This window comes from Lonchura striata, chromosome 6 (genome assembly GCF_050655825.1).
Source record: "Lonchura striata isolate lonStrDom1 chromosome 6, ASM5065582v1, whole genome shotgun sequence".
NCBI classification, from domain to species: Eukaryota; Metazoa; Chordata; class Aves; order Passeriformes; family Estrildidae; genus Lonchura; species Lonchura striata.
The window spans coordinates 41,226,911-41,371,089 of record NC_140708.1 but is presented as its reverse complement, the minus strand read 5'-3'; positions in this window follow the sequence as shown (position 1 = coordinate 41,371,089).

The window sequence follows — 144,179 nt, the reverse complement described above, 5'->3', positions numbered from 1 at the left end:
ACAGCGTCTCTCCATCTCCAGCACGCATCCCAATTCTCACAGACACAGATCCAACAGAATTCTGCTACGGGTGTCTGCTTTTCTTAATCGATCTGATTACACAATTAAAAAACATATACACCAAACATCCTGATCCAGTTTCAGTCACAAGCCCAGCCCCAGCATCCATGTCAGAGGCATAAAAGGGATGTGGCGGCAAGAACCCCACAGTCCCTGTGCCAGCCCTTCGGATCCTATGGAGTGTGCAGCCCCCTTTCGCAGCCCTGCAGTGATTACAGCACCCGCCCTACAAATCCCCTTTCCCAGCCCCAGTGATTTCAGCTCTTCACCCACAAGCTTTATTTAACTGCCAGCTCTCTTCGTTAGCTCCAGCTGTGCCTTTCTCCATCTTCAGCGTGCAGGATCTTGGCATTGGCTCCAGCTCTGCAACACTTCAGCCCATGCCCCAGGGTGTCTAAGCCCACCCCACCATCAATATCCCAGTCCTGCAGTGATTTCAGCTGCCACCCACCAATGCCCAGCCACTGTGCCTAGCCTGTATTATTTCAATTCAAAGCCCAGAATCCCGCTCTCAGCAATAGAGCTCTTTTACAATTTTCAGACACAATCCCAGCCCCACAGTCCATTTGCCAGCCCCAGAGTGACTTTGCCCCCAGCCCCACAGGTGCCGTCGCAGACCGAGAACATATCACTGCATTGCCGGGATTTTCAGGCGCAATCTTAGAGCCCCCACGTGCGCACTACACATCCTATTCTAGTTTCAGTCACAAGCCCAGCCCCAGCATCCATGTCAGAGGCATAAAAGGGATGTGGCAGCAAGAACCCCACAGTCCCTGTGCCAGCCCTTCGGATCCTATGGAGTGTGCAGCCCCCTTTCGCAGCCCTGCACTTATTAGAGCACCCGCCCTACAAATCCCCTTTCCCAGCCCTAGTGATTTCAGCTCTTCACCCACAAGCTTTATTTAACTGCTAGCTCTCTTCTTTAGCTCCAGCTGTGCCTTTCTCCATCTTCAGCGTGCAGGATCTTGGCCTTGGCTCCAGCTCTGCAACACTTCAGCTCGTGCCCCAGGGTGTCTAAGCCCACCCCAGAATCAATATCCCAGTTCTGAAGTAATTTCAGCTGCCACCCACCAATGCCCAGCCACTGTGCCTGGCCCTGTATCTCATCAATTCAAAGCCCAGAACCCCGTTCTCAGCAATAGAGTACTTTTTCCATTTTCAGACACAATCCCAGCCCCACAGTGACTTTGCCCCCAGCCCCACAGGTGCCGTCGCAGACCGAGAGCATATCACTGCATTGCCGGGATTTTCAGGCGCAATCTTAGAGCCCCCACGTGCGCACTACACATCCTGTTCTAGTTTCAGTCACAAGCCCAGCCCCAGCATCCATGTCAGAGGCATAAAAGGGATGTGGCAGCAAGAACCCCACAGTCCCTGTGCCAGCCCTTCGGATCCTATGGAGTGTGCAGCCCCCTTTCGCAGCCCTGCAGTGATTACAGCAGCCGCCCTACAAATCCCCTTTCCCAGCCCCAGTGATTTCAGCTCCTCACCCACAAGCTTTATTTTACTGCCAGCTCTCTTCGTTAGCTCCAGCTGTGCCTTTCTCCATCTTCAGCGTGCAGGATCTTGGCCTTGGCTCCAGCTCTGCAACACTTCAGCTCGTGCCCCAGGGTGTCTAAGCCCACCCCACCATCAATATGCCAGTCCTGCAGTGATTTCAGCTCCTACCCAAAAATGCCCAGCCACTGTGCCTACGCTGTATTATTTCAATTCAAAGCCCAGAACCCCCCTCTCAGCAATAGAATTCTTTTTCCATTTTCAGACACAATCCCAGCCCCACAGTCCATTTGCCAGCCCCTCAGGTGCCGTCACAGACCGAGAGCATATCACTCCATTGCCGGGATTTTCAGGCGCAATGTTAAACCCCCCATGTGCACACTACACATCCTGTTCTAGTTTCAGTCACAAGCCCAGCCCCAGCATCCATGTCACAGACATAAAGGGATGTGGCGGCAAGAACCCCACAGTCCCTGTGCCAGCCCTTTGGATCCTATGGAGTGTGCAGCCCCCTTTCGCAGCCCTGCAGTGATTATAGCAGCCGCCCTACAAATCCCCTTTCCCAGCCCCAGTGATTTCAGCTCTTCACCCACAAGCTTTATTTAACTGCCAGCTCTCTTCGTAAGCTCCAGCTGTGCCTTTCTCCATCTTCAGCGTGCAGGATCTTGGCCTTGGCTCCAGCTCTGCAACACTTCAGCTCGTGCCCCAGGGTGTCTAAGCCCACCCCAGAATCAATATCCCAGTCCTGCAGTGATTTCAGCTCCTACCCAAAAATGCCCAGCCACTGTGCCTACGCTGTATTATTTCAATTCAAAGCCCAGAATCCGGCTCTCAGCAATAGAGTTCTTTTACAATTTTCAGACACAATCCCTGCCCCACAGTCCATTTGCCAGCCCCAGAGTGACTTTGCCCCCAGCCCCACAGGTGCCATCGCAGACCGAGAGCATATCACTGCATTGCCGGGATTTTCAGGCGCAATCTTAGAGCCCCCACGTGCGCACTACACATCCTGTTCTAGTTTCAGTCACAAGCCCAGCCCCAGCATCCATGTCAGAGGCATAAAAGGGATGTGGCGGCAAGAACCCCACAGTCCCTGTGCCAGCCCTTCGGATCCTATGGAGTGTGCAGCCCCCTTTCGCAGCCCTGCAGTGATTATAGCAGCCGCCCTACAAATCCCCTTTCCCAGCCCCAGTGATTTCAGCTCTTCACCCACAAGCTTTATTTAACTGCCAGCTCTCTTCGTTAGCTCCAGCTGTGCCTTTCTCCATCTTCAGCGTGCAGGATCTTGGCCTTGGCTCCAGCTCTGCAACACTTCAGCTCGTGCCCCAGAGTGTCTAAGCCCACCCCAGAATCAATATCCCAGTTCTGAAGTGATTTCAGCTGCCACCCACCAATGCCCAGCCACTGTGCCTAGCCTGTATTATTTCAATTCAAAGCCCAGAACCCCGCTCTCAGCAATAGAATTCTTTTTCCATTTTCAGACACAATCCCAGCCTCACAGTGACTTTGCCCCCAGGCCCATAGGTGCCGTCGCAGACCGAGAGCATATCACTGCATTGCCGGGATTTTCAGGCGCAATGTTAGAACCCCCACGTGCGCACTACACATCCTGTTCTAGTTTCAGTCACAAGCCCAGCCCCAGCATCCATGTCAGAGGCATAAAAGGGATGTGGCAGCAAGAACCCCACAGTCCCTGTGCCAGCCCTTCGGATCCTATGGAGTGTGCAGCCCCCTTTCCCAGCCCTGCAGTTATTAGAGCACCCGCCCTACAAATCCCCTTTCCCAGCCCTAGTGATTTCAGCTCTTCACCCACAAGCTTTATTTAACTGCTAGCTCTCTTCTTTAGCTCCAGCTGTGCCTTTCTCCATCTTCAGCGTGCAGGATCTTGGCCTTGGCTCCAGCTCTGCAACACTTCAGCTCGTGCCCCAGGGTGTCTAAGCCCACCCCAGAATCAATATCCCAGTTCTGAAGTGATTTCAGCTGCCACCCACCAATGCCCAGCCACTGTGCCTGGCCCTGTATCTCATCAATTCAAAGCCCAGAACCCCGTTCTCAGCAATAGAGTACTTTTTCCATTTTCAGACACAATCTCAGCCCCACAGTGACTTTGCCCCCAGCCCCACAGGTGCCGTCACAGACCGAGAGCATATCACTCCATTGCCGGGATTTTCAGGCGCAATGTTAAACCCCCCATGTGCACACTACACATCCTGTTCTAGTTTCAGTCACAAGCCCAGCCCCAGCATCCATGTCACAGACATAAAGGGATGTGGCGGCAAGAACCCCACAGTCCCTGTGCCAGCCCTTTGGATCCTATGGAGTGTGCAGCCCCCTTTCGCAGCCCTGCAGTGATTATAGCAGCCGCCCTACAAATCCCCTTTCCCAGCCCCAGTGATTTCAGCTCTTCACCCACAAGCTTTATTTAACTGCCAGCTCTCTTCGTTAGCTCCAGCTGTGCCTTTCTCCATCTTCAGCGTGCAGGATCTTGGCCTTGGCTCCAGCTCTGCAACACTTCAGCTCGTGCCCCAGGGTGTCTAAGCCCACCCCAGAATCAATATCCCAGTTCTGAAGTGATTTCAGCTGCCACCCACCAATGCCCAGCCACTGTGCCTGGCCCTGTATCTCATCAATTCAAAGCCCAGAACCCCGTTCTCAGCAATAGAGTACTTTTTCCATTTTCAGACACAATCTCAGCCCCACAGTGACTTTGCCCCCAGCCCCACAGGTGCCGTCGCAGACCGAGAGCATATCACTCCATTGCCGGGATTTTCAGGCGCAATGTTAAACCCCCCATGTGCACACTACACATCCTGTTCTAGTTTCAGTCACAAGCCCAGCCCCAGCATCCATGTCACAGACATAAAGGGATGTGGCGGCAAGAACCCCACAGTCCCTGTGCCAGCCCTTTGGATCCTATGGAGTGTGCAGCCCCCTTTCGCAGCCCTGCAGTGATTATAGCAGCCGCCCTACAAATCCCCTTTCCCAGCCCCAGTGATTTCAGCTCTTCACCCACAAGCTTTATTTAACTGCCAGCTCTCTTCGTTAGCTCCAGCTGTGCCTTTCTCCATCTTCAGCGTGCAGGATCTTGGCCTTGGCTCCAGCTCTGCAACACTTCAGCCCGTGCCCCAGGGTGTCTAAGCCCACCCCACCATCAATATCCCAGTCCTGCAGTGATTTCAGCTCCTACCCAAAAATGCCCAGCCACTGTGCCTACGCTGTATTATTTCAATTCAAAGCCCAGAATCCCGCTCTCAGCAATAGAGTTCTTTTACAATTTTCAGACACAATCCCTGCCCCACAGTCCATTTGCCAGCCCCAGAGTGACTTTGCCCCCAGCCCCACAGGTGCCGTCGCAGACCGAGAGCATATCACTGCATTGCCGGGATTTTCAGGCGCAATCTTAGAGCCCCCACGTGCGCACTACACATCCTGTTCTAGTTTCAGTCACAAGCCCAGCCCCAGCATCCATGTCAGAGGCATAAAAGGGATGTGGCAGCAAGAACCCCACAGTCCCTGTGCCAGCCCTTCGGATCCTATGGAGTGTGCAGCCCCCTTTCGCAGCCCTGCAGTGATTATAGCAGCTGCCCTACAAATCCCCTTTCCCAGCCCCAGTGATTTCAGCTCTTCACCCACAAGCTTTATTTAACTGCCAGCTCTCTTCTTTAGCTCCAGCTGTGCCTTTCTCCATCTTCAGCGTGCAGGATCTTGGCCTTGGCTCCAGCTCTGCAACACTTCAGCTCGTGCCCCAGAGTGTCTAAGCCCACCCCAGAATCAATATCCCAGTTCTGAAGTGATTTCAGCTGCCACCCACCAATGCCCAGCCACTGTGCCTAGCCTGTATTATTTCAATTCAAAGCCCAGAACCCCGCTCTCAGCAATAGAATTCTTTTTCCATTTTCAGACACAATCCCAGCCTCACAGTGACTTTGCCCCCAGGCCCATAGGTGCCGTCGCAGACCGAGAGCATATCCCTGAATTGCCGGGATTTTCAGGCGCAATGTTAGAACCCCCACGTGCGCACTACACATCCTGTTCTAGTTTCAGTCACAAGCCCAGCCCCAACATCCATGTCAGAGGCATAAAAGGGATGTGGCGGCAAGAACCCCACAGTCCCTGTGCCAGCCCTTCGGATCCTATGGAGTGTGCAGCCCCCTTTCCCAGCCCTGCAGTGATTACAGCACCCGCCCTACAAATCCCCTTTCCCAGCCCCAGTGATTTCAGCTCTTCACCCACAAGCTTTATTTAACTGCCAGCTCTCTGCGTTAGCTCCAGCTGTGCCTTTCTCCATCTTCAGCGTGCAGGATCTTGGCCTTGGCTCCAGCTCTGCAACACTTCAGCCCATGCCCCAGGGTGTCTAAGCCCACCCCACCATCAATATCCCAGTCCTGCAGTGATTTCAGCTGCCACCCACCAATGCCCAGCCACTGTGCCTACGCTGTATTATTTCAATTCAAAGCCCAGAATCCCGCTCTCAGCAATAGAGTTCTTTTACAATTTTCAGACACAATCCCTGCCCCACAGTCCATTTGCCAGCCCCAGAGTGACTTTGCCCCCAGCCCCACAGGTGCCGTCGCAGACCGAGAGCATATCACTGCATTGCCGGGATTTTCAGGCGCAATCTTAGAGCCCCCACGTGCGCACTACACATCCTGTTCTAGTTTCAGTCACAAGCCCAGCCCCAGCATCCATGTCAGAGGCATAAAAGGGATGTGGCGGCAAGAACCCCACAGTCCCTGTGCCAGCCCTTCGGATCCTATGGAGTGTGCAGCCCCCTTTCGCAGCCCTGCAGTGATTATAGCAGCTGCCCTACAAATCCCCTTTCCCAGCCCCAGTGATTTCAGCTCTTCACCCACAAGCTTTATTTAACTGCCAGCTCTCTTCTTTAGCTCCAGCTGTGCCTTTCTCCATCTTCAGCGTGCAGGATCTTGGCCTTGGCTCCAGCTCTGCAACACTTCAGCTCGTGCCCCAGAGTGTCTAAGCCCACCCCAGAATCAATATCCCAGTTCTGAAGTGATTTCAGCTGCCACCCACCAATGCCCAGCCACTGTGCCTAGCCTGTATCATTTCAATTCAAAGCCCAGAACCCCGCTCTCAGCAATAGAATTCTTTTTCCATTTTCAGACACAATCCCAGCCTCACAGTGACTTTGCCCCCAGCCCCACAGGTGCCGTCGCAGACCGAGAACATATCACTGATTTGCCGGGATTTTCAGGCGCAATCTTAGAGCCCCCACGTGCGCACTACACATCCTGCTCTAGTTTCAGTCACAAGCCCAGCCCCAGCATCCATGTCAGAGGCATAAAAGGGATGTGGCAGCAAGAACCCCACAGTCCCTGTGCCAGCCCTTCGGATCCTATGGAGTGTGCAGCCCCCTTTCCCAGCCCTGCAGTGATTACAGCAGCCGCCCTACAAATCCCCTTTCCCAGCCCCAGTGATTTCAGCTCTTCACCCACAAGCTTTATTTAACTGCCAGCTCTCTTCGTTAGCTCCAGCTGTGCCTTTCTCCATCTTCAGCGTGCAGGATCTTGGCCTTGGCTCCAGCTCTGCAACACTTCAGCTCGTGCCCCAGGGTGTCTAAGCCCACCCCAGAATCAATATCCCAGTTCCGAAGTGATTTCAGCTGCCACCCACCAATGCCCAGCCACTGTGCCTAGCCTGTATCATTTCAATTCAAAGCCCAGAACCCCGCTCTCAGCAATAGAATTCTTTTTCCATTTTCAGACACAATCCCAGCCTCACAGTGACTTTGCCCCCAGCCCCACAGGTGCCGTCGCAGACCGAGAACATATCCCTGCATTGCCGGGATTTTCAGGCGCAATCTTAGAGCCCCCACGTGCGCACTACACATCCTGTTCTAGTTTCAGTCACAAGCCCAGCCCCAGCATCCATGTCACAGGCATAAAAGGGATGTGGCAGCAAGAACTCCACAGTCCCTGTGCCAGCCCTTCGGATCCTATGGAGTGTGCAGCCCCCTTTCGCAGCCCTGCAGTGATTACAGCAGCCACCCTACAAATCCCCTTTCCCAGCCCCAGTGATTTCAGCTCTTCACCCACAAGCTTTATTTAACTGCCAGCTCTCTTCGTTAGCTCCAGCTGTGCCTTTCTCCATCTTCAGCGTGCAGGATCTTGGCCTTGGCTCCAGCTCTGCAACACTTCAGCTCGTGCCCCAGGGTGTCTAAGCCCACCCCAGAATCAATATCCCAGTTCTGAAGTGATTTCAGCTGCCACCCACCAATGCCCAGCCACTGTGCCTGGCCCTGTATCTCATCAATTCAAAGCCCAGAACCCCGTTCTCAGCAATAGAGTACTTTTTCCATTTTCAGACACAATCTCAGCCCCACAGTGACTTTGCCCCCAGCCCCACAGGTGCCGTCGCAGACCGAGAGCATATCACTCCATTGCCGGGATTTTCAGGCGCAATGTTAAACCCCCCATGTGCACACTACACATCCTGTTCTAGTTTCAGTCACAAGCCCAGCCCCAGCATCCATGTCACAGACATAAAGGGATGTGGCGGCAAGAACCCCACAGTCCCTGTGCCAGCCCTTTGGATCCTATGGAGTGTGCAGCCCCCTTTCGCAGCCCTGCAGTGATTATAGCAGCCGCCCTACAAATCCCCTTTCCCAGCCCCAGTGATTTCAGCTCTTCACCCACAAGCTTTATTTAACTGCCAGCTCTCTTCGTTAGCTCCAGCTGTGCCTTTCTCCATCTTCAGCGTGCAGGATCTTGGCCTTGGCTCCAGCTCTGCAACACTTCAGCCCGTGCCCCAGGGTGTCTAAGCCCACCCCACCATCAATATCCCAGTCCTGCAGTGATTTCAGCTCCTACCCAAAAATGCCCAGCCACTGTGCCTACGCTGTATTATTTCAATTCAAAGCCCAGAATCCCGCTCTCAGCAATAGAGTTCTTTTACAATTTTCAGACACAATCCCTGCCCCACAGTCCATTTGCCAGCCCCAGAGTGACTTTGCCCCCAGCCCCACAGGTGCCGTCGCAGACCGAGAGCATATCACTGCATTGCCGGGATTTTCAGGCGCAATCTTAGAGCCCCCACGTGCGCACTACACATCCTGTTCTAGTTTCAGTCACAAGCCCAGCCCCAGCATCCATGTCAGAGGCATAAAAGGGATGTGGCAGCAAGAACCCCACAGTCCCTGTGCCAGCCCTTCGGATCCTATGGAGTGTGCAGCCCCCTTTCGCAGCCCTGCAGTGATTATAGCAGCTGCCCTACAAATCCCCTTTCCCAGCCCCAGTGATTTCAGCTCTTCACCCACAAGCTTTATTTAACTGCCAGCTCTCTTCTTTAGCTCCAGCTGTGCCTTTCTCCATCTTCAGCGTGCAGGATCTTGGCCTTGGCTCCAGCTCTGCAACACTTCAGCTCGTGCCCCAGAGTGTCTAAGCCCACCCCAGAATCAATATCCCAGTTCTGAAGTGATTTCAGCTGCCACCCACCAATGCCCAGCCACTGTGCCTAGCCTGTATTATTTCAATTCAAAGCCCAGAACCCCGCTCTCAGCAATAGAATTCTTTTTCCATTTTCAGACACAATCCCAGCCTCACAGTGACTTTGCCCCCAGGCCCATAGGTGCCGTCGCAGACCGAGAGCATATCCCTGAATTGCCGGGATTTTCAGGCGCAATGTTAGAACCCCCACGTGCGCACTACACATCCTGTTCTAGTTTCAGTCACAAGCCCAGCCCCAACATCCATGTCAGAGGCATAAAAGGGATGTGGCGGCAAGAACCCCACAGTCCCTGTGCCAGCCCTTCGGATCCTATGGAGTGTGCAGCCCCCTTTCCCAGCCCTGCAGTGATTACAGCAGCCGCCCTACAAATCCCCTTTCCCAGCCCCAGTGATTTCAGCTCTTCACCCACAAGCTTTATTTAACTGCCAGCTCTCTGCGTTAGCTCCAGCTGTGCCTTTCTCCATCTTCAGCGTGCAGGATCTTGGCCTTGGCTCCAGCTCTGCAACACTTCAGCCCATGCCCCAGGGTGTCTAAGCCCACCCCACCATCAATATCCCAGTCCTGCAGTGATTTCAGCTGCCACCCACCAATGCCCAGCCACTGTGCCTACGCTGTATTATTTCAATTCAAAGCCCAGAATCCCGCTCTCAGCAATAGAGTTCTTTTACAATTTTCAGACACAATCCCTGCCCCACAGTCCATTTGCCAGCCCCAGAGTGACTTTGCCCCCAGCCCCACAGGTGCCGTCGCAGACCGAGAGCATATCACTGCATTGCCGGGATTTTCAGGCGCAATCTTAGAGCCCCCACGTGCGCACTACACATCCTGTTCTAGTTTCAGTCACAAGCCCAGCCCCAGCATCCATGTCAGAGGCATAAAAGGGATGTGGCGGCAAGAACCCCACAGTCCCTGTGCCAGCCCTTCGGATCCTATGGAGTGTGCAGCCCCCTTTCGCAGCCCTGCAGTGATTATAGCAGCTGCCCTACAAATCCCCTTTCCCAGCCCCAGTGATTTCAGCTCTTCACCCACAAGCTTTATTTAACTGCCAGCTCTCTTCTTTAGCTCCAGCTGTGCCTTTCTCCATCTTCAGCGTGCAGGATCTTGGCCTTGGCTCCAGCTCTGCAACACTTCAGCTCGTGCCCCAGAGTGTCTAAGCCCACCCCAGAATCAATATCCCAGTTCTGAAGTGATTTCAGCTGCCACCCACCAATGCCCAGCCACTGTGCCTAGCCTGTATCATTTCAATTCAAAGCCCAGAACCCCGCTCTCAGCAATAGAATTCTTTTTCCATTTTCAGACACAATCCCAGCCTCACAGTGACTTTGCCCCCAGCCCCACAGGTGCCGTCGCAGACCGAGAACATATCACTGATTTGCCGGGATTTTCAGGCGCAATCTTAGAGCCCCCACGTGCGCACTACACATCCTGCTCTAGTTTCAGTCACAAGCCCAGCCCCAGCATCCATGTCAGAGGCATAAAAGGGATGTGGCAGCAAGAACCCCACAGTCCCTGTGCCAGCCCTTCGGATCCTATGGAGTGTGCAGCCCCCTTTCCCAGCCCTGCAGTGATTACAGCAGCCGCCCTACAAATCCCCTTTCCCAGCCCCAGTGATTTCAGCTCTTCACCCACAAGCTTTATTTAACTGCCAGCTCTCTTCGTTAGCTCCAGCTGTGCCTTTCTCCATCTTCAGCGTGCAGGATCTTGGCCTTGGCTCCAGCTCTGCAACACTTCAGCTCGTGCCCCAGGGTGTCTAAGCCCACCCCAGAATCAATATCCCAGTTCCGAAGTGATTTCAGCTGCCACCCACCAATGCCCAGCCACTGTGCCTAGCCTGTATCATTTCAATTCAAAGCCCAGAACCCCGCTCTCAGCAATAGAATTCTTTTTCCATTTTCAGACACAATCCCAGCCTCACAGTGACTTTGCCCCCAGCCCCACAGGTGCCGTCGCAGACCGAGAACATATCCCTGCATTGCCGGGATTTTCAGGCGCAATCTTAGAGCCCCCACGTGCGCACTACACATCCTGTTCTAGTTTCAGTCACAAGCCCAGCCCCAGCATCCATGTCACAGGCATAAAAGGGATGTGGCAGCAAGAACTCCACAGTCCCTGTGCCAGCCCTTCGGATCCTATGGAGTGTGCAGCCCCCTTTCGCAGCCCTGCAGTGATTACAGCAGCCACCCTACAAATCCCCTTTCCCAGCCCCAGTGATTTCAGCTCTTCACCCACAAGCTTTATTTAACTGCCAGCTCTCTTCGTTAGCTCCAGCTGTGCCTTTCTCCATCTTCAGCGTGCAGGATCTTGGCCTTGGCTCCAGCTCTGCAACACTTCAGCTCGTGCCCCAGGGTGTCTAAGCCCACCCCAGAATCAATATCCCAGTTCTGAAGTGATTTCAGCTGCCACCCACCAATGCCCAGCCACTGTGCCTGGCCCTGTATCTCATCAATTCAAAGCCCAGAACCCCGTTCTCAGCAATAGAGTACTTTTTCCATTTTCAGACACAATCTCAGCCCCACAGTGACTTTGCCCCCAGCCCCACAGGTGCCGTCGCAGACCGAGAGCATATCACTCCATTGCCGGGATTTTCAGGCGCAATGTTAAACCCCCCATGTGCACACTACACATCCTGTTCTAGTTTCAGTCACAAGCCCAGCCCCAGCATCCATGTCACAGACATAAAGGGATGTGGCGGCAAGAACCCCACAGTCCCTGTGCCAGCCCTTTGGATCCTATGGAGTGTGCAGCCCCCTTTCGCAGCCCTGCAGTGATTATAGCAGCCGCCCTACAAATCCCCTTTCCCAGCCCCAGTGATTTCAGCTCTTCACCCACAAGCTTTATTTAACTGCCAGCTCTCTTCGTTAGCTCCAGCTGTGCCTTTCTCCATCTTCAGCGTGCAGGATCTTGGCCTTGGCTCCAGCTCTGCAACACTTCAGCCCATGCCCCAGGGTGTCTAAGCCCACCCCACCATCAATATCCCAGTCCTGCAGTGATTTCAGCTCCTACCCAAAAATGCCCAGCCACTGTGCCTACGCTGTATTATTTCAATTCAAAGCCCAGAATCCCGCTCTCAGCAATAGAGTTCTTTTACAATTTTCAGACACAATCCCTGCCCCACAGTCCATTTGCCAGCCCCAGAGTGACTTTGCCCCCAGCCCCACAGGTGCCGTCGCAGACCGAGAGCATATCACTGCATTGCCGGGATTTTCAGGCGCAATCTTAGAGCCCCCACGTGCGCACTACACATCCTGTTCTAGTTTCAGTCACAAGCCCAGCCCCAGCATCCATGTCAGAGGCATAAAAGGGATGTGGCGGCAAGAACCCCACAGTCCCTGTGCCAGCCCTTCGGATCCTATGGAGTGTGCAGCCCCCTTTCGCAGCCCTGCAGTGATTATAGCAGCTGCCCTACAAATCCCCTTTCCCAGCCCCAGTGATTTCAGCTCTTCACCCACAAGCTTTATTTAACTGCCAGCTCTCTTCGTTAGCTCCAGCTGTGCCTTTCTCCATCTTCAGCGTGCAGGATCTTGGCCTTGGCTCCAGCTCTGCAACACTTCAGCTCGTGCCCCAGAGTGTCTAAGCCCACCCCAGAATCAATATCCCAGTTCTGAAGTGATTTCAGCTGCCACCCACCAATGCCCAGCCACTGTGCCTAGCCTGTATCATTTCAATTCAAAGCCCAGAACCCCGCTCTCAGCAATAGAATTCTTTTTCCATTTTCAGACACAATCCCAGCCTCACAGTGACTTTGCCCCCAGGCCCATAGGTGCCGTCGCAGACCGAGAACATATCACTGCATTGCCAGGATTTTCAGGCGCAATCTTAGAGCCCCCACGTGCGCACTACACATCCTGTTCTAGTTTCAGTCACAAGCCCAGCCCCAGCATCCATGTCAGAGGCATAAAAGGGATGTGGCAGCAAGAACTCCACAGTCCCTGTGCTAGCCCTTCGGATCCTATGGAGTGTGCAGCCCCCTTTCCCAGCCCTGCAGTGATTACAGCAGCCACCCTACAAATCCCCTTTCCCAGCCCCAGTGATTTCAGCTCTTCACCCACAAGCTTTATTTAACTGCCAGCTCTCTTCGTTAGCTCCAGCTGTGCCTTTCTCCATCTTCAGCGTGCAGGATCTTGGCCTTGGCTCCAGCTCTGCAACACTTCAGCTCGTGCCCCAGGGTGTCTAAGCCCACCCCAGAATCAATATCCCAGTTCTGAAGTGATTTCAGCTGCCACCCACCAATGCCCAGCCACTGTGCCTGGCCCTGTATCTCATCAATTCAAAGCCCAGAACCCCGTTCTCAGCAATAGAGTACTTTTTCCATTTTCAGACACAATCTCAGCCCCACAGTGACTTTGCCCCCAGCCCCACAGGTGCCGTCGCAGACCGAGAGCATATCACTCCATTGCCGGGATTTTCAGGCGCAATGTTAAACCCCCCATGTGCACACTACACATCCTGTTCTAGTTTCAGTCACAAGCCCAGCCCCAGCATCCATGTCACAGACATAAAGGGATGTGGCGGCAAGAACCCCACAGTCCCTGTGCCAGCCCTTTGGATCCTATGGAGTGTGCAGCCCCCTTTCGCAGCCCTGCAGTGATTATAGCAGCCGCCCTACAAATCCCCTTTCCCAGCCCCAGTGATTTCAGCTCTTCACCCACAAGCTTTATTTAACTGCCAGCTCTCTTCGTTAGCTCCAGCTGTGCCTTTCTCCATCTTCAGCGTGCAGGATCTTGGCCTTGGCTCCAGCTCTGCAACACTTCAGCCCATGCCCCAGGGTGTCTAAGCCCACCCCACCATCAATATCCCAGTCCTGCAGTGATTTCAGCTCCTACCCAAAAATGCCCAGCCACTGTGCCTACGCTGTATTATTTCAATTCAAAGCCCAGAATCCCGCTCTCAGCAATAGAGTTCTTTTACAATTTTCAGACACAATCCCTGCCCCACAGTCCATTTGCCAGCCCCAGAGTGACTTTGCCCCCAGCCCCACAGGTGCCGTCGCAGACCGAGAACATATCACTGATTTGCCGGGATTTTCAGGCGCAATCTTAGAGCCCCCACGTGCGCACTACACATCCTGCTCTAGTTTCAGTCACAAGCCCAGCCCCAGCATCCATGTCAGAGGCATAAAAGGGATGTGGCAGCAAGAACCCCACAGTCCCTGTGCCAGCCCTTCGGATCCTATGGAGTGTGCAGCCCCCTTTCCCAGCCCTGCAGTGATTACAGCAGCCGCCCTACAAATCCCCTTTCCCAGCCCCAGTGATTTCAGCTCTTCACCCACAAGCTTTATTTAACTGCCAGCTCTCTTCGTTAGCTCCAGCTGTGCCTTTCTCCATCTTCAGCGTGCAGGATCTTGGCCTTGGCTCCAGCTCTGCAACACTTCAGCTCGTGCCCCAGGGTGTCTAAGCCCACCCCAGAATCAATATCCCAGTTCCGAAGTGATTTCAGCTGCCACCCACCAATGCCCAGCCACTGTGCCTAGCCTGTATCATTTCAATTCAAAGCCCAGAACCCCGCTCTCAGCAATAGAATTCTTTTTCCATTTTCAGACACAATCCCAGCCTCACAGTGACTTTGCCCCCAGCCCCACAGGTGCCGTCGCAGACCGAGAACATATCCCTGCATTGCCGGGATTTTCAGGCGCAATCTTAGAGCCCCCACGTGCGCACTACACATCCTGTTCTAGTTTCAGTCACAAGCCCAGCCCCAGCATCCATGTCACAGGCATAAAAGGGATGTGGCAGCAAGAACTCCACAGTCCCTGTGCCAGCCCTTCGGATCCTATGGAGTGTGCAGCCCCCTTTCGCAGCCCTGCAGTGATTACAGCAGCCACCCTACAAATCCCCTTTCCCAGCCCCAGTGATTTCAGCTCTTCACCCACAAGCTTTATTTAACTGCCAGCTCTCTTCGTTAGCTCCAGCTGTGCCTTTCTCCATCTTCAGCGTGCAGGATCTTGGCCTTGGCTCCAGCTCTGCAACACTTCAGCTCGTGCCCCAGGGTGTCTAAGCCCACCCCAGAATCAATATCCCAGTTCTGAAGTGATTTCAGCTGCCACCCACCAATGCCCAGCCACTGTGCCTGGCCCTGTATCTCATCAATTCAAAGCCCAGAACCCCGTTCTCAGCAATAGAGTACTTTTTCCATTTTCAGACACAATCTCAGCCCCACAGTGACTTTGCCCCCAGCCCCACAGGTGCCGTCGCAGACCGAGAGCATATCACTCCATTGCCGGGATTTTCAGGCGCAATGTTAAACCCCCCATGTGCACACTACACATCCTGTTCTAGTTTCAGTCACAAGCCCAGCCCCAGCATCCATGTCACAGACATAAAGGGATGTGGCGGCAAGAACCCCACAGTCCCTGTGCCAGCCCTTTGGATCCTATGGAGTGTGCAGCCCCCTTTCGCAGCCCTGCAGTGATTATAGCAGCCGCCCTACAAATCCCCTTTCCCAGCCCCAGTGATTTCAGCTCTTCACCCACAAGCTTTATTTAACTGCCAGCTCTCTTCGTTAGCTCCAGCTGTGCCTTTCTCCATCTTCAGCGTGCAGGATCTTGGCCTTGGCTCCAGCTCTGCAACACTTCAGCCCATGCCCCAGGGTGTCTAAGCCCACCCCACCATCAATATCCCAGTCCTGCAGTGATTTCAGCTCCTACCCAAAAATGCCCAGCCACTGTGCCTACGCTGTATTATTTCAATTCAAAGCCCAGAATCCCGCTCTCAGCAATAGAGTTCTTTTACAATTTTCAGACACAATCCCTGCCCCACAGTCCATTTGCCAGCCCCAGAGTGACTTTGCCCCCAGCCCCACAGGTGCCGTCGCAGACCGAGAGCATATCACTGCATTGCCGGGATTTTCAGGCGCAATCTTAGAGCCCCCACGTGCGCACTACACATCCTGTTCTAGTTTCAGTCACAAGCCCAGCCCCAGCATCCATGTCAGAGGCATAAAAGGGATGTGGCGGCAAGAACCCCACAGTCCCTGTGCCAGCCCTTCGGATCCTATGGAGTGTGCAGCCCCCTTTCGCAGCCCTGCAGTGATTATAGCAGCTGCCCTACAAATCCCCTTTCCCAGCCCCAGTGATTTCAGCTCTTCACCCACAAGCTTTATTTAACTGCCAGCTCTCTTCGTTAGCTCCAGCTGTGCCTTTCTCCATCTTCAGCGTGCAGGATCTTGGCCTTGGCTCCAGCTCTGCAACACTTCAGCTCGTGCCCCAGAGTGTCTAAGCCCACCCCAGAATCAATATCCCAGTTCCGAAGTGATTTCAGCTGCCACCCACCAATGCCCAGCCACTGTGCCTAGCCTGTATCATTTCAATTCAAAGCCCAGAACCCCGCTCTCAGCAATAGAATTCTTTTTCCATTTTCAGACACAATCCCAGCCTCACAGTGACTTTGCCCCCAGGCCCATAGGTGCCGTCGCAGACCGAGAACATATCACTGCATTGCCAGGATTTTCAGGCGCAATCTTAGAGCCCCCACGTGCGCACTACACATCCTGTTCTAGTTTCAGTCACAAGCCCAGCCCCAGCATCCATGTCAGAGGCATAAAAGGGATGTGGCAGCAAGAACTCCACAGTCCCTGTGCTAGCCCTTCGGATCCTATGGAGTGTGCAGCCCCCTTTCCCAGCCCTGCAGTGATTACAGCAGCCACCCTACAAATCCCCTTTCCCAGCCCCAGTGATTTCAGCTCTTCACCCACAAGCTTTATTTAACTGCCAGCTCTCTTCGTTAGCTCCAGCTGTGCCTTTCTCCATCTTCAGCGTGCAGGATCTTGGCCTTGGCTCCAGCTCTGCAACACTTCAGCTCGTGCCCCAGGGTGTCTAAGCCCACCCCAGAATCAATATCCCAGTTCTGAAGTGATTTCAGCTGCCACCCACCAATGCCCAGCCACTGTGCCTGGCCCTGTATCTCATCAATTCAAAGCCCAGAACCCCGTTCTCAGCAATAGAGTACTTTTTCCATTTTCAGACACAATCTCAGCCCCACAGTGACTTTGCCCCCAGCCCCACAGGTGCCGTCGCAGACCGAGAGCATATCACTCCATTGCCGGGATTTTCAGGCGCAATGTTAAACCCCCCATGTGCACACTACACATCCTGTTCTAGTTTCAGTCACAAGCCCAGCCCCAGCATCCATGTCACAGACATAAAGGGATGTGGCGGCAAGAACCCCACAGTCCCTGTGCCAGCCCTTTGGATCCTATGGAGTGTGCAGCCCCCTTTCGCAGCCCTGCAGTGATTATAGCAGCCGCCCTACAAATCCCCTTTCCCAGCCCCAGTGATTTCAGCTCTTCACCCACAAGCTTTATTTAACTGCCAGCTCTCTTCGTTAGCTCCAGCTGTGCCTTTCTCCATCTTCAGCGTGCAGGATCTTGGCCTTGGCTCCAGCTCTGCAACACTTCAGCCCATGCCCCAGGGTGTCTAAGCCCACCCCACCATCAATATCCCAGTCCTGCAGTGATTTCAGCTCCTACCCAAAAATGCCCAGCCACTGTGCCTACGCTGTATTATTTCAATTCAAAGCCCAGAATCCCGCTCTCAGCAATAGAGTTCTTTTACAATTTTCAGACACAATCCCTGCCCCACAGTCCATTTGCCAGCCCCAGAGTGACTTTGCCCCCAGCCCCACAGGTGCCGTCGCAGACCGAGAGCATATCACTGCATTGCCGGGATTTTCAGGCGCAATCTTAGAGCCCCCACGTGCGCACTACACATCCTGTTCTAGTTTCAGTCACAAGCCCAGCCCCAGCATCCATGTCAGAGGCATAAAAGGGATGTGGCAGCAAGAACCCCACAGTCCCTGTGCCAGCCCTTCGGATCCTATGGAGTGTGCAGCCCCCTTTCCCAGCCCTGCAGTGATTACAGCAGCCGCCCTACAAATCCCCTTTCCCAGCCCCAGTGATTTCAGCTCTTCACCCACAAGCTTTATTTAACTGCCAGCTCTCTTCGTTAGCTCCAGCTGTGCCTTTCTCCATCTTCAGCGTGCAGGATCTTGGCCTTGGCTCCAGCTCTGCAACACTTCAGCTCGTGCCCCAGGGTGTCTAAGCCCACCCCAGAATCAATATCCCAGTTCCGAAGTGATTTCAGCTGCCACCCACCAATGCCCAGCCACTGTGCCTAGCCTGTATCATTTCAATTCAAAGCCCAGAACCCCGCTCTCAGCAATAGAATTCTTTTTCCATTTTCAGACACAATCCCAGCCTCACAGTGACTTTGCCCCCAGCCCCACAGGTGCCGTCGCAGACCGAGAACATATCCCTGCATTGCCGGGATTTTCAGGCGCAATCTTAGAGCCCCCACGTGCGCACTACACATCCTGTTCTAGTTTCAGTCACAAGCCCAGCCCCAGCATCCATGTCACAGGCATAAAAGGGATGTGGCAGCAAGAACTCCACAGTCCCTGTGCCAGCCCTTCGGATCCTATGGAGTGTGCAGCCCCCTTTCGCAGCCCTGCAGTGATTACAGCAGCCGCCCTACAAATCCCCTTTCCCAGCCCCAGTGATTTCAGCTCTTCACCCACAAGCTTTATTTAACTGCCAGCTCTCTTCGTTAGCTCCAGCTGTGCCTTTCTCCATCTTCAGCGTGCAGGATCTTGGCCTTGGCTCCAGCTCTGCAACACTTCAGCTCGTGCCCCAGGGTGTCTAAGCCCACCCCAGAATCAATATCCCAGTTCCGAAGTGATTTCAGCTGCCACCCACCAATGCCCAGCCACTGTGCCTAGCCTGTATCATTTCAATTCAAAGCCCAGAACCCCGCTCTCAGCAATAGAATTCTTTTTCCATTTTCAGACACAATCCCAGCCTCACAGTGACTTTGCCCCCAGCCCCACAGGTGCCGTCGCAGACCGAGAACATATCCCTGCATTGCCGGGATTTTCAGGCGCAATCTTAGAGCCCCCACGTGCGCACTACACATCCTGTTCTAGTTTCAGTCACAAGCCCAGCCCCAGCATCCATGTCACAGGCATAAAAGGGATGTGGCAGCAAGAACTCCACAGTCCCTGTGCCAGCCCTTCGGATCCTATGGAGTGTGCAGCCCCCTTTCGCAGCCCTGCAGTGATTACAGCAGCCACCCTACAAATCCCCTTTCCCAGCCCCAGTGATTTCAGCTCTTCACCCACAAGCTTTATTTAACTGCCAGCTCTCTTCGTTAGCTCCAGCTGTGCCTTTCTCCATCTTCAGCGTGCAGGATCTTGGCCTTGGCTCCAGCTCTGCAACACTTCAGCTCGTGCCCCAGGGTGTCTAAGCCCACCCCAGAATCAATATCCCAGTTCTGAAGTGATTTCAGCTGCCACCCACCAATGCCCAGCCACTGTGCCTGGCCCTGTATCTCATCAATTCAAAGCCCAGAACCCCGTTCTCAGCAATAGAGTACTTTTTCCATTTTCAGACACAATCTCAGCCCCACAGTGACTTTGCCCCCAGCCCCACAGGTGCCGTCGCAGACCGAGAGCATATCACTCCATTGCCGGGATTTTCAGGCGCAATGTTAAACCCCCCATGTGCACACTACACATCCTGTTCTAGTTTCAGTCACAAGCCCAGCCCCAGCATCCATGTCACAGACATAAAGGGATGTGGCGGCAAGAACCCCACAGTCCCTGTGCCAGCCCTTTGGATCCTATGGAGTGTGCAGCCCCCTTTCGCAGCCCTGCAGTGATTATAGCAGCCGCCCTACAAATCCCCTTTCCCAGCCCCAGTGATTTCAGCTCTTCACCCACAAGCTTTATTTAACTGCCAGCTCTCTTCGTTAGCTCCAGCTGTGCCTTTCTCCATCTTCAGCGTGCAGGATCTTGGCCTTGGCTCCAGCTCTGCAACACTTCAGCCCATGCCCCAGGGTGTCTAAGCCCACCCCACCATCAATATCCCAGTCCTGCAGTGATTTCAGCTCCTACCCAAAAATGCCCAGCCACTGTGCCTACGCTGTATTATTTCAATTCAAAGCCCAGAATCCCGCTCTCAGCAATAGAGTTCTTTTACAATTTTCAGACACAATCCCTGCCCCACAGTCCATTTGCCAGCCCCAGAGTGACTTTGCCCCCAGCCCCACAGGTGCCGTCGCAGACCGAGAGCATATCACTGCATTGCCGGGATTTTCAGGCGCAATCTTAGAGCCCCCACGTGCGCACTACACATCCTGTTCTAGTTTCAGTCACAAGCCCAGCCCCAGCATCCATGTCAGAGGCATAAAAGGGATGTGGCGGCAAGAACCCCACAGTCCCTGTGCCAGCCCTTCGGATCCTATGGAGTGTGCAGCCCCCTTTCGCAGCCCTGCAGTGATTATAGCAGCTGCCCTACAAATCCCCTTTCCCAGCCCCAGTGATTTCAGCTCTTCACCCACAAGCTTTATTTAACTGCCAGCTCTCTTCTTTAGCTCCAGCTGTGCCTTTCTCCATCTTCAGCGTGCAGGATCTTGGCCTTGGCTCCAGCTCTGCAACACTTCAGCTCGTGCCCCAGGGTGTCTAAGCCCACCCCAGAATCAATATCCCAGTTCCGAAGTGATTTCAGCTGCCACCCACCAATGCCCAGCCACTGTGCCTAGCCTGTATCATTTCAATTCAAAGCCCAGAACCCCGCTCTCAGCAATAGAATTCTTTTTCCATTTTCAGACACAATCCCAGCCTCACAGTGACTTTGCCCCCAGCCCCACAGGTGCCGTCGCAGACCGAGAACATATCCCTGCATTGCCGGGATTTTCAGGCGCAATCTTAGAGCCCCCACGTGCGCACTACACATCCTGTTCTAGTTTCAGTCACAAGCCCAGCCCCAGCATCCATGTCACAGGCATAAAAGGGATGTGGCAGCAAGAACTCCACAGTCCCTGTGCCAGCCCTTCGGATCCTATGGAGTGTGCAGCCCCCTTTCGCAGCCCTGCAGTGATTACAGCAGCCACCCTACAAATCCCCTTTCCCAGCCCCAGTGATTTCAGCTCTTCACCCACAAGCTTTATTTAACTGCCAGCTCTCTTCGTTAGCTCCAGCTGTGCCTTTCTCCATCTTCAGCGTGCAGGATCTTGGCCTTGGCTCCAGCTCTGCAACACTTCAGCTCGTGCCCCAGGGTGTCTAAGCCCACCCCAGAATCAATATCCCAGTTCTGAAGTGATTTCAGCTGCCACCCACCAATGCCCAGCCACTGTGCCTGGCCCTGTATCTCATCAATTCAAAGCCCAGAACCCCGTTCTCAGCAATAGAGTACTTTTTCCATTTTCAGACACAATCTCAGCCCCACAGTGACTTTGCCCCCAGCCCCACAGGTGCCGTCGCAGACCGAGAGCATATCACTCCATTGCCGGGATTTTCAGGCGCAATGTTAAACCCCCCATGTGCACACTACACATCCTGTTCTAGTTTCAGTCACAAGCCCAGCCCCAGCATCCATGTCACAGACATAAAGGGATGTGGCGGCAAGAACCCCACAGTCCCTGTGCCAGCCCTTTGGATCCTATGGAGTGTGCAGCCCCCTTTCGCAGCCCTGCAGTGATTATAGCAGCCGCCCTACAAATCCCCTTTCCCAGCCCCAGTGATTTCAGCTCTTCACCCACAAGCTTTATTTAACTGCCAGCTCTCTTCGTTAGCTCCAGCTGTGCCTTTCTCCATCTTCAGCGTGCAGGATCTTGGCCTTGGCTCCAGCTCTGCAACACTTCAGCCCATGCCCCAGGGTGTCTAAGCCCACCCCACCATCAATATCCCAGTCCTGCAGTGATTTCAGCTCCTACCCAAAAATGCCCAGCCACTGTGCCTACGCTGTATTATTTCAATTCAAAGCCCAGAATCCCGCTCTCAGCAATAGAGTTCTTTTACAATTTTCAGACACAATCCCTGCCCCACAGTCCATTTGCCAGCCCCAGAGTGACTTTGCCCCCAGCCCCACAGGTGCCGTCGCAGACCGAGAGCATATCACTGCATTGCCGGGATTTTCAGGCGCAATCTTAGAGCCCCCACGTGCGCACTACACATCCTGTTCTAGTTTCAGTCACAAGCCCAGCCCCAGCATCCATGTCAGAGGCATAAAAGGGATGTGGCGGCAAGAACCCCACAGTCCCTGTGCCAGCCCTTCGGATCCTATGGAGTGTGCAGCCCCCTTTCGCAGCCCTGCAGTGATTATAGCAGCTGCCCTACAAATCCCCTTTCCCAGCCCCAGTGATTTCAGCTCTTCACCCACAAGCTTTATTTAACTGCCAGCTCTCTTCGTTAGCTCCAGCTGTGCCTTTCTCCATCTTCAGCGTGCAGGATCTTGGCCTTGGCTCCAGCTCTGCAACACTTCAGCTCGTGCCCCAGAGTGTCTAAGCCCACCCCAGAATCAATATCCCAGTTCTGAAGTGATTTCAGCTGCCACCCACCAATGCCCAGCCACTGTGCCTAGCCTGTATCATTTCAATTCAAAGCCCAGAACCCCGCTCTCAGCAATAGAATTCTTTTTCCATTTTCAGACACAATCCCAGCCTCACAGTGACTTTGCCCCCAGGCCCATAGGTGCCGTCGCAGACCGAGAACATATCACTGCATTGCCAGGATTTTCAGGCGCAATCTTAGAGCCCCCACGTGCGCACTACACATCCTGTTCTAGTTTCAGTCACAAGCCCAGCCCCAGCATCCATGTCAGAGGCATAAAAGGGATGTGGCAGCAAGAACTCCACAGTCCCTGTGCTAGCCCTTCGGATCCTATGGAGTGTGCAGCCCCCTTTCCCAGCCCTGCAGTGATTACAGCAGCCACCCTACAAATCCCCTTTCCCAGCCCCAGTGATTTCAGCTCTTCACCCACAAGCTTTATTTAACTGCCAGCTCTCTTCGTTAGCTCCAGCTGTGCCTTTCTCCATCTTCAGCGTGCAGGATCTTGGCCTTGGCTCCAGCTCTGCAACACTTCAGCTCGTGCCCCAGGGTGTCTAAGCCCACCCCAGAATCAATATCCCAGTTCTGAAGTGATTTCAGCTGCCACCCACCAATGCCCAGCCACTGTGCCTGGCCCTGTATCTCATCAATTCAAAGCCCAGAACCCCGTTCTCAGCAATAGAGTACTTTTTCCATTTTCAGACACAATCTCAGCCCCACAGTGACTTTGCCCCCAGCCCCACAGGTGCCGTCGCAGACCGAGAGCATATCACTCCATTGCCGGGATTTTCAGGCGCAATGTTAAACCCCCCATGTGCACACTACACATCCTGTTCTAGTTTCAGTCACAAGCCCAGCCCCAGCATCCATGTCACAGACATAAAGGGATGTGGCGGCAAGAACCCCACAGTCCCTGTGCCAGCCCTTTGGATCCTATGGAGTGTGCAGCCCCCTTTCGCAGCCCTGCAGTGATTATAGCAGCCGCCCTACAAATCCCCTTTCCCAGCCCCAGTGATTTCAGCTCTTCACCCACAAGCTTTATTTAACTGCCAGCTCTCTTCGTTAGCTCCAGCTGTGCCTTTCTCCATCTTCAGCGTGCAGGATCTTGGCCTTGGCTCCAGCTCTGCAACACTTCAGCCCATGCCCCAGGGTGTCTAAGCCCACCCCACCATCAATATCCCAGTCCTGCAGTGATTTCAGCTCCTACCCAAAAATGCCCAGCCACTGTGCCTACGCTGTATTATTTCAATTCAAAGCCCAGAATCCCGCTCTCAGCAATAGAGTTCTTTTACAATTTTCAGACACAATCCCTGCCCCACAGTCCATTTGCCAGCCCCAGAGTGACTTTGCCCCCAGCCCCACAGGTGCCGTCGCAGACCGAGAACATATCACTGATTTGCCGGGATTTTCAGGCGCAATCTTAGAGCCCCCACGTGCGCACTACACATCCTGCTCTAGTTTCAGTCACAAGCCCAGCCCCAGCATCCATGTCAGAGGCATAAAAGGGATGTGGCAGCAAGAACCCCACAGTCCCTGTGCCAGCCCTTCGGATCCTATGGAGTGTGCAGCCCCCTTTCCCAGCCCTGCAGTGATTACAGCAGCCGCCCTACAAATCCCCTTTCCCAGCCCCAGTGATTTCAGCTCTTCACCCACAAGCTTTATTTAACTGCCAGCTCTCTTCGTTAGCTCCAGCTGTGCCTTTCTCCATCTTCAGCGTGCAGGATCTTGGCCTTGGCTCCAGCTCTGCAACACTTCAGCTCGTGCCCCAGGGTGTCTAAGCCCACCCCAGAATCAATATCCCAGTTCCGAAGTGATTTCAGCTGCCACCCACCAATGCCCAGCCACTGTGCCTAGCCTGTATCATTTCAATTCAAAGCCCAGAACCCCGCTCTCAGCAATAGAATTCTTTTTCCATTTTCAGACACAATCCCAGCCTCACAGTGACTTTGCCCCCAGCCCCACAGGTGCCGTCGCAGACCGAGAACATATCCCTGCATTGCCGGGATTTTCAGGCGCAATCTTAGAGCCCCCACGTGCGCACTACACATCCTGTTCTAGTTTCAGTCACAAGCCCAGCCCCAGCATCCATGTCACAGGCATAAAAGGGATGTGGCAGCAAGAACTCCACAGTCCCTGTGCCAGCCCTTCGGATCCTATGGAGTGTGCAGCCCCCTTTCGCAGCCCTGCAGTGATTACAGCAGCCACCCTACAAATCCCCTTTCCCAGCCCCAGTGATTTCAGCTCTTCACCCACAAGCTTTATTTAACTGCCAGCTCTCTTCGTTAGCTCCAGCTGTGCCTTTCTCCATCTTCAGCGTGCAGGATCTTGGCCTTGGCTCCAGCTCTGCAACACTTCAGCTCGTGCCCCAGGGTGTCTAAGCCCACCCCAGAATCAATATCCCAGTTCTGAAGTGATTTCAGCTGCCACCCACCAATGCCCAGCCACTGTGCCTGGCCCTGTATCTCATCAATTCAAAGCCCAGAACCCCGTTCTCAGCAATAGAGTACTTTTTCCATTTTCAGACACAATCTCAGCCCCACAGTGACTTTGCCCCCAGCCCCACAGGTGCCGTCGCAGACCGAGAGCATATCACTCCATTGCCGGGATTTTCAGGCGCAATGTTAAACCCCCCATGTGCACACTACACATCCTGTTCTAGTTTCAGTCACAAGCCCAGCCCCAGCATCCATGTCACAGACATAAAGGGATGTGGCGGCAAGAACCCCACAGTCCCTGTGCCAGCCCTTTGGATCCTATGGAGTGTGCAGCCCCCTTTCGCAGCCCTGCAGTGATTATAGCAGCCGCCCTACAAATCCCCTTTCCCAGCCCCAGTGATTTCAGCTCTTCACCCACAAGCTTTATTTAACTGCCAGCTCTCTTCGTTAGCTCCAGCTGTGCCTTTCTCCATCTTCAGCGTGCAGGATCTTGGCCTTGGCTCCAGCTCTGCAACACTTCAGCCCATGCCCCAGGGTGTCTAAGCCCACCCCACCATCAATATCCCAGTCCTGCAGTGATTTCAGCTCCTACCCAAAAATGCCCAGCCACTGTGCCTACGCTGTATTATTTCAATTCAAAGCCCAGAATCCCGCTCTCAGCAATAGAGTTCTTTTACAATTTTCAGACACAATCCCTGCCCCACAGTCCATTTGCCAGCCCCAGAGTGACTTTGCCCCCAGCCCCACAGGTGCCGTCGCAGACCGAGAGCATATCACTGCATTGCCGGGATTTTCAGGCGCAATCTTAGAGCCCCCACGTGCGCACTACACATCCTGTTCTAGTTTCAGTCACAAGCCCAGCCCCAGCATCCATGTCAGAGGCATAAAAGGGATGTGGCGGCAAGAACCCCACAGTCCCTGTGCCAGCCCTTCGGATCCTATGGAGTGTGCAGCCCCCTTTCGCAGCCCTGCAGTGATTATAGCAGCTGCCCTACAAATCCCCTTTCCCAGCCCCAGTGATTTCAGCTCTTCACCCACAAGCTTTATTTAACTGCCAGCTCTCTTCGTTAGCTCCAGCTGTGCCTTTCTCCATCTTCAGCGTGCAGGATCTTGGCCTTGGCTCCAGCTCTGCAACACTTCAGCTCGTGCCCCAGAGTGTCTAAGCCCACCCCAGAATCAATATCCCAGTTCCGAAGTGATTTCAGCTGCCACCCACCAATGCCCAGCCACTGTGCCTAGCCTGTATCATTTCAATTCAAAGCCCAGAACCCCGCTCTCAGCAATAGAATTCTTTTTCCATTTTCAGACACAATCCCAGCCTCACAGTGACTTTGCCCCCAGGCCCATAGGTGCCGTCGCAGACCGAGAACATATCACTGCATTGCCAGGATTTTCAGGCGCAATCTTAGAGCCCCCACGTGCGCACTACACATCCTGTTCTAGTTTCAGTCACAAGCCCAGCCCCAGCATCCATGTCAGAGGCATAAAAGGGATGTGGCAGCAAGAACTCCACAGTCCCTGTGCTAGCCCTTCGGATCCTATGGAGTGTGCAGCCCCCTTTCCCAGCCCTGCAGTGATTACAGCAGCCACCCTACAAATCCCCTTTCCCAGCCCCAGTGATTTCAGCTCTTCACCCACAAGCTTTATTTAACTGCCAGCTCTCTTCGTTAGCTCCAGCTGTGCCTTTCTCCATCTTCAGCGTGCAGGATCTTGGCCTTGGCTCCAGCTCTGCAACACTTCAGCTCGTGCCCCAGGGTGTCTAAGCCCACCCCAGAATCAATATCCCAGTTCTGAAGTGATTTCAGCTGCCACCCACCAATGCCCAGCCACTGTGCCTGGCCCTGTATCTCATCAATTCAAAGCCCAGAACCCCGTTCTCAGCAATAGAGTACTTTTTCCATTTTCAGACACAATCTCAGCCCCACAGTGACTTTGCCCCCAGCCCCACAGGTGCCGTCGCAGACCGAGAGCATATCACTCCATTGCCGGGATTTTCAGGCGCAATGTTAAACCCCCCATGTGCACACTACACATCCTGTTCTAGTTTCAGTCACAAGCCCAGCCCCAGCATCCATGTCACAGACATAAAGGGATGTGGCGGCAAGAACCCCACAGTCCCTGTGCCAGCCCTTTGGATCCTATGGAGTGTGCAGCCCCCTTTCGCAGCCCTGCAGTGATTATAGCAGCCGCCCTACAAATCCCCTTTCCCAGCCCCAGTGATTTCAGCTCTTCACCCACAAGCTTTATTTAACTGCCAGCTCTCTTCGTTAGCTCCAGCTGTGCCTTTCTCCATCTTCAGCGTGCAGGATCTTGGCCTTGGCTCCAGCTCTGCAACACTTCAGCCCATGCCCCAGGGTGTCTAAGCCCACCCCACCATCAATATCCCAGTCCTGCAGTGATTTCAGCTCCTACCCAAAAATGCCCAGCCACTGTGCCTACGCTGTATTATTTCAATTCAAAGCCCAGAATCCCGCTCTCAGCAATAGAGTTCTTTTACAATTTTCAGACACAATCCCTGCCCCACAGTCCATTTGCCAGCCCCAGAGTGACTTTGCCCCCAGCCCCACAGGTGCCGTCGCAGACCGAGAGCATATCACTGCATTGCCGGGATTTTCAGGCGCAATCTTAGAGCCCCCACGTGCGCACTACACATCCTGTTCTAGTTTCAGTCACAAGCCCAGCCCCAGCATCCATGTCAGAGGCATAAAAGGGATGTGGCAGCAAGAACCCCACAGTCCCTGTGCCAGCCCTTCGGATCCTATGGAGTGTGCAGCCCCCTTTCCCAGCCCTGCAGTGATTACAGCAGCCGCCCTACAAATCCCCTTTCCCAGCCCCAGTGATTTCAGCTCTTCACCCACAAGCTTTATTTAACTGCCAGCTCTCTTCGTTAGCTCCAGCTGTGCCTTTCTCCATCTTCAGCGTGCAGGATCTTGGCCTTGGCTCCAGCTCTGCAACACTTCAGCTCGTGCCCCAGGGTGTCTAAGCCCACCCCAGAATCAATATCCCAGTTCCGAAGTGATTTCAGCTGCCACCCACCAATGCCCAGCCACTGTGCCTAGCCTGTATCATTTCAATTCAAAGCCCAGAACCCCGCTCTCAGCAATAGAATTCTTTTTCCATTTTCAGACACAATCCCAGCCTCACAGTGACTTTGCCCCCAGCCCCACAGGTGCCGTCGCAGACCGAGAACATATCCCTGCATTGCCGGGATTTTCAGGCGCAATCTTAGAGCCCCCACGTGCGCACTACACATCCTGTTCTAGTTTCAGTCACAAGCCCAGCCCCAGCATCCATGTCACAGGCATAAAAGGGATGTGGCAGCAAGAACTCCACAGTCCCTGTGCCAGCCCTTCGGATCCTATGGAGTGTGCAGCCCCCTTTCGCAGCCCTGCAGTGATTACAGCAGCCGCCCTACAAATCCCCTTTCCCAGCCCCAGTGATTTCAGCTCTTCACCCACAAGCTTTATTTAACTGCCAGCTCTCTTCGTTAGCTCCAGCTGTGCCTTTCTCCATCTTCAGCGTGCAGGATCTTGGCCTTGGCTCCAGCTCTGCAACACTTCAGCTCGTGCCCCAGGGTGTCTAAGCCCACCCCAGAATCAATATCCCAGTTCCGAAGTGATTTCAGCTGCCACCCACCAATGCCCAGCCACTGTGCCTAGCCTGTATCATTTCAATTCAAAGCCCAGAACCCCGCTCTCAGCAATAGAATTCTTTTTCCATTTTCAGACACAATCCCAGCCTCACAGTGACTTTGCCCCCAGCCCCACAGGTGCCGTCGCAGACCGAGAACATATCCCTGCATTGCCGGGATTTTCAGGCGCAATCTTAGAGCCCCCACGTGCGCACTACACATCCTGTTCTAGTTTCAGTCACAAGCCCAGCCCCAGCATCCATGTCACAGGCATAAAAGGGATGTGGCAGCAAGAACTCCACAGTCCCTGTGCCAGCCCTTCGGATCCTATGGAGTGTGCAGCCCCCTTTCGCAGCCCTGCAGTGATTACAGCAGCCACCCTACAAATCCCCTTTCCCAGCCCCAGTGATTTCAGCTCTTCACCCACAAGCTTTATTTAACTGCCAGCTCTCTTCGTTAGCTCCAGCTGTGCCTTTCTCCATCTTCAGCGTGCAGGATCTTGGCCTTGGCTCCAGCTCTGCAACACTTCAGCTCGTGCCCCAGGGTGTCTAAGCCCACCCCAGAATCAATATCCCAGTTCTGAAGTGATTTCAGCTGCCACCCACCAATGCCCAGCCACTGTGCCTGGCCCTGTATCTCATCAATTCAAAGCCCAGAACCCCGTTCTCAGCAATAGAGTACTTTTTCCATTTTCAGACACAATCTCAGCCCCACAGTGACTTTGCCCCCAGCCCCACAGGTGCCGTCGCAGACCGAGAGCATATCACTCCATTGCCGGGATTTTCAGGCGCAATGTTAAACCCCCCATGTGCACACTACACATCCTGTTCTAGTTTCAGTCACAAGCCCAGCCCCAGCATCCATGTCACAGACATAAAGGGATGTGGCGGCAAGAACCCCACAGTCCCTGTGCCAGCCCTTTGGATCCTATGGAGTGTGCAGCCCCCTTTCGCAGCCCTGCAGTGATTATAGCAGCCGCCCTACAAATCCCCTTTCCCAGCCCCAGTGATTTCAGCTCTTCACCCACAAGCTTTATTTAACTGCCAGCTCTCTTCGTTAGCTCCAGCTGTGCCTTTCTCCATCTTCAGCGTGCAGGATCTTGGCCTTGGCTCCAGCTCTGCAACACTTCAGCCCATGCCCCAGGGTGTCTAAGCCCACCCCACCATCAATATCCCAGTCCTGCAGTGATTTCAGCTCCTACCCAAAAATGCCCAGCCACTGTGCCTACGCTGTATTATTTCAATTCAAAGCCCAGAATCCCGCTCTCAGCAATAGAGTTCTTTTACAATTTTCAGACACAATCCCTGCCCCACAGTCCATTTGCCAGCCCCAGAGTGACTTTGCCCCCAGCCCCACAGGTGCCGTCGCAGACCGAGAGCATATCACTGCATTGCCGGGATTTTCAGGCGCAATCTTAGAGCCCCCACGTGCGCACTACACATCCTGTTCTAGTTTCAGTCACAAGCCCAGCCCCAGCATCCATGTCAGAGGCATAAAAGGGATGTGGCGGCAAGAACCCCACAGTCCCTGTGCCAGCCCTTCGGATCCTATGGAGTGTGCAGCCCCCTTTCGCAGCCCTGCAGTGATTATAGCAGCTGCCCTACAAATCCCCTTTCCCAGCCCCAGTGATTTCAGCTCTTCACCCACAAGCTTTATTTAACTGCCAGCTCTCTTCGTTAGCTCCAGCTGTGCCTTTCTCCATCTTCAGCGTGCAGGATCTTGGCCTTGGCTCCAGCTCTGCAACACTTCAGCTCGTGCCCCAGAGTGTCTAAGCCCACCCCAGAATCAATATCCCAGTTCTGAAGTGATTTCAGCTGCCACCCACCAATGCCCAGCCACTGTGCCTAGCCTGTATCATTTCAATTCAAAGCCCAGAACCCCGCTCTCAGCAATAGAATTCTTTTTCCATTTTCAGACACAATCCCAGCCTCACAGTGACTTTGCCCCCAGGCCCATAGGTGCCGTCGCAGACCGAGAACATATCACTGCATTGCCAGGATTTTCAGGCGCAATCTTAGAGCCCCCACGTGCGCACTACACATCCTGTTCTAGTTTCAGTCACAAGCCCAGCCCCAGCATCCATGTCAGAGGCATAAAAGGGATGTGGCAGCAAGAACTCCACAGTCCCTGTGCTAGCCCTTCGGATCCTATGGAGTGTGCAGCCCCCTTTCCCAGCCCTGCAGTGATTACAGCAGCCACCCTACAAATCCCCTTTCCCAGCCCCAGTGATTTCAGCTCTTCACCCACAAGCTTTATTTAACTGCCAGCTCTCTTCGTTAGCTCCAGCTGTGCCTTTCTCCATCTTCAGCGTGCAGGATCTTGGCCTTGGCTCCAGCTCTGCAACACTTCAGCTCGTGCCCCAGGGTGTCTAAGCCCACCCCAGAATCAATATCCCAGTTCTGAAGTGATTTCAGCTGCCACCCACCAATGCCCAGCCACTGTGCCTGGCCCTGTATCTCATCAATTCAAAGCCCAGAACCCCGTTCTCAGCAATAGAGTACTTTTTCCATTTTCAGACACAATCTCAGCCCCACAGTGACTTTGCCCCCAGCCCCACAGGTGCCGTCGCAGACCGAGAGCATATCACTCCATTGCCGGGATTTTCAGGCGCAATGTTAAACCCCCCATGTGCACACTACACATCCTGTTCTAGTTTCAGTCACAAGCCCAGCCCCAGCATCCATGTCACAGACATAAAGGGATGTGGCGGCAAGAACCCCACAGTCCCTGTGCCAGCCCTTTGGATCCTATGGAGTGTGCAGCCCCCTTTCGCAGCCCTGCAGTGATTATAGCAGCCGCCCTACAAATCCCCTTTCCCAGCCCCAGTGATTTCAGCTCTTCACCCACAAGCTTTATTTAACTGCCAGCTCTCTTCGTTAGCTCCAGCTGTGCCTTTCTCCATCTTCAGCGTGCAGGATCTTGGCCTTGGCTCCAGCTCTGCAACACTTCAGCCCATGCCCCAGGGTGTCTAAGCCCACCCCACCATCAATATCCCAGTCCTGCAGTGATTTCAGCTCCTACCCAAAAATGCCCAGCCACTGTGCCTACGCTGTATTATTTCAATTCAAAGCCCAGAATCCCGCTCTCAGCAATAGAGTTCTTTTACAATTTTCAGACACAATCCCTGCCCCACAGTCCATTTGCCAGCCCCAGAGTGACTTTGCCCCCAGCCCCACAGGTGCCGTCGCAGACCGAGAACATATCACTGATTTGCCGGGATTTTCAGGCGCAATCTTAGAGCCCCCACGTGCGCACTACACATCCTGCTCTAGTTTCAGTCACAAGCCCAGCCCCAGCATCCATGTCAGAGGCATAAAAGGGATGTGGCAGCAAGAACCCCACAGTCCCTGTGCCAGCCCTTCGGATCCTATGGAGTGTGCAGCCCCCTTTCCCAGCCCTGCAGTGATTACAGCAGCCGCCCTACAAATCCCCTTTCCCAGCCCCAGTGATTTCAGCTCTTCACCCACAAGCTTTATTTAACTGCCAGCTCTCTTCGTTAGCTCCAGCTGTGCCTTTCTCCATCTTCAGCGTGCAGGATCTTGGCCTTGGCTCCAGCTCTGCAACACTTCAGCTCGTGCCCCAGGGTGTCTAAGCCCACCCCAGAATCAATATCCCAGTTCCGAAGTGATTTCAGCTGCCACCCACCAATGCCCAGCCACTGTGCCTAGCCTGTATCATTTCAATTCAAAGCCCAGAACCCCGCTCTCAGCAATAGAATTCTTTTTCCATTTTCAGACACAATCCCAGCCTCACAGTGACTTTGCCCCCAGCCCCACAGGTGCCGTCGCAGACCGAGAACATATCCCTGCATTGCCGGGATTTTCAGGCGCAATCTTAGAGCCCCCACGTGCGCACTACACATCCTGTTCTAGTTTCAGTCACAAGCCCAGCCCCAGCATCCATGTCACAGGCATAAAAGGGATGTGGCAGCAAGAACTCCACAGTCCCTGTGCCAGCCCTTCGGATCCTATGGAGTGTGCAGCCCCCTTTCGCAGCCCTGCAGTGATTACAGCAGCCACCCTACAAATCCCCTTTCCCAGCCCCAGTGATTTCAGCTCTTCACCCACAAGCTTTATTTAACTGCCAGCTCTCTTCGTTAGCTCCAGCTGTGCCTTTCTCCATCTTCAGCGTGCAGGATCTTGGCCTTGGCTCCAGCTCTGCAACACTTCAGCTCGTGCCCCAGGGTGTCTAAGCCCACCCCAGAATCAATATCCCAGTTCTGAAGTGATTTCAGCTGCCACCCACCAATGCCCAGCCACTGTGCCTGGCCCTGTATCTCATCAATTCAAAGCCCAGAACCCCGTTCTCAGCAATAGAGTACTTTTTCCATTTTCAGACACAATCTCAGCCCCACAGTGACTTTGCCCCCAGCCCCACAGGTGCCGTCGCAGACCGAGAGCATATCACTCCATTGCCGGGATTTTCAGGCGCAATGTTAAACCCCCCATGTGCACACTACACATCCTGTTCTAGTTTCAGTCACAAGCCCAGCCCCAGCATCCATGTCACAGACATAAAGGGATGTGGCGGCAAGAACCCCACAGTCCCTGTGCCAGCCCTTTGGATCCTATGGAGTGTGCAGCCCCCTTTCGCAGCCCTGCAGTGATTATAGCAGCCGCCCTACAAATCCCCTTTCCCAGCCCCAGTGATTTCAGCTCTTCACCCACAAGCTTTATTTAACTGCCAGCTCTCTTCGTTAGCTCCAGCTGTGCCTTTCTCCATCTTCAGCGTGCAGGATCTTGGCCTTGGCTCCAGCTCTGCAACACTTCAGCCCATGCCCCAGGGTGTCTAAGCCCACCCCACCATCAATATCCCAGTCCTGCAGTGATTTCAGCTCCTACCCAAAAATGCCCAGCCACTGTGCCTACGCTGTATTATTTCAATTCAAAGCCCAGAATCCCGCTCTCAGCAATAGAGTTCTTTTACAATTTTCAGACACAATCCCTGCCCCACAGTCCATTTGCCAGCCCCAGAGTGACTTTGCCCCCAGCCCCACAGGTGCCGTCGCAGACCGAGAGCATATCACTGCATTGCCGGGATTTTCAGGCGCAATCTTAGAGCCCCCACGTGCGCACTACACATCCTGTTCTAGTTTCAGTCACAAGCCCAGCCCCAGCATCCATGTCAGAGGCATAAAAGGGATGTGGCGGCAAGAACCCCACAGTCCCTGTGCCAGCCCTTCGGATCCTATGGAGTGTGCAGCCCCCTTTCGCAGCCCTGCAGTGATTATAGCAGCTGCCCTACAAATCCCCTTTCCCAGCCCCAGTGATTTCAGCTCTTCACCCACAAGCTTTATTTAACTGCCAGCTCTCTTCGTTAGCTCCAGCTGTGCCTTTCTCCATCTTCAGCGTGCAGGATCTTGGCCTTGGCTCCAGCTCTGCAACACTTCAGCTCGTGCCCCAGAGTGTCTAAGCCCACCCCAGAATCAATATCCCAGTTCCGAAGTGATTTCAGCTGCCACCCACCAATGCCCAGCCACTGTGCCTAGCCTGTATCATTTCAATTCAAAGCCCAGAACCCCGCTCTCAGCAATAGAATTCTTTTTCCATTTTCAGACACAATCCCAGCCTCACAGTGACTTTGCCCCCAGGCCCATAGGTGCCGTCGCAGACCGAGAACATATCACTGCATTGCCAGGATTTTCAGGCGCAATCTTAGAGCCCCCACGTGCGCACTACACATCCTGTTCTAGTTTCAGTCACAAGCCCAGCCCCAGCATCCATGTCAGAGGCATAAAAGGGATGTGGCAGCAAGAACTCCACAGTCCCTGTGCTAGCCCTTCGGATCCTATGGAGTGTGCAGCCCCCTTTCCCAGCCCTGCAGTGATTACAGCAGCCACCCTACAAATCCCCTTTCCCAGCCCCAGTGATTTCAGCTCTTCACCCACAAGCTTTATTTAACTGCCAGCTCTCTTCGTTAGCTCCAGCTGTGCCTTTCTCCATCTTCAGCGTGCAGGATCTTGGCCTTGGCTCCAGCTCTGCAACACTTCAGCTCGTGCCCCAGGGTGTCTAAGCCCACCCCAGAATCAATATCCCAGTTCTGAAGTGATTTCAGCTGCCACCCACCAATGCCCAGCCACTGTGCCTGGCCCTGTATCTCATCAATTCAAAGCCCAGAACCCCGTTCTCAGCAATAGAGTACTTTTTCCATTTTCAGACACAATCTCAGCCCCACAGTGACTTTGCCCCCAGCCCCACAGGTGCCGTCGCAGACCGAGAGCATATCACTCCATTGCCGGGATTTTCAGGCGCAATGTTAAACCCCCCATGTGCACACTACACATCCTGTTCTAGTTTCAGTCACAAGCCCAGCCCCAGCATCCATGTCACAGACATAAAGGGATGTGGCGGCAAGAACCCCACAGTCCCTGTGCCAGCCCTTTGGATCCTATGGAGTGTGCAGCCCCCTTTCGCAGCCCTGCAGTGATTATAGCAGCCGCCCTACAAATCCCCTTTCCCAGCCCCAGTGATTTCAGCTCTTCACCCACAAGCTTTATTTAACTGCCAGCTCTCTTCGTTAGCTCCAGCTGTGCCTTTCTCCATCTTCAGCGTGCAGGATCTTGGCCTTGGCTCCAGCTCTGCAACACTTCAGCCCATGCCCCAGGGTGTCTAAGCCCACCCCACCATCAATATCCCAGTCCTGCAGTGATTTCAGCTCCTACCCAAAAATGCCCAGCCACTGTGCCTACGCTGTATTATTTCAATTCAAAGCCCAGAATCCCGCTCTCAGCAATAGAGTTCTTTTACAATTTTCAGACACAATCCCTGCCCCACAGTCCATTTGCCAGCCCCAGAGTGACTTTGCCCCCAGCCCCACAGGTGCCGTCGCAGACCGAGAACATATCACTGATTTGCCGGGATTTTCAGGCGCAATCTTAGAGCCCCCACGTGCGCACTACACATCCTGCTCTAGTTTCAGTCACAAGCCCAGCCCCAGCATCCATGTCAGAGGCATAAAAGGGATGTGGCAGCAAGAACCCCACAGTCCCTGTGCCAGCCCTTCGGATCCTATGGAGTGTGCAGCCCCCTTTCCCAGCCCTGCAGTGATTACAGCAGCCGCCCTACAAATCCCCTTTCCCAGCCCGTGATTTCAGCTCTTCACCCACAAGCTTTATTTAACTGCCAGCTCTCTTCGTTAGCTCCAGCTGTGCCTTTCTCCATCTTCAGCGTGCAGGATCTTGGCCTTGGCTCCAGCTCTGCAACACTTCAGCTCGTGCCCCAGGGTGTCTAAGCCCACCCCAGAATCAATATCCCAGTTCCGAAGTGATTTCAGCTGCCACCCACCAATGCCCAGCCACTGTGCCTAGCCTGTATCATTTCAATTCAAAGCCCAGAACCCCGCTCTCAGCAATAGAATTCTTTTTCCATTTTCAGACACAATCCCAGCCTCACAGTGACTTTGCCCCCAGCCCCACAGGTGCCGTCGCAGACCGAGAACATATCCCTGCATTGCCGGGATTTTCAGGCGCAATCTTAGAGCCCCCACGTGCGCACTACACATCCTGTTCTAGTTTCAGTCACAAGCCCAGCCCCAGCATCCATGTCACAGGCATAAAAGGGATGTGGCAGCAAGAACTCCACAGTCCCTGTGCCAGCCCTTCGGATCCTATGGAGTGTGCAGCCCCCTTTCGCAGCCCTGCAGTGATTACAGCAGCCGCCCTACAAATCCCCTTTCCCAGCCCCAGTGATTTCAGCTCTTCACCCACAAGCTTTATTTAACTGCCAGCTCTCTTCGTTAGCTCCAGCTGTGCCTTTCTCCATCTTCAGCGTGCAGGATCTTGGCCTTGGCTCCAGCTCTGCAACACTTCAGCTCGTGCCCCAGGGTGTCTAAGCCCACCCCAGAATCAATATCCCAGTTCTGAAGTGATTTCAGCTGCCACCCACCAATGCCCAGCCACTGTGCCTGGCCCTGTATCTCATCAATTCAAAGCCCAGAACCCCGTTCTCAGCAATAGAGTACTTTTTCCATTTTCAGACACAATCTCAGCCCCACAGTGACTTTGCCCCCAGCCCCACAGGTGCCGTCGCAGACCGAGAGCATATCACTCCATTGCCGGGATTTTCAGGCGCAATGTTAAACCCCCCATGTGCACACTACACATCCTGTTCTAGTTTCAGTCACAAGCCCAGCCCCAGCATCCATGTCACAGACATAAAGGGATGTGGCGGCAAGAACCCCACAGTCCCTGTGCCAGCCCTTTGGATCCTATGGAGTGTGCAGCCCCCTTTCGCAGCCCTGCAGTGATTATAGCAGCCGCCCTACAAATCCCCTTTCCCAGCCCCAGTGATTTCAGCTCTTCACCCACAAGCTTTATTTAACTGCCAGCTCTCTTCGTTAGCTCCAGCTGTGCCTTTCTCCATCTTCAGCGTGCAGGATCTTGGCCTTGGCTCCAGCTCTGCAACACTTCAGCCCATGCCCCAGGGTGTCTAAGCCCACCCCACCATCAATATCCCAGTCCTGCAGTGATTTCAGCTCCTACCCAAAAATGCCCAGCCACTGTGCCTACGCTGTATTATTTCAATTCAAAGCCCAGAATCCCGCTCTCAGCAATAGAGTTCTTTTACAATTTTCAGACACAATCCCTGCCCCACAGTCCATTTGCCAGCCCCAGAGTGACTTTGCCCCCAGCCCCACAGGTGCCGTCGCAGACCGAGAGCATATCACTGCATTGCCGGGATTTTCAGGCGCAATCTTAGAGCCCCCACGTGCGCACTACACATCCTGTTCTAGTTTCAGTCACAAGCCCAGCCCCAGCATCCATGTCAGAGGCATAAAAGGGATGTGGCGGCAAGAACCCCACAGTCCCTGTGCCAGCCCTTCGGATCCTATGGAGTGTGCAGCCCCCTTTCGCAGCCCTGCAGTGATTATAGCAGCTGCCCTACAAATCCCCTTTCCCAGCCCCAGTGATTTCAGCTCTTCACCCACAAGCTTTATTTAACTGCCAGCTCTCTTCGTTAGCTCCAGCTGTGCCTTTCTCCATCTTCAGCGTGCAGGATCTTGGCCTTGGCTCCAGCTCTGCAACACTTCAGCTCGTGCCCCAGAGTGTCTAAGCCCACCCCAGAATCAATATCCCAGTTCCGAAGTGATTTCAGCTGCCACCCACCAATGCCCAGCCACTGTGCCTAGCCTGTATCATTTCAATTCAAAGCCCAGAACCCCGCTCTCAGCAATAGAATTCTTTTTCCATTTTCAGACACAATCCCAGCCTCACAGTGACTTTGCCCCCCGGCCCATAGGTGCCGTCGCAGACCGAGAACATATCACTGCATTGCCAGGATTTTCAGGCGCAATCTTAGAGCCCCCACGTGCGCACTACACATCCTGTTCTAGTTTCAGTCACAAGCCCAGCCCCAGCATCCATGTCAGAGGCATAAAAGGGATGTGGCAGCAAGAACTCCACAGTCCCTGTGCTAGCCCTTCGGATCCTATGGAGTGTGCAGCCCCCTTTCCCAGCCCTGCAGTGATTACAGCAGCCACCCTACAAATCCCCTTTCCCAGCCCCAGTGATTTCAGCTCTTCACCCACAAGCTTTATTTAACTGCCAGCTCTCTTCGTTAGCTCCAGCTGTGCCTTTCTCCATCTTCAGCGTGCAGGATCTTGGCCTTGGCTCCAGCTCTGCAACACTTCAGCTCGTGCCCCAGGGTGTCTAAGCCCACCCCAGAATCAATATCCCAGTTCTGAAGTGATTTCAGCTGCCACCCACCAATGCCCAGCCACTGTGCCTGGCCCTGTATCTCATCAATTCAAAGCCCAGAACCCCGTTCTCAGCAATAGAGTACTTTTTCCATTTTCAGACACAATCTCAGCCCCACAGTGACTTTGCCCCCAGCCCCACAGGTGCCGTCGCAGACCGAGAGCATATCACTCCATTGCCGGGATTTTCAGGCGCAATGTTAAACCCCCCATGTGCACACTACACATCCTGTTCTAGTTTCAGTCACAAGCCCAGCCCCAGCATCCATGTCACAGACATAAAGGGATGTGGCGGCAAGAACCCCACAGTCCCTGTGCCAGCCCTTTGGATCCTATGGAGTGTGCAGCCCCCTTTCGCAGCCCTGCAGTGATTATAGCAGCCGCCCTACAAATCCCCTTTCCCAGCCCCAGTGATTTCAGCTCTTCACCCACAAGCTTTATTTAACTGCCAGCTCTCTTCGTTAGCTCCAGCTGTGCCTTTCTCCATCTTCAGCGTGCAGGATCTTGGCCTTGGCTCCAGCTCTGCAACACTTCAGCCCATGCCCCAGGGTGTCTAAGCCCACCCCACCATCAATATCCCAGTCCTGCAGTGATTTCAGCTCCTACCCAAAAATGCCCAGCCACTGTGCCTACGCTGTATTATTTCAATTCAAAGCCCAGAATCCCGCTCTCAGCAATAGAGTTCTTTTACAATTTTCAGACACAATCCCTGCCCCACAGTCCATTTGCCAGCCCCAGAGTGACTTTGCCCCCAGCCCCACAGGTGCCGTCGCAGACCGAGAGCATATCACTGCATTGCCGGGATTTTCAGGCGCAATCTTAGAGCCCCCACGTGCGCACTACACATCCTGTTCTAGTTTCAGTCACAAGCCCAGCCCCAGCATCCATGTCAGAGGCATAAAAGGGATGTGGCGGCAAGAACCCCACAGTCCCTGTGCCAGCCCTTCGGATCCTATGGAGTGTGCAGCCCCCTTTCGCAGCCCTGCAGTGATTATAGCAGCTGCCCTACAAATCCCCTTTCCCAGCCCCAGTGATTTCAGCTCTTCACCCACAAGCTTTATTTAACTGCCAGCTCTCTTCGTTAGCTCCAGCTGTGCCTTTCTCCATCTTCAGCGTGCAGGATCTTGGCCTTGGCTCCAGCTCTGCAACACTTCAGCTCGTGCCCCAGGGTGTCTAAGCCCACCCCAGAATCAATATCCCAGTCCTGCAGTGATTTCAGCTCCTACCCAAAAATGCCCAGCCACTGTGCCTACGCTGTATTATTTCAATTCAAAGCCCAGAACCCCGCTCTCAGCAATAGAGTTCTTTTACAATTTTCAGACACAATCCCAGCCCCACAGTCCATTTGCCAGCCCCAGAGTGACTTTGCCCCCAGCCCCACAGGTGCCGTCGCAGACCGAGAACGTATCACTGCATTGCCGGGATTTTCAGGCGCAATGTTAGAGCCCCCACGTGCGCACTACACATCCTGTTCTAGTTTCAGTCACAAGCCCAGCCCCAGCATCCATGTCAGAGGCATAAAAGGGATGTGGCAGCAAGAACCCCACAGTCCCTGTGCCAGCCCTTCGGATCCTATGGAGTGTGCAGCCCCCTTTCGCAGCCCTGCAGTGATTACAGCAGCCACCCTACAAATCCCCTTTCCCAGCCCCAGTGATTTCAGCTCTTCACCCACAAGCTTTATTTCACTGCCATCTCTTCCGTTTCACTTCCTCCTCAACACCTTCCCAGCAGTGCTACGTAACACTGCTTCTGGCTCTCAGGGCAGGATCTTTGCTTTTGCTTTAGCTCTGTATGGTTTCAGTTCAGCTCTTGAGCCCATATTCCTGCCCCATCCTAACCATCCCTCCCCCAGTAACTGCTCTACACTCTCTATCAGAGCCCTTGAAGCAATTTCAGCTCCAGCCATGCAATTCCCATCCCAGCTCCATATTCCCTATCCCAGCTGCACAGGGGTTTTACCCCGAACCCTACCACATTTCTGTGTCCTCCGGCTCTGCTGCCTCAGCTCCAGCTCCTCAGCTTCCTACTGCCTGCATCTAAAAGCTGCTCCTGCTTCTCACTGCTGCTTGGAGCTGTTGATAAGGGCAGAAATCAGTTAGTGTCATAATGTCAATGCCTCTTGCAGCTATCCCACCCACCCTAATGGGATCCCAACTTTAGGGACCCTTGAGCCCTGAAGCCAAACATCTACCTTCCCCCACAGCCTGGGTTTCAGCCGAGCACCTCCCCAAAGGCCCCCTCACCTCCCCCAGGCAGCCCCAGGGGCTGGGAATAGCCACCGGGCCCCTGCTCCCACATCCCAATAGGTGCCCTTGTGCTGCTGCGTGGGCCCTGGAACCCTCCGAGCCCCCACATCCTCAGCCTCTGCTTGGTTCCACGGGGCAGGAGCTGGGAACCCCCAGGCATCTCCTGCAGGCCCTGCACTGCGGCTCCATGCCCCTCTCCCAGGGCATTTATCCAACTCCAGCCCCAGCATTTCCACTGCTCCACATTGTTTTGGGCTTGACTCGTGCCAAAGTCCTTATTCCACACCCTGAGCCTTTATGTCTCCGGTGACCTCACAACCCGTGATTCAGCCCCAGCCGCACAACCCTTACTAAATCAAAATCGGAAAAAGAAAACAAACAGAAACAAATTAAACTTAATAAAACGAACAAAACAATGAAGTAATGTAATATAGATAAAATTATTAAGTAAAATCAAAATCAAATAGTAAGAAAGCAAACAACCGGCTTTATTCCCAGTATTCTCAATGTTACTTTAAATCCAGAAAGCGCGAAAGGGCTACTCCCCAGTGACAGCAGCCGGTCCCCCCTGCGCCACGCCAGGCCCCGCACCAGCCTCTGGCCGCCCGAGCCGGGCAGGGCGCGGCGCAAACAACTGAACACCGCCGGCCCCCGGACGCCGCCGCCGGCAGACGCGGGAGTCGCGTGCGTGCTCACCAGCGCTCCTCGGATCGGCAGCCGCGGGGGACCCGTCCCGGCGCAGCGGCGCTCCTCCTCGGAACGCGCTTCCGCAGCTCCCGTCGCCTCCAGCCCCGCCGCCGAACTGACGCCCCCGCCTCCCCCACGCACGCTACTTATGCCTCAGAGCCGGGCCAGCCAGCCAATCACAACCCGAGGCAGCGCCGGCCCCACCAATCCGAGCCCGCCCATTCCCGCCGCGCTCGGCTCGCGACCACCCCGCGCTCCCCTCACGCGCCGCTCCCGCCGCCGCCATTGCAGGGGCCGGGTCCGCCCGCTCCCCGCCGTCAGCCCGTTTCCCTGGGAGAAATCCCGGCCGGCGCCTGACGGGGAGCTCCCGCCCGCCCTTCCCGGCCCCAGCGCCTGCCGAGGTTGCGGCAGCAGGGATAGCGCTCCGCCGGCTCCCAAAGCGGCGCCGGGAGCGGCGCCTCAAGCGCACGGGGGAGCGGGGCCAGGCTGAGGAGTCGGGCCGCGACTGAGCGGGCCGAAATCGCAGGAACCGCGCCCGGATTGGAAGGGCGGCCGGGATTGGACAGGGCGGAGAAAGGCGGGCCGGGATTGGCGGGGCTCGGGAGCTGCGCGGCCGGGCCCGTGGCAGCATGGGGCGGAGCCCGCGCTGCTCGAAGGGCCCGCGGGCGCCCCGGGTCCCGCTCGGAGACCCCCTGTCCCCTTCTCGGCCCGTGCTCGTGCCCGGCTCCCGGCGAAAAGGGCCCCGCAGAGCCCGAACTGCAGCCGCCCGTCGGCACTCGGGGCAGGGGAGAGGCGCAGCCCGGCATTGGTTCCGGGCGGCAAAGGCGGACTCCGCGCTAGCAGCTCGGACCGGGGAGCGGCGGCGACGCGGCGGGGAGGCGGCTCGGTGGCGGGGAGTGGGGAGGGCGCGCAAAAACAGTGAAGTGCCCGCGTCCCCCTACCCGCCCTCCGCCTGTTGCGAGCCCGCTGCTCACCCTCTTTCTCCCCACACAGTCGTCGGATGCTATAGAGGGGACAATAATATTGACGTTCACATTCATAGATCAGCCTTTTGCAGCACAAGTATTTCGATATGGTACAACTTACTTTTAACTGCTTTGTATAGTATAATTTTTATAATAAAACCCCTACCTACTACCAAATAGAAAATAAAAATCCCCTTTATTCTAAACTATATTTAATTATTTCTATATTTCTATTTTTGATTTTTACAAGTACTTATCTATCACAACATATTGAGGTACTATATTTCGATATATAATATTTATGACACGTAATGTGTTATAATAAGACACATACAGTAAAATACGCATTACGTACTGTATTGATTCCTATTGTTTTGTAGTATTCATATATCCACACATATTAATTATACATTTCTAGATGGATATTTATATTATATAAACATATAAAATACTCTACAGCAAACAATATAATACCTAATAGTAATGGATAGCATTACTTATGTTACATGTTTAATTTATATGTTTGCCGTTTATATTTAAAATTGAAGTTTTATATTCCCATTTTCATGTTTATGCATTTGTTTTGTTTCATTAGAGTTCTAGTTAAAACACTGCAGTTATAATCGAATTCCTAAAAATAAAATGCCAAAACAAACAGCATCAAATTCCCACCAATACCGTCCAACAAATTCAGAAAGGCTCCACCAGCCAGCCAACTACCAGCAAAAAAACCCGCACTACACTCCTTTTACTAGCAGCTCTTATCACGTCACAAAAACGAAACAAACATTTTAAAAAAGACAGATAGAAACCCACACAGCAAATCACAAAAACCACTAAAAAGAAAAGAAAACGCCAACTAACTTACCATACTCCAAAACCATACAAGAGACCCCCAACGTTTCTAAAAAAAATAATAACCAAAACTCTACCACTACGCTAACTCATAAAGAGAACCCAATGCTCTATAAAATTAACTAAAAAACCCCACCAAATCATTACAGATATTAAAAAATCGGAACCACGAAGAAACAAAAAAATCACCACCAAATAAAATAAATACCTAAAGAGATCCACCACGGAAATGCCCATGTTCCCAAAAATAAAACTAATTAAAAAAACCAACAACCAAATACATCAAACTACAAAAAAAAAAAATTAAATTAACAACAACAAAATAGGTATTCCTAACTCAAGAAACAAAAATTGCCTCAAACCATCAAAACACAAATACCACCTAGAAAAAAAAAACACGTCGCCAAAAGAGCAATGTAACCACAAACAATATTTCCCAAATTCTCTCCAACAATAAAACATACACGGCAACCAAATAAGCCAAATGAACGAAATCCCTATAATATAATAAACAAGAATGCAATCATCAATATTAAAAAAACCTCACCGATTAACTCCAGGACACTCCCCTCAAGCCCACCAAAACAAATACTACGCACTCGCTCGAATAAAAGCCTCCACAACCCTATTAAAAACCTACCCTCTACTACATGCTACGACCCAGAAAAAACATTGGAAGCCTTTAAAAACACATCCTTTAAAAACATATGAACCGATCAAAAAGAAATCCAACAACACTCCACCCAAAAACAAAAACCGTGCCACGAGCACCCGAAGCAAGAACCGTAACAACCAAGAAGCGCCCGGGGCCCTTCTCCTACAGCGACGCCGATCAAAAGCCACCGATCCCAGGAGCTCCTCAGGAGCACCTCAAAGCCACCGCAGCGAGGGAGGCTGGAAGATGCGAAGCCGCGCTCCCGGCCCCGGGCGCAGCGCGGCTCCGGCAGGAAAGCGGCTCCTCCGGCAGGCAGAGGCGGCGCCGCGCCGGGAGACCCCCGCCCGCTGCCCCCGGCCCGGCGGGGCCGGCACCGGGCCGGGGGGCCCCGGCGGCGCCCGAGCCCCGCGCCCGGAGCGGACGGAGCGGCGGCACCGGCCGGCACCGGCCCCGGCCGCCCTCGGCCCGCGGAGCCGCCTCCAGCCCTCCCCTCACTCACAGACACCGCCCCGCTCGCCGCTCGCTCCCGCCCCTCGCCCCTCCCGCCGCTTCGGCCGGGCTCCGGCTGGGGGGCTGCAGTACCGCCCTGTGCCCACAAGGCGGCAGCACTTGTCCAGAGGGTCCGCGACACGATGGCGGCCCGTGGGGACCTTGACGGAGAGAGGCGTTTTTTTCGCCCATGCCTGTCGGCTCCCGCCAAAAACCCGCACGCTCGCGGTGCTGCTGACCCCACAGCCCGTGTGCACGGCACCAGAACCGCCGCGGAAAATCCCGTCGGGGGGCGCCGGCGTTGCGCGCAATTCAGGCAGTGTAAAAAACAGACACGGGTCCTCGAATTTCAACGTCCTCGTTTTCGCGCCCTCTCGAGAAGGTCAAGCGAGGCCGCGCCACGCCACTCCCAAGATGGCGGCCGCGGGCGGCGGGCTGCAGTACCGCTCTCTGCCCACACGGCGGCAGCACCGCGCCGTCCCCGCCGGCACGGCCTCGGCAGCGAACGCCCCAAAGCGTCCGCGCGGGAAAGAACGGAACAAAAAGCCTGCCTGCGACCCGACAGGAACCGAAAGAAAAAAGCTTTCCTCCTAAACTGCATTTCAACAAAGCTTGTTTTTATATTTTTCAGATTTATACTCACAGTCGGATTGGTAATGGATATTGATGGAAAATTGTATTTTTATCATTTCTTACATTTATTCCTATTCGATTTTATTACATTTTATTTTTTTATACATATCTTATTAGATTGCTTATATATTTCTATAGTTAGATTTAGATTTCTAAAAGGTTTATATTGCTTAAAAAAAAACCCTGCCTCTATCCAAGTAAAAATCTTTTCAACAAAACCCTTTATTTAAACTCCATTTAAATGTATCTCTATTTTTCGCATTTATATTCAAATGTATATTTTAAATGTAGATTGAAGTATGATGCTATCTATAGTCTATCTCTTCCTAATACTCATTTTTATTTCTATTTTATATTTCTATATATACACCTGTAGACATTGATTATATATTTCCATATTTAGAATGATATCAAACTAAAATATATATTCATATCTTTTCCATTAAAGCCCTGCCTCCAACCAAATAAAAACAAAAAAAGCCCTTTCTTTAAACGATTTTCGAATATTTTTATATTTTTTTCATCATTATAGTCACATTTGAACTTCTACTTTATATAGATGTATTTATAAATATATTTTATATATATATAATAAGGTAGTGAGATAGATAAATTATTTTTTAAATTCTATTTCGTACACACTGCTAATACTTATATTTACTTACCTTTGAATTTTCATATAGATCTTAACGTATTTAGGATATATTTCTATACAAAGACTTCTAATTTTATTTTATTTCTAGTCATAATTTTAATAATAAAACCCCTATCTACTACCAAATCGAAAATAAAAATCCCCTTTATTCTAAATTATATTTAAATATTTCTATACTTCTATTTTTGATTTTTACAAGTACTCATCTATTCTATCACAACATATTGAGGTACTATATTTCGATATACAGTATTTATGACATGAAATGCGTTATAATAAGACACATACAGTAAAATATGCATTAGGTACTGTTTTGATTCCTATTGTTTTGTAATATTCATATATCCACATGTATTAATTATACATTTCTGTATGGACATTTATGTTTATAATCGATATTTATATGCATATAAACATATAAAATACTCCATATCAAACAAGGTTATACCTAATTGTAATGGACAGCATTATTTATGTTACATGTTTAAGTTATATGTTTTCCATTTACATTTAAAATTGAAGTTTCATATTCCCATTATCATGTTTATGCATGTGTTCTATTTCATTAGGGTTATAGTTAAAACACTGCAGTTATAATCGAATTCCTAAAAACAAAATGCCAAAACAAACAGCATCAAATTCCCACCAATACCGTCCAAAAAATTCAGAAAGGCTCCACCAGCCAAACAACTACCAGCAAAAAAAGACCCGCACTACACTCCTTTCACCAGCAGCTCTTATCACGTCACAAAAACGAAACAAACATTTTAAAAACCCTATAGACACCCACACAGCAAATCACAAAAACCACTCTAAAGGAAAAAAAAAAAAAAAGCCAACTAACTTACCATACTCCAAACCATACAAGAGACTCCCAACGATTCTAAAAAAAATAATAACCAAAACTCTACCACTACGCTAACTCATAAAGAGAACCCAATGCTCTATAAAATTAACTAAAAAAACCCACCAAATCATTACAGATATAAAAATATGGGAACCACGAAGAAACAAAAAATTCACCCCCCAAATAAAATAAACACCTAAAGAGATCCACCATGGAAATGCCCATGTTCCCAAAAATAAAACCAATAAAAACAACAACCAAACACATCAAACAACAAAAACAAAAAATTAAATTAACAACAACAAAATAGGTATTCCTAACTAAAGAAACAAAAATTGCCTCAAACCATCAAAACACAAATACCACCTAGAAAGAAACACGTCGCCAAAAGAGAAATGTAACCACAAACAATATCTCCCAAGTTCTCTGCAACAATGAAACATACACGGCAATCAAATAAGCCAAACGAATGAAACCCCTATAATGTAATAAACAAGAATGCATTCATCAATATTAAAAAAAACCTCACCGATTAACTCCAGGGCACTCCCTCAAGCCCACCAAAACAAACACTACGCCCTCGCGCTAATAAAAGCCTCACAAACCGAATTAAAAAACGACGCTCTACTCCATGCTCCGACCCATAAAAGTCAGTGTAAACCTTTAGAAACGCAACCTTAAAAAACATAAGAACCGATCAAAAATAAATCCAACAACAACACTCAACCCAAAAACAAAAACCGTGCCACGAGCACCCGAAGCAAGAACCGTAACAACCAAGAAGCGCCCGGGGCCCTTCTGCTACAGCGACGCCGATCAAAAGCCACCGATCCCAGGAGCTCCTCAGGAGCGCCTCAAAAGCAGCGCAGCGAGGGAGGCTGGAAGATGCGGAGCCGCGCTCCCGGCCCCGGGCGCAGCGCGGCTCCGGCAGGAAAGCGGCTCCTCCGGCAGGCAGAGGCGGCGCCGCGCCGGCAGACCCCCGCCCGCTGCCCCCGGCCCGGCGGGGCCGGCACCGGGCCCGGGGGGCCCCGGCGGCGCCCGAGCCCCGCGCCCGGAGCGGACGGAGCGGCGGCACCGGCCGGCACCGGCCCCGCCCGCGCCGCCTCCCCCGCCCGCCGGCCCGGCCAAAGCTCCGCTCGGCTCCGCACGGCTCGCACCGGCGCGGCTCCGGCGGGCCCGCGGCAGCCCAGCCGCGCCCAGCTCCCCTTCCGCCCCGGCCAGCCCCGGCACTGCCGGCAGGGCTCCGCGCCGGACCCTTCGCTGCCGGGCCGGGGGCAGAAGAAGCGCCCCGAATGCAGCGGCACAGCCCGATCCCCGCCCTGCCAGCGCTGCCACGGCTGCAGCTCCCTTCCTCTGAAGCCTCGACACTGACGCCACGCTCCGGCGCTCACCTCACCCCAACAAGGGAAAAGAAATGTAGGCTTCCCTTCAATCGCGTCCTCTAGAAGAGAAGAAAACAAGCGGCTTTCCTCAAACGATGGCAAAAGGGGGCTTTTTACCTCAGTCCAAACCCCTTAAAAGGGGGGACAACAGGACTGCCCCCTCCAATTCAACCTCAGGATGACGAAATTTCAAAGGGAAAGGGGAAAAGTCCCCGTTATAAAAGCGCACCGGCTCACCTGCTCGGCTGCTGCTTCTCGGCACAAAGGTTTGTCCCTCAGCTCCTCCTTTGAGCAATGCTTCACGTGCCCAAGTGTGTATCCAGGGGATTCCCCGGACCCTGTCCGAAGCGCCCACCGTCCTTCCAGGAGACAGCCCCGGGAGCCCCCCAAAAACTCCTCTCCTCCAGCAGCTCCGTGCAAAAGCCAGCAAAGACAAACCCTCGCCCTAAAATAACCTCCCCCCGGCAGGAGCCGCCCCTCCTCCTCATCCTCACAGCTCACACCTGGGGCTGCTCTGAGCCCTCATCATCCTCACAGCTCACACCTGGGGCTGCTCTGAGCCCTCATCATCCTCACATCAGCTCACACCTGCCGCTGTTGCCACCCTCCAACAGCGTCTCTCCATCTCCAGCACACAGCCCACTTCTCACAGACACTGATCCATTGGAAATCTGCTACGGGTGTTGTCTTTTCTTAATCCATCTGGGTACACGATTAAAGCACGTACATGCATTGATGGTCATTGAGAGAAAACTTTCCCCTGGAGAAAACAGTCCTTTTGCTGGCACACTTTGATACACCTTCGCAAAAAGCAGAATCAGCACCAATTCCTAAGACCCCTGCCGAGGAACTCAGCCCTCCTTGGGACACCCAAAGCAGCAGACCTCGAAAAAGGAGGGGAAAAGTCAAGCTTGGAGGGGAAAAAGAGGATAGAAGTACAGCAGCCTTTAAAAATGCCTGCACGGAGCAATAGTGGGAACCAGTCACATTTCTTCCTTCCTTGCTTTCTGTGATGACATAAATAGGAACTAAGAACACGTTAAACAAAAGGCAGAGCTAGGATTTGACAGGTCTTTATTTTGGCAGGCTGCATGGCAAACGCCTCTTCCAGGACTGCGACACGTTTTGGGGAATGGCAGAGAACGGAGGCAAAAGGTGCCGGGAGCCCTTTCTGTTCCCTTCAGCCCCTTGCTCCGCTGGTTTCAGGGCACTCGCTTGGTTCGTTCCTAGAGAAAAACGCTAGGGCATGATTTTCAAAACTACTGCCCGTCCCCAGTCAGAGTTTCCTACATTCGTGGGTACAAATGAGTGGATAGAGAGAGGGCTTCTTTCCAAATGAGTTTAGCCATAGATTCCTGTTCTTTACCAATAGCTATAAAAACGAAACACTTGCCAGGTTTTGGTATTCTACACACACCCCTCCCTGGGAATTTTGGGGCAGCTTTGGGTCCCTCTGCGGGACGGCACCCAGCGTGACCCCCTCCCCTCATTCGCCACCCACCCGCTCCTCCACCGCAGTGTGCGTCCCTCTCCTGGGGACCTTGGGGTGCCCCAAATGCCATCAGAGCCCCGAGGCTTCAGCCCCTAACCCTGACCCCCGAAGAAGGCACAGGGCGAATCAAACTGCCCCGGACAGCAGCCCAGCACTCCCTTCCAGCCCTTCCCACACCTCCATCCCCCAGAAAGGGACTCCGCCGCAACAAGAAAGGGGGGACAGCCCCCAGAAGGCTCGAAGCTCCCGCCCCGCCTCGCTGTCGCGGGCCAGGGGCAGAAACAGGGAGCGGCAGAGGCGGCGGGGACGCGGCACGGCCGGCACGGCACGGAGCGGGGGCCGCTCGCAGCGCGATGCCGGCGGAGCCGCAGGTCCGGCAGCGCCGGGGCGGGGTCCGAGCGGCGCGGGGGATCCGCCGAGAGCCCCGGCCCCGTGCGGGGACTCCCGCAAGGCCCGGGGGGCGCCGGGCTCCGGCCCTCGGGGCTTTATTCTCCGGCGCCCCGAGCCCCGCGGCTGCGGGGGAAAGAAGCGAAGGGGCGACGGGAAGAGAGGAGGGAGAGCGGGACATGCGAAAGGGCGGGGAGGAAGGTCGGGCTGCGGAGGAAAGCGGGCGGGGAAGGGAAAGGCCGGCAGGGCAGCAAGAGGGACGGGGCACAGAGGAGGGAGAGAGGGGGAATGGAACGGAGCAGCGGGGCAGGGACAGGACAGGAAGGAGCCGGGTTTGGGGGGGACATGGAAACGGGGGAAAGAGAGGTAACGGAACACGGGCAGGAGCATGGAGCGGTAGAGAGAGGGACAGGAGGGGATCCTCCCGGCGCCCCGGCTCCGCCCCGGCTCCGCCCCGGCGCCCCCCCTGCCCGGGCTGCCGCGCTCGGCAGAGCTCGGCTCCTCGGCCAGCTTCGGCTACTGTCGGCCACGCTCGGCTATTTCCGGCCGCATTCGCCTCCATTCGCCTCTTCGGCAAAGCTCGGCTCGCCTCGGCTGAACTCGGCAGAGCTCGGCTCCGCTCGCCTCCTCGGCCCCTTTCGGCCGCTTTCGCCCACGCTCGCCTAGTCCCGCCCGCACCCGCCTCCATTCGCCCATTCCCACAGCTCGGCTCCCTCCGCCCGGCCCCGGCTCCCTCCGGCTCACACATTTCCTCAGGGCACCTCAGCACAGGGCACACAAACTGCAGCCCCTAAAGGCTTGCGGCTCTTTCAACGCACACACTCGTAACTCAGCTCTCGGGACAGAGCTGATGGCTCCTCTAGGACAAGAATAGTTACACGTAAAAGCAATTCCCTCATTTTGCATCTCCTTTTTATTGAACCCCCGCAAAATCCCATCCACATCACAAGGAACGTGCAGCTCCGGTGACGCTATTTGTACAAAGGCCCTGGGGCAGCACACAGCCGGGATTCCACGGAAGAAAGCCCGGTTTGCATTGCAGAGGTTCTCGCTCCGGCACTGCCTGTTTGCAGCTGGGCTCCGCTCCCCTCACGGCCACATCCCCGAACGATGTGCCAGATTTCCCAGAGAGCTCCCAATAAAACTCAGCTACAGTCACTGAGCAGAAAATCCTTTGGGCTTTAGTTCCACCCCTCACCTGTTCCGAGCGCAGGGAACGCGGGTTTTGGTCCCACATCGCAGCAGCAGGGATGGATTAGGGTTTTGTTTTGGTTTGGTTTGTGGTTTTTTTGTGTGCGTGTGTTTGGTTTTTTTTTTTAATTAAAAAAAGGGTAATAAAAACAAACCATGTCTGACATAAATGTCCTGAAGTGCCATTCAAGCTTTTTAAACCCAAGCAAACCGTCCTAATTCCCTAGCCCAGTCTTCTATTCATACTGGCTACTTACACCCCAGTGTAGGAAGCTCTGCAGCCTTCTTCTCCTGTCCTGTATTAGGCAGAGGATGGATATGAAGGGCACACGCATGCAGTCTTTTTGGTTCTTCAAAAAGATAAAAATGCCTGTAATAAAAATTACAGAAGTAATATTGTCTCTCAAAGTGTTCCAGAAAAGGGAAATTGGAGCTTTAACATCCCACTGAGAGATGTTGAATAAAATCTTCCCCCTGAGTTTGCACCCAGTAATAAAATACTGATTTTTTTTTTTTTGACCAGACAAGGTAGGTCTATAGGAGAACAGCTCAGGAGGCTCTCATGGCTCACGGCGATGAGGATGGAGCAGGGCAGAATGTTAAAGGTGAAGTGTCAGTCCCCTGAATTAATGCCCTGATGGAGCCAATTTTTTTGCTAAGAGACATAACAGATCCTTCCCTTTGTTCCCCAGTTTCCAAGTCACCTGTAATTCGTTACCTGCACCAACCCGCCGCAGCTAAGTGACAAATCCAGCTCCTGTGCTCCAAGCCACGTGTCCCTGACGTGAAGGGAAGTCAGGGATACAGAATCAGCTGTGGAAGAAAGAGAAGACAAAAATCAGAACAGATATTCTTCTATTTCCCCACAGGATCACCAAGCCAAGCTGCTTGCTACCTCTCCAGGACTATGTTTGAAAAGAGTTCCCTAACTCTTTTCTTAGCCTGAAATTCCGGAGTGGCTTTGCCCATGCAAAGCCAACGATCCTACTCACAAGAAGGAACAAACCAGCTTCCTGTTAAATAAAGCACTTGGAAATATGAGCTGCCAGATGCTCTCACTGACCAGCAAAAGGGATCAGCATCCAGGCCCACGTGGAGCTGGGTTTTTAAATATCACAAATAAACTTAACAAAAAATTATTCCTGACTCAAACCCACAATGCCTCAAACCATCAAAACAAAAATAGTTCTGGAATGACAGCTACACCTCTGCAGACCACAGCACAAAAATAACACTAAAGAATTTCTGACACCTTCCTTTTGAAGATGCTCTTACAGCATATTATCATAGTAAAGGGGCATTCCCTACACCTCTAACCAGAACTAGAGCTAGAGCTATCAGTTACTTTCACATACTCGCATGTCTGTATGGTGGCCTTAGGAGAAGCTGGCAACACCTCTTCTGGTACCACACCTTGGAGGCTCAGATTGCGTCAAAAGCACCACTGAAACCAGCGTGCCAGGAGCTAACTGAATAATGAAAGTCATTTTCTCCATTTCTGTGACAGAAAAGCCCTCCATTTGGACAGCATTATTTGCAGCCAATTATTCTGCTACTTCCAGCAGTGCTCCAGGGAGCTGTATCACTTCTCCGCAGAGCTCAGGAGCTGTTCATTAGGTTGATCTCCTATAGTCTCCAGTTCTTCCTTTTGCTTGCACAATGTGCACCCTGCAGTGCCATATGACAGGAGCTTTGAGTGCTGTCTGTTGCTCTGTATTACCCTCATAGGACTGAGGAACCCGTCCCAGCCAGGGAAAGAACAGCTTTTGATTCTTGGATTAGGACACAAAATGCCACAGTTTATCCTAACAGTGGGAGGAATAAAGAGGAATACCTGGCATACACAGAATTCCACCTTAGGGCAAAGCCCAAGTGACACTGCCCTACAGCAGGATTTGAAAAATTCAGGGTCCATCTCTTAATAAATACATTTTGGCAAGAACCTGCACGATTCTCTTTGACATGTATTTCTCCTTTGTAATGACTCAGTGCTTGGTCTCTAGGACTTCCATATCCCTGACACACTTGCACTCAGATTACTAGCAGGAGGATCACAAACTTAGGTAGTCTCATATCTGTGCAGCATTTAAAGTCAAGGAACACTGGGCTTGGTCAGCAAGACGTCCAGTTTTACAATTTTCCATCACAGCTGCCTACACCTTTTAACATAAACTCGAAAAAGAGACAAAATTCCACCCTACCACTGTTGCAATAGGGAACTGAACTCTGATTTCAGACATTTTCCTCCTGCTTGAGCAGGGACACTGTACAAGATGACTCCACTGGTGGGTCCCTTTCAACCTTAATGATTTTGTGATTTTCAGGGTCTTCAGAGCAAGCCTGCTGAGTTTATAATGTTTTATTTAATTAAAAAAGCTGGAAGTGCAGCTCGAACCCTGAAAGTCAAAATGCGTTTATTCCTTACTTACTCATTACCCTCCAAAGTAGAGCTGCAGCTCAGCAGGCAGAGAGGGACTTCTGTGGACACTGCATTTGTCACCTGTGACTAATTTAATTCAGCAAGCTCTAAACCACAGGTCAGCCTGTTCCATTACAGCATCATCAGGGCAACTTACAAGAACTGAAGCCAACTGAGAGCCCCTTCATCCCAAAGAGGACAAATATAAGCCTTTTACTTCAGCTCAGCAGAACTCTTAGTTCATCCTAACAAGAGGTAATGCATCCCAGCAGGTGTCAGTGAACCCAACCTCTTTAAATACTCATTTAACCCTACCTCAGCTGGTAATCAAAGTCGTGGGGGTGAGGCTAGGCTGAATTTCTCTTTTCTGTTCTTCTCCAGAGTAGTCCTAGTGAAGTGGCCTTGGACTCTGTTTTCTGCAGAGCCTAAGTGCTGCTCATGAAAGCCTCTAGATTTTTCTCCTGCTGCTGCTAGAGCTGTGACTTTGAAGAACTCACTCCTAAGAGCTGGAAATGTAAAAGCCAATTGGATGTGCTGGGCTGCAGTGCCCCAGCGCCCCAGGACAGGCAGTGCCCCTCACCGTGCCTGTGAGAAGGTGAAGCCAACCCACGCCAGGTGCCTGTGCTGGACAAGTGGGAACACTGAAGCCAAGGCTGCTTCCTTCTTGAGGCTTTCTGAGGTGGCTGCTAGGAGAATTTCTCTTAGGCAGTCACTCTCTCGAACCCAGTCTCTCAATAACCTTCTGACACAAATAGAGGAGGATTTTTGTTCGCTATCTCCATGTGTGCAAGGTAGGAAAAGTTAATTAATTGCCAGCATACCAGAGGATTCCGCCAGAGGAATCCTCTATACCAAGGCCTTCCATCAGAGCAGAAGGCACTAACCACGCAAAACCTCCAGCGGGAAGGATCCTAGCAGTCCTCTTCTTTCCCCCTTTGCAAGAAACTGTGCTTAAACATTCCCCAGTAATTAAATATGCTTATGACTCTTAGAACATTTAAAGTTCCTTGAGGGAAGAAGGCGTGTAGAGGCACTATATGATCCACTGTGTTTGTTACGTTTGGGGTTATGTTATATATTCTTACGTAATGGTTTGAAACTTATCTTTATCCCTGCACCGTGTCCTTAGAACAAGGCTGTGAACACTCTTTTTCTCCAAATACAAGAATAATTGAGGAAACAGAACAGTGTTTGTCAGAAATAATGAGGGCAGAGACTGAGGGTGCCAGCATGCTGACTTGTACCACCTTAGGACACTTTTGGAAGTCATCACTCCTGTAATATACTGGATCCAATTTCAGCAAGAGCTCCACTCTCTCCTGTGGTTTCCACAGGGCCAAATAAGGCAAGAGCTCGTTGAGACTGAGGACTCCTCATGCCCTCCAGCAAGGAGAGGGTGGGCAAAGACCCATCGGTAGGAAACAGATGATCCTCAGACTGAGCAAGTTGCTAACATCCTCTTGAATGTGCTGTGGAATTGTGCAGGCATTGCCATGGCCAGGGAGAGAGCAAATGGATGCTCTGATAATCTGCAACCTAAATTTAGCTGCAATTCCAGAGGGACAGTCTGATAGCCTGTTCCTAAGACATTTCATTTCCTGGACCTCAAAGATCCCCTCAGCCACTGCAGCTGCATTCTCTGAGGGTATATCGTGCGTTTCAGGCAGTTGGTGTTGGGTTCCTCCTCACTGATTCTGCCCCACATCTTGTGTTCCCAGGCTGAGGTGGGAGACTTGAGTGTAGAAGCAATTATTTATCTCTGCCTAAGAGAGACTTCTGAGTATGATCTAGCTTAAATGCCTGCTTGTAGGGCAGGCTGCACAGCTGAACTTGCCAAACACGGAGAAGCTAAACAGGCACCAAACCCTTGGCTTATTTCTGGGGGAGGCCCTCAGATGGCTTCTGAGCTTCTCCAATCTACGCTCTACAGGGAGTCTGCACATCTCTCCAGCAATTGAAATCTTGAGCAGGGAAGCAGGCTGGTAGCAAAAGACTGAGCTAACACATAGCGAGGCCAAAGGAAACCGAGTGTCAGAAGCACAGCTTTGAGTCCAGAAACACAATCAAAGCCCGGGGAAGAGTGTGGCAAATGCTGGGGTCAGTAGTGCAAGTACAGGGCAAGGCTGGACGGTCCCTGAGCAAAGCACCAGGCACTGCCCAGACCAAACCAAAGACCAGAGTCTAAGCAGGAATACAGGGAGATTTCCAGGAGCTCTGCTGGGCTGGGATAGGCTCCCATGGTAAACTGAGAGGATGGAGACTCGGCCCCCAAGCTACAGCCACTGGGACAACTCTCCATCACGGGGCCAGGGAGCTGTGCAGGGCACAGACTCACCTCATCGCCAGCACTGCTGTCCCCGGAGAGCCCGCTGGCTCTCTGCTCCTGAGAAACACTCTCTTCTCGCAAAAATCCAACTCCCTCACCACCTGCATCTGCTTCTTCTTCAGTATTGCCCGCAACCTTCATTTCTGCTCTCTCAAAGCACTGTTCATCTCCACCTCTTTTTCATCACAACACCTTTCAGTTGACACCTTTGAAGTGAAGAGGCCGCTGAATTCTACCATTACAGAGTAAAACCACTCAGTATTGACACAGCCAGCTATTAGTTTTAATCCTCAGTTCTGCATTCCAAGGGATACTTTTGGAAACACACTGAAAACTCATAAAAATACGTGGCATTCACTGGAGCCAGGGCTCACTTCTGCACTGTACCTTGGCACAAACACGCTCCATCACCTGTGACATCTCTCCTGCGTTGACCATTGTTCAAAGCTTTCCTGCAGGGGCCTGACAGAGCAACAGGAGCTTGCTGAGCTTCTGTCAGGGCAGGAGCATAACAGGGTGCAGATCCTGTCCTGACCCCACCAAAGAGGGGTTTTTCCTGCATTCCTTCCTGCTATGACACTCAATGACAAACATCCTCTGGGCCTCTATGTTATCAAATACAAGGACATGCCAACGTTTAGCGAGGACAATTTCAGCTTTCCCAATCTAAACTTTCCATATGATGTAATGACACTGTCACTTATTTACTGAAAACCCCAGCCCACGTAGCCTAGAGAAGTGTCTGTTGGCTCAGAGCAAGCTTTAGGAGCCTGGAAGAAGCTTGTTTTGGTTTAGATGCCAGGCCCAAGACTGCATTTGAACTCCTGTCTCCCCACCAGAGGTTTCTAACCCATCCCCCGTGTCACATGTGCAACACCAAATACAGCAGAAAAGCACTTCTGGGAGCAGCTTAGGAATGGAGGAAAGTATAGTTATTATAAATGTTTCATGTATCTGTATGTAAAGATAGATAAATAGCTAAATATGTACAGACATCTGTACACCCACCTACACCGGTATCTATATGAAGTCCTTTTTAGACCCTTCCCCAAATTTCTAAGTGATTGGTGCTTATAGAGGCAAACAAAATGAACTTTTAAGTTAAGCCAACTTGGGTGGCTATTTGTGTCACAACAGTCTCTGAAAAAATGATGACAGCACTTAAAAGTCACCAATAGTAATAATAATAATAATAACAACAGTAATAAAGTATTTTGCTGCTATTTTGGCAGCTTATGCTGCTTCTTGTACTTACTGCTCAATGCCTTGCTATTTCAGTAATTCACTGTGAAGCAATAAAGCAAAAGCCTTAAGGCTGGCTGCTTAGCTTACAAGAAGCTCTGTTCCAATTTGGAGAAAAAATAAAACTTGGAGCATTATCAGTAAAACAGAGATTCTACCCATACCCATTAAAAATGCAGTATTTGCTCTGCAGACCTGCAAAAACTTACTTTAAAAGGTTAACTGCGACCTTTCATAAACCCAGTCTCATTTTAGCAGAAGAGTTTCCTGCTTCTCTGTGACTGTGAGATGTATCTATTAAGTTCCTTTCAAAGGCCTTGCCTGACCTATTCATTTTGCAATTGAGAGCCAAAATAGCTCAATATCAAATATCTGCAAGCACCTTAGTACTTTTGGAAGAGTGGAACTGCTCGATCAAATCCTCACGCTGACCACACTGTTTCAAAATGCAACAATGAATTATGTCATTATGTCTCCATTTGGAAAGGATTATAATGTAAAATTAAGACAAGAGCCTGCCCTACTCTGAAGGCATGGGGACAATGGGGATTTGAGTCCCCAGTATGTAACTACTGTTGCAAATGGAAGACATCTATCAAGAACAGAGACGTGCGTTTCTGCACGAGATACAGTGCCCAAGTCCCAGACTTCATTAACCTTAATTAAATGGTCTTGAAACCAAAATTTTTCCGTAGCAGTTTGACTGCATTAAAAGGTCCCTCTCTGTAAATGGTTTTGATACATAAACATGCAAGCACTCCCAGAAGGGCCACATCCTTAAGGACTGCTACTATATATTTACTTTATGAAGACACTGCCCCATCTGCTGGGTCAGCCACGCACACGGCCCCACTGCTACGCTTGAGTGTGGCACTGGAATAAAACTTTTCTTGTGTTCAGGAACAAAACCCTGTCAGTCAAATGCACAATCATTCCAGCAGCAAGTAGGGATGCACCAAACTGCTCGGGTTTCCATCCCTGTTTATTCTGGAAACTGACCACAAACTCCTACGGAGATTTTGAAGGGCACAAGGGCTTCTTGTGAAAGCACAAAGGAAAGAATAAATGACTAAACAGGTATGTTCAGAAGAATCGGTGGGAGGTTTGTACCTAAGCACATAAGGCCACAGCCTCCTTTTTCAACATGTACAATCGTAGAATCAGAGAATGGTTTGGGTTGGAAGGGACCCCAAAGCTTTTCTCATCCCATCCCCTGCAGGGACACCTTCCACTAGAGCAGGTTGTTCCAAACCCCATCCAACCTGGCCTTGGACAATTCCACGGGTGGGGCTGCCTCAGCTTCTCTGGGCAACCTCTGCTGGGGCCTCGTCACCGTAACAGGGAAGAATTTCTTCTGTATATATATTTCTTTAAGCTTTAAAGTCCTAAAGCAGAGGCCACCTCAGGCAGGCATTTACAGATGTAAAGGGTCCTTCTCAAAGGAAACTGTAAAACATGTTCAATGTTCATAAACCTTTCATATGCTGCCCACCAATTACGGAGTGCTTTGAAGAATTTTTAATGAACGTAAATTTTAACCAAAAATACTGCAAAGCCATTATTAATACTGTACGTAGGCACAGGGTACCAGACTTGTAAAGCTGCCAGAAACCTAAACTCTTCTGATAAGATTTGCCACATTTTTTTCTTTAAATAAATACATTTAAAAAAAATCATCAAATGTCCCTGCTTTATTTCACCACGGCAACGAAATAAGCACAGTCTCAAGTCTGTGCTTCTGTTTCCTATTACATTAATTTCTCCCACCCTGTTTCTCCCTCAAAGCAGTGAACGTGCAGGCAAGTAATCCTGCCATTGCTCCAACTCCATGGAGGATACAAACCTGCCTGCAGCCTCTGCCCCTCTGCTACTAGGTAGTCCCTGCTGCGCCCAGGCTCTTTATTCAGCGTTGTAACAGAAACACTTTCATTTTTTTCTCTTAAAAAGACACCTAACATTTCACCAGATGGTATCAGCACTTCCAAGTGCCTGTAAACCAGACTCCCCAAGCCCAGCCCATTAGCAGCTGCTCTGTGAGTGGCAAAGGAATCCAGAAATTAATCGCCTACCTTACACCGCTTCTCACCTGGTCTTGGCTACTTCCTTTCCTCAGGCTCTGGCAAGAAACCCAGACATGAAGCAATTCCCCAACCACAATGACAGCCATGAAATGCTATTTAGGCTGCTGACAGTTCGGCCCGTATCATTGGGCAGTCTGACTGAATTAGGATAGAGAATTTTAGGCACACATTAAAAAGTATCTCTAGTGTCTAAAGGTACTCTAAAAGCTGGATGCAATGGAGGAACTACTTCCTGAAACTTGTGGATGTGCTAAATCAATGACTGGTCATTGATTAAATGCTGGAGCACTCACCTTGAGCATTAACACCTCAGCTGATCAGCATGTGCACATGAGTACGTATCGGTGCAAAGGATTGTCTTCTGCTTCAACCGACAAACTGCTGGATAGCTTTTAAAGGAAAAAAAAAAAAAAAAAAAAAAAATAAAATCTGTATTCCTCCAGACCCAGGGGAACAAACAAACCAGATCTTCCGGACCCAAGCCCCAAGCCCTGCCAGTAACAGACACAGCACTAAGGGATGCACAGCACGGCTGGGTGCTTAGGTTACCAACTTCTGAACTCAGGAAAGAAAGGAGGAAAAGGCAAACTTCTGGATTATTTAACAAATTAACTTCAGCTACGATCACTCTTGGTAACTTAATGGAACAGAGGAGCAAAGTCCTCTGCCCAGAGACAAGAAGTGACTGTGTATGGCTCAGCTCACGGCCACATAACACACTCTGACCTCAGTCTGCTGGAGCATCCTCCATATGGGGACAGCAGGGGCAACCTGGATGGCTGGACTCACCCTTGACTACCAGCAAAATGCTGAAACAGTCCTGACCTGGTGCTGTGAGAAAGGAAACACTGCCAGGAAGCATTGACAGGATCAGTTCTGAAAGCAAAGCGAGGTCCTGGCCTCATGCATTGCCCTGTTTTAACCACACAGGCAAACAGCTAAGAAATGTAACTATTTTCTGCTTAAAAGCCGCAAATTCCTTGGAGAAAAGGAAAACTCAATCTGACAAAAAGAAACACTCAGGCAATGGTGAGAATCTGGCACATACTGGATAACAAACATTGCCCAAAAGCTGCCAGAGAAAACGGAAATTAAAAGTCACAAGGCAGATGCAGAATAATATCTGTTGTGAAAATACATTATTCAGCCAACACTGGTGGCGGAGACTTTTGGTGCAGTGCAATCTGCACACCCTGGTGACCACATATGCAGCAAGATGTGCTGCTTGGCATAGCCAAAGAGAGAGCAGCAGCCTTGCTTGGGAGGCATTTGGGAACCAGTGCCCTTACAGGTCAGAACTACTTGTTATGCCACTCTCACTGCATCGCAGCCTTCTGGAACCTGAGTAACACAGACCAGCCCTGCCACGGGGCATGCAAGAAATCATATGGGGACAAGCTGCAGACAAATGGGCTACTAGTCCTTGCCACATGCATCACCAATGGCACAGCATATGCTCCCGGTTACACTGTGGGTCACATTCTGGATGGAGATCTGCAGTCCTCCATCTGCCTTTGAAGAGACAGATGCACACGCTGTACAGCCAATCATCAACTATTGCCCAATTCCATCTTTACTGCACAAGGGCTTTAGCAGACCTGCATTAACTTCATACTGCCTGGACGTCTGCTCTCATGTGTTCAGAGGAGAAACAAGAGAAATGTCTCACTGCTTGTTCCAAGGCTTTCTTCTCTTCACCTAAACAAGGCTCATGAGTGATACAGAAGGAATGAGGGAAGTATTTTTTTCTTGGAGCCCAACAATCAACCGACAAGACAACAAGGAAGCCTCTAGGGGACTTCTGACCACTCAGGTCATTGATATATTATTATTTTAGCAGTCATAAAATCACTTTTGTGATATTTCTCTCCTTGTTTCTTGCCATTCCCCGTTTGTCCATCCAGATACATCTACTCTCATGTATCAGGCTGCACAATCTGTAGTGCAGAGACCATGCCTTCACTGTGTTTATGCAGTGCTCATGCAAGAAGACTCTTGTCTAGCAATGAAGGAGGCTTAGGGATATCTGGTGTCCAGTAGCACAAGCAGCTGACAGTTCTGAGTTCTTCCTCAAGCAAAATTTCATCTGTTTTATGCAATAGCCACTCCAAGTACAACCGCATTTTGCAAAGCACTTTTCTGACAGATTTCAGCCAGGCTAAATGATGGCTCTTCCTCTTGTCAGAGGAAGTACCCTTGCTTTTTGCTTTGACTGTGGATCAGAAAAGCATCAAAGCACAAGGCTCTGCCTAATGACTTCAAACCAGAGGCCTCTGGAGCCACTCTCAAGAGCACGTTCCCTCTCTGGGTACCTGCCACAGCTTCCACCCTCTTCTTGGTGGATGCCCATTCTCAGCCAAAGCACAGCCATGGCCAGCCACTTGGGGATCATGCCAAAGCCACAACTGGGGGCACTGGGCAGAGCTGCCCACACAGCTGGCACAATCTGGCACATCACCGTACCCGTGTGCTACACAAGTTTTGCTGCCACTGGCGTGTAGCTCACTGGTAACAGAAGATTCACAACAGATAATGGTTTAAATCAAATAATGTGATCCGAGCCCTGCTCTACTAACACCATTATCTCTTTACCTTTCCATTGCTTGCAATAATCAGGTAGCGGCAAGTTAATGAATTTCACAGCACGCGTCACATAGCACCTTGTTACATAGCTGTTTCTTCTGCATCTGCAACAAAATGAAGGGTAAGACTGTGAAATTACTGACAGAAGGCAAGTAACAGTGTCTACTGACCACGGGAGAAAAGATGCCTCCAAGAGACTCATTCCATCATTCCCCTCTCTTTGGCAAATTACAAGAAATTAGCCCTTTTTATTTCTGGAAGAAATACACCACAGAGCAGTTGTGCCACCAGTGCACTGTCACCACGTTGCACCCGTGGGCAGCTGATTCTGCACTGGAAACCACAGAGCAGGAGAGCAGAAGCCTGGGGATGGGGGCTTGGTGGTACGCCAGAGAAGGCAGCTCCATACCTTTCACAATTCTTTCCCTTCTCAGTGCACCTGCTGCAGAGAAGGCCAAAGCTAAGACATTTTATACACATTTTTTTGATCACCCTGTTAGCTTAAGCGGAAACTTAAGTCTTCCCAGAACAATAAAATTATATAGCATGCAGAGAGAAACGGGCAAGCACCAGAAGCCCAGGGATCACTCCCAAGGGAAAACTAAATTCAGTTAGGGATGAAAAGAGCCAGAAGGTAACATGAGGGAAGGTAACAGGACCTCGCAGCCAGCAAGAGGATGGGAGAAGAAGCTGTGCTATCAGCAAGTACCAGTGCTGCAAATGCAGGGAGCGCCATGCAGCCCCGTCTCTGCCAGGAAAGGCTCATGGAACAGAAGAATGAGCACACGGGCTGCCTCTCAATCTCCTGGCAGGAAGCTTCTCTACTCCCCTTGTGCCTGGACACAAAGCTTTGGGCAGTAAAGAAGGGAGAGGCACGGTGGCACCCGTTCAGGGACGAGCCAAGCTACGGCACACCCTGCCCTGGTTCAGTGCTGGGAACCGACGGTGATCTGGCTACAAAAACCACAGGAAAGATCGTGTTTGACCCCGTGCAGCTTTTCTCTTAGAAATCACTTTAGACACTCTTCTTGTGACTAGCGCTCAGCGAATCCTACCAGGACACAATGGGACGTGCTGCAGCAGCAACCCTGACCATGGCATGGCTGTCCCTGCTACCTGCACGGACACAGCTCGGCCACAGAGAGAAAATCCTTTGTGCCAGGAATGTTTACCAGTGCCAGGTGCTGGTAAGCACTGCTCAGGGTGCTGCTGGCACCTGGGATGGCTCAAAGCTCCATGGTTTGTGGCAACAGCCAAAAAGCACATGCCACCTCCTGAGGACCTCCACCTGCAGTATCCTGGGCTATTCAAAACCCACTATTCCCTTGTGCCTTTGTCTACCTGGAGTCATTCAGGGAAATGAAAATACACTAACTGAATTAAGAAATCTGTTAAGAGACATTTGTCTTAGGCCTCTGATGGAGAATTGAAGCACCATCAATTGCCTTCCTTCCTGCTCCTTTAATTTGCAGAATGAGTGTCCATACAGACTTCTAATGAGGTTTAGTTCTTCTTCCTGAAAAGGTAGCTTAGTTTAACTTTCTTCTATTCCTCCTCTAGACAACTTATGAATTACAGTATTAAAGCACCCTGACTCAAAGGATTCTTGCACTGTGGGAACACTTCCTGCTCAGAGTTTTTCAACAGTTGAAATCTCTGTGCTATCTTTTATGCCAGATTTAGTCAACTAGCCCAAATGGGTCCACAAAAGACATCTGTATGGATGAATGCAATTAAAATCTTCTCCTTCTCCTACTTTCACTCCATTGCTGGAAATGACACAAAACATAAGAAAAAACCCAGTACCTGTTCCATTTTCAGACTGAAGCAACAGCATATTCCTGGCTGCTAATGCAGCAGGGGCAACAGCACTGCAGGGAACTGTTTGGATAATCACATCTTCATTTAAAGAGAACCCAACTTCTTGATCTAAGCCATCACTGCCCTCCGTCAGAACAGCCAGCATATCCACGAAATCTAATAAGTGAAGGGAAAAACGTAAGCAGAGGATCCAGACTAACTGGGAAAACAACAGAGGTAGAATGCAACATTCCAGGAACACAAGGTATCTTTCTAGATTCCCCCCCCAAAAAAACCCAAAACAAAACAAAACCGAAGATAAAACCAACCAACCAAACAACAACAAAAAAACACCAACAAAAAAAAACCCCTTAAATTAGTAACAACAAGATAAATGTTTCTACCTCAATAAACCCATAACGCCTCGAACCATTCCAGGGAGGGCGGCAGGAGGGGCGGGCAGAGCCAGGGCCCCGCTCCGCCGCCCCGGCGGCATTTTCCGGCACGCGGCCGCTCCCGGCGTCTGGAGAGGGGCGCGGGGCCGGGAAAGGCGGCGCAGCCCTGCTCCGATGCCGCTCGGCCGCGGCCCGGGAGCGCTGCGACCGCGCCTCCGCCGCCCGCCGGCACCGGCCCCGGCCGCCCTCGGCCCGCGGAGCCGCCTCCAGCCCTCCCCTCACTCACAGACACCGCCCCGCTCGCCGCTCGCTCCCGCCCCTCGCCCCTCCCGCCGCTTCGGCCGGGCTCCGGCTGGGGGGCTGCAGTACCGCCCTGTGCCCACAAGGCGGCAGCACTTGTGCAGAGGGTCCGCGACACGATGGCGGCCCGTGGGGACCTTGACGGAGAGAGGCGTTTTTCGCCCATGCCTGTCGGCTCCCGCCAAAAACCCGCACGCTCGCGGTGCTGCTGACCCCACAGCCCGTGTGCACGGCACCAGAACCGCCGCAGAAAATCCCGTCGGGGGGCGCCGGCGTTGCGGGCAATTCAGGCAGTGTAAAAAACAGACACGGGTCCTCGAATTTCAACGTCCTCGTTTTCGCGCCCTCTCGAGAAGGTCAAGCGAGGCCGCGCCACGCCACTCCCAAGATGGCGGCCGCGGGCGGCGGGCTGCAGTACCGCTCTCTGCCCACACGGCGGCAGCACCGCGCCGTCCCCGCCGGCACGGCCTCGGCAGCGAACGCCCCAAAGCGTCCGCGCGGGAAAGAACGGAACAAAAAGCCTGCCTGCGACCCGATAGGAACCGAAAGAAAAAAGCTTTCCTCCTAAACTGCATTTCAACAAAGCTTGTTTTTATATTTTTCAGATTTATACTCACAGTCGGATTGGTAATGGATATTGATGGAAAATTGTATTTTTATCATTTCTTACATTTATTCCTATTCGATTTTATTACATTTTATTTTTTTATACATATCTTATTAGATTGCTTATATATTTCTATAGTTAGATTTAGATTTCTAAAAGGTTTATATTGCTTAAATAAAAACCCTGCCTCTATCCAAGTAAAAATCTTTTCAACAAAACCCTTTATTTAAACTCCATTTAAATGTATCTCTATTTTTCGCATTTATATTCAAATGTATATTTTAAATGTAGATTGATGTATGATGCTATCTATAGTCTATCTCTTCCTAATACTCATTTTTATTTCTATTTTATATTTCTATATATACACCCGTAGACATTGATTATATATTTCCATATTTAGAATGATATCAAACTAAAATGTATATTCATATCTTTTCCATTAAAGCCCTGCCTCCAACCAAATAAAAACAAAAAAAGCCCTTTTTTTAAACGATTTTCGAATATTTTTATATTTTTTTCATCATTATAGTCACATTTGAACTTCTACTTTATATAGATGTATTTATAAATATATTTTATATATATATATAATAAGGTAGCGAGATAGATAAATTATTTTTTAAATTCTATTTCGTACACACTGCTAATACTTATATTTACTTACCTTTGAATTTTCATATAGATCTTAACGTATTAAGGATATATTTCTATACAAAGATTTCTAATTTTATTTTATTTCTATTTATAATTTTTATAATAAAACCCCTACCTAATACCAAATAGAAAATAAAAATCCCCTTTATTCTAAATTATATTTAAATATTTCTATATTCCTATTTTTGATTTTTACAAGTACTTATCTATTCTATCACAACATATTGAGGTACTATATTTCGATATATAGTATTTATGACATGAAATGCGTTATAATAAGACACATACAGTAAAATACGCATTAGGTACTGTATTGATTCCTATTGTTTTGTAATATTCATATATCCACATGTATTAATTATACATTTCTATACGGATATTTATGTTTATAATCGATATTTATATGCATATAAGCATATAAAACACTCCATATCAAACAAGGTTATACCTAATAGTAATGGACGGCATTATTTATATTACACGTTTAAGTTATATGTTTTCCATTTACATTTAAAATTGAAGTTTCATATTCCCATTATCATGTTTATGCATGTGTTCTATTTCATTAGAGTTCTAGTTAAAACACTGCAGTTATAATCGAATTCCTAAAAATAAAATGCCAAAACAAACAGCATCAAATTCCCACCAGTACCGTCCAAAAAATTCAGAAAGGCTCCACCAGCCAAACAACTACCAGCAAAAAAAAACCCGCACTACACTCCTTTCACTAGCAGCTCTTATCACGTCACAAAAACGAAACAAACATTTTAAAAACCCTATAGACACCCACACAGCAAATCACAAAAACCACTCTAAAGGAAAAAAAAAAAAAACAGCCAACTAACTTACCATACTCCAAACCATACAAGAGACTCCCAACGATTCTAAAAAAAATAATAACCAAAACTCTACCACTACGCTAACTCATAAAGAGAACCCAATGCTCTATAAAATTAACTAAAAAAACCCACCAAATAATTACAGATATAAAAATATGGGAACCACGAAGAAAAAAAAAATCACCCCCCAAATAAAATAAACACCTAAAGAGATCCACCATGGAAATGCCCATGCTCCCAAAAATAAAACCAATAAAAAACAACAACCAAACACATCAGACTACAAAAAAAAATATATATATTAACAACAACAAAATAGGTATTCCTAACTCAAGAAACAAAAATTGCCTCAAACCATCAAAACACAAATACCACCTAGAAATAAACACGTCGCCAAAAGAGAAATGTAACCACAAACAATATCTCCCAAGTTCTCTGCAACAATGAAACATACACGGCAATCAAATAAGCCAAACGAATGAAACCCCTATAATGTAATAAACAAGAATGCATTCATCAATATTAAAAAAAACCTCACCGATTAACTCCAGGGCACTCCCTCAAGCCCACCAAAACAAACACTACGCACTCGCGCTAATAAAAGCCTCACAAACCGAATTAAAAAACGACGCTCTACTCCATGCTCCGACCCATAAAAGTCAGTGTAAACCTTTAGAAACACAACCTTAAAAAACATAAGAACCGATCAAAAATAAATCCAACAACAACACTCAACCCAAAAACAAAAACCGTGCCACGAGCACCCGAAGCAAGAACCGTAACAACCAAGAAGTGCCCGGGGCCCTTCTGCTACAGCGACTCTGATCAAAAGCCACCGATCCCAGGAGCTCCTCAGGAGCGCCTCAAAAGCAGCGCAGCGAGGGAGGCTGGAAGATGCGGAGCCGCGCTCCCGGCCCCGGGCGCAGCGCGGCTCCGGCAGGAAAGCGGCTCCTCCGGCAGGCAGAGGCGGCGCCGCGCCGGCAGACCCCCGCCCGCTGCCCCCGGCCCGGCGGGGCCGGCACCGGGCCCGGGGGGCCCCGGCGGCGCCCGAGCCCCGCGCCCGGAGCGGACGGAGCGGCGGCACCGGCCGGCACCGGCCCCGCCCGCGCCGCCTCCCCCTCCCGCCGGCCCGGCCAAAGCTCCGCTCGGCTCCGCACGGCTCGCACCGGCGCGGCTCCGGCGGGCCCGCGGCAGCCCAGCCGCGCCCAGCTCCCCTTCCGCCCCGGCCAGCCCCGGCACTGCCGGCAGGGCTCCGCGCCGGACCGGGGGCAGAAGAAGCGCCCCGAATGCAGCGGCACAGCCCGATCCCCGCCCTGCCAGAGCTGCCACGGCTGCAGCTCCCTTCCTCTGAAGCCTCGACACTGACGCCACGCTCCGGCGCTCACCTCACCCCAACAAGGGAAAAGAAACGTAGGCTTCCCTTCAATCGCGTCCTCTAGAAGAGAAGAAAAGAAGCGGCTTTCCTCGAACGATGGCAAAAGGGGGCTTTTTACCTCAGTCCAAACCCCTTAAAAGGGGGGACAACAGGACTGCCCCCTCCAATTCAACCTCAGGATGACGAAATTTCAAAGGGAAAGGGGAAAAGTCCCCGCTACAAAGGCGCACCGGCTCACCTCCTTGGCTGCTGCTTCTCGACACAAAGATTTGTCCCTCGGCTCCACCTTTGAGCAATGCTCCACGTATCCAGGTGGGGATCCAGGTGATTCCCCAGACCCTGTCCGAAGCGCCCACTGTCCTTCCAGGAGACAGCCCCGGGAGCCCCCCAAAAACTCCTCTCCTCCAGCAGCTCCGTGCAAAAGAGATGTGAGGAAAACCCCCTAAATCAGCCGCCGAATGAGCCGCCCCCTCCTCATCATCCTCACAGCTCACACCTGGGGCTGCTGTGAGCCCTCCACATCCTCACAGCTCACACCTGCTGCTGTTGCCACTCTCCAACAGCGTCTCTCCATCTCCAGCACGCATCCCAATTCTCACAGACACAGATCCAACAGAAATCTGCTACGGGTGTCTACTTTTCTTAATCCATCTGATTACACAATTAAAAAACATATACACCAAACATCCTGATCCAGTTTCAGTCACAAGCCCAGCCCCAGCATCCATGTCAGAGGCATAAAAGGGATGTGGCAGCAAGAACCCCACAGTCCCTGTGCCAGCCCTTCGGATCCTATGGAGTGTGCAGCCCCCTTTCCCAGCCCTGCAGTGATTACAGCAGCCGCCCTACAAATCCCCTTTCCCAGCCCCAGTGATTTCAGCTCTTCACCCACAAGCTTTATTTAACTGCCAGCTCTCTTCTTTAGCTCCAGCTGTGCCTTTCTCCATCTTCAGCGTGCAGGATCTTGGCCTTGGCTCCAGCTCTGCAACACTTCAGCTCGTGCCCCAGGGTGTCTAAGCCCACCCCAGAATCAATATCCCAGTTCTGAAGTGATTTCAGCTGCCACCCACCAATGCCCAGCCACTGTGCCTACGCTGTATTATTTCAATTCAAAGCCCAGAACCCCGCTCTCAGCAATAGAATTCTTTTTCCATTTTCAGACACAATCCCAGCCTCACAGTGACTTTGCCCCCAGCCCCACAGGTGCCGTCGCAGACCGAGAACATATCCCTGCATTGCCGGGATTTTCAGGCGCAATCTTAGAGCCCCCACGTGCGCACTACGCATCCTGTTCTAGTTTCAGTCACAAGCCCAGCCCCAGCATCCATGTCAGAGGCATAAAAGGGATGTGGCAGCAAGAACCCCACAGTCCCTGTGCCAGCCCTTCAGATCCTATGGAGTGTGCAGCCCCCTTTCGCAGCCCTGCAGTGATTACAGCAGCCGCCCTACAAATCCCCTTTCCCAGCCCCAGTGATTTCAGCTCTTCACCCACAAGCTTTATTTAACTGCCAGCTCTCTTCGTTAGCTCCAGCTGTGCCTTTCTCCATCTTCAGCGTGCAGGATCTTGGCCTTGGCTGCAGCTCTGCAACACTTCAGCTCGTGCCGCAGGGTGTCTAAGCCCACCCCAGAATCAATATCCCAGTTCTGAAGTGATTTCAGCTGCCACCCACCAATGCCCAGCCACTGTGCCTAGCCTGTATCATTTCAATTCAAAGCCCAGAACCCCGCTCTCAGCAATAGAATTCTTTTTCCATTTTCAGACACAATCCCAGCCTCACAGTGACTTTGCCCCCAGCCCCACAGGTGCCGTCGCAGACCGAGAATATATCCCTGCATTGCCGGGATTTTCAGGCGCAATGTTAGAGCCCCCATGTGCGCACTACACATCCTGTTCTAGTTTCAGTCACAAGCCCAGCCCCAGCATCCATGTCAGAGGCATAAAAGGGATGTGGCAGCAAGAACTCCACAGTCCCTGTGCCAGCCCTTCGGATCCTATGGAGTGTGCAGCCCCCTTTCGCAGCCCTGCAGTGATTACAGCAGCCGCCCTACAAATCCCCTTTCCCAGCCCCAGTGATTTCAGCTCTTCACCCACAAGCTTTATTTAACTGCCAGCTCTCTTCTTTAGCTCCAGCTGTGCCTTTCTCCATCTTCAGCGTGCAGGATCTTGGCCTTGGCTGCAGCTCTGCAACACTTCAGCTCGTGCCGCAGGGTGTCTAAGCCCACCCCAGAATCAATATCCCAGTTCTGAAGTGATTTCAGCTGCCACCCACCAATGCCCAGCCACTGTGCCTAGCCTGTATCATTTCAATTCAAAGCCCAGAACCCCGCTCTCAGCAATAGAATTCTTTTTCCATTTTCAGACACAATCCCAGCCTCACAGTGACTTTGCCCCCAGCCCCACAGGTGCCATCGCAGACCGAGAACATATCACTGATTTGCCGGGATTTTCAGGCGCAATCTTAGAGCCCCCATGTGCGCACTACACATCCTGTTCTAGTTTCAGTCACAAGCCCAGCCCCAGCATCCATGTCAGAGGCATAAAAAGGATGTGGCAGCAAGAACCCCACAGTCCCTGTGCCAGCCCTTCGGATCCTATGGAGTGTGCAGCCCCCTTTCCCAGCCCTGCAGTGATTACAGCAGCCGCCCTACAAATCCCCTTTCCCAGCCCCAGTGATTTCAGCTCTTCACCCACAAGCTTTATTTAACTGCCAGCTCTCTTCGTTAGCTCCAGCTGTGCCTTTCTCCATCTTCAGCGTGCAGGATCTTGGCCTTGGCTCCAGCTCTGCAACACTTCAGCTCGTGCCCCAGGGTGTCTAAGCCCACCCCAGAATCAATATCCCAGTTCTGAAGTGATTTCAGCTGCCACCCACCAATGTCCAGCCACTGTGCCTAGCCTGTATCATTTCAATTCAAAGCCCAGAACCCCGCTCTCAGCAATAGAATTCTTTTTCCATTTTCAGACACAATCCCAGCCTCACAGTGACTTTGCCCCCAGCCCCACAGGTGCCGTCGCAGACCGAGAACATATCCCTGCATTGCCAGGATTTTCAGGCGCAATCTTAGAGCCCCCACGTGCGCACTACGCATCCTGTTCTAGTTTCAGTCACAAGCCCAGCCCCAGCATCCATGTCAGAGGCATAAAAGGGATGTGGCAGCAAGAACCCCACAGTCCCTGTGCCAGCCCTTCGGATCCTATGGAGTGTGCAGCCCCCTTTCCCAGCCCTGCAGTGATTACAGCAGCCGCCCTACAAATCCCCTTTCCCAGCCCCAGTGATTTCAGCTCTTCACCCACAAGCTTTATTTAACTGCCAGCTCTCTTCGTTAGCTCCAGCTGTGCCTTTCTCCATCTTCAGCGTGCAGGATCTTGGCCTTGGCTCCAGCTCTGCAACACTTCAGCTCGTGCCCCAGGGTGTCTAAGCCCACCCCAGAATCAATATCCCAGTTCTGAAGTGATTTCAGCTGCCACCCACCAATGCCCAGCCACTGTGCCTAGCCTGTATCATTTCAATTCAAAGCCCAGAACCCCGCTCTCAGCAATAGAGTTCTTTTACAATTTTCAGACACAATCCCAGCCTCACAGTGACTTTGCCCCCAGCCCCACAGGTGCCGTCGCAGACCGAGAACATATCCCTGCATTGCCGGGATTTTCAGGCGCAATCTTAGAGCCCCCACGTGCGCACTACACATCCTGTTCTAGTTTCAGTCACAAGCCCAGCCCCAGCATCCATGTCAGAGGCATAAAAGGGATGTGGCAGCAAGAACCCCACAGTCCCTGTGCCAGCCCTTCGGATCCTATGGAGTGTGCAGCCCCCTTTCCCAGCCCTGCAGTGATTACAGCAGCCGCCCTACAAATCCCCTTTCCCAGCCCCAGTGATTTCAGCTCTTCACCCACAAGCTTTATTTAACTGCCAGCTCTCTTCGTTAGCTCCAGCTGTGCCTTTCTCCATCTTCAGCGTGCAGGATCTTGGCCTTGGCTCCAGCTCTGCAACACTTCAGCTCGTGCCCCAGGGTGTCTAAGCCCACCCCAGAATCAATATCCCAGTTCTGAAGTGATTTCAGCTGCCACCCACCAATGCCCAGCCACTGTGCCTAGCCTGTATCATTTCAATTCAAAGCCCAGAACCCCGCTCTCAGCAATAGAATTCTTTTTCCATTTTCAGACACAATCCCAGCCTCACAGTGACTTTGCCCCCAGCCCCACAGGTGCCGTCGCAGACCGAGAACATATCCCTGCATTGCCGGGATTTTCAGGCGCAATCTTAGAGCCCCCACGTGCGCACTACACATCCTGTTCTAGTTTCAGTCACAAGCCCAGCCCCAGCATCCATGTCAGAGGCATAAAAGGGATGTGGCAGCAAGAACCCCACAGTCCCTGTGCCAGCCCTTCGGATCCTATGGAGTGTGCAGCCCCCTTTCCCAGCCCTGCAGTGATTACAGCAGCCGCCCTACAAATCCCCTTTCCCAGCCCCAGTGATTTCAGCTCTTCACCCACAAGCTTTATTTAACTGCCAGCTCTCTTCGTTAGCTCCAGCTGTGCCTTTCTCCATCTTCAGCGTGCAGGATCTTGGCCTTGGCTGCAGCTCTGCAACACTTCAGCTCGTGCCGCAGGGTGTCTAAGCCCACCCCAGAATCAATATCCCAGTTCTGAAGTGATTTCAGCTGCCACCCACCAATGCCCAGCCACTGTGCCTAGCCTGTATCATTTCAATTCAAAGCCCAGAACCCCGCTCTCAGCAATAGAATTCTTTTTCCATTTTCAGACACAATCCCAGCCTCACAGTGACTTTGCCCCCAGCCCCACAGGTGCCGTCGCAGACCGAGAACATATCACTGATTTGCCGGGATTTTCAGGCGCAATCTTAGAGCCCCCACGTGCGCACTACACATCCTGTTCTAGTTTCAGTCACAAGCCCAGCCCCAGCATCCATGTCAGAGGCATAAAAGGGATGTGGCAGCAAGAACTCCACAGTCCCTGTGCCAGCCCTTCGGATCCTATGGAGTGTGCAGCCCCCTTTCGCAGCCCTGCAGTGATTACAGCAGCCGCCCTACAAATCCCCTTTCCCAGCCCCAGTGATTTCAGCTCTTCACCCACAAGCTTTATTTAACTGCCAGCTCTCTTCTTTAGCTCCAGCTGTGCCTTTCTCCATCTTCAGCGTGCAGGATCTTGGCCTTGGCTGCAGCTCTGCAACACTTCAGCTCGTGCCCCAGGGTGTCTAAGCCCACCCCAGAATCAATATCCCAGTTCTGAAGTGATTTCAGCTGCCACCCACCAATGCCCAGCCACTGTGCCTAGCCTGTATCATTTCAATTCAAAGCCCAGAACCCCGCTCTCAGCAATAGAATTCTTTTTCCATTTTCAGACACAATCCCAGCCTCACAGTGACTTTGCCCCCAGCCCCACAGGTGCCGTCGCAGACCGAGAACATATCCCTGCATTGCCAGGATTTTCAGGCGCAATCTTAGAGCCCCCACGTGCGCACTACGCATCCTGTTCTAGTTTCAGTCACAAGCCCAGCCCCAGCATCCATGTCAGAGGCATAAAAGGGATGTGGCAGCAAGAACCCCACAGTCCCTGTGCCAGCCCTTCGGATCCTATGGAGTGTGCAGCCCCCTTTCCCAGCCCTGCAGTGATTACAGCAGCCGCCCTACAAATCCCCTTTCCCAGCCCCAGTGATTTCAGCTCTTCACCCACAAGCTTTATTTAACTGCCAGCTCTCTTCGTTAGCTCCAGCTGTGCCTTTCTCCATCTTCAGCGTGCAGGATCTTGGCCTTGGCTCCAGCTCTGCAACACTTCAGCTCGTGCCCCAGGGTGTCTAAGCCCACCCCAGAATCAATATCCCAGTTCTGAAGTGATTTCAGCTGCCACCCACCAATGCCCAGCCACTGTGCCTAGCCTGTATCATTTCAATTCAAAGCCCAGAACCCCGCTCTCAGCAATAGAGTTCTTTTACAATTTTCAGACACAATCCCAGCCTCACAGTGACTTTGCCCCCAGCCCCACAGGTGCCGTCGCAGACCGAGAACATATCCCTGCATTGCCGGGATTTTCAGGCGCAATCTTAGAGCCCCCACGTGCGCACTACACATCCTGTTCTAGTTTCAGTCACAAGCCCAGCCCCAGCATCCATGTCAGAGGCATAAAAGGGATGTGGCAGCAAGAACCCCACAGTCCCTGTGCCAGCCCTTCGGATCCTATGGAGTGTGCAGCCCCCTTTCCCAGCCCTGCAGTGATTACAGCAGCCGCCCTACAAATCCCCTTTCCCAGCCCCAGTGATTTCAGCTCTTCACCCACAAGCTTTATTTAACTGCCAGCTCTCTTCGTTAGCTCCAGCTGTGCCTTTCTCCATCTTCAGCGTGCAGGATCTTGGCCTTGGCTCCAGCTCTGCAACACTTCAGCCCATGCCCCAGAGTGTCTAAGCCCACCCCAGAATCAATATCCCAGTTCTGAAGTGATTTCAGCTGCCACCCACCAATGTCCAGCCACTGTGCCTAGCCTGTATCATTTCAATTCAAAGCCCAGAACCCCGCTCTCAGCAATAGAATTCTTTTTCCATTTTCAGACACAATCCCAGCCTCACAGTGACTTTGCCCCCAGCCCCACAGGTGCCGTCGCAGACCGAGAACATATCCCTGCATTGCCAGGATTTTCAGGCGCAATCTTAGAGCCCCCACGTGCGCACTACGCATCCTGTTCTAGTTTCAGTCACAAGCCCAGCCCCAGCATCCATGTCAGAGGCATAAAAGGGATGTGGCAGCAAGAACCCCACAGTCCCTGTGCCAGCCCTTCGGATCCTATGGAGTGTGCAGCCCCCTTTCCCAGCCCTGCAGTGATTACAGCAGCCGCCCTACAAATCCCCTTTCCCAGCCCCAGTGATTTCAGCTCTTCACCCACAAGCTTTATTTAACTGCCAGCTCTCTTCGTTAGCTCCAGCTGTGCCTTTCTCCATCTTCAGCGTGCAGGATCTTGGCCTTGGCTCCAGCTCTGCAACACTTCAGCTCGTGCCCCAGGGTGTCTAAGCCCACCCCAGAATCAATATCCCAGTTCTGAAGTGATTTCAGCTGCCACCCACCAATGCCCAGCCACTGTGCCTAGCCTGTATCATTTCAATTCAAAGCCCAGAACCCCGCTCTCAGCAATAGAGTTCTTTTACAATTTTCAGACACAATCCCAGCCTCACAGTGACTTTGCCCCCAGCCCCACAGGTGCCGTCGCAGACCGAGAACATATCCCTGCATTGCCGGGATTTTCAGGCGCAATCTTAGAGCCCCCACGTGCGCACTACACATCCTGTTCTAGTTTCAGTCACAAGCCCAGCCCCAGCATCCATGTCAGAGGCATAAAAGGGATGTGGCAGCAAGAACCCCACAGTCCCTGTGCCAGCCCTTCGGATCCTATGGAGTGTGCAGCCCCCTTTCGCAGCCCTGCAGTGATTACAGCAGCCGCCCTACAAATCCCCTTTCCCAGCCCCAGTGATTTCAGCTCTTCACCCACAAGCTTTATTTAACTGCCAGCTCTCTTCGTTAGCTCCAGCTGTGCCTTTCTCCATCTTCAGCGTGCAGGATCTTGGCCTTGGCTGCAGCTCTGCAACACTTCAGCTCGTGCCGCAGGGTGTCTAAGCCCACCCCAGAATCAATATCCCAGTTCTGAAGTGATTTCAGCTGCCACCCACCAATGCCCAGCCACTGTGCCTAGCCTGTATCATTTCAATTCAAAGCCCAGAACCCCGCTCTCAGCAATAGAATTCTTTTTCCATTTTCAGACACAATCCCAGCCTCACAGTGACTTTGCCCCCAGCCCCACAGGTGCCGTCGCAGACCGAGAACATATCCCTGCATTGCCGGGATTTTCAGGCGCAATCTTAGAGCCCCCACGTGTGCACTACACATCCTGTTCTAGTTTCAGTCACAAGCCCAGCCCCAGCATCCATGTCAGAGGCATAAAAGGGATGTGGCAGCAAGAACCCCACAGTCCCTGTGCCAGCCCTTCGGATCCTATGGAGTGTGCAGCCCCCTTTCCCAGCCCTGCAGTGATTACAGCAGCCGCCCTACAAATCCCCTTTCCCAGCCCCAGTGATTTCAGCTCTTCACCCACAAGCTTTATTTAACTGCCAGCTCTCTTCGTTAGCTCCAGCTGTGCCTTTCTCCATCTTCAGCGTGCAGGATCTTGGCCTTGGCTCCAGCTCTGCAACACTTCAGCTCGTGCCCCAGGGTGTCTAAGCCCACCCCAGAATCAATATCCCAGTTCTGAAGTGATTTCAGCTGCCACCCACCAATGCCCAGCCACTGTGCCTATGCTGTATTATTTCAATTCAAAGCCCAGAACCCCGCTCTCAGCAATAGAATTCTTTTTCCATTTTCAGACACAATCCCAGCCTCACAGTGACTTTGCCCCCAGCCCCACAGGTGCCGTCGCAGACCGAGAACATATCACTGATTTGCCGGGATTTTCAGGCGCAATCTTAGAGCCCCCACGTGCGCACTACACATCCTGTTCTAGTTTCAGTCACAAGCCCAGCCCCAGCATCCATGTCAGAGGCATAAAAGGGATGTGGCAGCAAGAACCCCACAGTCCCTGTGCCAGCCCTTCGGATCCTATGGAGTGTGCAGCCCCCTTTCCCAGCCCTGCAGTGATTACAGCAGCCGCCCTACAAATCCCCTTTCCCAGCCCCAGTGATTTCAGCTCTTCACCCACAAGCTTTATTTAACTGCCAGCTCTCTTCGTTAGCTCCAGCTGTGCCTTTCTCCATCTTCAGCGTGCAGGATCTTGGCCTTGGCTCCAGCTCTGCAACACTTCAGCTCGTGCCCCAGGGTGTCTAAGCCCACCCCAGAATCAATATCCCAGTTCTGAAGTGATTTCAGCTGCCACCCACCAATGCCCAGCCACTGTGCCTAGCCTGTATCATTTCAATTCAAAGCCCAGAACCCCGCTCTCAGCAATAGAGTTCTTTTACAATTTTCAGACACAATCCCAGCCTCACAGTGACTTTGCCCCCAGCCCCACAGGTGCCGTCGCAGACCGAGAACATATCCCTGCATTGCCGGGATTTTCAGGCGCAATCTTAGAGCCCCCACGTGCGCACTACACATCCTGTTCTAGTTTCAGTCACAAGCCCAGCCCCAGCATCCATGTCACAGGCATAAAAGGGATGTGGCAGCAAGAACTCCACAGTCCCTGTGCCAGCCCTTCGGATCCTATGGAGTGTGCAGCCCCCTTTCCCAGCCCTGCAGTGATTACAGCAGCCGCCCTACAAATCCCCTTTCCCAGCCCCAGTGATTTCAGCTCTTCACCCACAAGCTTTATTTAACTGCCAGCTCTCTTCGTTAGCTCCAGCTGTGCCTTTCTCCATCTTCAGCGTGCAGGATCTTGGCCTTGGCTGCAGCTCTGCAACACTTCAGCTCGTGCCGCAGGGTGTCTAAGCCCACCCCAGAATCAATATCCCAGTTCTGAAGTGATTTCAGCTGCCACCCACCAATGCCCAGCCACTGTGCCTAGCCTGTATCATTTCAATTCAAAGCCCAGAACCCCGCTCTCAGCAATAGAATTCTTTTTCCATTTTCAGACACAATCCCAGCCTCACAGTGACTTTGCCCCCAGCCCCACAGGTGCCATCGCAGACCAAGAACATATCACTGATTTGCCGGGATTTTCAGGCGCAATCTTAGAGCCCCCATGTGCGCACTACACATCCTGTTCTAGTTTCAGTCACAAGCCCAGCCCCAGCATCCATGTCAGAGGCATAAAAAGGATGTGGCAGCAAGAACCCCACAGTCCCTGTGCCAGCCCTTCAGATCCTATGGAGTGTGCAGCCCCCTTTCGCAGCCCTGCAGTGATTACAGCAGCCGCCCTACAAATCCCCTTTCCCAGCCCCAGTGATTTCAGCTCTTCACCCACAAGCTTTATTTAACTGCCAGCTCTCTTCGTTAGCTCCAGCTGTGCCTTTCTCCATCTTCAGCGTGCAGGATCTTGGCCTTGGCTCCAGCTCTGCAACACTTCAGCTCGTGCCCCAGGGTGTCTAAGCCCACCCCAGAATCAATATCCCAGTTCTGAAGTGATTTCAGCTGCCACCCACCAATGTCCAGCCACTGTGCCTAGCCTGTATCATTTCAATTCAAAGCCCAGAACCCCGCTCTCAGCAATAGAATTCTTTTTCCATTTTCAGACACAATCCCAGCCTCACAGTGACTTTGCCCCCAGCCCCACAGGTGCCGTCGCAGACCGAGAACATATCCCTGCATTGCCAGGATTTTCAGGCGCAATCTTAGAGCCCCCACGTGCGCACTACGCATCCTGTTCTAGTTTCAGTCACAAGCCCAGCCCCAGCATCCATGTCAGAGGCATAAAAGGGATGTGGCAGCAAGAACCCCACAGTCCCTGTGCCAGCCCTTCGGATCCTATGGAGTGTGCAGCCCCCTTTCCCAGCCCTGCAGTGATTACAGCAGCCGCCCTACAAATCCCCTTTCCCAGCCCCAGTGATTTCAGCTCTTCACCCACAAGCTTTATTTAACTGCCAGCTCTCTTCGTTAGCTCCAGCTGTGCCTTTCTCCATCTTCAGCGTGCAGGATCTTGGCCTTGGCTCCAGCTCTGCAACACTTCAGCTCGTGCCCCAGGGTGTCTAAGCCCACCCCAGAATCAATATCCCAGTTCTGAAGTGATTTCAGCTGCCACCCACCAATGCCCAGCCACTGTGCCTAGCCTGTATCATTTCAATTCAAAGCCCAGAACCCCGCTCTCAGCAATAGAGTTCTTTTACAATTTTCAGACACAATCCCAGCCTCACAGTGACTTTGCCCCCAGCCCCACAGGTGCCGTCGCAGACCGAGAACATATCCCTGCATTGCCGGGATTTTCAGGCGCAATCTTAGAGCCCCCACGTGTGCACTACACATCCTGTTCTAGTTTCAGTCACAAGCCCAGCCCCAGCATCCATGTCAGAGGCATAAAAGGGATGTGGCAGCAAGAACCCCACAGTCCCTGTGCCAGCCCTTCGGATCCTATGGAGTGTGCAGCCCCCTTTCCCAGCCCTGCAGTGATTACAGCAGCCGCCCTACAAATCCCCTTTCCCAGCCCCAGTGATTTCAGCTCTTCACCCACAAGCTTTATTTAACTGCCAGCTCTCTTCGTTAGCTCCAGCTGTGCCTTTCTCCATCTTCAGCGTGCAGGATCTTGGCCTTGGCTCCAGCTCTGCAACACTTCAGCTCGTGCCCCAGGGTGTCTAAGCCCACCCCAGAATCAATATCCCAGTTCTGAAGTGATTTCAGCTGCCACCCACCAATGCCCAGCCACTGTGCCTAGCCTGTATCATTTCAATTCAAAGCCCAGAACCCCGCTCTCAGCAATAGAGTTCTTTTACAATTTTCAGACACAATCCCAGCCTCACAGTGACTTTGCCCCCAGCCCCACAGGTGCCGTCGCAGACCGAGAACATATCCCTGCATTGCCGGGATTTTCAGGCGCAATCTTAGAGCCCCCACGTGCGCACTACACATCCTGTTCTAGTTTCAGTCACAAGCCCAGCCCCAGCATCCATGTCAGAGGCATAAAAGGGATGTGGCAGCAAGAACCCCACAGTCCCTGTGCCAGCCCTTCGGATCCTATGGAGTGTGCAGCCCCCTTTCCCAGCCCTGCAGTGATTACAGCAGCCGCCCTACAAATCCCCTTTCCCAGCCCCAGTGATTTCAGCTCTTCACCCACAAGCTTTATTTAACTGCCAGCTCTCTTCGTTAGCTCCAGCTGTGCCTTTCTCCATCTTCAGCGTGCAGGATCTTGGCCTTGGCTCCAGCTCTGCAACACTTCAGCTCGTGCCCCAGGGTGTCTAAGCCCACCCCAGAATCAATATCCCAGTTCTGAAGTGATTTCAGCTGCCACCCACCAATGCCCAGCCACTGTGCCTAGCCTGTATCATTTCAATTCAAAGCCCAGAACCCCGCTCTCAGCAATAGAATTCTTTTTCCATTTTCAGACACAATCCCAGCCTCACAGTGACTTTGCCCCCAGCCCCACAGGTGCCGTCGCAGACCGAGAACATATCCCTGCATTGCCGGGATTTTCAGGCGCAATCTTAGAGCCCCCACGTGCGCACTACACATCCTGTTCTAGTTTCAGTCACAAGCCCAGCCCCAGCATCCATGTCAGAGGCATAAAAGGGATGTGGCAGCAAGAACCCCACAGTCCCTGTGCCAGCCCTTCGGATCCTATGGAGTGTGCAGCCCCCTTTCCCAGCCCTGCAGTGATTACAGCAGCCGCCCTACAAATCCCCTTTCCCAGCCCCAGTGATTTCAGCTCTTCACCCACAAGCTTTATTTAACTGCCAGCTCTCTTCGTTAGCTCCAGCTGTGCCTTTCTCCATCTTCAGCGTGCAGGATCTTGGCCTTGGCTGCAGCTCTGCAACACTTCAGCTCGTGCCGCAGGGTGTCTAAGCCCACCCCAGAATCAATATCCCAGTTCTGAAGTGATTTCAGCTGCCACCCACCAATGCCCAGCCACTGTGCCTAGCCTGTATCATTTCAATTCAAAGCCCAGAACCCCGCTCTCAGCAATAGAATTCTTTTTCCATTTTCAGACACAATCCCAGCCTCACAGTGACTTTGCCCCCAGCCCCACAGGTGCCGTCGCAGACCGAGAACATATCACTGATTTGCCGGGATTTTCAGGCGCAATCTTAGAGCCCCCACGTGCGCACTACACATCCTGTTCTAGTTTCAGTCACAAGCCCAGCCCCAGCATCCATGTCAGAGGCATAAAAGGGATGTGGCAGCAAGAACTCCACAGTCCCTGTGCCAGCCCTTCGGATCCTATGGAGTGTGCAGCCCCCTTTCGCAGCCCTGCAGTGATTACAGCAGCCGCCCTACAAATCCCCTTTCCCAGCCCCAGTGATTTCAGCTCTTCACCCACAAGCTTTATTTAACTGCCAGCTCTCTTCTTTAGCTCCAGCTGTGCCTTTCTCCATCTTCAGCGTGCAGGATCTTGGCCTTGGCTGCAGCTCTGCAACACTTCAGCTCGTGCCCCAGGGTGTCTAAGCCCACCCCAGAATCAATATCCCAGTTCTGAAGTGATTTCAGCTGCCACCCACCAATGCCCAGCCACTGTGCCTAGCCTGTATCATTTCAATTCAAAGCCCAGAACCCCGCTCTCAGCAATAGAATTCTTTTTCCATTTTCAGACACAATCCCAGCCTCACAGTGACTTTGCCCCCAGCCCCACAGGTGCCGTCGCAGACCGAGAACATATCCCTGCATTGCCAGGATTTTCAGGCGCAATCTTAGAGCCCCCACGTGCGCACTACGCATCCTGTTCTAGTTTCAGTCACAAGCCCAGCCCCAGCATCCATGTCAGAGGCATAAAAGGGATGTGGCAGCAAGAACCCCACAGTCCCTGTGCCAGCCCTTCGGATCCTATGGAGTGTGCAGCCCCCTTTCCCAGCCCTGCAGTGATTACAGCAGCCGCCCTACAAATCCCCTTTCCCAGCCCCAGTGATTTCAGCTCTTCACCCACAAGCTTTATTTAACTGCCAGCTCTCTTCGTTAGCTCCAGCTGTGCCTTTCTCCATCTTCAGCGTGCAGGATCTTGGCCTTGGCTCCAGCTCTGCAACACTTCAGCTCGTGCCCCAGGGTGTCTAAGCCCACCCCAGAATCAATATCCCAGTTCTGAAGTGATTTCAGCTGCCACCCACCAATGCCCAGCCACTGTGCCTAGCCTGTATCATTTCAATTCAAAGCCCAGAACCCCGCTCTCAGCAATAGAGTTCTTTTACAATTTTCAGACACAATCCCAGCCTCACAGTGACTTTGCCCCCAGCCCCACAGGTGCCGTCGCAGACCGAGAACATATCCCTGCATTGCCGGGATTTTCAGGCGCAATCTTAGAGCCCCCACGTGCGCACTACACATCCTGTTCTAGTTTCAGTCACAAGCCCAGCCCCAGCATCCATGTCAGAGGCATAAAAGGGATGTGGCAGCAAGAACCCCACAGTCCCTGTGCCAGCCCTTCGGATCCTATGGAGTGTGCAGCCCCCTTTCCCAGCCCTGCAGTGATTACAGCAGCCGCCCTACAAATCCCCTTTCCCAGCCCCAGTGATTTCAGCTCTTCACCCACAAGCTTTATTTAACTGCCAGCTCTCTTCGTTAGCTCCAGCTGTGCCTTTCTCCATCTTCAGCGTGCAGGATCTTGGCCTTGGCTCCAGCTCTGCAACACTTCAGCTCGTGCCCCAGGGTGTCTAAGCCCACCCCAGAATCAATATCCCAGTTCTGAAGTGATTTCAGCTGCCACCCACCAATGCCCAGCCACTGTGCCTAGCCTGTATCATTTCAATTCAAAGCCCAGAACCCCGCTCTCAGCAATAGAATTCTTTTTCCATTTTCAGACACAATCCCAGCCTCACAGTGACTTTGCCCCCAGCCCCACAGGTGCCGTCGCAGACCGAGAACATATCACTGATTTGCCGGGATTTTCAGGCGCAATCTTAGAGCCCCCATGTGCGCACTACACATCCTGTTCTAGTTTCAGTCACAAGCCCAGCCCCAGCATCCATGTCAGAGGCATAAAAGGGATGTGGCAGCAAGAACCCCACAGTCCCTGTGCCAGCCCTTCGGATCCTATGGAGTGTGCAGCCCCCTTTCCCAGCCCTGCAGTGATTACAGCAGCCGCCCTACAAATCCCCTTTCCCAGCCCCAGTGATTTCAGCTCTTCACCCACAAGCTTTATTTAACTGCCAGCTCTCTTCGTTAGCTCCAGCTGTGCCTTTCTCCATCTTCAGCGTGCAGGATCTTGGCCTTGGCTCCAGCTCTGCAACACTTCAGCTCGTGCCCCAGGGTGTCTAAGCCCACCCCAGAATCAATATCCCAGTTCCGAAGTGATTTCAGCTGCCACCCACCAATGCCCAGCCACTGTGCCTAGCCTGTATCATTTCAATTCAAAGCCCAGAACCCCGCTCTCAGCAATAGAATTCTTTTTCCATTTTCAGACACAATCCCAGCCTCACAGTGACTTTGCCCCCAGCCCCACAGGTGCCGTCGCAGACCGAGAACATATCCCTGCATTGCCGGGATTTTCAGGCGCAATCTTAGAGCCCCCACGTGTGCACTACACATCCTGTTCTAGTTTCAGTCACAAGCCCAGCCCCAGCATCCATGTCAGAGGCATAAAAGGGATGTGGCAGCAAGAACCCCACAGTCCCTGTGCCAGCCCTTCGGATCCTATGGAGTGTGCAGCCCCCTTTCCCAGCCCTGCAGTGATTACAGCAGCCGCCCTACAAATCCCCTTTCCCAGCCCCAGTGATTTCAGCTCTTCACCCACAAGCTTTATTTAACTGCCAGCTCTCTTCGTTAGCTCCAGCTGTGCCTTTCTCCATCTTCAGCGTGCAGGATCTTGGCCTTGGCTCCAGCTCTGCAACACTTCAGCTCGTGCCCCAGGGTGTCTAAGCCCACCCCAGAATCAATATCCCAGTTCTGAAGTGATTTCAGCTGCCACCCACCAATGCCCAGCCACTGTGCCTATGCTGTATTATTTCAATTCAAAGCCCAGAACCCCGCTCTCAGCAATAGAATTCTTTTTCCATTTTCAGACACAATCCCAGCCTCACAGTGACTTTGCCCCCAGCCCCACAGGTGCCGTCGCAGACCGAGAACATATCACTGATTTGCCGGGATTTTCAGGCGCAATCTTAGAGCCCCCACGTGCGCACTACACATCCTGTTCTAGTTTCAGTCACAAGCCCAGCCCCAGCATCCATGTCAGAGGCATAAAAGGGATGTGGCAGCAAGAACCCCACAGTCCCTGTGCCAGCCCTTCGGATCCTATGGAGTGTGCAGCCCCCTTTCCCAGCCCTGCAGTGATTACAGCAGCCGCCCTACAAATCCCCTTTCCCAGCCCCAGTGATTTCAGCTCTTCACCCACAAGCTTTATTTAACTGCCAGCTCTCTTCGTTAGCTCCAGCTGTGCCTTTCTCCATCTTCAGCGTGCAGGATCTTGGCCTTGGCTCCAGCTCTGCAACACTTCAGCTCGTGCCCCAGGGTGTCTAAGCCCACCCCAGAATCAATATCCCAGTTCTGAAGTGATTTCAGCTGCCACCCACCAATGCCCAGCCACTGTGCCTAGCCTGTATCATTTCAATTCAAAGCCCAGAACCCCGCTCTCAGCAATAGAGTTCTTTTACAATTTTCAGACACAATCCCAGCCTCACAGTGACTTTGCCCCCAGCCCCACAGGTGCCGTCGCAGACCGAGAACATATCCCTGCATTGCCGGGATTTTCAGGCGCAATCTTAGAGCCCCCACGTGCGCACTACACATCCTGTTCTAGTTTCAGTCACAAGCCCAGCCCCAGCATCCATGTCAGAGGCATAAAAGGGATGTGGCAGCAAGAACTCCACAGTCCCTGTGCCAGCCCTTCGGATCCTATGGAGTGTGCAGCCCCCTTTCCCAGCCCTGCAGTGATTACAGCAGCCGCCCTACAAATCCCCTTTCCCAGCCCCAGTGATTTCAGCTCTTCACCCACAAGCTTTATTTAACTGCCAGCTCTCTTCGTTAGCTCCAGCTGTGCCTTTCTCCATCTTCAGCGTGCAGGATCTTGGCCTTGGCTGCAGCTCTGCAACACTTCAGCTCGTGCCGCAGGGTGTCTAAGCCCACCCCAGAATCAATATCCCAGTTCTGAAGTGATTTCAGCTGCCACCCACCAATGCCCAGCCACTGTGCCTAGCCTGTATCATTTCAATTCAAAGCCCAGAACCCCGCTCTCAGCAATAGAGTTCTTTTACAATTTTCAGACACAATCCCAGCCTCACAGTGACTTTGCCCCCAGCCCCACAGGTGCCGTCGCAGACCGAGAACATATCCCTGCATTGCCGGGATTTTCAGGCGCAATCTTAGAGCCCCCACGTGCGCACTACACATCCTGTTCTAGTTTCAGTCACAAGCCCAGCCCCAGCATCCATGTCAGAGGCATAAAAGGGATGTGGCAGCAAGAACTCCACAGTCCCTGTGCCAGCCCTTCGGATCCTATGGAGTGTGCAGCCCCCTTTCGCAGCCCTGCAGTGATTACAGCAGCCGCCCTACAAATCCCCTTTCCCAGCCCCAGTGATTTCAGCTCTTCACCCACAAGCTTTATTTAACTGCCAGCTCTCTTCGTTAGCTCCAGCTGTGCCTTTCTCCATCTTCAGCGTGCAGGATCTTGGCCTTGGCTGCAGCTCTGCAACACTTCAGCTCGTGCCGCAGGGTGTCTAAGCCCACCCCAGAATCAATATCCCAGTTCTGAAGTGATTTCAGCTGCCACCCACCAATGCCCAGCCACTGTGCCTAGCCTGTATCATTTCAATTCAAAGCCCAGAACCCCGCTCTCAGCAATAGAATTCTTTTTCCATTTTCAGACACAATCCCAGCCTCACAGTGACTTTGCCCCCAGCCCCACAGGTGCCGTCGCAGACCGAGAACATATCACTGATTTGCCGGGATTTTCAGGCGCAATCTTAGAGCCCCCACGTGCGCACTACACATCCTGTTCTAGTTTCAGTCACAAGCCCAGCCCCAGCATCCATGTCAGAGGCATAAAAGGGATGTGGCAGCAAGAACCCCACAGTCCCTGTGCCAGCCCTTCGGATCCTATGGAGTGTGCAGCCCCCTTTCCCAGCCCTGCAGTGATTACAGCAGCCGCCCTACAAATCCCCTTTCCCAGCCCCAGTGATTTCAGCTCTTCACCCACAAGCTTTATTTAACTGCCAGCTCTCTTCGTTAGCTCCAGCTGTGCCTTTCTCCATCTTCAGCGTGCAGGATCTTGGCCTTGGCTCCAGCTCTGCAACACTTCAGCTCGTGCCCCAGGGTGTCTAAGCCCACCCCAGAATCAATATCCCAGTTCTGAAGTGATTTCAGCTGCCACCCACCAATGCCCAGCCACTGTGCCTAGCCTGTATCATTTCAATTCAAAGCCCAGAACCCCGCTCTCAGCAATAGAGTTCTTTTACAATTTTCAGACACAATCCCAGCCTCACAGTGACTTTGCCCCCAGCCCCACAGGTGCCGTCGCAGACCGAGAACATATCCCTGCATTGCCGGGATTTTCAGGCGCAATCTTAGAGCCCCCACGTGCGCACTACACATCCTGTTCTAGTTTCAGTCACAAGCCCAGCCCCAGCATCCATGTCAGAGGCATAAAAGGGATGTGGCAGCAAGAACTCCACAGTCCCTGTGCCAGCCCTTCGGATCCTATGGAGTGTGCAGCCCCCTTTCGCAGCCCTGCAGTGATTACAGCAGCCGCCCTACAAATCCCCTTTCCCAGCCCCAGTGATTTCAGCTCTTCACCCACAAGCTTTATTTAACTGCCAGCTCTCTTCGTTAGCTCCAGCTGTGCCTTTCTCCATCTTCAGCGTGCAGGATCTTGGCCTTGGCTGCAGCTCTGCAACACTTCAGCTCGTGCCGCAGGGTGTCTAAGCCCACCCCAGAATCAATATCCCAGTTCTGAAGTGATTTCAGCTGCCACCCACCAATGCCCAGCCACTGTGCCTAGCCTGTATCATTTCAATTCAAAGCCCAGAACCCCGCTCTCAGCAATAGAATTCTTTTTCCATTTTCAGACACAATCCCAGCCTCACAGTGACTTTGCCCCCAGCCCCACAGGTGCCATCGCAGACCAAGAACATATCACTGATTTGCCGGGATTTTCAGGCGCAATCTTAGAGCCCCCATGTGCGCACTACACATCCTGTTCTAGTTTCAGTCACAAGCCCAGCCCCAGCATCCATGTCAGAGGCATAAAAAGGATGTGGCAGCAAGAACCCCACAGTCCCTGTGCCAGCCCTTCAGATCCTATGGAGTGTGCAGCCCCCTTTCGCAGCCCTGCAGTGATTACAGCAGCCGCCCTACAAATCCCCTTTCCCAGCCCCAGTGATTTCAGCTCTTCACCCACAAGCTTTATTTAACTGCCAGCTCTCTTCGTTAGCTCCAGCTGTGCCTTTCTCCATCTTCAGCGTGCAGGATCTTGGCCTTGGCTCCAGCTCTGCAACACTTCAGCTCGTGCCCCAGGGTGTCTAAGCCCACCCCAGAATCAATATCCCAGTTCTGAAGTGATTTCAGCTGCCACCCACCAATGTCCAGCCACTGTGCCTAGCCTGTATCATTTCAATTCAAAGCCCAGAACCCCGCTCTCAGCAATAGAATTCTTTTTCCATTTTCAGACACAATCCCAGCCTCACAGTGACTTTGCCCCCAGCCCCACAGGTGCCGTCGCAGACCGAGAACATATCCCTGCATTGCCAGGATTTTCAGGCGCAATCTTAGAGCCCCCACGTGCGCACTACGCATCCTGTTCTAGTTTCAGTCACAAGCCCAGCCCCAGCATCCATGTCAGAGGCATAAAAGGGATGTGGCAGCAAGAACCCCACAGTCCCTGTGCCAGCCCTTCGGATCCTATGGAGTGTGCAGCCCCCTTTCCCAGCCCTGCAGTGATTACAGCAGCCGCCCTACAAATCCCCTTTCCCAGCCCCAGTGATTTCAGCTCTTCACCCACAAGCTTTATTTAACTGCCAGCTCTCTTCGTTAGCTCCAGCTGTGCCTTTCTCCATCTTCAGCGTGCAGGATCTTGGCCTTGGCTCCAGCTCTGCAACACTTCAGCTCGTGCCCCAGGGTGTCTAAGCCCACCCCAGAATCAATATCCCAGTTCTGAAGTGATTTCAGCTGCCACCCACCAATGCCCAGCCACTGTGCCTATGCTGTATTATTTCAATTCAAAGCCCAGAACCCCGCTCTCAGCAATAGAATTCTTTTTCCATTTTCAGACACAATCCCAGCCTCACAGTGACTTTGCCCCCAGCCCCACAGGTGCCGTCGCAGACCGAGAACATATCACTGATTTGCCGGGATTTTCAGGCGCAATCTTAGAGCCCCCACGTGCGCACTACACATCCTGTTCTAGTTTCAGTCACAAGCCCAGCCCCAGCATCCATGTCAGAGGCATAAAAGGGATGTGGCAGCAAGAACCCCACAGTCCCTGTGCCAGCCCTTCGGATCCTATGGAGTGTGCAGCCCCCTTTCCCAGCCCTGCAGTGATTACAGCAGCCGCCCTACAAATCCCCTTTCCCAGCCCCAGTGATTTCAGCTCTTCACCCACAAGCTTTATTTAACTGCCAGCTCTCTTCGTTAGCTCCAGCTGTGCCTTTCTCCATCTTCAGCGTGCAGGATCTTGGCCTTGGCTCCAGCTCTGCAACACTTCAGCTCGTGCCCCAGGGTGTCTAAGCCCACCCCAGAATCAATATCCCAGTTCTGAAGTGATTTCAGCTGCCACCCACCAATGCCCAGCCACTGTGCCTAGCCTGTATCATTTCAATTCAAAGCCCAGAACCCCGCTCTCAGCAATAGAGTTCTTTTACAATTTTCAGACACAATCCCAGCCTCACAGTGACTTTGCCCCCAGCCCCACAGGTGCCGTCGCAGACCGAGAACATATCCCTGCATTGCCGGGATTTTCAGGCGCAATCTTAGAGCCCCCACGTGCGCACTACACATCCTGTTCTAGTTTCAGTCACAAGCCCAGCCCCAGCATCCATGTCAGAGGCATAAAAGGGATGTGGCAGCAAGAACTCCACAGTCCCTGTGCCAGCCCTTCGGATCCTATGGAGTGTGCAGCCCCCTTTCGCAGCCCTGCAGTGATTACAGCAGCCGCCCTACAAATCCCCTTTCCCAGCCCCAGTGATTTCAGCTCTTCACCCACAAGCTTTATTTAACTGCCAGCTCTCTTCGTTAGCTCCAGCTGTGCCTTTCTCCATCTTCAGCGTGCAGGATCTTGGCCTTGGCTGCAGCTCTGCAACACTTCAGCTCGTGCCGCAGGGTGTCTAAGCCCACCCCAGAATCAATATCCCAGTTCTGAAGTGATTTCAGCTGCCACCCACCAATGCCCAGCCACTGTGCCTAGCCTGTATCATTTCAATTCAAAGCCCAGAACCCCGCTCTCAGCAATAGAATTCTTTTTCCATTTTCAGACACAATCCCAGCCTCACAGTGACTTTGCCCCCAGCCCCACAGGTGCCATCGCAGACCAAGAACATATCACTGATTTGCCGGGATTTTCAGGCGCAATCTTAGAGCCCCCATGTGCGCACTACACATCCTGTTCTAGTTTCAGTCACAAGCCCAGCCCCAGCATCCATGTCAGAGGCATAAAAAGGATGTGGCAGCAAGAACCCCACAGTCCCTGTGCCAGCCCTTCAGATCCTATGGAGTGTGCAGCCCCCTTTCGCAGCCCTGCAGTGATTACAGCAGCCGCCCTACAAATCCCCTTTCCCAGCCCCAGTGATTTCAGCTCTTCACCCACAAGCTTTATTTAACTGCCAGCTCTCTTCGTTAGCTCCAGCTGTGCCTTTCTCCATCTTCAGCGTGCAGGATCTTGGCCTTGGCTCCAGCTCTGCAACACTTCAGCTCGTGCCCCAGGGTGTCTAAGCCCACCCCAGAATCAATATCCCAGTTCTGAAGTGATTTCAGCTGCCACCCACCAATGTCCAGCCACTGTGCCTAGCCTGTATCATTTCAATTCAAAGCCCAGAACCCCGCTCTCAGCAATAGAATTCTTTTTCCATTTTCAGACACAATCCCAGCCTCACAGTGACTTTGCCCCCAGCCCCACAGGTGCCGTCGCAGACCGAGAACATATCCCTGCATTGCCAGGATTTTCAGGCGCAATCTTAGAGCCCCCACGTGCGCACTACGCATCCTGTTCTAGTTTCAGTCACAAGCCCAGCCCCAGCATCCATGTCAGAGGCATAAAAGGGATGTGGCAGCAAGAACCCCACAGTCCCTGTGCCAGCCCTTCGGATCCTATGGAGTGTGCAGCCCCCTTTCCCAGCCCTGCAGTGATTACAGCAGCCGCCCTACAAATCCCCTTTCCCAGCCCCAGTGATTTCAGCTCTTCACCCACAAGCTTTATTTAACTGCCAGCTCTCTTCGTTAGCTCCAGCTGTGCCTTTCTCCATCTTCAGCGTGCAGGATCTTGGCCTTGGCTCCAGCTCTGCAACACTTCAGCTCGTGCCCCAGGGTGTCTAAGCCCACCCCAGAATCAATATCCCAGTTCTGAAGTGATTTCAGCTGCCACCCACCAATGCCCAGCCACTGTGCCTAGCCTGTATCATTTCAATTCAAAGCCCAGAACCCCGCTCTCAGCAATAGAGTTCTTTTACAATTTTCAGACACAATCCCAGCCTCACAGTGACTTTGCCCCCAGCCCCACAGGTGCCGTCGCAGACCGAGAACATATCCCTGCATTGCCGGGATTTTCAGGCGCAATCTTAGAGCCCCCACGTGTGCACTACACATCCTGTTCTAGTTTCAGTCACAAGCCCAGCCCCAGCATCCATGTCAGAGGCATAAAAGGGATGTGGCAGCAAGAACCCCACAGTCCCTGTGCCAGCCCTTCGGATCCTATGGAGTGTGCAGCCCCCTTTCGCAGCCCTGCAGTGATTACAGCAGCCGCCCTACAAATCCCCTTTCCCAGCCCCAGTGATTTCAGCTCTTCACCCACAAGCTTTATTTAACTGCCAGCTCTCTTCGTTAGCTCCAGCTGTGCCTTTCTCCATCTTCAGCGTGCAGGATCTTGGCCTTGGCTCCAGCTCTGCAACACTTCAGCTCGTGCCCCAGGGTGTCTAAGCCCACCCCAGAATCAATATCCCAGTTCTGAAGTGATTTCAGCTGCCACCCACCAATGCCCAGCCACTGTGCCTAGCCTGTATCATTTCAATTCAAAGCCCAGAACCCCGCTCTCAGCAATAGAGTTCTTTTACAATTTTCAGACACAATCCCAGCCTCACAGTGACTTTGCCCCCAGCCCCACAGGTGCCGTCGCAGACCGAGAACATATCCCTGCATTGCCGGGATTTTCAGGCGCAATCTTAGAGCCCCCACGTGCGCACTACACATCCTGTTCTAGTTTCAGTCACAAGCCCAGCCCCAGCATCCATGTCAGAGGCATAAAAGGGATGTGGCAGCAAGAACTCCACAGTCCCTGTGCCAGCCCTTCGGATCCTATGGAGTGTGCAGCCCCCTTTCGCAGCCCTGCAGTGATTACAGCAGCCGCCCTACAAATCCCCTTTCCCAGCCCCAGTGATTTCAGCTCTTCACCCACAAGCTTTATTTAACTGCCAGCTCTCTTCGTTAGCTCCAGCTGTGCCTTTCTCCATCTTCAGCGTGCAGGATCTTGGCCTTGGCTGCAGCTCTGCAACACTTCAGCTCGTGCCGCAGGGTGTCTAAGCCCACCCCAGAATCAATATCCCAGTTCTGAAGTGATTTCAGCTGCCACCCACCAATGCCCAGCCACTGTGCCTAGCCTGTATCATTTCAATTCAAAGCCCAGAACCCCGCTCTCAGCAATAGAATTCTTTTTCCATTTTCAGACACAATCCCAGCCTCACAGTGACTTTGCCCCCAGCCCCACAGGTGCCGTCGCAGACCGAGAACATATCCCTGCATTGCCAGGATTTTCAGGCGCAATCTTAGAGCCCCCACGTGCGCACTACGCATCCTGTTCTAGTTTCAGTCACAAGCCCAGCCCCAGCATCCATGTCAGAGGCATAAAAGGGATGTGGCAGCAAGAACCCCACAGTCCCTGTGCCAGCCCTTCGGATCCTATGGAGTGTGCAGCCCCCTTTCCCAGCCCTGCAGTGATTACAGCAGCCGCCCTACAAATCCCCTTTCCCAGCCCCAGTGATTTCAGCTCTTCACCCACAAGCTTTATTTAACTGCCAGCTCTCTTCGTTAGCTCCAGCTGTGCCTTTCTCCATCTTCAGCGTGCAGGATCTTGGCCTTGGCTGCAGCTCTGCAACACTTCAGCTCGTGCCGCAGGGTGTCTAAGCCCACCCCAGAATCAATATCCCAGTTCTGAAGTGATTTCAGCTGCCACCCACCAATGCCCAGCCACTGTGCCTAGCCTGTATCATTTCAATTCAAAGCCCAGAACCCCGCTCTCAGCAATAGAATTCTTTTTCCATTTTCAGACACAATCCCAGCCTCACAGTGACTTTGCCCCCAGCCCCACAGGTGCCATCGCAGACCAAGAACATATCACTGATTTGCCGGGATTTTCAGGCGCAATCTTAGAGCCCCCATGTGCGCACTACACATCCTGTTCTAGTTTCAGTCACAAGCCCAGCCCCAGCATCCATGTCAGAGGCATAAAAAGGATGTGGCAGCAAGAACCCCACAGTCCCTGTGCCAGCCCTTCAGATCCTATGGAGTGTGCAGCCCCCTTTCGCAGCCCTGCAGTGATTACAGCAGCCGCCCTACAAATCCCCTTTCCCAGCCCCAGTGATTTCAGCTCTTCACCCACAAGCTTTATTTAACTGCCAGCTCTCTTCGTTAGCTCCAGCTGTGCCTTTCTCCATCTTCAGCGTGCAGGATCTTGGCCTTGGCTCCAGCTCTGCAACACTTCAGCTCGTGCCCCAGGGTGTCTAAGCCCACCCCAGAATCAATATCCCAGTTCTGAAGTGATTTCAGCTGCCACCCACCAATGTCCAGCCACTGTGCCTAGCCTGTATCATTTCAATTCAAAGCCCAGAACCCCGCTCTCAGCAATAGAATTCTTTTTCCATTTTCAGACACAATCCCAGCCTCACAGTGACTTTGCCCCCAGCCCCACAGGTGCCGTCGCAGACCGAGAACATATCCCTGCATTGCCAGGATTTTCAGGCGCAATCTTAGAGCCCCCACGTGCGCACTACGCATCCTGTTCTAGTTTCAGTCACAAGCCCAGCCCCAGCATCCATGTCAGAGGCATAAAAGGGATGTGGCAGCAAGAACCCCACAGTCCCTGTGCCAGCCCTTCGGATCCTATGGAGTGTGCAGCCCCCTTTCCCAGCCCTGCAGTGATTACAGCAGCCGCCCTACAAATCCCCTTTCCCAGCCCCAGTGATTTCAGCTCTTCACCCACAAGCTTTATTTAACTGCCAGCTCTCTTCGTTAGCTCCAGCTGTGCCTTTCTCCATCTTCAGCGTGCAGGATCTTGGCCTTGGCTCCAGCTCTGCAACACTTCAGCTCGTGCCCCAGGGTGTCTAAGCCCACCCCAGAATCAATATCCCAGTTCTGAAGTGATTTCAGCTGCCACCCACCAATGCCCAGCCACTGTGCCTAGCCTGTATCATTTCAATTCAAAGCCCAGAACCCCGCTCTCAGCAATAGAGTTCTTTTACAATTTTCAGACACAATCCCAGCCTCACAGTGACTTTGCCCCCAGCCCCACAGGTGCCGTCGCAGACCGAGAACATATCCCTGCATTGCCGGGATTTTCAGGCGCAATCTTAGAGCCCCCACGTGTGCACTACACATCCTGTTCTAGTTTCAGTCACAAGCCCAGCCCCAGCATCCATGTCAGAGGCATAAAAGGGATGTGGCAGCAAGAACCCCACAGTCCCTGTGCCAGCCCTTCGGATCCTATGGAGTGTGCAGCCCCCTTTCGCAGCCCTGCAGTGATTACAGCAGCCGCCCTACAAATCCCCTTTCCCAGCCCCAGTGATTTCAGCTCTTCACCCACAAGCTTTATTTAACTGCCAGCTCTCTTCGTTAGCTCCAGCTGTGCCTTTCTCCATCTTCAGCGTGCAGGATCTTGGCCTTGGCTCCAGCTCTGCAACACTTCAGCTCGTGCCCCAGGGTGTCTAAGCCCACCCCAGAATCAATATCCCAGTTCTGAAGTGATTTCAGCTGCCACCCACCAATGCCCAGCCACTGTGCCTAGCCTGTATCATTTCAATTCAAAGCCCAGAACCCCGCTCTCAGCAATAGAGTTCTTTTACAATTTTCAGACACAATCCCAGCCTCACAGTGACTTTGCCCCCAGCCCCACAGGTGCCGTCGCAGACCGAGAACATATCCCTGCATTGCCGGGATTTTCAGGCGCAATCTTAGAGCCCCCACGTGCGCACTACACATCCTGTTCTAGTTTCAGTCACAAGCCCAGCCCCAGCATCCATGTCAGAGGCATAAAAGGGATGTGGCAGCAAGAACTCCACAGTCCCTGTGCCAGCCCTTCGGATCCTATGGAGTGTGCAGCCCCCTTTCGCAGCCCTGCAGTGATTACAGCAGCCGCCCTACAAATCCCCTTTCCCAGCCCCAGTGATTTCAGCTCTTCACCCACAAGCTTTATTTAACTGCCAGCTCTCTTCGTTAGCTCCAGCTGTGCCTTTCTCCATCTTCAGCGTGCAGGATCTTGGCCTTGGCTGCAGCTCTGCAACACTTCAGCTCGTGCCGCAGGGTGTCTAAGCCCACCCCAGAATCAATATCCCAGTTCTGAAGTGATTTCAGCTGCCACCCACCAATGCCCAGCCACTGTGCCTAGCCTGTATCATTTCAATTCAAAGCCCAGAACCCCGCTCTCAGCAATAGAATTCTTTTTCCATTTTCAGACACAATCCCAGCCTCACAGTGACTTTGCCCCCAGCCCCACAGGTGCCGTCGCAGACCGAGAACATATCCCTGCATTGCCAGGATTTTCAGGCGCAATCTTAGAGCCCCCACGTGCGCACTACGCATCCTGTTCTAGTTTCAGTCACAAGCCCAGCCCCAGCATCCATGTCAGAGGCATAAAAGGGATGTGGCAGCAAGAACCCCACAGTCCCTGTGCCAGCCCTTCGGATCCTATGGAGTGTGCAGCCCCCTTTCCCAGCCCTGCAGTGATTACAGCAGCCGCCCTACAAATCCCCTTTCCCAGCCCCAGTGATTTCAGCTCTTCACCCACAAGCTTTATTTAACTGCCAGCTCTCTTCGTTAGCTCCAGCTGTGCCTTTCTCCATCTTCAGCGTGCAGGATCTTGGCCTTGGCTGCAGCTCTGCAACACTTCAGCTCGTGCCGCAGGGTGTCTAAGCCCACCCCAGAATCAATATCCCAGTTCTGAAGTGATTTCAGCTGCCACCCACCAATGCCCAGCCACTGTGCCTAGCCTGTATCATTTCAATTCAAAGCCCAGAACCCCGCTCTCAGCAATAGAGTTCTTTTACAATTTTCAGACACAATCCCAGCCTCACAGTGACTTTGCCCCCAGCCCCACAGGTGCCGTCGCAGACCGAGAACATATCCCTGCATTGCCGGGATTTTCAGGCGCAATCTTAGAGCCCCCACGTGTGCACTACACATCCTGTTCTAGTTTCAGTCACAAGCCCAGCCCCAGCATCCATGTCAGAGGCATAAAAGGGATGTGGCAGCAAGAACCCCACAGTCCCTGTGCCAGCCCTTCAGATCCTATGGAGTGTGCAGCCCCCTTTCGCAGCCCTGCAGTGATTACAGCAGCCGCCCTACAAATCCCCTTTCCCAGCCCCAGTGATTTCAGCTCTTCACCCACAAGCTTTATTTAACTGCCAGCTCTCTTCGTTAGCTCCAGCTGTGCCTTTCTCCATCTTCAGCGTGCAGGATCTTGGCCTTGGCTCCAGCTCTGCAACACTTCAGCTCGTGCCCCAGGGTGTCTAAGCCCACCCCAGAATCAATATCCCAGTTCTGAAGTGATTTCAGCTGCCACCCACCAATGTCCAGCCACTGTGCCTAGCCTGTATCATTTCAATTCAAAGCCCAGAACCCCGCTCTCAGCAATAGAATTCTTTTTCCATTTTCAGACACAATCCCAGCCTCACAGTGACTTTGCCCCCAGCCCCACAGGTGCCGTTGCAGACCGAGAACATATCCCTGCATTGCCAGGATTTTCAGGCGCAATCTTAGAGCCCCCACGTGCGCACTACGCATCCTGTTCTAGTTTCAGTCACAAGCCCAGCCCCAGCATCCATGTCAGAGGCATAAAAGGGATGTGGCAGCAAGAACCCCACAGTCCCTGTGCCAGCCCTTCGGATCCTATGGAGTGTGCAGCCCCCTTTCCCAGCCCTGCAGTGATTACAGCAGCCGCCCTACAAATCCCCTTTCCCAGCCCCAGTGATTTCAGCTCTTCACCCACAAGCTTTATTTAACTGCCAGCTCTCTTCGTTAGCTCCAGCTGTGCCTTTCTCCATCTTCAGCGTGCAGGATCTTGGCCTTGGCTCCAGCTCTGCAACACTTCAGCTCGTGCCCCAGGGTGTCTAAGCCCACCCCAGAATCAATATCCCAGTTCTGAAGTGATTTCAGCTGCCACCCACCAATGCCCAGCCACTGTGCCTAGCCTGTATCATTTCAATTCAAAGCCCAGAACCCCGCTCTCAGCAATAGAGTTCTTTTACAATTTTCAGACACAATCCCAGCCTCACAGTGACTTTGCCCCCAGCCCCACAGGTGCCGTCGCAGACCGAGAACATATCCCTGCATTGCCGGGATTTTCAGGCGCAATCTTAGAGCCCCCACGTGTGCACTACACATCCTGTTCTAGTTTCAGTCACAAGCCCAGCCCCAGCATCCATGTCAGAGGCATAAAAGGGATGTGGCAGCAAGAACCCCACAGTCCCTGTGCCAGCCCTTCGGATCCTATGGAGTGTGCAGCCCCCTTTCCCAGCCCTGCAGTGATTACAGCAGCCGCCCTACAAATCCCCTTTCCCAGCCCCAGTGATTTCAGCTCTTCACCCACAAGCTTTATTTAACTGCCAGCTCTCTTCGTTAGCTCCAGCTGTGCCTTTCTCCATCTTCAGCGTGCAGGATCTTGGCCTTGGCTCCAGCTCTGCAACACTTCAGCTCGTGCCCCAGGGTGTCTAAGCCCACCCCAGAATCAATATCCCAGTTCTGAAGTGATTTCAGCTGCCACCCACCAATGCCCAGCCACTGTGCCTAGCCTGTATCATTTCAATTCAAAGCCCAGAACCCCGCTCTCAGCAATAGAGTTCTTTTACAATTTTCAGACACAATCCCAGCCTCACAGTGACTTTGCCCCCAGCCCCACAGGTGCCGTCGCAGACCGAGAACATATCCCTGCATTGCCGGGATTTTCAGGCGCAATCTTAGAGCCCCCACGTGCGCACTACACATCCTGTTCTAGTTTCAGTCACAAGCCCAGCCCCAGCATCCATGTCAGAGGCATAAAAGGGATGTGGCAGCAAGAACTCCACAGTCCCTGTGCCAGCCCTTCGGATCCTATGGAGTGTGCAGCCCCCTTTCGCAGCCCTGCAGTGATTACAGCAGCCGCCCTACAAATCCCCTTTCCCAGCCCCAGTGATTTCAGCTCTTCACCCACAAGCTTTATTTAACTGCCAGCTCTCTTCGTTAGCTCCAGCTGTGCCTTTCTCCATCTTCAGCGTGCAGGATCTTGGCCTTGGCTGCAGCTCTGCAACACTTCAGCTCGTGCCGCAGGGTGTCTAAGCCCACCCCAGAATCAATATCCCAGTTCTGAAGTGATTTCAGCTGCCACCCACCAATGCCCAGCCACTGTGCCTAGCCTGTATCATTTCAATTCAAAGCCCAGAACCCCGCTCTCAGCAATAGAATTCTTTTTCCATTTTCAGACACAATCCCAGCCTCACAGTGACTTTGCCCCCAGCCCCACAGGTGCCGTCGCAGACCGAGAACATATCACTGATTTGCCGGGATTTTCAGGCGCAATCTTAGAGCCCCCACGTGCGCACTACACATCCTGTTCTAGTTTCAGTCACAAGCCCAGCCCCAGCATCCATGTCAGAGGCATAAAAGGGATGTGGCAGCAAGAACCCCACAGTCCCTGTGCCAGCCCTTCGGATCCTATGGAGTGTGCAGCCCCCTTTCCCAGCCCTGCAGTGATTACAGCAGCCGCCCTACAAATCCCCTTTCCCAGCCCCAGTGATTTCAGCTCTTCACCCACAAGCTTTATTTAACTGCCAGCTCTCTTCGTTAGCTCCAGCTGTGCCTTTCTCCATCTTCAGCGTGCAGGATCTTGGCCTTGGCTCCAGCTCTGCAACACTTCAGCTCGTGCCCCAGGGTGTCTAAGCCCACCCCAGAATCAATATCCCAGTTCTGAAGTGATTTCAGCTGCCACCCACCAATGCCCAGCCACTGTGCCTAGCCTGTATCATTTCAATTCAAAGCCCAGAACCCCGCTCTCAGCAATAGAGTTCTTTTACAATTTTCAGACACAATCCCAGCCTCACAGTGACTTTGCCCCCAGCCCCACAGGTGCCGTCGCAGACCGAGAACATATCCCTGCATTGCCGGGATTTTCAGGCGCAATCTTAGAGCCCCCACGTGCGCACTACACATCCTGTTCTAGTTTCAGTCACAAGCCCAGCCCCAGCATCCATGTCAGAGGCATAAAAGGGATGTGGCAGCAAGAACTCCACAGTCCCTGTGCCAGCCCTTCGGATCCTATGGAGTGTGCAGCCCCCTTTCGCAGCCCTGCAGTGATTACAGCAGCCGCCCTACAAATCCCCTTTCCCAGCCCCAGTGATTTCAGCTCTTCACCCACAAGCTTTATTTAACTGCCAGCTCTCTTCGTTAGCTCCAGCTGTGCCTTTCTCCATCTTCAGCGTGCAGGATCTTGGCCTTGGCTGCAGCTCTGCAACACTTCAGCTCGTGCCGCAGGGTGTCTAAGCCCACCCCAGAATCAATATCCCAGTTCTGAAGTGATTTCAGCTGCCACCCACCAATGCCCAGCCACTGTGCCTAGCCTGTATCATTTCAATTCAAAGCCCAGAACCCCGCTCTCAGCAATAGAATTCTTTTTCCATTTTCAGACACAATCCCAGCCTCACAGTGACTTTGCCCCCAGCCCCACAGGTGCCATCGCAGACCAAGAACATATCACTGATTTGCCGGGATTTTCAGGCGCAATCTTAGAGCCCCCATGTGCGCACTACACATCCTGTTCTAGTTTCAGTCACAAGCCCAGCCCCAGCATCCATGTCAGAGGCATAAAAGGGATGTGGCAGCAAGAACCCCACAGTCCCTGTGCCAGCCCTTCAGATCCTATGGAGTGTGCAGCCCCCTTTCGCAGCCCTGCAGTGATTACAGCAGCCGCCCTACAAATCCCCTTTCCCAGCCCCAGTGATTTCAGCTCTTCACCCACAAGCTTTATTTAACTGCCAGCTCTCTTCGTTAGCTCCAGCTGTGCCTTTCTCCATCTTCAGCGTGCAGGATCTTGGCCTTGGCTCCAGCTCTGCAACACTTCAGCTCGTGCCCCAGGGTGTCTAAGCCCACCCCAGAATCAATATCCCAGTTCTGAAGTGATTTCAGCTGCCACCCACCAATGCCCAGCCACTGTGCCTATGCTGTATTATTTCAATTCAAAGCCCAGAACCCCGCTCTCAGCAATAGAATTCTTTTTCCATTTTCAGACACAATCCCAGCCTCACAGTGACTTTGCCCCCAGCCCCACAGGTGCCGTCGCAGACCGAGAACATATCACTGATTTGCCGGGATTTTCAGGCGCAATCTTAGAGCCCCCACGTGCGCACTACACATCCTGTTCTAGTTTCAGTCACAAGCCCAGCCCCAGCATCCATGTCAGAGGCATAAAAGGGATGTGGCAGCAAGAACCCCACAGTCCCTGTGCCAGCCCTTCGGATCCTATGGAGTGTGCAGCCCCCTTTCGCAGCCCTGCAGTGATTACAGCAGCCGCCCTACAAATCCCCTTTCCCAGCCCCAGTGATTTCAGCTCTTCACCCACAAGCTTTATTTAACTGCCAGCTCTCTTCGTTAGCTCCAGCTGTGCCTTTCTCCATCTTCAGCGTGCAGGATCTTGGCCTTGGCTCCAGCTCTGCAACACTTCAGCTCGTGCCCCAGGGTGTCTAAGCCCACCCCAGAATCAATATCCCAGTTCTGAAGTGATTTCAGCTGCCACCCACCAATGCCCAGCCACTGTGCCTAGCCTGTATCATTTCAATTCAAAGCCCAGAACCCCGCTCTCAGCAATAGAGTTCTTTTACAATTTTCAGACACAATCCCAGCCTCACAGTGACTTTGCCCCCAGCCCCACAGGTGCCGTCGCAGACCGAGAACATATCCCTGCATTGCCGGGATTTTCAGGCGCAATCTTAGAGCCCCCACGTGCGCACTACACATCCTGTTCTAGTTTCAGTCACAAGCCCAGCCCCAGCATCCATGTCAGAGGCATAAAAGGGATGTGGCAGCAAGAACTCCACAGTCCCTGTGCCAGCCCTTCGGATCCTATGGAGTGTGCAGCCCCCTTTCGCAGCCCTGCAGTGATTACAGCAGCCGCCCTACAAATCCCCTTTCCCAGCCCCAGTGATTTCAGCTCTTCACCCACAAGCTTTATTTAACTGCCAGCTCTCTTCGTTAGCTCCAGCTGTGCCTTTCTCCATCTTCAGCGTGCAGGATCTTGGCCTTGGCTGCAGCTCTGCAACACTTCAGCTCGTGCCGCAGGGTGTCTAAGCCCACCCCAGAATCAATATCCCAGTTCTGAAGTGATTTCAGCTGCCACCCACCAATGCCCAGCCACTGTGCCTAGCCTGTATCATTTCAATTCAAAGCCCAGAACCCCGCTCTCAGCAATAGAATTCTTTTTCCATTTTCAGACACAATCCCAGCCTCACAGTGACTTTGCCCCCAGCCCCACAGGTGCCATCGCAGACCAAGAACATATCACTGATTTGCCGGGATTTTCAGGCGCAATCTTAGAGCCCCCATGTGCGCACTACACATCCTGTTCTAGTTTCAGTCACAAGCCCAGCCCCAGCATCCATGTCAGAGGCATAAAAGGGATGTGGCAGCAAGAACCCCACAGTCCCTGTGCCAGCCCTTCAGATCCTATGGAGTGTGCAGCCCCCTTTCCCAGCCCTGCAGTGATTACAGCAGCCGCCCTACAAATCCCCTTTCCCAGCCCCAGTGATTTCAGCTCTTCACCCACAAGCTTTATTTAACTGCCAGCTCTCTTCGTTAGCTCCAGCTGTGCCTTTCTCCATCTTCAGCGTGCAGGATCTTGGCCTTGGCTGCAGCTCTGCAACACTTCAGCTCGTGCCCCAGGGTGTCTAAGCCCACCCCAGAATCAATATCCCAGTTCTGAAGTGATTTCAGCTGCCACCCACCAATGTCCAGCCACTGTGCCTATGCTGTATTATTTCAATTCAAAGCCCAGAACCCCGCTCTCAGCAATAGAATTCTTTTTCCATTTTCAGACACAATCCCAGCCTCACAGTGACTTTGCCCCCAGCCCCACAGGTGCCGTCGCAGACCGAGAACATATCCCTGCATTGCCGGGATTTTCAGGCGCAATCTTAGAGCCCCCACGTGCGCACTACACATCCTGTTCTAGTTTCAGTCACAAGCCCAGCCCCAGCATCCATGTCAGAGGCATAAAAGGGATGTGGCAGCAAGAACTCCACAGTCCCTGTGCCAGCCCTTCGGATCCTATGGAGTGTGCAGCCCCCTTTCGCAGCCCTGCAGTGATTACAGCAGCCACCCTACAAATCCCCTTTCCCAGCCCCAGTGATTTCAGCTCTTCACCCACAAGCTTTATTTAACTGCCAGCTCTCTTCGTTAGCTCCAGCTGTGCCTTTCTCCATCTTCAGCGTGCAGGATCTTGGCCTTGGCTCCAGCTCTGCAACACTTCAGCTCGTGCCCCAGGGTGTCTAAGCCCACCCCAGAATCAATATCCCAGTCCTGCAGTGATTTCAGCTCCTACCCAAAAATGCCCAGCCACTGTGCCTACGCTGTATTATTTCAATTCAAAGCCCAGAACCCCGCTCTCAGCAATAGAGTTCTTTTACAATTTTCAGACACAATCCCAGCCCCACAGTCCATTTGCCAGCCCCAGAGTGACTTTGCCCCCAGCCCCACAGGTGCCGTCGCAGACCGAGAACGTATCACTGCATTGCCGGGATTTTCAGGCGCAATGTTAGAGCCCCCACGTGCGCACTACACATCCTGTTCTAGTTTCAGTCACAAGCCCAGCCCCAGCATCCATGTCAGAGGCATAAAAGGGATGTGGCAGCAAGAACCCCACAGTCCCTGTGCCAGCCCTTCGGAACCTATGGAGTGTGCAGCCCCCTTTCGCAGCCCTGCAGTGATTAGAGCACCCGCCCTACAAATCCCCTTTCCCAGCCCCAGTGATTTCAGCTCTTCACCCACAAGCTTTATTTCACTGCCATCTCTTCCGTTTCACTTCCTCCTCAACACCTTCCCAGCAGTGCTACGTAACACTGCTTCTGGCTCTCAGGGCAGGATCTTTGCTTTTGCTTTTGCTTTAGCTCTGTATGGTTTCAGTTCAGCTCTTGAGCCCATATTCCTGCCCCATCCTAACCATCCCTCCCCCAGTAACTGCTCTACACTCTCTATCAGAGCCCTTGAAGCAATTTCAGCTCCAGCCATGCAATTCCCATCCCAGCTCCATATTCCCTATCCCAGCTGCACAGGGGTTTTACCCCGAACCCTACCACATTTCTGTGTCCTCCGGCTCTGCTGCCTCAGCTCCAGCTCCTCAGCTTCCTACTGCCTGCATCTAAAAGCTGCTCCTGCTTCTCACTGCTGCTTGGAGCTGTTGATAAGGGCAGAAATCAGTTAGTGTCATAATGTCAATGCCTCTTGCAGCTATCCCACCCACCCTAATGGGATCCCAACTTTAGGGACCCTTGAGCCCTGAAGCCAAACATCTACCTTCCCCCACAGCCTGGGTTTCAGCCGAGCACCTCCCCAAAGGCCCCCTCACCTCCCCCAGGCAGCCCCAGGGGCTGGGAATAGCCACCGGGCCCCTGCTCCCACATCCCAATAGGTGCCCTTGTGCTGCTGCGTGGGCCCTGGAACCCTCCGAGCCCCCACATCCTCAGCCTCTGCTTGGTTCCACGGGGCAGGAGCTGGGAACCCCCAGGCATCTCCTGCAGGCCCTGCACTGCGGCTCCATGCCCCTCTCCCAGGGCATTTATCCAACTCCAGCCCCAGCATTTCCACTGCTCCACATTGTTTTGGGCTTGACTCGTGCCAAAGTCCTTATTCCACACCCTGAGCCTTTATGTCTCCGGTGACCTCACAACCCGTGATTCAGCCCCAGCCGCACAACCCTTACTAAATCAAAATCGGAAAAAGAAAACAAACAGAAACAAATTAAACTTAATAAAACGAACAAAACAATGAAGTAATGTAATATAGATAAAATTATTAAGTAAAATCAAAATCAAATAGTAAGAAAGCAAACAACCGGCTTTATTCCCAGTATTCTCAATGTTACTTTAAATCCAGAAAGCGCGAAAGGGCTACTCCCCAGTGACAGCAGCCGGTCCCCCCTGCGCCACGCCAGGCCCCGCACCAGCCTCTGGCCGCCCGAGCCGGGCAGGGCGCGGCGCAAACAACTGAACACCGCCGGCCCCCGGACGCCGCCGCCGGCAGACGCGGGAGTCGCGTGCGTGCTCACCAGCGCTCCTCGGATCGGCAGCCGCGGGGGACCCGTCCCGGCGCAGCGGCGCTCCTCCTCGGAACGCGCTTCCGCAGCTCCCGTCGCCTCCAGCCCCGCCGCCGAACTGACGCCCCCGCCTCCCCCACGCACGCTACTTATGCCTCAGAGCCGGGCCAGCCAGCCAATCACAACCCGAGGCAGCGCCGGCCCCACCAATCCGAGCCCGCCCATTCCCGCCGCGCTCGGCTCGCGACCACCCCGCGCTCCCCTCACGCGCCGCTCCCGCCGCCGCCATTGCAGGGGCCGGGTCCGCCCGCTCCCCGCCGTCAGCCCGTTTCCCTGGGAGAAATCCCGGCCGGCGCCTGACGGGGAGCTCCCGCCCGCCCTTCCCGGCCCCAGCGCCTGCCGAGGTTGCGGCAGCAGGGATAGCGCTCCGCCGGCTCCCAAAGCGGCGCCGGGAGCGGCGCCTCAAGCGCACGGGGGAGCGGGGCCAGGCTGAGGAGTCGGGCCGCGACTGAGCGGGCCGAAATCGCAGGAACCGCGCCCGGATTGGAAGGGCGGCCGGGATTGGACAGGGCGGAGAAAGGCGGGCCGGGATTGGCGGGGCTCGGGAGCTGCGCGGCCGGGCCCGTGGCAGCATGGGGCGGAGCCCGCGCTGCTCGAAGGGCCCGCGGGCGCCCCGGGTCCCGCTCGGAGACCCCCTGTCCCCTTCTCGGCCCGTGCTCGTGCCCGGCTCCCGGCGAAAAGGGCCCCGCAGAGCCCGAACTGCAGCCGCCCGTCGGCACTCGGGGCAGGGGAGAGGCGCAGCCCGGCATTGGTTCCGGGCGGCAAAGGCGGACTCCGCGCTAGCAGCTCGGACCGGGGAGCGGCGGCGACGCGGCGGGGAGGCGGCTCGGTGGCGGGGAGTGGGGAGGGCGCGCAAAAACAGTGAAGTGCCCGCGTCCCCCTACCCGCCCTCCGCCTGTTGCGAGCCCGCTGCTCACCCTCTTTCTCCCCACACAGTCGTCGGATGCTATAGAGGGGACAATAATATTGACGTTCACATTCATAGATCAGCCTTTTGCAGCACAAGTATTTCGATATGGTACAACTTACTTTTAACTGCTTTGTATAGTATAATTTTTATAATAAAACCCCTACCTACTACCAAATAGAAAATAAAAATCCCCTTTATTCTAAACTATATTTAATTATTTCTATATTTCTATTTTTGATTTTTACAAGTACTTATCTATCACAACATATTGAGGTACTATATTTCGATATATAATATTTATGACACGTAATGTGTTATAATAAGACACATACAGTAAAATACGCATTACGTACTGTATTGATTCCTATTGTTTTGTAGTATTCATATATCCACACATATTAATTATACATTTCTAGATGGATATTTATATTATATAAACATATAAAATACTCTACAGCAAACAATATAATACCTAATAGTAATGGATAGCATTACTTATGTTACATGTTTAATTTATATGTTTGCCGTTTATATTTAAAATTGAAGTTTTATATTCCCATTTTCATGTTTATGCATTTGTTTTGTTTCATTAGAGTTCTAGTTAAAACACTGCAGTTATAATCGAATTCCTAAAAATAAAATGCCAAAACAAACAGCATCAAATTCCCACCAATACCGTCCAACAAATTCAGAAAGGCTCCACCAGCCAGCCAACTACCAGCAAAAAAACCCGCACTACACTCCTTTTACTAGCAGCTCTTATCACGTCACAAAAACGAAACAAACATTTTAAAAAAGACAGATAGAAACCCACACAGCAAATCACAAAAACCACTAAAAAGAAAAGAAAACGCCAACTAACTTACCATACTCCAAAACCATACAAGAGACCCCCAACGTTTCTAAAAAAAATAATAACCAAAACTCTACCACTACGCTAACTCATAAAGAGAACCCAATGCTCTATAAAATTAACTAAAAAACCCCACCAAATCATTACAGATATTAAAAAATAGGAACCACGAAGAAACAAAAAAATCACCACCAAATAAAATAAATACCTAAAGAGATCCACCACGGAAATGCCCATGTTCCCAAAAATAAAACTAATAAAAAAAACCAACAACCAAATACATCAAACTACAAAAAAAAAAATTAAATTAACAACAACAAAATAGGTATTCCTAACTCAAGAAACAAATATTGCCTCAAACCATCAAAACACAAATACCACCTAGAAAAAAAAAACACGTCGCCAAAAGAGCAATGTAACCACAAACAATATTTCCCAAATTCTCTCCAACAATAAAACATACACGGCAACCAAATAAGCCAAATGAACGAAATCCCTATAATATAATAAACAAGAATGCATTCATCAATATTAAAAAAACCTCACCGATTAACTCCAGGACACGCCCCTCAAGCCCACCAAAACAAATACTACACACTCGCTCGAATAAAAGCCTCCACAACCGTATTAAAAACCTACCCTCTACTACATGCTCCGACCCAGAAAAAACATTGGAAGCCTTTAAAAACACATCCTTTAAAAACATATGAACCGATCAAAAAGAAATCCAACAACACTCCACCCAAAAACAAAAACCGTGCCACGAGCACCCGAAGCAAGAACCGTAACAACCAAGAAGCGCCCGGGGCCCTTCTGCTACAGCGACGCCGATCAAAAGCCACCGATCCCAGGAGCTCCTCAGGAGCGCCTCAAAACCACCGCAGCGAGGGAGGCTGGAAGATGCGAAGCCGCGCTCCCGGCCCCGGGCGCAGCGCGGCTCCGGCAGGAAAGCGGCTCCTCCGGCAGGCAGAGGCGGCGCCGCGCCGGCAGACCCCCGCCCGCTGCCCCCGGCCCGGCGGGGCCGGCATCGGGCCCGGGGGGCCCCGGCGGCGCCCGAGCCCCGCGCCCGGAGCGGACGGAGCGGCGGCACCGGCCGGCACCGGCCCCGGCCGCCCTCGGCCCGCGGAGCCGCCTCCAGCCCTCCCCTCACTCACAGACACCGCCCCGCTCGCCGCTCGCTCCCGCCCCTCGCCCCTCCCGCCGCTTCGGCCGGGCTCCGGCTGGGGGGCTGCAGTACCGCCCTGTGCCCACAAGGCGGCAGCACTTGTGCAGAGGGTCCGCGACACGATGGCGGCCCGTGGGGACCTTGACGGAGAGAGGCGTTTTTCGCCCATGCCTATCGGCTCCCGCCAAAAACCCGCACGCTCGCGGTGCTGCTGACCCCACAGCCCGTGTGCACGGCACCAGAACCGCCGCGGAAAATCCCGTCGGGGGGCGCCGGCGTTGCGAGCAATTCAGGCAGTGTAAAAAACAGACACGGGTCCTCGAATTTCAACGTCCTCGTTTTCGCGCCCTCTCGAGAAGGTCAAGCGAGGCCGCGCCACGCCACTCCCAAGATGGCGGCCGCGGGCTGCAGTACCGCTCTCTGCCCACACGGCGGCAGCACCGCGCCGTCCCCGCCGGCACGGCCTCGGCAGCGAACGCCCCAAAGCGTCCGCGCGGGAAAGAACGGAACAAAAAGCCTGCCTGCGACCCGACAGGAACCGAAAGAAAAAAGCTTTCCTCCTAAACTGCATTTCAACAAAGCTTGTTTTTATATTTTTCAGATTTATACTCACAGTCGGATTGGTAATGGATATTGATGGAAAATTGTATTTTTATCATTTCTTACATTTATTCCTATTCGATTTTATTACATTTTATTTTTTTATACATATCTTATTAGATTGCTTATATATTTCTATAGTTAGATTTAGATTTCTAAAAGGTTTATATTGCTTAAAAAAAAACCCTGCCTCTATCCAAGTAAAAATCTTTTCAACAAAACCCTTTATTTAAACTCCATTTAAATGTATCTCTATTTTTCGCATTTATATTCAAATGTATATTTTAAATGTAGATTGAAGTATGATGCTATCTATAGTCTATCTCTTCCTAATACTCATTTTTATTTCTATTTTATATTTCTATATATACACCTGTAGACATTGATTATATATTTCCATATTTAGAATGATATCAAACTAAAATATATATTCATATCTTTTCCATTAAAGCCCTGCCTCCAACCAAATAAAAACAAAAAAAGCCCTTTCTTTAAACGATTTTCGAATATTTTTATATTTTTTTCATCATTATAGTCACATTTGAACTTCTACTTTATATAGATGTATTTATAAATATATTTTATATATATATAATAAGGTAGCGAGATAGATAAATTATTTTTTAAATTCTATTTCGTACACACTGCTAATACTTATATTTACTTACCTTTGAATTTTCATATAGATCTTAACGTATTTAGGATATATTTCTATACAAAGACTTCTAATTTTATTTTATTTCTAGTCATAATTTTAATAATAAAACCCCTATCTACTACCAAATCGAAAATAAAAATCCCCTTTATTCTAAATTATATTTAAATATTTCTATACTTCTATTTTTGATTTTTACAAGTACTCATCTATTCTATCACAACATATTGAGGTACTATATTTCGATATACAGTATTTATGACATGAAATGCGTTATAATAAGACACATACAGTAAAATATGCATTAGGTACTGTTTTGATTCCTATTGTTTTGTAATATTCATATATCCACATGTATTAATTATACATTTCTGTATGGACATTTATGTTTATAATCGATATTTATATGCATATAAACATATAAAATACTCCATATCAAACAAGGTTATACCTAATTGTAATGGACAGCATTATTTATGTTACATGTTTAAGTTATATGTTTTCCATTTACATTTAAAATTGAAGTTTCATATTCCCATTATCATGTTTATGCATGTGTTCTATTTCATTAGGGTTATAGTTAAAACACTGCAGTTATAATCGAATTCCTAAAAACAAAATGCCAAAACAAACAGCATCAAATTCCCACCAATACCGTCCAAAAAATTCAGAAAGGCTCCACCAGCCAAACAACTACCAGCAAAAAAAGACCCGCACTACACTCCTTTCACCAGCAGCTCTTATCACGTCACAAAAACGAAACAAACATTTTAAAAACCCTATAGACACCCACACAGCAAATCACAAAAACCACTCTAAAGGAAAAAAAAAAAAAAAAGCCAACTAACTTACCATACTCCAAACCATACAAGAGACTCCCAACGATTCTAAAAAAAATAATAACCAAAACTCTACCACTACGCTAACTCATAAAGAGAACCCAATGCTCTATAAAATTAACTAAAAAAACCCACCAAATCATTACAGATATAAAAATATGGGAACCACGAAGAAACAAAAAATTCACCCCCCAAATAAAATAAACACCTAAAGAGATCCACCATGGAAATGCCCATGTTCCCAAAAATAAAACCAATAAAAACAACAACCAAACACATCAAACAACAAAAACAAAAAATTAAATTAACAACAACAAAATAGGTATTCCTAACTAAAGAAACAAAAATTGCCTCAAACCATCAAAACACAAATACCACCTAGAAAGAAACACGTCGCCAAAAGAGAAATGTAACCACAAACAATATCTCCCAAGTTCTCTGCAACAATGAAACATACACGGCAATCAAATAAGCCAAACGAATGAAACCCCTATAATGTAATAAACAAGAATGCATTCATCAATATTAAAAAAAACCTCACCGATTAACTCCAGGGCACTCCCTCAAGCCCACCAAAACAAACACTACGCCCTCGCGCTAATAAAAGCCTCACAAACCGAATTAAAAAACGACGCTCTACTCCATGCTCCGACCCATAAAAGTCAGTGTAAACCTTTAGAAACGCAACCTTAAAAAACATAAGAACCGATCAAAAATAAATCCAACAACAACACTCAACCCAAAAACAAAAACCGTGCCACGAGCACCCGAAGCAAGAACCGTAACAACCAAGAAGTGCCCGGGGCCCTTCTGCTACAGCGACGCCGATCAAAAGCCACCGATCCCAGGAGCTCCTCAGGAGCGCCTCAAAAGCAGCGCAGCGAGGGAGGCTGGAAGATGCGGAGCCGCGCTCCCGGCCCCGGGCGCAGCGCGGCTCCGGCAGGAAAGCGGCTCCTCCGGCAGGCAGAGGCGGCGCCGCGCCGGCAGACCCCCGCCCGCTGCCCCCGGCCCGGCGGGGCCGGCACCGGGCCCGGGGGGCCCCGGCGGCGCCCGAGCCCCGCGCCCGGAGCGGACGGAGCGGCGGCACCGGCCGGCACCGGCCCCGCCCGCGCCGCCTCCCCCGCCCGCCGGCCCGGCCAAAGCTCCGCTCGGCTCCGCACGGCTCGCACCGGCGCGGCTCCGGCGGGCCCGCGGCAGCCCAGCCGCGCCCAGCTCCCCTTCCGCCCCGGCCAGCCCCGGCACTGCCGGCAGGGCTCCGCGCCGGACCCTTCGCTGCCGGGCCGGGGGCAGAAGAAGCGCCCCGAATGCAGCGGCACAGCCCGATCCCCGCCCTGCCAGCGCTGCCACGGCTGCAGCTCCCTTCCTCTGAAGCCTCGACACTGACGCCACGCTCCGGCGCTCACCTCACCCCAACAAGGGAAAAGAAATGTAGGCTTCCCTTCAATCGCGTCCTCTAGAAGAGAAGAAAAGAAGCGGCTTTCCTCAAACGATGGCAAAAGGGGGCTTTTTACCTCAGTCCAAACCCCTTAAAAGGGGGGACAACAGGACTGCCCCCTCCAATTCAACCTCAGGATGACGAAATTTCAAAGGGAAAGGGGAAAAGTCCCCGTTATAAAAGCGCACCGGCTCACCTGCTCGGCTGCTGCTTCTCGGCACAAAGGTTTGTCCCTCAGCTCCTCCTTTGAGCAATGCTTCACGTGCCCAAGTGTGTATCCAGGGGATTCCCCGGACCCTGTCCGAAGCGCCCACCGTCCTTCCAGGAGACAGCCCCGGGAGCCCCCCAAAAACTCTCCTCCAGCAGCTCCGTGCAAAAGCCAGCAAAGACAAACCCTCGCCCTAAAATAACCTCCCCCCGGCAGGAGCCGCCCCTCCTCCTCATCCTCACAGCTCACACCTGGGGCTGCTCTGAGCCCTCATCATCCTCACAGCTCACACCTGGGGCTGCTCTGAGCCCTCATCATCCTCACATCAGCTCACACCTGCCGCTGTTGCCACCCTCCAACAGCGTCTCTCCATCTCCAGCACACAGCCCACTTCTCACAGACACTGATCCATTGGAAATCTGCTACGGGTGTTGTCTTTTCTTAATCCATCTGGGTACACGATTAAAGCACGTACATGCATTGATGGTCATTGAGAGAAAACTTTCCCCTGGAGAAAACAGTCCTTTTGCTGGCACACTTTGATACACCTTCGCAAAAAGCAGAATCAGCACCAATTCCTAAGACCCCTGCCGAGGAACTCAGCCCTCCTTGGGACACCCAAAGCAGCAGACCTCGAAAAAGGAGGGGAAAAGTCAAGCTTGGAGGGGAAAAAGAGGATAGAAGTACAGCAGCCTTTAAAAATGCCTGCACGGAGCAATAGTGGGAACCAGTCACATTTCTTCCTTCCTTGCTTTCTGTGATGACATAAATAGGAACTAAGAACACGTTAAACAAAAGGCAGAGCTAGGATTTGACAGGTCTTTATTTTGGCAGGCTGCATGGCAAACGCCTCTTCCAGGACTGCGACACGTTTTGGGGAATGGCAGAGAACGGAGGCAAAAGGTGCCGGGAGCCCTTTCTGTTCCCTTCAGCCCCTTGCTCCGCTGGTTTCAGGGCACTCGCTTGGTTCGTTCCTAGAGAAAAACGCTAGGGCATGATTTTCAAAACTACTGCCCGTCCCCAGTCAGAGTTTCCTACATTCGTGGGTACAAATGAGTGGATAGAGAGAGGGCTTCTTTCCAAATGAGTTTAGCCATAGATTCCTGTTCTTTACCAATAGCTATAAAAACGAAACACTTGCCAGGTTTTGGTATTCTACACACACCCCTCCCTGGGAATTTTGGGGCAGCTTTGGGTCCCTCTGCGGGACGGCACCCAGCGTGACCCCCTCCCCTCATTCGCCACCCACCCGCTCCTCCACCGCAGTGTGCGTCCCTCTCCTGGGGACCTTGGGGTGCCCCAAATGCCATCAGAGCCCCGAGGCTTCAGCCCCTAACCCTGACCCCCGAAGAAGGCACAGGGCGAATCAAACTGCCCCGGACAGCAGCCCAGCACTCCCTTCCAGCCCTTCCCACACCTCCATCCCCCAGAAAGGGACTCCGCCGCAACAAGAAAGGGGGGACAGCCCCCAGAAGGCTCGAAGCTCCCGCCCCGCCTCGCTGTCGCGGGCCAGGGGCAGAAACAGGGAGCGGCAGAGGCGGCGGGGACGCGGCACGGCCGGCACGGCACGGAGCGGGGGCCGCTCGCAGCGCGATGCCGGCGGAGCCGCAGGTCCGGCAGCGCCGGGGCGGGGTCCGAGCGGCGCGGGGGATCCGCCGAGAGCCCCGGCCCCGTGCGGGGACTCCCGCAAGGCCCGGGGGGCGCCGGGCTCCGGCCCTCGGGGCTTTATTCTCCGGCGCCCCGAGCCCCGCGGCTGCGGGGGAAAGAAGCGAAGGGGCGACGGGAAGAGAGGAGGGAGAGCGGGACATGCGAAAGGGCGGGGAGGAAGGTCGGGCTGCGGAGGAAAGCGGGCGGGGAAGGGAAAGGCCGGCAGGGCAGCAAGAGGGACGGGGCACAGAGGAGGGAGAGAGGGGGAATGGAACGGAGCAGCGGGGCAGGGACAGGACAGGAAGGAGCCGGGTTTGGGGGGGACATGGAAACGGGGGAAAGAGAGGTAACGGAACACGGGCAGGAGCATGGAGCGGTAGAGAGAGGGACAGGAGGGGATCCTCCCGGCGCCCCGGCTCCGCCCCGGCTCCGCCCCGGCGCCCCCCCTGCCCGGGCTGCCGCGCTCGGCAGAGCTCGGCTCCTCGGCCAGCTTCGGCTACTGTCGGCCACGCTCGGCTATTTCCGGCCGCATTCGCCTCCATTCGCCTCTTCGGCAAAGCTCGGCTCGCCTCGGCTGAACTCGGCAGAGCTCGGCTCCGCTCGCCTCCTCGGCCCCTTTCGGCCGCTTTCGCCCACGCTCGCCTAGTCCCGCCCGCACCCGCCTCCATTCGCCCATTCCCACAGCTCGGCTCCCTCCGCCCGGCCCCGGCTCCCTCCGGCTCACACATTTCCTCAGGGCACCTCAGCACAGGGCACACAAACTGCAGCCCCTAAAGGCTTGCGGCTCTTTCAACGCACACACTCGTAACTCAGCTCTCGGGACAGAGCTGATGGCTCCTCTAGGACAAGAATAGTTACACGTAAAAGCAATTCCCTCATTTTGCATCTCCTTTTTATTGAACCCCCGCAAAATCCCATCCACATCACAAGGAACGTGCAGCTCCGGTGACGCTATTTGTACAAAGGCCCTGGGGCAGCACACAGCCGGGATTCCACGGAAGAAAGCCCGGTTTGCATTGCAGAGGTTCTCGCTCCGGCACTGCCTGTTTGCAGCTGGGCTCCGCTCCCCTCACGGCCACATCCCCGAACGATGTGCCAGATTTCCCAGAGAGCTCCCAATAAAACTCAGCTACAGTCACTGAGCAGAAAATCCTTTGGGCTTTAGTTCCACCCCTCACCTGTTCCGAGCGCAGGGAACGCGGGTTTTGGTCCCACATCGCAGCAGCAGGGATGGATTAGGGTTTTGTTTTGGTTTGGTTTGTGGTTTTTTTGTGTGCGTGTGTTTGGTTTTTTTTTTTAATTAAAAAAAGGGTAATAAAAACAAACCATGTCTGACATAAATGTCCTGAAGTGCCATTCAAGCTTTTTAAACCCAAGCAAACCGTCCTAATTCCCTAGCCCAGTCTTCTATTCATACTGGCTACTTACACCCCAGTGTAGGAAGCTCTGCAGCCTTCTTCTCCTGTCCTGTATTAGGCAGAGGATGGATATGAAGGGCACACGCATGCAGTCTTTTTGGTTCTTCAAAAAGATAAAAATGCCTGTAATAAAAATTACAGAAGTAATATTGTCTCTCAAAGTGTTCCAGAAAAGGGAAATTGGAGCTTTAACATCCCACTGAGAGATGTTGAATAAAATCTTCCCCCTGAGTTTGCACCCAGTAATAAAATACTGATTTTTTTTTTTTTGACCAGACAAGGTAGGTCTATAGGAGAACAGCTCAGGAGGCTCTCATGGCTCACGGCGATGAGGATGGAGCAGGGCAGAACGTTAAAGGTGAAGTGTCAGTCCCCTGAATTAATGCCCTGATGGAGCCAATTTTTTTGCTAAGAGACATAACAGATCCTTCCCTTTGTTCCCCAGTTTCCAAGTCACCTGTAATTCGTTACCTGCACCAACCCGCCGCAGCTAAGTGACAAATCCAGCTCCTGTGCTCCAAGCCACGTGTCCCTGACATGAAGGGAAGTCAGGGATACAGAATCAGCTGTGGAAGAAAGAGAAGACAAAAATCAGAACAGATATTCTTCTATTTCCCCACAGGATCACCAAGCCAAGCTGCTTGCTACCTCTCCAGGACTATGTTTGAAAAGAGTTCCCTAACTCTTTTCTTAGCCTGAAATTCCGGAGTGGCTTTGCCCATGCAAAGCCAACGATCCTACTCACAAGAAGGAACAAACCAGCTTCCTGTTAAATAAAGCACTTGGAAATATGAGCTGCCAGATGCTCTCACTGACCAGCAAAAGGGATCAGCATCCAGGCCCACGTGGAGCTGGGTTTTTAAATATCACAAATAAACTTAACAAAAAATTATTCCTGACTCAAACCCACAATGCCTCAAACCATCAAAACAAAAATAGTTCTGGAATGACAGCTACACCTCTGCAGACCACAGCACAAAAATAACACTAAAAAATTTCTGACACCTTCCTTTTGAAGATGCTCTTACAGCATATTATCATAGTAAAGGGGCATTCCCTACACCTCTAACCAGAACTAGAGCTAGAGCTATCAGTTACTTTCACATACTCGCATGTCTGTATGGTGGCCTTAGGAGAAGCTGGCAACACCTCTTCTGGTACCACACCTTGGAGGCTCAGATTGCGTCAAAAGCACCACTGAAACCAGCGTGCCAGGAGCTAACTGAATAATGAAAGTCATTTTCTCCATTTCTGTGACAGAAAAGCCCTCCATTTGGACAGCATTATTTGCAGCCAATTATTCTGCTACTTCCAGCAGTGCTCCAGGGAGCTGTATCACTTCTCTGCAGAGCTCAGGAGCTGTTCATTAGGTTGATCTCCTATAGTCTCCAGTTCTTCCTTTTGCTTGCACAATGTGCACCCTGCAGTGCCATATGACAGGAGCTTTGAGTGCTGTCTGTTGCTCTGTATTACCCTCATAGGACTGAGGAACCCGTCCCAGCCAGGGAAAGAACAGCTTTTGATTCTTGGATTAGGACACAAAATGCCACAGTTTATCCTAACAGTGGGAGGAATAAAGAGGAATACCTGGCATACACAGAATTCCACCTTAGGGCAAAGCCCAAGTGACACTGCCCTACAGCAGGATTTGAAAAATTCAGGGTCCATCTCTTAATAAATACATTTTGGCAAGAACCTGCACGATTCTCTTTGACATGTATTTCTCCTTTGTAATGACTCAGTGCTTGGTCTCTAGGACTTCCATATCCCTGACACACTTGCACTCAGATTACTAGCAGGAGGATCACAAACTTAGGTAGTCTCATATCTGTGCAGCATTTAAAGTCAAGGAACACTGGGCTTGGTCAGCAAGACGTCCAGTTTTACAATTTTCCATCACAGCTGCCTACACCTTTTAACATAAACTCGAAAAAGAGACAAAATTCCACCCTACCACTGTTGCAATAGGGAACTGAACTCTGATTTCAGACATTTTCCTCCTGCTTGAGCAGGGACACTGTACAAGATGACTCCACTGGTGGGTCCCTTTCAACCTTAATGATTTTGTGATTTTCAGGGTCTTCAGAGCAAGCCTGCTGAGTTTATAATGTTTTATTTAATTAAAAAAGCTGGAAGTGCAGCTCGAACCCTGAAAGTCAAAATGCGTTTATTCCTTACTTACTCATTACCCTCCAAAGTAGAGCTGCAGCTCAGCAGGCAGAGAGGGACTTCTGTGGACACTGCATTTGTCACCTGTGACTAATTTAATTCAGCAAGCTCTAAACCACAGGTCAGCCTGTTCCATTACAGCATCATCAGGGCAACTTACAAGAACTGAAGCCAACTGAGAGCCCCTTCATCCCAAAGAGGACAAATATAAGCCTTTTACTTCAGCTCAGCAGAACTCTTAGTTCATCCTAACAAGAGGTAATGCATCCCAGCAGGTGTCAGTGAACCCAACCTCTTTAAATACTCATTTAACCCTACCTCAGCTGGTAATCAAAGTCGTGGGGGTGAGGCTAGGCTGAATTTCTCTTTTCTGTCCTTCTCCAGAGTAGTCCTAGTGAAGTGGCCTTGGACTCTGTTTTCTGCAGAGCCTAAGTGCTGCTCATGAAAGCCTCTAGATTTTTCTCCTGCTGCTGCTAGAGCTGTGACTTTGAAGAACTCACTCCTAAGAGCTGGAAATGTAAAAGCCAATTGGATGTGCTGGGCTGCAGTGCCCCAGCGCCCCAGGACAGGCAGTGCCCCTCACCGTGCCTGTGAGAAGGTGAAGCCAACCCACGCCAGGTGCCTGTGCTGGACAAGTGGGAACACTGAAGCCAAGGCTGCTTCCTTCTTGAGGCTTTCTGAGGTGGCTGCTAGGAGAATTTCTCTTAGGCAGTCACTCTCTCGAACCCAGTCTCTCAATAACCTTCTGACACAAATAGAGGAGGATTTTTGTTCGCTATCTCCATGTGTGCAAGGTAGGAAAAGTTAATTAATTGCCAGCATACCAGAGGATTCCGCCAGAGGAATCCTCTATACCAAGGCCTTCCATCAGAGCAGAAGGCACTAACCACGCAAAACCTCCAGCGGGAAGGATCCTAGCAGTCCTCTTCTTTCCCCCTTTGCAAGAAACTGTGCTTAAACATTCCCCAGTAATTAAATATGCTTATGACTCTTAGAACATTTAAAGTTCCTTGAGGGAAGAAGGCGTGTAGAGGCACTATATGATCCACTGTGTTTGTTACGTTTGGGGTTATGTTATATATTCTTACGTAATGGTTTGAAACTTATCTTTATCCCTGCACCGTGTCCTTAGAACAAGGCTGTGAACACTCTTTTTCTCCAAATACAAGAATAATTGAGGAAACAGAACAGTGTTTGTCAGAAATAATGAGGGCAGAGACTGAGGGTGCCAGCATGCTGACTTGTACCACCTTAGGACACTTTTGGAAGTCATCACTCCTGTAATATACTGGATCCAATTTCAGCAAGAGCTCCACTCTCTCCTGTGGTTTCCACAGGGCCAAATAAGGCAAGAGCTCGTTGAGACTGAGGACTCCTCATGCCCTCCAGCAAGGAGAGGGTGGGCAAAGACCCATCGGTAGGAAACAGATGATCCTCAGACTGAGCAAGTTGCTAACATCCTCTTGAATGTGCTGTGGAATTGTGCAGGCATTGCCATGGCCAGGGAGAGAGCAAATGGATGCTCTGATAATCTGCAACCTAAATTTAGCTGCAATTCCAGAGGGACAGTCTGATAGCCTGTTCCTAAGACATTTCATTTCCTGGACCTCAAAGATCCCCTCAGCCACTGCAGCTGCATTCTCTGAGGGTATATCGTGCGTTTCAGGCAGTTGGTGTTGGGTTCCTCCTCACTGATTCTGCCCCACATCTTGTGTTCCCAGGCTGAGGTGGGAGACTTGAGTGTAGAAGCAATTATTTATCTCTGCCTAAGAGAGACTTCTGAGTATGATCTAGCTTAAATGCCTGCTTGTAGGGCAGGCTGCACAGCTGAACTTGCCAAACACGGAGAAGCTAAACAGGCACCAAACCCTTGGCTTATTTCTGGGGGAGGCCCTCAGATGGCTTCTGAGCTTCTCCAATCTACGCTCTACAGGGAGTCTGCACATCTCTCCAGCAATTGAAATCTTGAGCAGGGAAGCAGGCTGGTAGCAAAAGACTGAGCTAACACATAGCGAGGCCAAAGGAAACCGAGTGTCAGAAGCACAGCTTTGAGTCCAGAAACACAATCAAAGCCCGGGGAAGAGTGTGGCAAATGCTGGGGTCAGCAGTGCAAGTACAGGGCAAGGCTGGACGGTCCCTGAGCAAAGCACCAGGCACTGCCCAGACCAAACCAAAGACCAGAGTCTAAGCAGGAATACAGGGAGATTTCCAGGAGCTCTGCTGGGCTGGGATAGGCTCCCATGGTAAACTGAGAGGATGGAGACTCGGCCCCCAAGCTACAGCCACTGGGACAACTCTCCATCACGGGGCCAGGGAGCTGTGCAGGGCACAGACTCACCTCATCCCCAGCACTGCTGTCCCCGGAGAGCCCGCTGGCTCTCTGCTCCTGAGAAACACTCTCTTCTCGCAAAAATCCAACTCCCTCACCACCTGCATCTGCTTCTTCTTCAGTATTGCCCGCAACCTTCATTTCTGCTCTCTCAAAGCACTGTTCATCTCCACCTCTTTTTCATCACAACACCTTTCAGTTGACACCTTTGAAGTGAAGAGGCCGCTGAATTCTACCATTACAGAGTAAAACCACTCAGTATTGACACAGCCAGCTATTAGTTTTAATCCTCAGTTCTGCATTCCAAGGGATACTTTTGGAAACACACTGAAAACTCATAAAAATACGTGGCATTCACTGGAGCCAGGGCTCACTTCTGCACTGTACCTTGGCACAAACACGCTCCATCACCTGTGACATCTCTCCTGCGTTGACCATTGTTCAAAGCTTTCCTGCAGGGGCCTGACAGAGCAACAGGAGCTTGCTGAGCTTCTGTCAGGGCAGGAGCATAACAGGGTGCAGATCCTGTCCTGACCCCACCAAAGAGGGGTTTTTCCTGCATTCCTTCCTGCTATGACACTCAATGACAAACATCCTCTGGGCCTCTATGTTATCAAATACAAGGACATGCCAACGTTTAGCGAGGACAATTTCAGCTTTCCCAATCTAAACTTTCCATATGATGTAATGACACTGTCACTTATTTACTGAAAACCCCAGCCCACGTAGCCTAGAGAAGTGTCTGTTGGCTCAGAGCAAGCTTTAGGAGCCTGGAAGAAGCTTGTTTTGGTTTAGATGCCAGGCCCAAGACTGCATTTGAACTCCTGTCTCCCCACCAGAGGTTTCTAACCCATCCCCCGTGTCACATGTGCAACACCAAATACAGCAGAAAAGCACTTCTGGGAGCAGCTTAGGAATGGAGGAAAGTATAGTTATTATAAATGTTTCATGTATCTGTATGTAAAGATAGATAAATAGCTAAATATGTACAGACATCTGTACACCCACCTACACCGGTATCTATATGAAGTCCTTTTTAGACCCTTCCCCAAATTTCTAAGTGATTGGTGCTTATAGAGGCAAACAAAATGAACTTTTAAGTTAAGCCAACTTGGGTGGCTATTTGTGTCACAACAGTCTCTGAAAAAATGATGACAGCACTTAAAAGTCACCAATAGTAATAATAATAATAATAACAACAGTAATAAAGTATTTTGCTGCTATTTTGGCAGCTTATGCTGCTTCTTGTACTTACTGCTCAATGCCTTGCTATTTCAGTAATTCACTGTGAAGCAATAAAGCAAAAGCCTTAAGGCTGGCTGCTTAGCTTACAAGAAGCTCTGTTCCAATTTGGAGAAAAAATAAAACTTGGAGCATTATCAGTAAAACAGAGATTCTACCCATACCCATTAAAAATGCAGTATTTGCTCTGCAGACCTGCAAAAACTTACTTTAAAAGGTTAACTGCGACCTTTCATAAACCCAGTCTCATTTTAGCAGAAGAGTTTCCTGCTTCTCTGTGACTGTGAGATGTATCTATTAAGTTCCTTTCAAAGGCCTTGCCTGACCTATTCATTTTGCAATTGAGAGCCAAAATAGCTCAATATCAAATATCTGCAAGCACCTTAGTACTTTTGGAAGAGTGGAACTGCTCGATCAAATCCTCACGCTGACCACACTGTTTCAAAATGCAACAATGAATTATGTCATTATGTCTCCATTTGGAAAGGATTATAATGTAAAATTAAGACAAGAGCCTGCCCTACTCTGAAGGCATGGGGACAATGGGGATTTGAGTCCCCAGTATGTAACTACTGTTGCAAATGGAAGACATCTATCAAGAACAGAGACGTGCGTTTCTGCACGAGATACAGTGCCCAAGTCCCAGACTTCATTAACCTTAATTAAATGGTCTTGAAACCAAAATTTTTCCGTAGCAGTTTGACTGCATTAAAAGGTCCCTCTCTGTAAATGGTTTTGATACATAAACATGCAAGCACTCCCAGAAGGGCCACATCCTTAAGGACTGCTACTATATATTTACTTTATGAAGACACTGCCCCATCTGCTGGGTCAGCCACGCACACGGCCCCACTGCTACGCTTGAGTGTGGCACTGGAATAAAACTTTTCTTGTGTTCAGGAACAAAACCCTGTCAGTCAAATGCACAATCATTCCAGCAGCAAGTAGGGATGCACCAAACTGCTCGGGTTTCCATCCCTGTTTATTCTGGAAACTGACCACAAACTCCTACGGAGATTTTGAAGGGCACAAGGGCTTCTTGTGAAAGCACAAAGGAAAGAATAAATGACTAAACAGGTATGTTCAGAAGAATCGGTGGGAGGTTTGTACCTAAGCACATAAGGCCACAGCCTCCTTTTTCAACATGTACAATCGTAGAATCAGAGAATGGTTTGGGTTGGAAGGGACCCCAAAGCTTTTCTCATCCCATCCCCTGCAGGGACACCTTCCACTAGAGCAGGTTGTTCCAAACCCCATCCAACCTGGCCTTGGACAATTCCACGGGTGGGGCTGCCTCAGCTTCTCTGGGCAACCTCTGCTGGGGCCTCGTCACCGTAACAGGGAAGAATTTCTTCTGTATATATATTTCTTTAAGCTTTAAAGTCCTAAAGCAGAGGCCACCTCAGGCAGGCATTTACAGATGTAAAGGGTCCTTCTCAAAGGAAACTGTAAAACATGTTCAATGTTCATAAACCTTTCATATGCTGCCCACCAATTACGGAGTGCTTTGAAGAATTTTTAATGAACGTAAATTTTAACCAAAAATACTGCAAAGCCATTATTAATACTGTACGTAGGCACAGGGTACCAGACTTGTAAAGCTGCCAGAAACCTAAACTCTTCTGATAAGATTTGCCACATTTTTTTCTTTAAATAAATACATTTAAAAAAAATCATCAAATGTCCCTGCTTTATTTCACCACGGCAACGAAATAAGCACAGTCTCAAGTCTGTGCTTCTGTTTCCTATTACATTAATTTCTCCCACCCTGTTTCTCCCTCAAAGCAGTGAACGTGCAGGCAAGTAATCCTGCCATTGCTCCAACTCCATGGAGGATACAAACCTGCCTGCAGCCTCTGCCCCTCTGCTACTAGGTAGTCCCTGCTGCGCCCAGGCTCTTTATTCAGCGTTGTAACAGAAACACTTTCATTTTTTTCTCTTAAAAAGACACCTAACATTTCACCAGATGGTATCAGCACTTCCAAGTGCCTGTAAACCAGACTCCCCAAGCCCAGCCCATTAGCAGCTGCTCTGTGAGTGGCAAAGGAATCCAGAAATTAATCGCCTACCTTACACCGCTTCTCACCTGGTCTTGGCTACTTCCTTTCCTCAGGCTCTGGCAAGAAACCCAGACATGAAGCAATTCCCCAACCACAATGACAGCCATGAAATGCTATTTAGGCTGCTGACAGTTCGGCCCGTATCATTGGGCAGTCTGACTGAATTAGGATAGAGAATTTTAGGCACACATTAAAAAGTATCTCTAGTGTCTAAAGGTACTCTAAAAGCTGGATGCAATGGAGGAACTACTTCCTGAAACTTGTGGATGTGCTAAATCAATGACTGGTCATTGATTAAATGCTGGAGCACTCACCTTGAGCATTAACACCTCAGCTGATCAGCATGTGCACATGAGTACGTATCGGTGCAAAGGATTGTCTTCTGCTTCAACCGACAAACTGCTGGATAGCTTTTAAAGGAAAAAAAAAAAAAAAAAAAAAAAAAATAAAATCTGTATTCCTCCAGACCCAGGGGAACAAACAAACCAGATCTTCCGGACCCAAGCCCCAAGCCCTGCCAGTAACAGACACAGCACTAAGGGATGCACAGCACGGCTGGGTGCTTAGGTTACCAACTTCTGAACTCAGGAAAGAAAGGAGGAAAAGGCAAACTTCTGGATTATTTAACAAATTAACTTCAGCTACGATCACTCTTGGTAACTTAATGGAACAGAGGAGCAAAGTCCTCTGCCCAGAGACAAGAAGTGACTGTGTATGGCTCAGCTCACGGCCACATAACACACTCTGACCTCAGTCTGCTGGAGCATCCTCCATATGGGGACAGCAGGGGCAACCTGGATGGCTGGACTCACCCTTGACTACCAGCAAAATGCTGAAACAGTCCTGACCTGGTGCTGTGAGAAAGGAAACACTGCCAGGAAGCATTGACAGGATCAGTTCTGAAAGCAAAGCGAGGTCCTGGCCTCATGCATTGCCCTGTTTTAACCACACAGGCAAACAGCTAAGAAATGTAACTATTTTCTGCTTAAAAGCCGCAAATTCCTTGGAGAAAAGGAAAACTCAATCTGACAAAAAGAAACACTCAGGCAATGGTGAGAATCTGGCACATACTGGATAACAAACATTGCCCAAAAGCTGCCAGAGAAAACGGAAATTAAAAGTCACAAGGCAGATGCAGAATAATATCTGTTGTGAAAATACATTATTCAGCCAACACTGGTGGCGGAGACTTTTGGTGCAGTGCAATCTGCACACCCTGGTGACCACATATGCAGCAAGATGTGCTGCTTGGCATAGCCAAAGAGAGAGCAGCAGCCTTGCTTGGGAGGCATTTGGGAACCAGTGCCCTTACAGGTCAGAACTACTTGTTATGCCACTCTCACTGCATCGCAGCCTTCTGGAACCTGAGTAACACAGACCAGCCCTGCCACGGGGCATGCAAGAAATCATATGGGGACAAGCTGCAGACAAATGGGCTACTAGTCCTTGCCACATGCATCACCAATGGCACAGCATATGCTCCCGGTTACACTGTGGGTCACATTCTGGATGGAGATCTGCAGTCCTCCATCTGCCTTTGAAGAGACAGATGCACACGCTGTACAGCCAATCATCAACTATTGCCCAATTCCATCTTTACTGCACAAGGGCTTTAGCAGACCTGCATTAACTTCATACTGCCTGGACGTCTGCTCTCATGTGTTCAGAGGAGAAACAAGAGAAATGTCTCACTGCTTGTTCCAAGGCTTTCTTCTCTTCACCTAAACAAGGCTCATGAGTGATACAGAAGGAATGAGGGAAGTATTTTTTTCTTGGAGCCCAACAATCAACCGACAAGACAACAAGGAAGCCTCTAGGGGACTTCTGACCACTCAGGTCATTGATATATTATTATTTTAGCAGTCATAAAATCACTTTTGTGATATTTCTCTCCTTGTTTCTTGCCATTCCCCGTTTGTCCATCCAGATACATCTACTCTCATGTATCAGGCTGCACAATCTGTAGTGCAGAGACCATGCCTTCACTGTGTTTATGCAGTGCTCATGCAAGAAGACTCTTGTCTAGCAATGAAGGAGGCTTAGGGATATCTGGTGTCCAGTAGCACAAGCAGCTGACAGTTCTGAGTTCTTCCTCAAGCAAAATTTCATCTGTTTTATGCAATAGCCACTCCAAGTACAACCGCATTTTGCAAAGCACTTTTCTGACAGATTTCAGCCAGGCTAAATGATGGCTCTTCCTCTTGTCAGAGGAAGTACCCTTGCTTTTTGCTTTGACTGTGGATCAGAAAAGCATCAAAGCACAAGGCTCTGCCTAATGACTTCAAACCAGAGGCCTCTGGAGCCACTCTCAAGAGCACGTTCCCTCTCTGGGTACCTGCCACAGCTTCCACCCTCTTCTTGGTGGATGCCCATTCTCAGCCAAAGCACAGCCATGGCCAGCCACTTGGGGATCATGCCAAAGCCACAACTGGGGGCACTGGGCAGAGCTGCCCACACAGCTGGCACAATCTGGCACATCACCGTACCCGTGTGCTACACAAGTTTTGCTGCCACTGGCGTGTAGCTCACTGGTAACAGAAGATTCACAACAGATAATGGTTTAAATCAAATAATGTGATCCGAGCCCTGCTCTACTAACACCATTATCTCTTTACCTTTCCATTGCTTGCAATAATCAGGTAGCGGCAAGTTAATGAATTTCACAGCACGCGTCACATAGCACCTTGTTACATAGCTGTTTCTTCTGCATCTGCAACAAAATGAAGGGTAAGACTGTGAAATTACTGACAGAAGGCAAGTAACAGTGTCTACTGACCACGGGAGAAAAGATGCCTCCAAGAGACTCATTCCATCATTCCCCTCTCTTTGGCAAATTACAAGAAATTAGCCCTTTTTATTTCTGGAAGAAATACACCACAGAGCAGTTGTGCCACCAGTGCACTGTCACCACGTTGCACCCGTGGGCAGCTGATTCTGCACTGGAAACCAGAGAGCAGGAGAGCAGAAGCCTGGGGATGGGGGCTTGGTGGTACGCCAGAGAAGGCAGCTCCATACCTTTCACAATTCTTTCCCTTCTCAGTGCACCTGCTGCAGAGAAGGCCAAAGCTAAGACATTTTATACACATTTTTTTGATCACCCTGTTAGCTTAAGCGGAAACTTAAGTCTTCCCAGAACAATAAAATTATATAGCATGCAGAGAGAAACGGGCAAGCACCAGAAGCCCAGGGATCACTCCCAAGGGAAAACTAAATTCAGTTAGGGATGAAAAGAGCCAGAAGGTAACATGAGGGAAGGTAACAGGACCTCGCAGCCAGCAAGAGGATGGGAGAAGAAGCTGTGCTATCAGCAAGTACCAGTGCTGCAAATGCAGGGAGCGCCATGCAGCCCCGTCTCTGCCAGGAAAGGCTCATGGAACAGAAGAATGAGCACACGGGCTGCCTCTCAATCTCCTGGCAGGAAGCTTCTCTACTCCCCTTGTGCCTGGACACAAAGCTTTGGGCAGTAAAGAAGGGAGAGGCACGGTGGCACCCGTTCAGGGACGAGCCAAGCTACGGCACACCCTGCCCTGGTTCAGTGCTGGGAACCGACGGTGATCTGGCTACAAAAACCACAGGAAAGATCGTGTTTGACCCCGTGCAGCTTTTCTCTTAGAAATCACTTTAGACACTCTTCTTGTGACTAGCGCTCAGCGAATCCTACCAGGACACAATGGGACGTGCTGCAGCAGCAACCCTGACCATGGCATGGCTGTCCCTGCTACCTGCACGGACACAGCTCGGCCACAGAGAGAAAATCCTTTGTGCCAGGAATGTTTACCAGTGCCAGGTGCTGGTAAGCACTGCTCAGGGTGCTGCTGGCACCTGGGATGGCTCAAAGCTCCATGGTTTGTGGCAACAGCCAAAAAGCACATGCCACCTCCTGAGGACCTCCACCTGCAGTATCCTGGGCTATTCAAAACCCACTATTCCCTTGTGCCTTTGTCTACCTGGAGTCATTCAGGGAAATGAAAATACACTAACTGAATTAAGAAATCTGTTAAGAGACATTTGTCTTAGGCCTCTGATGGAGAATTGAAGCACCATCAATTGCCTTCCTTCCTGCTCCTTTAATTTGCAGAATGAGTGTCCATACAGACTTCTAATGAGGTTTAGTTCTTCTTCCTGAAAAGGTAGCTTAGTTTAACTTTCTTCTATTCCTCCTCTAGACAACTTATGAATTACAGTATTAAAGCACCCTGACTCAAAGGATTCTTGCACTGTGGGAACACTTCCTGCTCAGAGTTTTTCAACAGTTGAAATCTCTGTGCTATCTTTTATGCCAGATTTAGTCAACTAGCCCAAATGGGTCCACAAAAGACATCTGTATGGATGAATGCAATTAAAATCTTCTCCTTCTCCTACTTTCACTCCATTGCTGGAAATGACACAAAACATAAGAAAAAACCCAGTACCTGTTCCATTTTCAGACTGAAGCAACAGCATATTCCTGGCTGCTAATGCAGCAGGGGCAACAGCACTGCAGGGAACTGTTTGGATAATCACATCTTCATTTAAAGAGAACCCAACTTCTTGATCTAAGCCATCACTGCCCTCCGTCAGAACAGCCAGCATATCCACGAAATCTAATAAGTGAAGGGAAAAACGTAAGCAGAGGATCCAGACTAACTGGGAAAACAACAGAGGTAGAATGCAACATTCCAGGAACACAAGGTATCTTTCTAGATTCCCCCCCCAAAAAAACCCAAAACAAAACAAAACCGAAGATAAAACCAACCAACCAAACAACAACAAAAAAACACCAACAAAAAAAAAACCCTTAAATTAGTAACAACAAGATAAATGTTTCTACCTCAATAAACCCATAACGCCTCGAACCATTCCAGGGAGGGCGGCAGGAGGGGCGGGCAGAGCCAGGGCCCCGCTCCGCCGCCCCGGCGGCATTTTCCGGCACGCGGCCGCTCCCGGCGTCTGGAGAGGGGCGCGGGGCCGGGAAAGGCGGCGCAGCCCTGCTCCGATGCCGCTCGGCCGCGGCCCGGGAGCGCTGCGACCGCGCCTCCGCCGCCCGCCGGCACCGGCCCCGGCCGCCCTCGGCCCGCGGAGCCGCCTCCAGCCCTCCCCTCACTCACAGACACCGCCCCGCTCGCCGCTCGCTCCCGCCCCTCGCCCCTCCCGCCGCTTCGGCCGGGCTCCGGCTGGGGGGCTGCAGTACCGCCCTGTGCCCACAAGGCGGCAGCACTTGTGCAGAGGGTCCGCGACACGATGGCGGCCCGTGGGGACCTTGACGGAGAGAGGCGTTTTTCGCCCATGCCTGTCGGCTCCCGCCAAAAACCCGCACGCTCGCGGTGCTGCTGACCCCACAGCCCGTGTGCACGGCACCAGAACCGCCGCAGAAAATCCCGTCGGGGGGCGCCGGCGTTGCGGGCAATTCAGGCAGTGTAAAAAACAGACACGGGTCCTCGAATTTCAACGTCCTCGTTTTCGCGCCCTCTCGAGAAGGTCAAGCGAGGCCGCGCCACGCCACTCCCAAGATGGCGGCCGCGGGCGGCGGGCTGCAGTACCGCTCTCTGCCCACACGGCGGCAGCACCGCGCCGTCCCCGCCGGCACGGCCTCGGCAGCGAACGCCCCAAAGCGTCCGCGCGGGAAAGAACGGAACAAAAAGCCTGCCTGCGACCCGATAGGAACCGAAAGAAAAAAGCTTTCCTCCTAAACTGCATTTCAACAAAGCTTGTTTTTATATTTTTCAGATTTATACTCACAGTCGGATTGGTAATGGATATTGATGGAAAATTGTATTTTTATCATTTCTTACATTTATTCCTATTCGATTTTATTACATTTTATTTTTTTATACATATCTTATTAGATTGCTTATATATTTCTATAGTTAGATTTAGATTTCTAAAAGGTTTATATTGCTTAAAAAAAAACCCTGCCTCTATCCAAGTAAAAATCTTTTCAACAAAACCCTTTATTTAAACTCCATTTAAATGTATCTCTATTTTTCGCATTTATATTCAAATGTATATTTTAAATGTAGATTGAAGTATGATGCTATCTATAGTCTCTCTCTTCCTAATACTCATTTTTATTTCTATTTTATATTTCTATATATACACCTGTAGACATTGATTATATATTTCCATATTTAGAATGATATCAAACTAAAATATATATTCATATCTTTTCCATTAAAGCCCTGCCTCCAACCAAATAAAAACAAAAAAAGCCCTTTCTTTAAACGATTTTCGAATATTTTTATATTTTTTTCATCATTATAGTCACATTTGAACTTCTACTTTATATAGATGTATTTATAAATATATTTTATATATATATAATAAGGTAGCGAGATAGATAAATTATTTTTTAAATTCTATTTCGTACACACTGCTAATACTTATATTTACTTACCTTTGAATTTTCATATAGATCTTAACGTATTTAGGATATATTTCTATACAAAGACTTCTAATTTTATTTTATTTCTAGTCATAATTTTAATAATAAAACCCCTACCTACTACCAAATCGAAAATAAAAATCCCCTTTATTCTAAATTATATTTAAATATTTCTATACTTCTATTTTTGATTTTTACAAGTACTCATCTATTCTATCACAACATATTGAGGTACTATATTTCGATATACAGTATTTATGACATGAAATGCGTTATAAGACACATACAGTAAAATACGCATTAGGTACTGTATTGATTCCTATTGTTTTGTAATATTCATATATCCACATGTATTAATTATACATTTCTGTATGGACATTTATGTTTATAATCGATATTTATATGCATATAAACATATAAAATACTCCATATCAAACAAGGTTATACCTAATTGTAATGGACAGCATTATTTATGTTACATGTTTAATGTATATGTTTTCCATTTACATTTAAAATTGAAGTTTCATATTCCCATTATCATGTTTATGCATGTGTTCTATTTCATCAGAGTTATAGTTAAAACACTGCAGTTATAATCGAATTCCTAAAAATAAAATGCCAAAACAAACAGCATCAAATTCTCACCAATACCGTCCAAAAAATTCAGAAAGGCTCCACCAGCCAAACAACTACCAGCAAAAAAAAACCCGCACTACACTCCTTTCACTAGCAGCTCTTATCACGTCACAAAAACGAAACAAACATTTTAAAAACCCTATAGACACCCACACAGCAAATCACAAAAACCACCCTAAAGGAAAAAAAAAAAAGCCAACTAACTTACCATACTCCAAACCATACAAGAGACTCCCAACGATTCTAAAAAAAATAATAACCAAAACTCTACCACTACTTTAACTCATAAAGAGAACCCAATGCTCTATAAAATTAACTAAAAAAACCCACCAAATAATTACAGATATAAAAATATGGGAACCACGAAGAAACAAAAAATTCACCCCCCAAATAAAATAAACACCTAAAGAGATCCACCATGGAAATGCCCATGCTCCCAAAAATAAAACCAATAAAAACAACAACCAAACACATCAAACAAGAACAAAAAAAAATTAAATTAACAACAACAAAATAAGTATTCCTAACTCAAGAAACAAAAATTGCCTCAAACCATCAAAACACAAATACCACCTAGAAAGAAACACGTCGCCAAAAGAGATATGTAACCACAAACAATATCTCCCAAGTTCTCTGCAACAATGAAACATACACGGCAATCAAATAAGCCAAACGAATGAAACCCCTATAGTGTAATAAACAAGAATGCATTCATCAATATTAAAAAAAACCTCACCGATTAACTCCAGGGCACTCCCTCAAGCCCAGCAAAACAAATACTACGCCCTCGCGCTAATAAAAGCCTCCAAAACCGAATTGAAAAACGACCCTCTACTCCATGCTCCGACCCATAAAAACCAGTGTAAACCTTTAGAAACGCATCCTTAAAAAACCTAAGAACCGATCAAAAATAAATCCAACAACAACACTCAACCCAAAAACAAAAACCTTGCCATGAGCAGCCGAAGCAAGAACGGTAACAACCAAGAAGCGCCCGGGGCCCTTCTGCTACAGCGACGCCGATCAAAAGCCACCGATCCCAGGAGCTCCTCAGGAGCGCCTCAAAAGCAGCGCAGCGAGGGAGGCTGGAAGATGCGGAGCCGCGCTCCCGGCCCCGGGCGCAGCGCGGCTCCGGCAGGAAAGCGGCTCCTCCGGCAGGCAGAGGCGGCGCCGCGCCGGCAGACCCCCGCCCGCTGCCCCCGGCCCGGCGGGGCCGGCACCGGGCCCGGGGGGCCCCGGCGGCGCCCGAGCCCCGCGCCCGGAGCGGACGGAGCGGCGGCACCGGCCGGCACCGGCCCCGCCCGCGCCGCCTCCCCCTCCCGCCGGCCCGGCCAAAGCTCCGCTCGGCTCCGCACGGCTCACACCGGCGCGGCTCCGGCGGGCCCGCGGCAGCCCAGCCGCGCCCAGCTCCCCTTCCGCCCCGGCCAGCCCCGGCACTGCCGGCAGGGCTCCGCGCCGGACCCTTCGCTGCCGGGCCGGGGGCAGAAGAAGCGCCCCGAATGCAGCGGCACAGCCCGACCCCCGCCCTGCCAGCGCTGCCACGGCTGCAGCTCCCTTCCTCTGAAGCCCCGACACTGACGCCACGCTCCGGCGCTCACCTCACCCCAACAAGGGAAAAGAAACGTAGGCTTCCCTTCAATCGCGTCCTCTAGAAGAGAAGAAAAGAAGCGCCTTGCCTCAAACCATGGCAAAAGGGGGCTTTTTACCTCAGTCCAAACCCCTTAAAAGGGGGGACAACACGACTGCCCCCTCCAATTCAACCTCAGGATGACGAAATTTCAAAGGGAAAGGGGAAAAGTCCCCGTTATAAAAGCGCACCGGCTCACCTGCTCGGCTGCTGCTTCTCGGCACAAAGGTTTGTCCCTCAGCTCCTCCTTTGAGCAATGCTTCACGTGCCCAAGTGTGTATCCAGGGGATTCCCCGGACCCTGTCCGAAGCACCCACCGTCCTTCCAGGAGACAGCCCCGGGAGCCCCCCAAAAACTCCTCTCCTCCAGCAGCTCCGTGCAAAAGCCAGCAAAGACAAACCCTCGCCCTAAAATAACCTCCCCCCGGCAGGAGACGCCCCTCCTCCTCATCCTCACAGCTCACACCTGGGGCTGCTCTGAGCCCTCATCATCCTCACATCAGCTCACACCTGCCGCTGTTGCCACCCTCCAACAGCATCTCTCCATCTCCACCACGCATCCCAATTCTCACAGACACAGATCCAACAGAAATCTGCTACAGGTGTCCGCTTATCTTAATCCATATGGTTACACAATTAAAAAACATATATACCAAATATCCTGTTCCAGTTTCAGTCACAAGCCCAGTCCCAGCATCCATGTCAGAGGCATAAAAGGGATGTGGCGGAAAGAACCCCACAGTCCCTGTGCCAGCCCTTCGGATCCTATGGAGTGTGCAGCCCCCTTTCCCAGCCCTGCAGTGATTACAGCAGCCGCCCTACAAATCCCCTTTCCCAGCCCCAGTGATTTCAGCTCTTCACCCACAAGCTTTATTTAACTGCCAGCTCTCTTCGTTAGCTCCAGCTGTGCCTTTCTCCATCTTCAGCGTGCAGGATCTTGGCCTTGGCTCCAGCTCTGCAACACTTCAGCTCGTGCCCCAGGGTGTCTAAGCCCACCCCACCATCAATATCCCAGTTCTGAAGTGATTTCAGCTGCCACCCACCAATGTCCAGCCACTGTGCCTATGCTGTATTATTTCAATTCAAAGCCCAGAACCCCGCTCTCAGCAATAGAATTCTTTTTCCATTTTCAGACACAATCCCAGCCTCACAGTGACTTTGCCCCCAGCCCCACAGGTGCCGTCGCAGACCGAGAACATATCCCTGCATTGCCGGGATTTTCAGGCGCAATCTTAGAGCCCCCACGTGCGCACTACACATCCTGTTCTAGTTTCAGTCACAAGCCCAGCCCCAGCATCCATGTCAGAGGCATAAAAGGGATGTGGCAGCAAGAACCCCACAGTCCCTGTGCCAGCCCTTCGGATCCTATGGAGTGTGCAGCCCCCTTTCCCAGCCCTGCAGTGATTACAGCAGCCGCCCTACAAATCCCCTTTCCCAGCCCCAGTGATTTCAGCTCTTCACCCACAAGCTTTATTTAACTGCCAGCTCTCTTCGTTAGCTCCAGCTGTGCCTTTCTCCATCTTCAGCGTGCAGGATCTTGGCCTTGGCTCCAGCTCTGCAACACTTCAGCTCGTGCCCCAGGGTGTCTAAGCCCACCCCAGAATCAATATCCCAGTTCTGAAGTGATTTCAGCTGCCACCCACCAATGTCCAGCCACTGTGCCTATGCTGTATTATTTCAATTCAAAGCCCAGAACCCCGCTCTCAGCAATAGAATTCTTTTTCCATTTTCAGACACAATCCCAGCCTCACAGTGACTTTGCCCCCAGCCCCACAGGTGCCGTCGCAGACCGAGAACATATCCCTGCATTGCCGGGATTTTCAGGCGCAATGTTAGAGCCCCCACATGCGCACTACACATCCTGTTCTAGTTTCAGTCACAAGCCCAGCCCCAGCATCCATGTCAGAGGCATAAAAGGGATGTGGCAGCAAGAACCCCACAGTCCCTGTGCCAGCCCTTCGGATCCTATGGAGTGTGCAGCCCCCTTTCCCAGCCCTGCAGTGATTACAGCAGCCGCCCTACAAATCCCCTTTCCCAGCCCCAGTGATTTCAGCTCTTCACCCACAAGCTTTATTTAACTGCCAGCTCTCTTCGTTAGCTCCAGCTGTGCCTTTCTCCATCTTCAGCGTGCAGGATCTTGGCCTTGGCTCCAGCTCTGCAACACTTCAGCTCGTGCCCCAGGGTGTCTAAGCCCACCCCACCATCAATATCCCAGTTCCGAAGTGATTTCAGCTGCCACCCACCAATGCCCAGCCACTGTGCCTAGCCTATATTATTTCAATTCAAAGCCCAGAACCCCGCTCTCAGCAATAGAATTCTTTTTCCATTTTCAGACACAATCCCAGCCTCACAGTGACTTTGCCCCCAGCCCCACAGGTGCCGTCGCAGACCGAGAACATATCACTGCATTGCCGGGATTTTCAGGCGCAATCTTAGAGCCCCCACGTGCGCACTACGCATCCTGTTCTAGTTTCAGTCACAAGCCCAGCCCCAGCATCCATGTCAGAGGCATAAAAGGGATGTGGCAGCAAGAACCCCACAGTCCCTGTGCCAGCCCTTCGGATCCTATGGAGTGTGCAGCCCCCTTTCCCAGCCCTGCACTTATTACAGCAGCCACCCTACAAATCCCCTTTCCCAGCCCCAGTGATTTCAGCTCTTCACCCACAAGCTTTATTTAACTGCCAGCTCTCTTCGTTAGCTCCAGCTGTGCCTTTCTCCATCTTCAGCGTGCAGGATCTTGGCCTTGGCTCCAGCTCTGCAACACTTCAGCTCGTGCCCCAGGGTGTCTAAGCCCACCCCAGAATCAATATCCCAGTTCTGAAGTGATTTCAGCTGCCACCCACCAATGCCCAGCCACTGTGCCTAGCCTGTATCATTTCAATTCAAAGCCCAGAACCCCGCTCTCAGCAATAGAGTTCTTTTACAATTTTCAGACACAATCCCAGCCTCACAGTGACTTTGCCCCCAGCCCCACAGGTGCCGTCGCAGACCGAGAACATATCCCTGCATTGCCGGGATTTTCAGGCGCAATCTTAGAGCCCCCACGTGCGCACTACACATCCTGTTCTAGTTTCAGTCACAAGCCCAGCCCCAGCATCCATGTCAGAGGCATAAAAGGGATGTGGCAGCAAGAACTCCACAGTCCCTGTGCCAGCCCTTCGGATCCTATGGAGTGTGCAGCCCCCTTTCGCAGCCCTGCAGTGATTACAGCAGCCGCCCTACAAATCCCCTTTCCCAGCCCCAGTGATTTCAGCTCTTCACCCACAAGCTTTATTTAACTGCCAGCTCTCTTCGTTAGCTCCAGCTGTGCCTTTCTCCATCTTCAGCGTGCAGGATCTTGGCCTTGGCTGCAGCTCTGCAACACTTCAGCTCGTGCCGCAGGGTGTCTAAGCCCACCCCAGAATCAATATCCCAGTTCTGAAGTGATTTCAGCTGCCACCCACCAATGCCCAGCCACTGTGCCTAGCCTGTATCATTTCAATTCAAAGCCCAGAACCCCGCTCTCAGCAATAGAATTCTTTTTCCATTTTCAGACACAATCCCAGCCTCACAGTGACTTTGCCCCCAGCCCCACAGGTGCCGTCGCAGACCGAGAACATATCCCTGCATTGCCGGGATTTTCAGGCGCAATCTTAGAGCGCCCACGTGCGCACTACGCATCCTGTTCTAGTTTCAGTCACAAGCCCAGCCCCAGCATCCATGTCAGAGGCATAAAAGGGATGTGGCAGCAAGAACCCCACAGTCCCTGTGCCAGCCCTTCAGATCCTATGGAGTGTGCAGCCCCCTTTCGCAGCCCTGCAGTGATTACAGCAGCCGCCCTACAAATCCCCTTTCCCAGCCCCAGTGATTTCAGCTCTTCACCCACAAGCTTTATTTAACTGCCAGCTCTCTTCGTTAGCTCCAGCTGTGCCTTTCTCCATCTTCAGCGTGCAGGATCTTGGCCTTGGCTCCAGCTCTGCAACACTTCAGCTCGTGCCCCAGGGTGTCTAAGCCCACCCCAGAATCAATATCCCAGTTCTGAAGTGATTTCAGCTGCCACCCACCAATGCCCAGCCACTGTGCCTAGCCTGTATCATTTCAATTCAAAGCCCAGAACCCCGCTCTCAGCAATAGAGTTCTTTTACAATTTTCAGACACAATCCCAGCCTCACAGTGACTTTGCCCCCAGCCCCACAGGTGCCGTCGCAGACCGAGAACATATCCCTGCATTGCCGGGATTTTCAGGCGCAATCTTAGAGCCCCCACGTGCGCACTACACATCCTGTTCTAGTTTCAGTCACAAGCCCAGCCCCAGCATCCATGTCAGAGGCATAAAAGGGATGTGGCAGCAAGAACTCCACAGTCCCTGTGCCAGCCCTTCGGATCCTATGGAGTGTGCAGCCCCCTTTCGCAGCCCTGCAGTGATTACAGCAGCCGCCCTACAAATCCCCTTTCCCAGCCCCAGTGATTTCAGCTCTTCACCCACAAGCTTTATTTAACTGCCAGCTCTCTTCGTTAGCTCCAGCTGTGCCTTTCTCCATCTTCAGCGTGCAGGATCTTGGCCTTGGCTGCAGCTCTGCAACACTTCAGCTCGTGCCGCAGGGTGTCTAAGCCCACCCCAGAATCAATATCCCAGTTCTGAAGTGATTTCAGCTGCCACCCACCAATGCCCAGCCACTGTGCCTAGCCTGTATCATTTCAATTCAAAGCCCAGAACCCCGCTCTCAGCAATAGAATTCTTTTTCCATTTTCAGACACAATCCCAGCCTCACAGTGACTTTGCCCCCAGCCCCACAGGTGCCGTCGCAGACCGAGAACATATCACTGATTTGCCGGGATTTTCAGGCGCAATCTTAGAGCCCCCATGTGCGCACTACACATCCTGTTCTAGTTTCAGTCACAAGCCCAGCCCCAGCATCCATGTCAGAGGCATAAAAAGGATGTGGCAGCAAGAACCCCACAGTCCCTGTGCCAGCCCTTCAGATCCTATGGAGTGTGCAGCCCCCTTTCGCAGCCCTGCAGTGATTACAGCAGCCGCCCTACAAATCCCCTTTCCCAGCCCCAGTGATTTCAGCTCTTCACCCACAAGCTTTATTTAACTGCCAGCTCTCTTCGTTAGCTCCAGCTGTGCCTTTCTCCATCTTCAGCGTGCAGGATCTTGGCCTTGGCTCCAGCTCTGCAACACTTCAGCTCGTGCCCCAGGGTGTCTAAGCCCACCCCAGAATCAATATCCCAGTTCTGAAGTGATTTCAGCTGCCACCCACCAATGTCCAGCCACTGTGCCTAGCCTGTATCATTTCAATTCAAAGCCCAGAACCCCGCTCTCAGCAATAGAATTCTTTTTCCATTTTCAGACACAATCCCAGCCTCACAGTGACTTTGCCCCCAGCCCCACAGGTGCCGTCGCAGACCGAGAACATATCCCTGCATTGCCAGGATTTTCAGGCGCAATCTTAGAGCCCCCACGTGCGCACTACGCATCCTGTTCTAGTTTCAGTCACAAGCCCAGCCCCAGCATCCATGTCAGAGGCATAAAAGGGATGTGGCAGCAAGAACCCCACAGTCCCTGTGCCAGCCCTTCGGATCCTATGGAGTGTGCAGCCCCCTTTCCCAGCCCTGCAGTGATTACAGCAGCCGCCCTACAAATCCCCTTTCCCAGCCCCAGTGATTTCAGCTCTTCACCCACAAGCTTTATTTAACTGCCAGCTCTCTTCGTTAGCTCCAGCTGTGCCTTTCTCCATCTTCAGCGTGCAGGATCTTGGCCTTGGCTCCAGCTCTGCAACACTTCAGCTCGTGCCCCAGGGTGTCTAAGCCCACCCCAGAATCAATATCCCAGTTCTGAAGTGATTTCAGCTGCCACCCACCAATGCCCAGCCACTGTGCCTAGCCTGTATCATTTCAATTCAAAGCCCAGAACCCCGCTCTCAGCAATAGAGTTCTTTTACAATTTTCAGACACAATCCCAGCCTCACAGTGACTTTGCCCCCAGCCCCACAGGTGCCGTCGCAGACCGAGAACATATCCCTGCATTGCCGGGATTTTCAGGCGCAATCTTAGAGCCCCCACGTGTGCACTACACATCCTGTTCTAGTTTCAGTCACAAGCCCAGCCCCAGCATCCATGTCAGAGGCATAAAAGGGATGTGGCAGCAAGAACCCCACAGTCCCTGTGCCAGCCCTTCAGATCCTATGGAGTGTGCAGCCCCCTTTCGCAGCCCTGCAGTGATTACAGCAGCCGCCCTACAAATCCCCTTTCCCAGCCCCAGTGATTTCAGCTCTTCACCCACAAGCTTTATTTAACTGCCAGCTCTCTTCGTTAGCTCCAGCTGTGCCTTTCTCCATCTTCAGCGTGCAGGATCTTGGCCTTGGCTCCAGCTCTGCAACACTTCAGCTCGTGCCCCAGGGTGTCTAAGCCCACCCCAGAATCAATATCCCAGTTCTGAAGTGATTTCAGCTGCCACCCACCAATGTCCAGCCACTGTGCCTAGCCTGTATCATTTCAATTCAAAGCCCAGAACCCCGCTCTCAGCAATAGAATTCTTTTTCCATTTTCAGACACAATCCCAGCCTCACAGTGACTTTGCCCCCAGCCCCACAGGTGCCGTCGCAGACCGAGAACATATCCCTGCATTGCCAGGATTTTCAGGCGCAATCTTAGAGCCCCCACGTGCGCACTACGCATCCTGTTCTAGTTTCAGTCACAAGCCCAGCCCCAGCATCCATGTCAGAGGCATAAAAGGGATGTGGCAGCAAGAACCCCACAGTCCCTGTGCCAGCCCTTCGGATCCTATGGAGTGTGCAGCCCCCTTTCCCAGCCCTGCAGTGATTACAGCAGCCGCCCTACAAATCCCCTTTCCCAGCCCCAGTGATTTCAGCTCTTCACCCACAAGCTTTATTTAACTGCCAGCTCTCTTCGTTAGCTCCAGCTGTGCCTTTCTCCATCTTCAGCGTGCAGGATCTTGGCCTTGGCTCCAGCTCTGCAACACTTCAGCTCGTGCCCCAGGGTGTCTAAGCCCACCCCAGAATCAATATCCCAGTTCTGAAGTGATTTCAGCTGCCACCCACCAATGCCCAGCCACTGTGCCTAGCCTGTATCATTTCAATTCAAAGCCCAGAACCCCGCTCTCAGCAATAGAGTTCTTTTACAATTTTCAGACACAATCCCAGCCTCACAGTGACTTTGCCCCCAGCCCCACAGGTGCCGTCGCAGACCGAGAACATATCCCTGCATTGCCGGGATTTTCAGGCGCAATCTTAGAGCCCCCACGTGTGCACTACACATCCTGTTCTAGTTTCAGTCACAAGCCCAGCCCCAGCATCCATGTCAGAGGCATAAAAGGGATGTGGCAGCAAGAACCCCACAGTCCCTGTGCCAGCCCTTCGGATCCTATGGAGTGTGCAGCCCCCTTTCCCAGCCCTGCAGTGATTACAGCAGCCGCCCTACAAATCCCCTTTCCCAGCCCCAGTGATTTCAGCTCTTCACCCACAAGCTTTATTTAACTGCCAGCTCTCTTCGTTAGCTCCAGCTGTGCCTTTCTCCATCTTCAGCGTGCAGGATCTTGGCCTTGGCTCCATCTCTGCAACACTTCAGCTCGTGCCCCAGGGTGTCTAAGCCCACCCCAGAATCAATATCCCAGTTCTGAAGTGATTTCAGCTGCCACCCACCAATGCCCAGCCACTGTGCCTAGCCTGTATCATTTCAATTCAAAGCCCAGAACCCCGCTCTCAGCAATAGAGTTCTTTTACAATTTTCAGACACAATCCCAGCCTCACAGTGACTTTGCCCCCAGCCCCACAGGTGCCGTCGCAGACCGAGAACATATCCCTGCATTGCCGGGATTTTCAGGCGCAATCTTAGAGCCCCCACGTGCGCACTACACATCCTGTTCTAGTTTCAGTCACAAGCCCAGCCCCAGCATCCATGTCAGAGGCATAAAAGGGATGTGGCAGCAAGAACTCCACAGTCCCTGTGCCAGCCCTTCGGATCCTATGGAGTGTGCAGCCCCCTTTCGCAGCCCTGCAGTGATTACAGCAGCCGCCCTACAAATCCCCTTTCCCAGCCCCAGTGATTTCAGCTCTTCACCCACAAGCTTTATTTAACTGCCAGCTCTCTTCGTTAGCTCCAGCTGTGCCTTTCTCCATCTTCAGCGTGCAGGATCTTGGCCTTGGCTGCAGCTCTGCAACACTTCAGCTCGTGCCGCAGGGTGTCTAAGCCCACCCCAGAATCAATATCCCAGTTCTGAAGTGATTTCAGCTGCCACCCACCAATGCCCAGCCACTGTGCCTAGCCTGTATCATTTCAATTCAAAGCCCAGAACCCCGCTCTCAGCAATAGAATTCTTTTTCCATTTTCAGACACAATCCCAGCCTCACAGTGACTTTGCCCCCAGCCCCACAGGTGCCGTCGCAGACCGAGAACATATCACTGATTTGCCGGGATTTTCAGGCGCAATCTTAGAGCCCCCACGTGCGCACTACACATCCTGTTCTAGTTTCAGTCACAAGCCCAGCCCCAGCATCCATGTCAGAGGCATAAAAGGGATGTGGCAGCAAGAACCCCACAGTCCCTGTGCCAGCCCTTCGGATCCTATGGAGTGTGCAGCCCCCTTTCCCAGCCCTGCAGTGATTACAGCAGCCGCCCTACAAATCCCCTTTCCCAGCCCCAGTGATTTCAGCTCTTCACCCACAAGCTTTATTTAACTGCCAGCTCTCTTCGTTAGCTCCAGCTGTGCCTTTCTCCATCTTCAGCGTGCAGGATCTTGGCCTTGGCTCCAGCTCTGCAACACTTCAGCTCGTGCCCCAGGGTGTCTAAGCCCACCCCAGAATCAATATCCCAGTTCTGAAGTGATTTCAGCTGCCACCCACCAATGCCCAGCCACTGTGCCTAGCCTGTATCATTTCAATTCAAAGCCCAGAACCCCGCTCTCAGCAATAGAGTTCTTTTACAATTTTCAGACACAATCCCAGCCTCACAGTGACTTTGCCCCCAGCCCCACAGGTGCCGTCGCAGACCGAGAACATATCCCTGCATTGCCGGGATTTTCAGGCGCAATCTTAGAGCCCCCACGTGCGCACTACACATCCTGTTCTAGTTTCAGTCACAAGCCCAGCCCCAGCATCCATGTCAGAGGCATAAAAGGGATGTGGCAGCAAGAACTCCACAGTCCCTGTGCCAGCCCTTCGGATCCTATGGAGTGTGCAGCCCCCTTTCGCAGCCCTGCAGTGATTACAGCAGCCGCCCTACAAATCCCCTTTCCCAGCCCCAGTGATTTCAGCTCTTCACCCACAAGCTTTATTTAACTGCCAGCTCTCTTCGTTAGCTCCAGCTGTGCCTTTCTCCATCTTCAGCGTGCAGGATCTTGGCCTTGGCTGCAGCTCTGCAACACTTCAGCTCGTGCCGCAGGGTGTCTAAGCCCACCCCAGAATCAATATCCCAGTTCTGAAGTGATTTCAGCTGCCACCCACCAATGCCCAGCCACTGTGCCTAGCCTGTATCATTTCAATTCAAAGCCCAGAACCCCGCTCTCAGCAATAGAATTCTTTTTCCATTTTCAGACACAATCCCAGCCTCACAGTGACTTTGCCCCCAGCCCCACAGGTGCCATCGCAGACCAAGAACATATCACTGATTTGCCGGGATTTTCAGGCGCAATCTTAGAGCCCCCATGTGCGCACTACACATCCTGTTCTAGTTTCAGTCACAAGCCCAGCCCCAGCATCCATGTCAGAGGCATAAAAAGGATGTGGCAGCAAGAACCCCACAGTCCCTGTGCCAGCCCTTCAGATCCTATGGAGTGTGCAGCCCCCTTTCGCAGCCCTGCAGTGATTACAGCAGCCGCCCTACAAATCCCCTTTCCCAGCCCCAGTGATTTCAGCTCTTCACCCACAAGCTTTATTTAACTGCCAGCTCTCTTCGTTAGCTCCAGCTGTGCCTTTCTCCATCTTCAGCGTGCAGGATCTTGGCCTTGGCTCCAGCTCTGCAACACTTCAGCTCGTGCCCCAGGGTGTCTAAGCCCACCCCAGAATCAATATCCCAGTTCTGAAGTGATTTCAGCTGCCACCCACCAATGTCCAGCCACTGTGCCTAGCCTGTATCATTTCAATTCAAAGCCCAGAACCCCGCTCTCAGCAATAGAATTCTTTTTCCATTTTCAGACACAATCCCAGCCTCACAGTGACTTTGCCCCCAGCCCCACAGGTGCCATCGCAGACCGAGAACATATCCCTGCATTGCCAGGATTTTCAGGCGCAATCTTAGAGCCCCCACGTGCGCACTACGCATCCTGTTCTAGTTTCAGTCACAAGCCCAGCCCCAGCATCCATGTCAGAGGCATAAAAGGGATGTGGCAGCAAGAACCCCACAGTCCCTGTGCCAGCCCTTCGGATCCTATGGAGTGTGCAGCCCCCTTTCCCAGCCCTGCAGTGATTACAGCAGCCGCCCTACAAATCCCCTTTCCCAGCCCCAGTGATTTCAGCTCTTCACCCACAAGCTTTATTTAACTGCCAGCTCTCTTCGTTAGCTCCAGCTGTGCCTTTCTCCATCTTCAGCGTGCAGGATCTTGGCCTTGGCTCCAGCTCTGCAACACTTCAGCTCGTGCCCCAGGGTGTCTAAGCCCACCCCAGAATCAATATCCCAGTTCTGAAGTGATTTCAGCTGCCACCCACCAATGCCCAGCCACTGTGCCTAGCCTGTATCATTTCAATTCAAAGCCCAGAACCCCGCTCTCAGCAATAGAGTTCTTTTACAATTTTCAGACACAATCCCAGCCTCACAGTGACTTTGCCCCCAGCCCCACAGGTGCCGTCGCAGACCGAGAACATATCCCTGCATTGCCGGGATTTTCAGGCGCAATCTTAGAGCCCCCACGTGTGCACTACACATCCTGTTCTAGTTTCAGTCACAAGCCCAGCCCCAGCATCCATGTCAGAGGCATAAAAGGGATGTGGCAGCAAGAACCCCACAGTCCCTGTGCCAGCCCTTCGGATCCTATGGAGTGTGCAGCCCCCTTTCCCAGCCCTGCAGTGATTACAGCAGCCGCCCTACAAATCCCCTTTCCCAGCCCCAGTGATTTCAGCTCTTCACCCACAAGCTTTATTTAACTGCCAGCTCTCTTCGTTAGCTCCAGCTGTGCCTTTCTCCATCTTCAGCGTGCAGGATCTTGGCCTTGGCTCCAGCTCTGCAACACTTCAGCTCGTGCCCCAGGGTGTCTAAGCCCACCCCAGAATCAATATCCCAGTTCTGAAGTGATTTCAGCTGCCACCCACCAATGTCCAGCCACTGTGCCTAGCCTGTATCATTTCAATTCAAAGCCCAGAACCCCGCTCTCAGCAATAGAATTCTTTTTCCATTTTCAGACACAATCCCAGCCTCACAGTGACTTTGCCCCCAGCCCCACAGGTGCCGTCGCAGACCGAGAACATATCCCTGCATTGCCAGGATTTTCAGGCGCAATCTTAGAGCCCCCACGTGCGCACTACGCATCCTGTTCTAGTTTCAGTCACAAGCCCAGCCCCAGCATCCATGTCAGAGGCATAAAAGGGATGTGGCAGCAAGAACCCCACAGTCCCTGTGCCAGCCCTTCGGATCCTATGGAGTGTGCAGCCCCCTTTCCCAGCCCTGCAGTGATTACAGCAGCCGCCCTACAAATCCCCTTTCCCAGCCCCAGTGATTTCAGCTCTTCACCCACAAGCTTTATTTAACTGCCAGCTCTCTTCGTTAGCTCCAGCTGTGCCTTTCTCCATCTTCAGCGTGCAGGATCTTGGCCTTGGCTCCAGCTCTGCAACACTTCAGCTCGTGCCCCAGGGTGTCTAAGCCCACCCCAGAATCAATATCCCAGTTCTGAAGTGATTTCAGCTGCCACCCACCAATGCCCAGCCACTGTGCCTAGCCTGTATCATTTCAATTCAAAGCCCAGAACCCCGCTCTCAGCAATAGAGTTCTTTTACAATTTTCAGACACAATCCCAGCCTCACAGTGACTTTGCCCCCAGCCCCACAGGTGCCGTCGCAGACCGAGAACATATCCCTGCATTGCCGGGATTTTCAGGCGCAATCTTAGAGCCCCCACGTGTGCACTACACATCCTGTTCTAGTTTCAGTCACAAGCCCAGCCCCAGCATCCATGTCAGAGGCATAAAAGGGATGTGGCAGCAAGAACCCCACAGTCCCTGTGCCAGCCCTTCGGATCCTATGGAGTGTGCAGCCCCCTTTCCCAGCCCTGCAGTGATTACAGCAGCCGCCCTACAAATCCCCTTTCCCAGCCCCAGTGATTTCAGCTCTTCACCCACAAGCTTTATTTAACTGCCAGCTCTCTTCGTTAGCTCCAGCTGTGCCTTTCTCCATCTTCAGCGTGCAGGATCTTGGCCTTGGCTCCAGCTCTGCAACACTTCAGCTCGTGCCCCAGGGTGTCTAAGCCCACCCCAGAATCAATATCCCAGTTCTGAAGTGATTTCAGCTGCCACCCACCAATGCCCAGCCACTGTGCCTAGCCTGTATCATTTCAATTCAAAGCCCAGAACCCCGCTCTCAGCAATAGAGTTCTTTTACAATTTTCAGACACAATCCCAGCCTCACAGTGACTTTGCCCCCAGCCCCACAGGTGCCGTCGCAGACCGAGAACATATCCCTGCATTGCCGGGATTTTCAGGCGCAATCTTAGAGCCCCCACGTGCGCACTACACATCCTGTTCTAGTTTCAGTCACAAGCCCAGCCCCAGCATCCATGTCAGAGGCATAAAAGGGATGTGGCAGCAAGAACTCCACAGTCCCTGTGCCAGCCCTTCGGATCCTATGGAGTGTGCAGCCCCCTTTCGCAGCCCTGCAGTGATTACAGCAGCCGCCCTACAAATCCCCTTTCCCAGCCCCAGTGATTTCAGCTCTTCACCCACAAGCTTTATTTAACTGCCAGCTCTCTTCGTTAGCTCCAGCTGTGCCTTTCTCCATCTTCAGCGTGCAGGATCTTGGCCTTGGCTGCAGCTCTGCAACACTTCAGCTCGTGCCGCAGGGTGTCTAAGCCCACCCCAGAATCAATATCCCAGTTCTGAAGTGATTTCAGCTGCCACCCACCAATGCCCAGCCACTGTGCCTAGCCTGTATCATTTCAATTCAAAGCCCAGAACCCCGCTCTCAGCAATAGAATTCTTTTTCCATTTTCAGACACAATCCCAGCCTCACAGTGACTTTGCCCCCAGCCCCACAGGTGCCGTCGCAGACCGAGAACATATCACTGATTTGCCGGGATTTTCAGGCGCAATCTTAGAGCCCCCACGTGCGCACTACACATCCTGTTCTAGTTTCAGTCACAAGCCCAGCCCCAGCATCCATGTCAGAGGCATAAAAGGGATGTGGCAGCAAGAACCCCACAGTCCCTGTGCCAGCCCTTCGGATCCTATGGAGTGTGCAGCCCCCTTTCCCAGCCCTGCAGTGATTACAGCAGCCGCCCTACAAATCCCCTTTCCCAGCCCCAGTGATTTCAGCTCTTCACCCACAAGCTTTATTTAACTGCCAGCTCTCTTCGTTAGCTCCAGCTGTGCCTTTCTCCATCTTCAGCGTGCAGGATCTTGGCCTTGGCTCCAGCTCTGCAACACTTCAGCTCGTGCCCCAGGGTGTCTAAGCCCACCCCAGAATCAATATCCCAGTTCTGAAGTGATTTCAGCTGCCACCCACCAATGCCCAGCCACTGTGCCTAGCCTGTATCATTTCAATTCAAAGCCCAGAACCCCGCTCTCAGCAATAGAGTTCTTTTACAATTTTCAGACACAATCCCAGCCTCACAGTGACTTTGCCCCCAGCCCCACAGGTGCCGTCGCAGACCGAGAACATATCCCTGCATTGCCGGGATTTTCAGGCGCAATCTTAGAGCCCCCACGTGCGCACTACACATCCTGTTCTAGTTTCAGTCACAAGCCCAGCCCCAGCATCCATGTCAGAGGCATAAAAGGGATGTGGCAGCAAGAACTCCACAGTCCCTGTGCCAGCCCTTCGGATCCTATGGAGTGTGCAGCCCCCTTTCGCAGCCCTGCAGTGATTACAGCAGCCGCCCTACAAATCCCCTTTCCCAGCCCCAGTGATTTCAGCTCTTCACCCACAAGCTTTATTTAACTGCCAGCTCTCTTCGTTAGCTCCAGCTGTGCCTTTCTCCATCTTCAGCGTGCAGGATCTTGGCCTTGGCTGCAGCTCTGCAACACTTCAGCTCGTGCCGCAGGGTGTCTAAGCCCACCCCAGAATCAATATCCCAGTTCTGAAGTGATTTCAGCTGCCACCCACCAATGCCCAGCCACTGTGCCTAGCCTGTATCATTTCAATTCAAAGCCCAGAACCCCGCTCTCAGCAATAGAATTCTTTTTCCATTTTCAGACACAATCCCAGCCTCACAGTGACTTTGCCCCCAGCCCCACAGGTGCCATCGCAGACCAAGAACATATCACTGATTTGCCGGGATTTTCAGGCGCAATCTTAGAGCCCCCATGTGCGCACTACACATCCTGTTCTAGTTTCAGTCACAAGCCCAGCCCCAGCATCCATGTCAGAGGCATAAAAAGGATGTGGCAGCAAGAACCCCACAGTCCCTGTGCCAGCCCTTCAGATCCTATGGAGTGTGCAGCCCCCTTTCGCAGCCCTGCAGTGATTACAGCAGCCGCCCTACAAATCCCCTTTCCCAGCCCCAGTGATTTCAGCTCTTCACCCACAAGCTTTATTTAACTGCCAGCTCTCTTCGTTAGCTCCAGCTGTGCCTTTCTCCATCTTCAGCGTGCAGGATCTTGGCCTTGGCTCCAGCTCTGCAACACTTCAGCTCGTGCCCCAGGGTGTCTAAGCCCACCCCAGAATCAATATCCCAGTTCTGAAGTGATTTCAGCTGCCACCCACCAATGTCCAGCCACTGTGCCTAGCCTGTATCATTTCAATTCAAAGCCCAGAACCCCGCTCTCAGCAATAGAATTCTTTTTCCATTTTCAGACACAATCCCAGCCTCACAGTGACTTTGCCCCCAGCCCCACAGGTGCCATCGCAGACCGAGAACATATCCCTGCATTGCCAGGATTTTCAGGCGCAATCTTAGAGCCCCCACGTGCGCACTACGCATCCTGTTCTAGTTTCAGTCACAAGCCCAGCCCCAGCATCCATGTCAGAGGCATAAAAGGGATGTGGCAGCAAGAACCCCACAGTCCCTGTGCCAGCCCTTCGGATCCTATGGAGTGTGCAGCCCCCTTTCCCAGCCCTGCAGTGATTACAGCAGCCGCCCTACAAATCCCCTTTCCCAGCCCCAGTGATTTCAGCTCTTCACCCACAAGCTTTATTTAACTGCCAGCTCTCTTCGTTAGCTCCAGCTGTGCCTTTCTCCATCTTCAGCGTGCAGGATCTTGGCCTTGGCTCCAGCTCTGCAACACTTCAGCTCGTGCCCCAGGGTGTCTAAGCCCACCCCAGAATCAATATCCCAGTTCTGAAGTGATTTCAGCTGCCACCCACCAATGCCCAGCCACTGTGCCTAGCCTGTATCATTTCAATTCAAAGCCCAGAACCCCGCTCTCAGCAATAGAGTTCTTTTACAATTTTCAGACACAATCCCAGCCTCACAGTGACTTTGCCCCCAGCCCCACAGGTGCCGTCGC